Source organism: Agelaius tricolor, unplaced genomic scaffold (assembly GCF_023055355.1).
Source record: "Agelaius tricolor isolate 1412-34295 unplaced genomic scaffold, bAgeTri1.0.p SCAF_2, whole genome shotgun sequence".
In the NCBI taxonomy this organism is placed as follows: domain Eukaryota; kingdom Metazoa; phylum Chordata; class Aves; order Passeriformes; family Icteridae; genus Agelaius; species Agelaius tricolor.
In genome coordinates this window covers 88,443,778-88,587,956 of record NW_027269262.1, presented here as the reverse complement: position 1 = coordinate 88,587,956, position 144,179 = coordinate 88,443,778, and the positions used below count along the sequence as shown (strand labels likewise).

Sequence of the window (144,179 nt, the reverse complement as noted above, 5' to 3'; positions counted from 1 at the left end):
AATAGTTCACAGTTTGATATTTTGGAGACAGTTAATCTCACCAAGAGAACCCTTTATTGCTCATTCACAATAGCAGGCTGGGAGACTTTCCTATGCAAAGACTCAGTGCACTCTACACCATTTAAAATATGTATGTATCCTATGGAAGAAGAGAACAGTACTCATATTTTACTGGTAAAGTGTGTGAAACAGAAAACAGTTCTACAATTTAAACAGTGTCACAGTGTCAGCAATGAGTGGGCAGAGATAAGCAGGCACTAGAACCCTCTGGCATTTATGAACTCAAAACTTCTTCCTCCTGTTGATCAAGGAGGTCAGGGGCTTTTATCATTGTAACTGAGTTCTTCTAAATGCTTTGCAAGTCAGGAGTAGAGAAGCAATTCCTTAGAAATATTACTCTATTTCTTTTCTGTTATGAAAAATCCATTCACATTCTTCAGAAGCAGGACAACTTGTCCAATAGTGTTTGCATCACCATGGAGTGCTTGGCACCCATCAGCACTTTGGAAGCACCTCAGCAATGTACATTTGGGAATACTTTCCACCACAGGTTTTCTCTTTCATGTACATTCTTGTCATTTGATGTATACTGGAACATCAAAAGATGTGAAATAACTCATCCAAAGATGTTACTGCTACCTTTAATTTATCCTTTACACTGAATCCCAGAAGAGCAACTTGAAGAAAAAATGTGGAGGTGTCAGGTTATTAAACCATATTTTCTTTTAAACTGTTTTTCCTCTCCTTTGCAATTTGCAAGTCCTGTTCATAAAGGAGGTATTAAAAGCAATCAGTCTGGTTTCCTGAAGAGTACAATATTAATTATTCAGATCAAACTCCTTGAAGAACAGATGAGGTCAGACAGCAACAAGTGCAAGGGGAAGGGGAACTAAACATGGCCAGGCAAAGTGCAGAAAATGAGGATGTCTGCCATTCTGAAGGCAAACAGAACAGTGATGTCTCCAGTAAAAGATGTGGGATATTGACCCCACAGATGCCTATCCTCCCCTACACCCAGGTTATCTGATGGGCTTTCTTGCCTGGAATCTTGGGAAGTGACAGATGTAATACACGTTGAATTCCTTTATGCTCCTGCTTTATGTACCAAGCCTATTTGAAGTAATTTGATACGTGCCATCAACTCTAACAGCCTGAGAAATCTGGGTTTCATTGTCCTGTAAGTGTTCTGCCTTTTCTACTCTTTTTATGATGCTTCTTTTTAAAGCACCTCAAATAGTCTATGAATTAAGCAAACTCATCTTATTAGAAGAGTCCCCAGGGTGCCTTCAGTACTTCAGCTTCTAACTTCAGACCCTGGACACAATCAATGAATGAATCAATAATAATCAATGCACAGAGCATTTCAGCAGGATTAATGACTGACTGGGAGGTGCTGATGGGCAGAAATTAAGTCAAGGGCCATTAATCCCAGCTGGTCATTTGCCTCCAGGCAGAGCTTTGTGCCAAGGTCATTACTGCTATTCTAAGACAAAAATAAAAGGAAGCTGACATCGGCACATGGATATTTTTAACCTGGCTTTTGCAGAGTCAGTAGCTCCTTAGGACTCTTTCTATTAAATGTGAACCCCATTCCAGCAGGCACTTCCAGTGCTTAAGGTGTCCCAGCAGCATTTTCTCCATTTAGTGAATCAGCAGGTGTTTTCAACCACCTGCAGGTTGCACAGAGATGTCCTGGGGTTTATGGAGCCTGCCAGACCACAGTGAGGATTTACTCACTCCCTCTCTACACTCAGCTGTGGGTAGGATAACACTTCTCCATGGGCCAAATTCTAAGAATTTTGTCAATCACATATCGTGTCTACTTGGCCCTCAGAAAATTCTGTCACCTTCTTGGGATCTTTTGCTGGTTACTGTGACTTTGAGAGAAGTTAAAAGTCTCTTTTCCCAGCCCAAGCACTTGAAGAATGAGTCAGAGCTCTTCAGTTCTCGGTCTCAAGGTTGTTTATTGTGTCTTATCTATAAAAAATTTTCTCCTTCCCTGCCAAGGTCTGTCCAGCAGGACAGTTCCAGGCACCCTGCCTGCCCCCGGGGCAATGTTATGTCTTTATACTAAAAACTACGTATACAATGTTTACAATTACTTTCCAATACCTATCACCTATGTTAGACAGTGAACTTCTACTTTAAACCAATATAAAAGTGCCAACATCACAGCAGAAGATGGAGGCTAAAAAGAAGAAGAAGAAGGAGAAAGGCTGGACATGCTCAGATCCCTCCATCTTGCCCCCTGAACCCCTATTCTAGAAACTCTAAAATCTACTTTTTCACCCCGTCATAACTTCACTATTATTCTGCCTAAACTGTTGTGGCTGGCTGATCTTCATCTAAGGTTGGTAATTTGCTCCACGAGTCATAATCAAACCCACAGGTGTTTTGGGCTCCGTGCCAGGGCTTCTGAGCCCCCTGGCAGGGGTCTTGGCCATTCTGGACAGCCAGAGGGATGTCCTGGGTTCCCACATCAGCTCAAGACAGAGAGGGATCACAGAAGGAAAAGGACTTCTAAAGTTCTTGGATAAGCCCCAGGATGTTCATCTATCCATACAGACACACACACAAACAGATGGGGTGACATTACATCCATGAACTTAGAATCATAGAATAGTATGGGTCTGAAGAGATTAAAGATTATTGAGTCCCAACACTCCTGCTGTGAGCAGGGACACCTTCTGCTGGAACAGGTTGCTCAAAAGCCCCATCCAAACTGACCTTGAATGCTTCCAGAGATGGGGCTCTGATAAACCTGTTTCAGTTCCTTACCACCCTCAAAGTAAAATAATTTCCTCCAAACTTCTAATCCAAACCTACCCTCTTTCAGTTCAAAGCCATTACCCCTTGTTCTATCATTAAATGCCCTTGTTAAAAGTCCCTCTCCAGTTCTCCAAAGCATCCCAAAACATTCCAGTGTGTATCCTGAGTGTGCATTCCTAAGGTGCTGCAAAGCTTCCACAAACAGCATATAATCTTCCCAAAGTATCCTAAATATGACCAGCTCATGATGTATGGCCAACATACTGTGTCTGCAAAAAATTGTTAGAGCAAACATTAAGGTCAGGAACATGTTTGTTGATCAGCTGTGCCAACTGCCAGAATGTTGTCAGAGACAGTTTGGCAAACTCACCTGCTGTAGCCCAGAACACCTTGGTCTCCAAAGCATCCAAAACATTCCAGTGTGTATCCTGAATGTGCATTCCTAAGGCTCAGGCCTGTCCCTGACTCCCTGTGCTTGCAGACTGTGTGAATGGAGCTACAACAAGACCAACAGTGAGGGGACAAACCAAGTCAGGCTCCTTCACATCAGGATGCAGCTGTTTCTTTTTGCAAGGCACACATATTATGGATGGCTCTACATTGCTCTTGGTTGGTTGCCATGAGAAAGGAGCTAGGCAGTCCTAACCATGCTAAATCATAATGTTACCAGGGCCAGGAGATTGCCTTGTTTTACTTGCTGTAAAATGCACTGAGGTGCATTCAAAACACTGCTTGAAATTTCTCCCCGTTTCAGGCTGTTCATGTCACTCAAACAGGAAACCAATTAAATTGAAGTGCCCCTTTGTTCCATGCAAAAACAACATGCAGCTAAAACTGATAAAGTCTGAGCCTCCCCATGTGCTGTACAACCCCACAGGTGGACTAATTTTCCTCTCAAAATGAAAATATGAAAGCTCTAAAAAAATGTTTTGAATGGACATGGATCTTTTGAAGGTAAAGATAGTAGATGAAAATACTTGAGATGGCAGCCTCTACTTTCTGATAATTGGCCAAGTTTACCAAAGATGTTACTCACTTTCCAGGAATTTTGGAAAACTTGTATCCCAGGGAGCACAGTCCAGTAAAAAAAAGAAAGAACAGAGAGCATTTGGCTCAATAGACAATGTGAAAAATCCCATGAGGGGAGGAATTTTTCTTTGTTTCATTTGGGCAGAAGAAGAAAAAAATAGATGAAGTTTGCATTCAGTGCAAACATGATGTCAGTAGCAATAGTCTACAGACTGGAATCCCTTCATGTGCTGTGTGAATAGTAGTTACTTTCTGTGTGTTATTTGATGCAATCCAGCTTTTGCTAAACAAAAGCCACCTGGACAAACTGGTTCCTGTTCACATTCTGTAGGCATTAAATGATTTATAGATATTGCCTACACCTCTCTTATGGTCTGTCATAGAATGGATGTCAGAATAGATGTGTATTTTTCTCTATAGCAAAGCAAATTTTCTGTTGAAACATTAACAAGGCAGGCTGTGTGTTGCAAGAGAAGCTGATCAGGTGCTAATTTAATGCTTGAAAAAAATTAATGGTTGGCAAATAAAGCAGTTTTCTGCACACAGTTTGTGTCACATTGTTTAATGAAAGTAAGAGAAAAAAATGGCTCACTCAATGACTTGAAATCCTGATGAAATTATGCAGAACTAGGTAGAAATCTGGATACTGTGGGCTGGAAAATGTAACCTTTGTAACTTCAAGAGAAGCAATGACAGTCTAGTGTTGGCCTAATTATCTTCCCTAATAACTGAATCATTCTCAGCCCATGGCTACAGACATACTATAAGATGTTTCTGGTGTGATTTAGAAGTTGGTGTTAACACCATTCAATTAGCAAATTGCTACCTCAGCCTGTACAGACCCATATTTAGGTACAATGTGTAAATGCAGCAGTACCCTGGGTTTTCCCCCAGATCCACCTCCAGGGTTTAAGCCCAAGGTCTGTATAGACAGGCATACTCAATGAGGTGTGGTGTTTGGGGGCTTTCTGGAGTGCCAGCTGCACTGCAGGTCCCTCTCTTGTTGGTCCTGCCAGCAGCATCCTGCTCCAGAGGAAATCCAGTGTGCTTCCAGGGCATACGTGTCTGAAGTCAGAGACTGTGGAGAAGCTAAATGAGAAAGGAACCCCAAGAAAGTGGTGTCATGGTAGGTGGGTGTCCAGAGTGCCACGACCTTCCCAAAATGCACCTTGAGAATGACACCTCAGGGGCACAGGCATGTTTGGGCTCACTCTGGGTGATTTCAGCTCTTCTGTGACTGGGGGAGACACAGAAGGAGAGATGGGGTTTTTGTGTGGGGTTCTAAGGAGGACTTTATTGAGCTTCTTCCTCAAAGAGATCCAGGAACAAACAGCCACTCAAGCAGGGCAAGCAGGGGTTTTTATATGGATTCCGAGGGGTGGAACAAAACACCAGGGCCAATGGGATGAGGGCGCAGGGGTGGAGCGAGGAGAAAGGGCCAACAGGATACATTAAATCTGCATGTCACAACAAGGCATGCTGGGAGAAGCATTTGTCCTCACCCTGACAAGGTGGTTATGTCTTGAGGGGTTTTCCCTCCAGGGGATGGTTGTGGGCTCTCTCCTTGTTGGCCCAGTGGCCTCCATGAAGTGCTGCAGGGGTGACTCTGCAGCTGCCATTCGAGGAGTTCCCGTGCTGAATTCTGTGCCGGTGCTGTCATTTCCCTCAGCTGTACATTTGTGGTTGTGCTGCCTGGCTTCTTTCATTGCTACTGCAATTGCAGACGGCTGAGCTGCTCCTGCCTGTCAAATCACTTCAACCCAGGGCTCAGAAAGCTTTGAGGCCATGATGGGAGCAATGCCCAAGCCCAAGCTCCCTTGCCATCACTGCTCCTGGGAGCAGGGGTGTCCTTTTACCAGGCTGCAGAGGGTGGAAGAAGAAGTGGCAAGTAACCAAGCTAGATTAGATGGCATGGAAGCAGGGCTTGGCAGCAAGGAAGGAAAAGCTGAAACAGTCAGGCAGCAAGCAAAGTCTAGCAGCTCAAAGTGCAGTTAAAACATCAGCCTGGAATGATTTCTTACCTCACAAATATTTGAAATTGCTTCCCAGGAGGGAAGATATGAGATATCTTGTGTTGTTTCTGATGAGAGAGGAACTCTGTTCCTGGTTGAATAAACTGTATTTGCTTTGAGACAGGGAGAAAAGAGACTTTTAAAGCCAAAGCTGTAATTAAATGTGCAGCAATTCTGAGAGTATTCATACTGGTAAATGTTATTGACATTTCCTTTCCGCTTTTTCCAGCGGAAACAAATTATTAATACCCTATTGTTGCAATAATGAGCTCTTGATAGACATAGAATTTATTTTTTCTTGTACTGTTTTAGCCCTGAATCTGTTCTCACAAGTAAAAAATAGAGATAATTTTTATCATCACTGGCAGTGACAGAAAGAGGAGCACAGTGTGGGAACACCATGAAATGTATGGCAAGGCTGTTCTGGAATCAAGGAATACAAGGCACCTGTGCAGCTTGTCACCTTCCAGTCCCTGGAATGGGATGGGATGATCTGGGTAAGCTGTGGAAGCAGTAACTGAAAACCTGACCCAAATCACTAATGATATAGAAACCAGCTTTTAAAATATTTCCTTTCCTACTCCAGGTAATTGGTTAGACTTGGAGTTCCAGTTGCTATCTTGGAGCTCCTGGATCTGCTGCCTCTATGGTGCTTTGGTATCTGAGCTGTTCTGCTACAGCAACTACTACACCTGTCCCCTGAGCCATTATGGGCTTGCTTTCTCCTTTAAGGTCAGTTGGTTTTCTTTTTTTCAATTTTCTAGGTACAGATACTTTAGAACATTTAGCAAAGAACTCTAGAAATCTGGATAACTACTAAATTATACTGCTCAGCCTCTCTCCAGTTTACCACTAATTAAATGTTCTTATGATGCACTGGGACAATTATAATAATTGATGGGTTTTTAAAAGAAGCTGAGTCGAAAATACTTTTCTGCTGGAACATGCCTCATTGTGGAGCTGGAAAATGAAAGGAAATAATGTGATAATATTTTATCATACAAGAATATAGAAAATAAAAATGTCTCAAATAAAAAATACAAAATTCAGCAGTTTGATCTGAGCAGTACAAATCATATCAGTAATGAAATGGGGTATTTTTGTTGTTGTTTGTTATGAAAAATATTTTATGGACAAGCATGACTTGTATGGAGAATTAATATCTTTTATTACATGGGATGATGCAGATGGAAAAAAATATTTTCATAGGCATGCAGTACTTCCTTTTCTTATAAAAATTCTAACAAAGCAAAAGAAATGCTATGTCAAAATCCAAACAGATTGTTTCCACTTTTTTGGAAACAAGACATTCAAAATCAGCTGAATTCTCCTTTGGCCTGATTGCCTTCATTGCTGGTTTGGAATGGAAATAAATGTTACCTGGGAAAAAAAAAAAAAAGGTTTTCAATTCAGCCATACCAGTACATTAGGGATGAAAAAATTCCAGACACCAACTTTAGATCAAGCTGGAACCCTGTGCCTGGCCACTGAGGTGTCTGCCAGCAGAGCAGCCTCCCTGTGCTTTGATCCATTGATTAGGATGCTGGCAGCCACGGCAATGGACCCGACTGAAGAGCAGCCCAGGAGTGCCACTGGCAGGGTGGCTGTGCCCTCCTGGGGCTGATGGACAGGGTGCTAAACGTGTCTTGGCACAGCACCCACCCTGACAGCTTCCCAGGCTGCTCACATCACTGCCTCCTTCATTCTGCCCTGCAGCAGGGCTCTCCTGGGCTGCTTGGGAGTGTTTACACTTCCCTGTGAACACAGGCCCCCAGTGTTTATCCACACAGTCAGAAATAAAGGCAAGCAAATAAAAAAGAGGCTGGGACTGTTTCCATCTGCTGTGCCCCAGAGCACTGAGCATCCTGCATGCAGCACAGCTGAGACCTGCTGCTCCTGCTCCTCTCTGCTGGGAACAGCCTGCCTTGCAAGGGCTTCAAGCTGTTTCAGGAGCTGGTACCCACAGCACACAGAAATACAGAGTCCTTTGTGCCTAATTTACCACTGTGCCTGGCTTTGAAGAAAAGTGGGATGTGGAGATTTTTGCACAAGGCACTGTTTCCTTTTATCATTTTCTTTATTGTGTGCAGGTTGATTTGAGGCATTCCTGGAAGTTAAAAATCCCAAGAAGGAACTTTTTGCTCATTTTCACTATCTCTAATTAATTACTTCCTAAAAAAAAAAAAATAAAAGAAGCTTGGAAACTTTATTTCTCTGTGCATTGGAGATCTTTTTGACACAGGTAGACATCACTACCTGTCTACTATAAAGCTGGATTTATTGATTCTTGTTTCCTCTCTAGTCCAGGCTCCTTTAGGGCACCTTGGGAATAGCTGGGGCTCTAGAAGATCACTCAGAGCTACTTGCAAAATGACTTGCTGGCCTTGCTGGCCCTGATGACCACTCCCCAGACTGATCTTCCTGCTTTTCCAGATCCTTGTCCATTGCTCTCCTGATGCTGTGGGAAGCAAGAAATAACAGCACAAACTTGCCCTGACTTGAAACCCTTTGGGTTGAAGGCAAATTGAAACCCTCTTTTTTCCATGATGTCTTGGCCCCTTTGGATGGGCCATCTCTTACTGTGTTTCTTTCCATGTGCTTTGAAAGCTTTCCCCAGAGATGCCAGAATATATCAGAAATAATTACTAATTTTAAAGTGATGTATATTTTGGATGTGAGGAATGCAATTCAAACTGTATCCCACAGCTTTCCCCTGGAAGCAGATGACAAAATATTGTGGGCAAAATGCAGCATGAAAGTACTGCCAGGATCCTGCTCCAATGGGTTTGGTGGGCCTCCTAATTAGCAAGGAAAATTGCTGAGAATGAGATTTTGGTAGGTAAGCCTGTTTTAGTGCTGGTGAGTATCTGTAAATACAACTGTGCAGAGTGCTCTGTTGTGCAGAGGTGCTGTTACATTTGCATGCAGTCTGCAATGTTATTTACATCTAAAAACTCAGCTGTAAATTATTTCTGGCTGCCCTCTCTGCTTCAGGGGAACACATGAGTGCCCTTCCTTACCCAAAATATTAAACCATAGTCAGGGAGTGGCAGTGCAAATGTGTTTGGCTCTCATTTTGAGGTCCCCATGATTCATGGCATCTGAAGTGACATGATGAGTCCCTCAGCCATAGGGAATACAGCAGATGCTGTTTGACCAACCTAGAGGCTTGGAAAGAGAACAAAGTAGCTGTGATGGGAAGAAGGGAGGAGGAGACACATGAGGAAATACAGATTATTTCTGTGAAGAAGAGATGGGCACTGTGCTTGAAGAAAAAGCTGGTACATACAGGACAGGAAATTATGGCACAGTTTTGAAGAATTGAAGACATAATGGTCCATTCAGGGAGGTACCCCTGAGACCCTCCTCTTATTCTGCTACAGGGTGGTAATATGAAGGAAGATAGATGTTACAAATGTGGGTGCTAATATTTCTACTGCTGTGTGGAAATATGCAGCTTCTCTTTCTCTGAGACAACTTGTGAGGATAGCACTCAGCAGGTTTTCCTGGAGCAGACTGACCACACTCATGGGCAGAGCCAGAAAATTCCTCTATTCCCAGTCCAAGCTTCAAATCAGGAGACACTAGAGAACACAGGTGTGTGATATCCTCTCATCCATAACACATCAGAAATTTTAATGCTTAACCTAAGGTGCCTGCTATGTGATAGAGAAAAAAACAGTGTTGGTTATGTGTTACTGAAAAAACCCCACACTTTTAATATGTTTGTTCTGTTTATCTTTACTTAAAAAGAATAAAGCCTCAGGGATAATGGGGACTGCCTGCCTCTACAGAGTATTTTGTGCCTAATTAATTTTATGTATGGACATGAGCTGCTTTATCTGCTAGATTAGGTATCAGTTCTAATGTAACATTTCTTGCTTGTAGTTTGGGGCACAGGGCACCATTTTATTAGCTATTTTAGATTTCTTGTTTCATTTTTTTATACTTCAATAAAACTCCAGGCATAGTTGCCATTTTCCCTTTTCTCATAGTTGAACAGACAACAATGTAAAGTTTTCAGACAAAAACCCTGGAGGTTTTACTGAGCTCCCAAAGATGAACAAAAACAATGAGCACAGTCAGACCTGTCAGCAGAAGTTGTTTTGTTTCAATGATCACTCCACCATGTAGAATTCTTGCCTCATAACAAACTCAAAAGCAGCATCTCCCAGAGACTCTCTCTGACTCCTCCAAGAAGTATCCTAGGAGAGGTGGAACAAGATTAATGGTTTGTACCTTACTTCTAAAGAGAGACTGATGATTGCCTGGAAGGGACCACAGAAGGCACTGCCAGTCAAAAATCTTCCTTCCTGCAGCCATCCCACAATCTCAGTGCCAATACCCTTGTGAGGATAAACCAAATCCTGTCACTCACTGAAAGGACTGAATAGCTCAATAACAGCTTTTACCCAAACTCCAATACATGGAAAAAATGTGCATAAGGAAACCCCCATGTCCAGCATCACACAGAGCAGGAGCAGAAGAGTCCCAAAAGGCTGAGACCATGGCAGGCCAGAGGAGGCACTCCTTGCATCCAAGCTCAGCAACAATCTTCTCAGAGACACACTCAAAGCACTCTACAAACTGATCTAGGAAAGAGCTTTGACATCAGTAGAGCTTAAGGGTTTGGGCTGAAACTGAGCTTCAAATGCTCATCTCTGAATTGAGGACGATGGGGTAGTTTAGGAAGCAATAGGAGCTTGAGTATGATGCACAATATGATATAGACTTAACCTAAGAAAACCAGAAGAGCAGCAGAACTCCCACTGTATACAAATTACTGACTCTATATATGCCAAAGTATGACCTCCAGCTAGGATATAATAACCAGCTTTCATGAGCAGCACTCATTATATTGTGTCCATTATAAAAGTGCAGCTACATGACAGTGCCATAGGCCATAATGTTCTCACTTAGAAGAATTTCAATTTTCTTCCAAGAGACAACATATCCCTTTTGCAGGCTTATTTTGCGCATCCTGTGCTCATTTTTATTTTATAGGATGGGATGTGGGGTATATTTTTGAGGTTTTTTTCTCCTAAAGAAACAAAGGAACTGCACACAAAAAAATCTGTCTTGATTTGGGAGGCACAGCAAGGCAAGGACTCAACCAGTGTAAATCAGCATGATGAACACCAGCTGAGGACTTTTGCCAGACAGCTATAAATCTGCTGGATCAAAGTGTTTGTCAGTGACCAAAAACATCTCACAGAAATGGCCTGGCTGGCCCTCTGTTGACACAACAGAAAGATATTGCTAAATCAGCAAGAAACCTTGGATTTGTTTGTGATGACTTAAAAGAGGTTTTCTCAGTTTTTCTCTCGGCTCTTCTTCCTAAGTGTGAAATAACTCAAGGAACACAAGTGTCTGGCTAAGGAGTGGGAGAAACACCTGTGGGATTTTGGATGAAATACTAAATGGCATAGGCAGATCCAGGCAGTCTGGCAGAATTTATCAGCTGTGAGTTACTGCCCTTCATCTGCTCCAACACACTCAGGAAGCCACAAAGATGCCTCCACACGATGCTAGGCCTGTCTTAAGAGAACCTACAGATCTCTACCATACAGAAAGCTACATCTGACAGTCTTCCTCAGCACCCTTCATTCAATGGTGTGGAGATGGAGATAAGGGAGAGCACGATGCCACTCACCTAATCCTGCAATACCTAAAAACAACTGGGAAGAACAGCATCTCCCTACTGCCTAGCTCCTTCTTATTAGCCATAAAGGAAGTGGAAAGGAACAAACTCTAATAGTTTTGGTGTTTTCATAAAGGCCTGGCAGTCACTTTCCCTGCAGAGATGCCAGTCTGGGTGAGTTCAGGGCCCAGGTTTTCACAGAGTGTGGGGAAAGGCATGGGAAAGTCTGTCCCCAGAGAGACAGGACAAGCAGGTTTCCACTCCAGCTGCAGAGTTATCTCTCTGCTGTTATCTCTCTGCCCAGGCAGATGCAAATATTCTGTGATACATCTTCCACTGATGGCAAAGAACCCTCCGGAGGACTCTCTCTAGGATACTAAAGTTTTCCACACAGCCAGGAAATATTGTCCAAGGCTGCCTTGAGGGCACATTCCTGTGAAACCCAAGGCAGAGCTCACACCAGTCCCTGTCTTGAGTATCACAGCAGGGAACAAGCACTCCTCAAAGCCTTGGCAGGGATGGTAGCTGGGTTAAATCTGAGGAACAGATTCCCCAGACCAGCTCACTGTAGGGGCACCTGCAGTCTCTGCTCAGCCTGGCTTCTCTGTGGGGCTCTGGTGGGTCTGTCTGGGCTGGAATTAACTTTCCCCACAGCAGCCCTGCTAGTGCAGTGCTCTGTTTGTGGCTGGCACAGAGCTGACAACACACCAGTGTTTTGGCTGTTGCTGAGCAGTGTTCCCACAGCATCAAATCTTTCAATTCCTCCCTCAAGTACCCATAGGCTGACTGTGGACACGACCTAGGGCAGTGATACAGCCAGGACAGCTGACCAAGATGACCAAAAGGCTGTCCCATACCATTCCATGTTCAACAAAAAGATCTTACAGAAAGGTTAAGGTCAGGGCATATCTTATTAAGGTATTTGTGGTCCAAAGCAACCACTACACATATTAATATCTACTTCCCAGAAAGCAGCTGAACATCATATGGGATGTAGTGAATTTGTATTTTTTTATGGCCTTTGCTTTCATACATAGCCTTTGCTTTCTTTCCTAAAATTGTCCTGACCAAGAAGTTTTTCAGCTTATTTTCTCACTCTGTCCTTTTAAAGAGAGGGACTGAGAGAGGAATTGGGTGGGCACCTGACAGACAGACAAGAACAGCCCACCACACAGAAAATGTCAATCAATGGTGCCAAATCTATATATAAAAAAGGTTGTAAGAAGTGAAATGGCCAGTGGTAAATGAACCTGGCAAAGAATCAAAAAATCATTACACAGGAAGAAGGAAAGACTAGGGAAGGCAAACTCACCTCTAAATCATCAGTAGTAAAGCCATTAGTAAAGCCATTAATGGAGAGTTTTTGGTTTCCTGTTTTTTGGGGTCATTGCTGATTGGAGAGTTTCAAACAGGCACGTTAACAGAGACATCACATTGTTGTCCTCTCCTCTCCAGGATGAGAGCCCTTCTCTGCCTGCTTGATGGTCCCACTGTCCTCTCTCTGCCTGGCCTGTGGGACACATCCCCAGATCAGATTTCTCTGTTCTGTCCCATGCTAGCAGCCTGTGCCAAAGTGTCCCAGCAACAACCATACAAACTTTGGGGAGTGATGGGAAGACCAGGGAAATTTTGTCACACTCCCTGAGTAATACCAGTCCTTTCTTGCAGTCCCAGTTTCCAGCTAAACATTTTTTGCCAGTCTGTACTTTCCTTTAAAGCCCACTGTTACCAATGCAATTCAGTTTTTCTGACTAGGCTCTGTGTGTCTGTGTGGTTTGTACTGACAACCTCTGAACCTGCTGGCCAAAAATATTGACAGATGTCAGAGCTGTGAAGTTCTAACACTTAATGAAAACCCTGTCAATCCTTCCAGTGAGAAAATCTTGGCATGAGGCTAATCTTAATGAGCAAATGCTTCAAAAAGTTTTGCTGGGCCACTGGTGGGTTTTTATTTCACTCAAATAATCTCCTTCTTTGCAGCACATTTGGGTAAGATTTTTTTTTTCCACTGAGCTAAGAACTTGCTTGTGCAAGTAATCCTGTGAAAACATTAGGAAATTTTCATGATGGCAAGGAAGGATACCCCAAAGATACCCCATACTCTCTACTGGTGATGTCAGAGACATAGAGGTTTATATTATCATTTTTGACTGGTCTACTCATCTCCTTCAGGCAGGAGCATTTTATTTACAGAGATTTTATTTTCAGGTGAGATGGCAGACCTTTAGCACATGGTTGACCATTAGGATTCATGGTTGATTCATGACACAAGATGAAATTAAAAATTGTTTCCAGAGTTCCTGAGCTCTACCTCTCCTACATTTCCCATGATGATTGTTACAGCTGTACCTGCCCTAGTAAAAAAGCATCACCTGGGGATTCACTAATAAGTTCAAGTGCCCAGGAGGGGTGTGGGAGGATGTGCTTGTTGCAGGTCTCTCCTGTCTCCACGAGGAAACACACCAAATGTATTTTAGAAAAGGTCTTTCCATGCATTAATTAGAGCAACACTGAGTCACCCATCTCATTAAACTGCTGATAGAGATCAGCAAATACTTCCTTTGCAAGAATTTGACATCTTCCAGGGGCTGCAGGTAACAGTACAAAGAGACATATCCACACCCCTCTTTTACTGAGAACCTCTGTGAACTGTTTTCTGATGGATTTAATGTTTGCTATCAGCTTCTGCAGGATTAAACGTGGAGGCTGGATCCCCTTCCCTGTATCCAGGACACATTCCTGGGAGCTGTAAGCTTGATGCCCTCCCCATCTGGCCTGGTGGCACAAGGATGTGAGTGCAGTGGGATGTTTAGCTGGTAATGTCCAATTCCTGCAGATTGTTTCAAGCCAGTGGCAGGGGGAAAAAAAAAGGAGGAGAAAGAAAAGGCCATCAACAACAAACCCTCAGCACTCTTTAAGTGATAATGTTTCTCCATATTTAAATTCTAGGAGAGGTGAAATGGCAGTTTTGTGAGTCTCAGGCCTAACTAAATCTTCCAGGCTGGCCAGAGGGTGAGATTGCTCCTTCCTCACTCCTCCTCTTGCTACTGTAAGGGGAGCAAAGGAAGGAGATTCACTGTCCCTTCTGTAATCCTAGGCTGTCTGCAGCTTCCTTAGCTGAAATTCTCATTACAGGTTTGATGTCCTCTTTGACTGCTGGGAGATTGTAAAACAGCTTTTCCTGGTGAAATATCAAACTCTCTTGAAAAAACTTACATTTTTAAATAGAAAAACAATTCATTTGACCATGTCCATTAGAAGTTTTTTTAAACAAGTCTTAACAAAAAAGAAGCTGGAGTTGGTGATTTCATTTCTTATACATTTTTAAATTAAATTTCTGCTTAATTTTTAGAATGTGCGATATGCTGTTATGCAGAAACTGAGGACCATGTCATAGCTCATTTAAGATTTGGTTTAGTATTTTAGGAATCATGAAGGTGTCTGTGTTAAAAAAAGAGTATTTTCATAATGGGCAGTAATGTGCACTTGAGTCTCATAGGGCAGCACTCGTGTGTGTGTCCCCCACCCTTTTTTTCTTCTTATAAGTCAAAGCACAAGCTAGACAGCCTAAGTTACATTTCAGAACATCACAAAACTCCCTTTGGCGGACAACTTATTCACACTGGAGAAAAAGCAATTTGCCAGGTTCAAAAATTAATTAAAAATGCCTAATGTGACTCAAGAAATCACACACTGAACCCCTGTGATACATTTTTAATGAAAAAATACTCCTGAAATTCATTCAATATTATAGATTTATACCCTCCAAATAATTCAAAGCAACCTCTCCAGAACTACCAATGATCTAATCTCCCAAACTGAAAATTATATGAAAAAAGGCATTTGACATTCAGTAAATACTCCAATATATTGTTAAAAAAAACCCCCAAAAACAAAAAGAAAACAAACCCAGGGAATAAAAAATACTGGTAATTAGGAAGACTGAAGGGGAATATTTCATTTGCTATAAATCAGAAATGACAGTTCACAAATGATTCAGTGCTTCCATTGTTACACTTTAAGGGTTTTGTAGGGCGTACAGTGCTGCTTGCTACCAAAAAACTCCACCCCAAATGCAGTTATTTGGGATAGCAGGTGTGGAATTTCTGTATTGATTTGGTACAGGATGACAGCAGCTATTTAGAAACAGTAAAAGTTCTGTGAAGTGACTTGTGCTCCAAATTGACTGTATTTTTTGATGGGTGTCTTGAGACACCTTGGAGGGACTTGGGTTTTAAGGATTCACCATGCTCAGTGCTCTCTCAAGTGTGTCTGATAAAAGAAGTTGTGTACCCAGAATTACTAATGAGGATTTGAAGATTTGGAATAGAAATGTGCATAATAATCCTTAAAAGGGCTCAATTTTTAAGTCTACCATTGCTGCCTCCTTCTAGAAAAACATCCGTTTCTCACCCTGAAAAATCATGTCATGTTTTTTCATCGTTCATGTTCTTTAAAAATTGAAATTTAGCACTTAGATGCCAGTGTCATTGGGAGGTTAGATATGTCTTTTAAGGGATCCTTTAAAAATTTGGATCCTGGTTTTGTTTGGGCAACCACAGAAGCAATGAACATCTACAGGAATGAACTGAACTCCCCTCACTGAACTCCAGGCGGGTTCCTTCCATGAAACCCTGATCCTCAGCACATGGAAAGGATGCATAAATGAGACTTTATCACAGGGGAAGACAAATATTTGTAAAATGTGGCCAAGATGACAATATTTGGGAGTTACATGCTGGCTGTGGATGAGTTACTGGCATACTCTCAGTATAAATTGTCTCTGGTTAAACAGGGTTGTGCACCATCTGTCAGGGTTGCACCTACACATTCCTGGGCAAAGCAGGGCAACAAGAAGGGGCTTGAACATGTTGTTTCCTTGGACAGATGCAGTGCTACCCACTGCCCTGTTCTGCTGCCCATGCACTTTTATCCATCAGTCTAACACTCCAGTTAAAAACAATCCAGTAGAAAATCCAGAATTCTTGGGAATATTTGTCTGCTTATGTGGTGTTCCTTTTCCTTTCATGCATTTTATTCTTCTCTTTAAAAGGTTGATAATATCCAATTGAAGCCATATCTTAAAGATTACTTCCTTTTCATCATTGCTACTGTTAAGGAAGCCCAGGGTTTGAAGTGATTTTAAGTTCTCCTGTGTAAAAGATGACCCATCTGGCATTTAATCGAAAATCAAAATTTTTAGGAGCCATTATGAGTCAGGGAAGTGAGAAAGAGAGAAACAGATACATATACACAGTGGCTTGTAGCATGTGACATGGGTTGCAGTCAGGCTGGTAGAACATCCTGACCTCAATGATGTAAGTGAGGCCACAGAATTTAACCCATGAAATGCCTAAGATCAAAATGATAAAGAGAATAGGGGGGGAAAAAAAGAGAAAAAAAGAAAAAAGAAAAAAGTAGAGAAAAAGGAAAAAGAAGAAAGAAGGAGAAGAAGGAGAAGAAGAAGGAGAAGAAGAAGGAAAAGAAGGAGAAAAATGAGAAAAGGGAGAAGAAGGAGAAGGGGAAGAAGAAGGAGAAAAAGGAGTAAAAGGAGAAGAAGGAGAAGGAGAAGGAGAAGGAGAAGATTATTCTTATTAATAATAATAATAATAATAAAGGAAGGGAAAAAAAGAAAGAAGAAGAAGAAAACCCTCAAACACTTCCCTTCTCAGAAGTGGGGGGGCAGGAAACTCGTGGGTAAAATTTCACCTTCCACTGTAGCAGATGCAGCCTTGCTGCACATAGTGAAACCATGTGCATGTGCATGCACAGTGTGCATGAAGAGCAATATGTGCACTTAGCTGCTGCAGTGTAAATGCAGGCAGAAGGGAGAGGAAAGAGAAGGGGAGAAAAGAAAACAGAAATACAATTCCCATATCTCTGGGAGTAACAATTTTTAACATTTCTTTTGAATAGCAATATTAAAAAATCACCCTAAATCTTCTGTATTGAGTCAAAAGAGCAAGACTCAGCTTTTTCTGCAAGGAGAATAAAGAACCATCTCCAAGAAGGCAGAGCTGCTGTTTTTGGCCTCCCACAGTGTGTGAAGCAGTTTCTCAGCACTGGCAGGGCACGAGCAAAGCCCAACCCACCTGGTCTGAGACTGTCCCTGCTCCCACCAGGGCTCTGGAGAACCTTCCCTCCCACCTCACACCGAATCCCAGGCAGAGCTGAGCCTGCTCCATGGCAAGCAGTGGCCATTAACACTCCAAAGATCTCAGCTGTGTGTTCATTCCAGCTGGAGATCATTTCTCCATTGCTTCCTGATCCAGAAATATTCAAGTTTGTGACTTCTGGAAATCCCCCTCCTCCTGTTGAAATATGGCATTTTAAAAGCCATTTCCTTTATCTGTGGGCTTTGAAAACATGCCATGGGTTTAAAATATTTCTTTTAATGGTTATTCTTTTTTTACTGAAACAAAAGTCAATTTTCACAAAACCACAAATGTCTGTGGTCACTCAGGCTTACTAATACTTTCCACAAATATCTCAGACAGTAGAAAATAAAGGAATTTGTTTTAAATCCTGGCACCTGAAAACAGCTGCTGTGATTTTTTGATATTTTTCATTAATTGCTTGGGAAAAAGAAATTGGATGCACTCTTTTGCAGTATTTCTTGAAGGCTCCATCGGCCTACCAAGTGATGGGAGATTAATAATTGTGGAAAATTCAGTGCAAATTGACAAACAAAATTTAATTAGCTCAGAAAGTCGCCTCCTAGAGTCAGGTATTAGACAAATACATTGTTCGTGCTACCTGAGCAGGACAATGAATGAATGCTTGTTGCTTTGCTGGTAAACAAATGTCATTTCTGGGATGAAAAAGCAAAAATCTCTATGTAGAATGGGGTGGGCTGTGCAACAAAGGATGCTGGCACAGCCTGGCCCTGCTGAGCAGGTGGGAGGACAGTGAGCATCAGTCCAGGCACTGAGGGAAATGTGGTGGTGGCAGAGGACACTCCCAAAGAAGGTGAAACCCCCATAGCTTCTCCTTCCCCCCAGCTGCCATAGGGAGCAGGGAAATGCACTTCCCAAGAAAACAAGATTTGACACAGGTGATTGATTGACTCTGGGCTGTACATCCTGGGAATCCTGCACTGCTCTGTTGCTTCAGCTTGACCACTAACCAAGAAATTCAAGAGATTTATGGCAGTTTCCTGCACAAGGCAGGGACAGGGCCTGAGGAGCCCTCTCAGAGGAAGCTGGGCTGAATGCAAAGCTGCTGGGGGTGCTGACTAGTTCAGAGCAGATGTTCATAATGCTCTTTCACAGCACTACTGATCCTCAAGCTTTTGTTCACACATCATGTGGTCTTCATGGCATTTTTACTTTGTGTTATTCCTTCCTGGAAAACTGAGCTCTAAAAGCCTCTCTTGTTGTAAGCAGCTGCCCTGGGTTACTGTGGGGAGAACCCTTTGAGAAAGAGCAGCACATGATCTGTGCTCTGGGCAGATGTGAAGGTCCCAAATCTGTGCCTGTTGCCACCACAGCTGTGCTGCAGCTGCCACCACCAGCATCCAGCACTGCTGTCTGCAGCACACCAAAAGGGACTCATCAGGTAGGACAGAGTGAGGCTTGATTTCAGCTGGCAGCAACCTCCTGGACAGGCTGAGAGGGTGCTTTGCTTCAAAAATTCCTGTTGAAGAAACTTGCTACTCCCTTCACTACATGTGCAGTCAGTTCTCATGCTTCTATTTCCAGCAGGCAGCTCCCAGTGCCAGCCCAGTGCTGCTGAGCAGAGCCTGCACCCCACAGAACCAGAGCTGCAAAGTCTGCTAGTCAGAGAGGAGCCAAGGCCTGGCTGGCTGTGGAAACTGAATTGTTTCATCATGCCTGAAGCATGGAGAGCTCTCTCAAAGGCATGGTGTGGGGAAGAAGGTCTCTTCCTCTGGGAATCTCTGGCTGCTGCCTATTCATAAAGAATCTTTTTTCATTTTTCTTTTTTTTCTTTTAAAAAGGAAAAAGTGCAGAGCAGCATATGCATTTCTACTGTATAAATCACAGAACCACAAAAAGGCTGAGGCTGCAGGGGACTTTGGGAGGTCATCCAGCACTAACCCCTTGCTCAGGCAGGGACACCTACAGCCAGCTCCTGAGGACCATGTCCAGATGACTCTTGAATATCTCCAGTGAGGAAAACTTCCAGATGAGCCTGGGTGATCTGTGTCAGCATTCAGTCAGCCTTGCAGTAAGGAAGTGCTTCCTGGTGCTCACAGGGAACCTCCTCTGCTTCAGTCTTTGCCCATTGCCTCTGGTCCTAGCACTGGGCACTATGGAAAAGAATCTGGCTCCATCTAATTTGTACCCTACCTTCAGGTATTTATCTGTATTTATAAGATCCTTTCAAGCCTTCTCCAGGCTGAAGAGTCCCAGTTCTCTCAGCCTTTCTGTATTGTGTTTGTGGGGAGTGTCCCGACAAAGGCAGGAATGATGCATCTGACTCCATGTTCTCAGAAGGCTAAATTATTACTTTATTGTACTGTATTATATATTAAAGAATACTAAACTACACTATACTAAAGAATACAGAAAGGTATTTTTACTGATGCTAAAAGATAATAATGAAAACTTGTGACTCTTTCAAGTCTCAACAAGCTTTGCACTGATTGGCCAATGAGTGAAAACAACTCACACCAGAATCCAGTGAAACAATCACCTGTGGGTAAACAATGTCCAGACACATTCCACATGAGCAAAACAGAGGAGAAGCAAATGAGCTAAGAATTGTTTTCCTTTTCTCCGAGGCCTCTCAGCTTCCCAGGAGAAACATCCTGGGCGAAGGGATTTTTTCAGAGAATGTGAATGCCACATTCCTGCCTATCAAAAATGCTGCATTGTTTTCATCATCTTCATGGCCCTTTGCTGGACTCTCTCGAATATGTCCATGTTTGGCAGCTCAGCTCTGGATACAACATTGCAGATGTGTCTCAACCAGTGCTCAGAATAAAAGAAGGGTCACATCCCTCATCCTGCTGGCAGTGCTCTGCCTGATCAGGCCCAGGACACCATTGTCCTCTCTGTTGCAAGCACATGTTGATGGCTCATGTTCAACTTGCTGCCCACCAGGACCCCCCTGTAGTGCACAGGGGATTTCCATCTGTGGTTTCCATGGTGTTTTCCACCAGCTTTGGTGCATGAGGTTGTTCTTTCCTTTTGTAGAATAACTGATCCCATCTTTCAGAAATAAGTCCTTTGAGTAACTTTAAAACAGAGAAGAAACTCAACAAGAGGCAGAAATACATGCCAAAGTATGGGAATAAATAGAGCATCACTGAGGGCATCCCTGCTGGGGAACTGAGAGTGAGGAGCACAGAGGAAGAGGAGCTGTGTCCCTTTCCCTGCCTTGCCTGGGTCCTTTCCTTGCTGTGTTAAGGCTGCAGCCAGACCACACCCTCACAAAAAATGACATGAGGTTTGCTCCAGGACAAAAAACTTGAATATAGTGAAAGTTGTTGAGCACCCTTCCACTACTTGCTGGGATTTGCAGGGGGAGAGCTGCCACCAGGCATGCAGCCAGATGGAAAAACCCAGGAAGAGCCATTACTATTTCTGCCTAGGAAAGTCCCCCTTGGAGCTGACTCAGGAAGAGTTGTGACAGTACAACTTCCCTGGCAGAAAAGGTCTTGCTTTTCCAATAAAATATTTCACAAGTGGTCATCAGTTTACCACATTACCAATTTTGAAGGCATTTTTAATGTGAGAAAAATAGAAACAACTTTCAACTTTCCAGTACTTAGTCATCCTGTGTTGACAGATTAGATGAGTTTATATCATATTTTATTGTGCTGTGTATGTGTTGGAGCAATATTGCAGTAATCTGGGCTATAAACCCTTTGCTTTATCTTGTTTAATGTCCTACATCTTTGGGAGTAGACCTGTCATTTTAGACCAGTCCAGAACATTCCCCAATAGTCTCAGTCCATCCTCTGGGAATGTTAAATGGAGTCAAGGGAGAGAGAGGGAAAGGAGCACAGACTCAGTTATAAATATAGGACATTCTTTTTTCTATAACTGCAAACTTTTACACAATAAATGATGTCTTCTGAGTCTGGTATGGATTATATTGGGCACATATATTGTCAGTAAGAGGAACTCAGGAGTTTTCTGCAGGGAGTTCCTCTGCTTTTATTAAGATTAAAAGAAATTCACTTATAACTATGCTTAATTGCCTGCTGCCTTGACATAACCTTTGAGAAGAGTGAGGGTTCCTCTTGCTTTCCAATAGCAGAGCATCCCCAGAGACCCTACTACCACATTTTCCTTCATCTGCAGAGGTGCACTGAAAATTGAGGATAAGAGCTTTCAGAGTCAAGCTGTGCTATAAAGAAGTTGAAAGCTGAAGACTAATGAGGCTTAGAGAGAAAACCCCTGTGCCTTGGTCCATAGATCTGAAAGGCTAAAAATATCTAAATTTCTTCACTAAGGGGGAAAATTATGCCTGACCTACCTGATGACATTATGTGATGGAGTGACTGCAGGAGGCAACAAGGGAAGACTGACTGATGCCACCTGCCAAGAGCTCTGTAAGGCCTTTGACACAGCATGACATGGTTATCTCCAAATGGAGAGATGTGGATTTGATGTGGATAAGGAATTGTCTGGATGGAGGCAGCCAGAGAGTTGTGGTCAATGCCTCCTGTGTCCTGGTAGAGTCTGGTGAAGAATGGTGTCCCTCAGGCTGTGCTTGGGACTCTTCCACACCTTAATCAGTGACACAGACAGGGAAACCTTCAACAGATTTGCAGGTGACACCAAGCTGAGCAGAGCAGCTGACACAACAGAAGGATGGGATGAACATCCAGAGGCACCTGGACAAACCTGAGATGTGGGCCCACAAGAATCTCATGAAGTTCAACAAGTCCAAGTGCAAAGTGCTGCAACTTCATTGGGGCAACCCCAGACTCAATTTCAGACTGGGAGGAGAGCTCATTGAGAGCAGTCCTGCAGAGAGGTTTTGGGGTTCCTTTTAAGAGAAAAGCTGGACATGACCTGGCAATGTGTGCTGGCAGTCCAGAAAGCCAACCACATCCTGGGCTGCATCCAAAGCACCAAGGGAGGGGATTCTGTCCCTCTCCTCTGCTCTTGTGAGACCTTCCTCTGGACCTGCTCTTAGAGCTCCTCAGCACAAGACATGGACCTGTTAGAGCAGGTCCAGAGGAGGGCTGCAACACCTCCCCTGTGAAGACAGGCTGAGAGAGTTGGGGCTATTCAGCCTGGAGAAGAGAAGGATCAAGGAAGACCTTATGGTAGCTTTCCAGTACCTAAAGGAAACTACTAAAATGATGGAGAGGAACTCTTTACATGAGCAGATAGAGACATGACAAAGGCTTCAGAAGGGGAGATTTAGATTAGACGTTAGGAAGAAACATCTAATCTAGGCTGATGAGACAATGGATCATGTTGCCCAGAGCAGTGGGCATCCCTGGAAGTGTTTAAGACTAGGTTGGATGGGGCTCTGAGCAGCCTGGTGTGGTGTCCTTGCCCTTGGCAAAGAGGTTGGAAGTAGCTGATCTTTAAGTTTCCTTCCAACCCAAACCATTCTATGATTGTAGCTGAGCAGGCAGATGAGACTCACCTGGAGAGGCAGAGGGCCAAGGGATGCCTGAGAGACACAAAGCAGTTGTAATTTCTCAGTTTTCCTCCAATCCAATAAATGCACTGCCTCAGTGCCTTTCTGTAAATGTTGTACCCCTTGGTCCCCTGCAGAGACTTTTCCCCAGAGCTCTCTGCCTGTGCATGCCCTTCATGTAAGGCCACACTGTGAAAATGTTGATTTTCCAGGACACCTGCTACTCAGGAAAGCTCTTTGCCATGCCCAGGTATTCTTCTGCAGCATGCCCCTCTCAGGTGAGTGTCTTCATGGAGAGCTAGGCAGACTAAAACTCCCTTCAGATGTCTCCTTTTCCTCCTGATGATCCAGGTGTTGAAGGAAGCAGGCTGCTCCTACCCACCACTCACAAGGAAAGAGAGAACAGGCTGAAAAATCTGAAGCTATAGATCAGACAGTAGTTAACTGGATGCCTCTGGTGACATCTTAAGTGACCCAGAGAGGCAGGTCTCCAGAGGAACTTGAAGTGCTGCTGTCACAAGTGAAACATCTAAGTTTTAAGATGTCTCTTGCATCAAATTGGATCTCTGGTTCCTCTGTGGAGAGGTCAGCTGTGTTTCAAGCCACCAGAGAAGCTGCAGCAGCAGACAGTGATCTGCACCAGGGGAGGCTGGGAAGAGTGAACAAGGAAAGAAGCAGAGAAGGGGATTGTGCAGAAGACAAAGTTGATAAAGAGAGATGGAAGATCAAAGTGAGAGCACAGAGGGAGGAGGACAGCAAACCAGGGCAAGAGACAAAGAGGCAGATTGGGAGAAAATGGGAGGAGACTGAAAGAAGACAGAAACTGGGGCAAGAGAGAGGGGTAGGGAAATTAATTGAAAAGAGTATGAAAAAGTGCTGCCTGAAAAAGGAGATGGAGAAAGGAGCAGAACACAGTGGACCAGAGGAGAAAACAAACAATACTTCCAGAACAGCAAATATTTCCATGGAAATAAGATGGAATTGGAGCGGGGTATGGACCCTTACTTCTCCCCAAGTTGAATGAATAGAAAGATATGCCCTCCCCAGCAACAGTCCATCAGCAGCAAAAGATATCTCAGACCAAATAACCATAAATGCTTCTCTTGTTCTCTTGTGCTACAGGAGAGGCACTGCCTCTCCTGGGAACAAAACAGTCAAAGCAGCCTCTTTGAGACTTGAGAACACATTTCAGCCTCATATTTCTAAGCATTCAAGAAGGAAGGACAGAATGAAATTAAAGCCCCTCTGCCCTCAGCAGGAATGTACAGACAATTTTTCTTGTAGGGGTTTGGTTTCCTTCTAGCTCCTACACTCAGCTGGCATCATAGTGGCAGCAATTACAGTTGATTGAACCCATTGCTATTCTGTGTCAGAGATGGTTTAAGGTCTTGCAATCACTTTACTCAGCACAGTTAGGAGGTGAATTACTCCAGAGTGGGATTCCTTGATAGCTTCAGTAGTTTGAGTTTTAGTGAGAACCTCTCTTCCATACGACAGATGCTATTTCTGTTCTTTGTTCTTGTGAGCAAACCCTTGCTATCTTCTTACCCCTCCCCTTTCTTTGTAGTCCTGGTCAGAAAGTTGAAGTAAAAACCTCCCTCTCTGTCTCTGGTTGCATTTCTCCAGTCCTTCCTTGCTCCTGTCAAAAGATACAGCATCCCAAAGCTTGTTTCTCTCTATCTAACAAATCCATGCCAACCTCCCATCTCCATTTCCTGTTGGCTTTATGCCCTTTTGTTCCTCTTCCCTTTGCACTTTGCTGCCAGGTACAGGAACCAAGTCATGACTGGTACACCTTGGAGCCCAAAGCTTGGCAGATCTGTCTTCTTCCCTGTGGTGCCCAGCTCTGTGGCTTGAGGCAGAGCACATCACTGCAGCACAAGTCAAAAAACATCCTCCACTGTTGATTATCTGGTTAGAACTACCCATCACCAAAAAGTAGAGCAGTGATGGCTACTCACTTCTTAGTTTAGAGTCTCTTGTACCAATTCTTTTTCAGACTATCTAATTACGTGGTGTTTTCCTTTTTCTGAGTTCATTCCCTTCACCCCAGGACTGCAGGAGCAGTTTGATACACACATGAGCTCAGCATCACGTCATTTCCCAGTAAAAGTAACTCCTCAGCTCTATTATCCTCTTTCATACTGCATCATTGTAGTCCAGAAATCCACCTTGCTGTCTCTCCACAGATACCACCCAACAGAGCAGATCCTATAGAAAAAATGTCAGCCTGTCATTTCAGTCTAGTTGAGGATTCGATTAAAATTTGGATGGCAGCTGCAAGTAGCAAAAAGCACTGCTCAAAACTGCACCTGCAAACAAGGCTGAGCTAGAGCATGCCCTACGAGTTGTGTGGTTCATCTCAAGCCTGGTACAGCAAATTTAGGATGCATGAACATATTGCAGAGCAATAAAGCCTTTAGTCCCAAATGCTACTACCAAGAAAGATGGCAACATATAGAGGTTACAAAGAAGGAGTGAATTTCAGGATGAAGAATGGATCTACAATGAGCTACTGCTTTCTTGCTCACTGCCCCAAGTCAGTTAAAACCAAGCAGAAATGCCTACCTGCACAAACACCCTGGCCATTAGGTTTAGCTTTTCAACCCACCTCTCTTATTCGCTGGATCTAGTTTCAAACACTGACAATTTCTCAGCCATGTTTTCCCTCTCCATCTGTATAATTATTCAGGCTACTAGGTGCATGTGGTGTAGATATACCTAGTCTTGTAATTATTAATACTTACACATATTCTCTTCACCATTCCTATTTTTTTTTCTGCAAAGGAATTGACATATAGAACTTTTTGAAATTTAATTTACAATCAGTTTAGATCCAGGTGCTTTAAGATGAAAAATCTTAAGTACATTGAAAATTCTGTCCTTCCATCTCTCTACAACTACAGTTATGAGGACTGTTTACTGATGGAGAGGAATCCACATGCATCCTGGAATGTCCAACAATAGAAATTAAATACATCTCAAAATAGGTCATTCAAGAAGTGGCCATTATTTTATTTTAAACAGACAAACACCACTGCCCCACCAAAGGCAAGTCAACAACAACCATGTCAAAAATCAAAGTACAATAACAACAAAAAAACCAAACACACTACTAAAAAGTTTGCAGATCCTAAATAGAATTCTTTATTTTGCTGCCAGTTCAGAGTAGCTGGGTAACAATAACCAGAGCATCCAGCTTGCTGCAGCCTACAGGACTAGCCCATTTTCTATGTGAGGACACTGAAGAATACATCAGATTTATAGTGCTTTGAAAGCACACACAGGAGACTTTTAATTACCAAGGCCCCAAAGGAGGTATAATTGGTTTTAGAATTTATGAGCAATAAATCCTTCTGCTTGGTTATTTGTTAATAAGTTCTGTGGATGATACTTTGCAGTGCCTTTAGTGCCTCCCCTGTGTGTTGTGGTGATGGAAGTCCAGGTTTTGTGTGTTGGACAGCTGGGGCATCAGTAACCCTGCAAACCTAGGTTTGAAAAGGATGATGTCTCATGCTGAGGCCAGAAAATAGTGGTTGGGGGGGTCAGGAAAAGTCCTGCATCTCTGCACCTTTCTGCTGTGTCATGGTGTGTACAAATGGTGAGGGAAAGGATCAGGTGTTTCTTATTTTGGTAAAGCATTTGAGTAGGCAGTGTTGGAACATCCAGCTGTAGGAGGAATGGCTTGTTTTTCTGATTTGCTAGTATTTCTACTGACCAGCAAAGTAGATCTGTAAAGCAAGTCACATTTTTGCATCCCTATATCTGTTCTACCATTAGGTCTTCATGAACTTCTCCAAGCAAGTCCATCTCATGAGCAACAGCTCTCCATGAACTGTGGCAAGGTGAGTCCATCCCCCAAGTCTCTTAACACCTTGGTGTCTCCCAGACACTGATAGTGTGTCCAAGCACACCTGTCCCCTCCCAAAGACATTCTGAACCCCAGGAGAACAAACAGTGCTGTTCACATGTCACTGAGCCCCCAGGTGGGGTGAAGAGCGCACAGGTCATCCTCTGGCTGCTCTCTCTGTAAGGGTTAGACAGAGCCACTATCACAGAACAAAACCACAGCAGTCACAGGTAATTTCCAGGTGAAGAATGCTGTGGTTCATCACCATCATTGCATCAGCAGGGAATCCCCTTGGGGATCAGATGGGAGCAGAACACAATTAGATGACAAGGAAATCCTTTACCCAAAAAAGGGTTTAGTTAGGGTTGGTTTAAAAAAGAAGGTGCAATGAATTGTAAGGTTACATTCAAGAATGTTTTCCTGAAAGCTGATTCCACAGAGGTTTTGAATATTGTCTGTAACCAAATCACTTCTTATTTGTAACCTTTTATGTCTATAGCATGCCCTTGCCAAATTTAGACTGGAAGATCACTTATATTTTAAAAGAAGATATGACAGGGCAGGCAAAAACTGGATTTTTATGGTGAGTTACAGCCTTAAAACATTGGAAAATAAATGGATGATAAAACTCTACCACTGCACATCTATCACTGCCACCCAGCCTAGGAAAAGGATCTCACTGCCTTGACATTGTTCCCTGCAGCTCTCTTTCTCCAAACAGCCCTTTGTGCAACAGGAACCATACTCACTGATAAAACAGCAAGAATTTGACTTTTCAAAATCTAATTTATGGCTGCCAGTAGTGCTCTCATTAGTGAGTCCTTTGTTTCATTTGTGTTGGAAAGGGAAAAATAATCATCAGCTTCCTGTGCTGCTGGGTACATCTGTGAAAGAGGAGAGGGAAGGGAAGGGAAGGGAAGGGAAGGGAAGGGAAGGGAAGGGAAGGGAAGGGAAGGGAAGGGAAGGGAAGGGAAGGGAAGGGAAGGGAAGGGAATCAGCAGAAATTTCATCCTTGCAGGAGGTATATTAGGGAAATAGTCTATCTAAATAAAACCTATGAGACCTTATTGGGGTATTATGAAGGACATGCCTCTCTCATTGCCCAGCTGTGTGGGGTCCCTTAGTCTCCTTTGCCCATTCATTTTTAGAGGTGACATATAGCAGCAGTCACAGACTCTCCTTCAGTATCAAATGCTGCTTTTCCTTTGGTCCTAGAGACACATATTTTGAATTTGTTTCCCATATATAACTGAAATGACTGAAATGTCATCTGTCACTGCAGTGTGAATTGGGCTGGCAAGCCAGCCTTCAATCACACCAGTGCCAATGAAGAGGGAAGGAGGAAGTGCACAAGGCTCCCATTAAAAGGCTCTCATACCATTCCTTGTAGTGCAGCTTTGCAATACATTTGGAGGTGAGCTGGAGATGAGACAGAAAAGTCCTGACAGGATTTATCTTCAGCCCAGAGAGGAAAAGGTGTCAGAGACCTGTTTCTGAGCTGGTAACAAGAGAGCCTTGTTGTCATAGGTATGAACATTAGCAGTGGCAAAGGCTCACAAGGGCCTAAGCCAGATCCAGTGATCACATTGTTCAGCTGTGTCAGCTGACTTCTTCAAACAAAACCTAAGCCACCTCCAATACTTGGTCAAAAGAGGGCACAGGAAGAAGATAAAACGAATCTTGCTTAAGTAAAGTAGAATGCAAAGAAAACAAACCCTGAAAGTTTAGTCAAACAGAAAGGAGAGGGGCTTTTTCTGGACAGTTGTCAAATCCTGATCTTCTTTCACATCTACAGTGGCAAAGGAATTGCCAGGTGCTCTGACCTGTGCCCTGAACCACATCAGTGGGTATCACTCACAGCGTGTGCCTCCAGCACCTGGACCAAGCTGATCTGCAGGAAGGTGAAGCTTAATCCTCTGTCTAATGAGCTGAAACAGCAGAGTGCTCCATTTCCTTCAGCCATAATCCAATTTCCACATATGGAATAATCCACTTTACCTTCAGACAATAATTTTATCCATCAAGGGTGAAAGAATGAAGCAGATCATCACTTTACTGAATGAAAAAACCTATTGGTCCCTAAAAAAGCCCATGTCCACATGTGGCTCTAGCTGCTAACAGAGAATGACTCTTTGTCACTATTCCTGTCCTTTAATGCATGTCTGTATTCCTGCTCCACTGTGATGTCACTGTCACGTATTTCCCAGACTCCCTTTTAATCTTATTGTCAATAAAGAAGTTTGATCACACCCCCCTAAAGTAGATTCTGGCTCCTCACTCAAGGATGTTGTTTTATCTAGTTTTGCTCAAGACAACTGGCAGAACTTTGTTTACACATTGGCTAAGAAGCTCAGAACCCCCCCGGATGTCTGAGGTTAAGGATGGAGTGAGTCAGTGCCCACAACTAACAAGATTATTTTATCCACCTGCCGTTCTCAAGGTGCAGACAATGAGAAGACCAGATTATTGTGTGTCCTAGAGTTTATCTACTGCTGTGGTATAGAATTTGTACTGTGCATCAGAGACTACTTAGAATAAAACAGAGGCACTCCTACCCTCCTTTTGCAGAACAGGATAAATCACTAGGATGTGGGGAGTGATCCAGGACTTTCCCCTTCACAGAGTGACAATAGTTTTACAAATTCAAAGAACTGTCTCCAAGAGGCTTTGCTGCAATTGCTACAGCAATTAAGACAAGGGGCTGCACCACAGCTTTCTTCTTGGAGACAAATGTGGACATATTTGTGGGGTGTGCTTTAAGGTGTCCAGGGAGAACTACATCTAGGCTAGTTCAGGCATTGCCTCTAGTTATCTGGATGTATACCATGGTTTTGAAATCCATACAATACTTCTCCTTTGTGTATAACAACATGAGTGCAAGAAACAGTTCACTGAACTTAGATTAAAAGGGAGCATAAAACACATTAAACTTGGTTTGGGGAGCTTGGGCATGAAAGTCTGACACACAGTTGTTGAGATTCTTGCACCAGGTCTCAGCTGTTGATCAGAAAGTCACTGTGTTATTTTAAAACAGTTAATCTATGTCCTTTGAAGGAAGGGAATGACTCATAAGCTTGGTCTGGGCTCTGATGCTACCTACTATGAATTTTTTAATATTGAAACAACCCATAAGTTCTAGACAGGATGGCTAGAGATATAGACTGAATCATGAACAGATATACAGAGATATGGGCTGCACATATGTACACATACTGGTATTTTTCCTCCATAATGCTCATTACTTCAGTATCAAAGCATGCATTTGCTTAGCAGCAATTCAAAGACCTGCAAGAGCTTTGAAGGAAGCAGGGAAGAGAAGATTTAAGAAACTCCATTGCTGGAGGACATGGAGAGAGCTGATAGCAGTCACCTACTTCTCACAGGAAGGAGCATGAGGAGCATCATCTTAGTAATGAACCTATATAGTTTGCATTTTATATTAGTGAAATTACACTGCAGTTGGAGTGGCTTAACCCTGTCCTGACCCAGTGCTGGTGTGTATGAGCAGTGTGGCACACCAACTTAAATAACAATTGAGAAACTTCCTCCTCACTCCATGTGCCTTTTCCTTTTCACACAGGAACCTGGTCCACACAGAGTCAGCTAGTCCCAAAGCAGCAGTGGAGGAAACCCTGGCAAGAGTTGCAAGCTGAAGATTAGATTTAATTGAACGACATTTTGATTTGTAAAGATCACACAGATGGAGAAGCCTGATTTAAAGGAAAGCTAAAGGTCATGCACTACTTAGGCAGCAGTGGAATTTGTCCATCCTGCTAACTCTAAAAATAAACTTTTAAGAATGTAATAAAATTGGACTTAGGACTGGAGGCATTTTGTGTATTTTGAAATGCTTATGTATGAGCCATGTGGGACAGATGTGCCTAATGAAGGGAACAGGGAATTTGCATAGTGATTAAAAACATGGGCATGAACACTGTAAGTCTGCAAGATGGAAACCACATTGCTGTCCCAAGTTCACCTATAATCTAAGAAAATTATTTCACTGCCCCTGATTTGAGGCTTCTCAGCACCAGATCAGCAGCAATGTTTGTAACCTTTGTGTTGCACTGTGTGTTTTTGATTGTAATGCAGCTCTAGTAGACAGTTTTATAATCCTTCCTATTTTGTATTGTTACAGCATATTTTATTACCAACGGTTGTTCCTTTCCCCCGTGGTGTTGGTTTTGCCCTGGTTGTCCATCTCCCTAGGGACCTGCCCTTTTGCTCCTGTTCCTCCTCCCACTGAGTGTCAATCCCTCCCCAAGCTTGCCCCTTTCTCTAGAAACTGCCCTATCAATTTTGCATCCTTTGAAATCCCATTGGTTTGTTTAAGTTGTTCTCCTCCCCTGCAATCCCCTATTGGTTTAAACATTGTATTCCCAGCCTTGTGTTCCACCCCCAGTTTCTCCCAATTGGCTAAAGATTGAATCCTCCCCTGGGACCTCCCCTGTTTATAAGTTGCTGAGTGCCTTTGCTTCAGTGTCTTTCTGTACCTCACCCTCTGGGGAATAAACAGCTTTGGAAAACATACAGAAGACCTCTCTCTGTTCCTTGTCCCTACCCTTGGTGCAGTCCTGTCTCCAACTCAGTCCACCCATGCCATAGAGCAGCTGTGCCCTACAGCCACACCCTGGATTCGGCAGCTTTCTGGGGGTGCCCCACTCTCCTGACAGTGTCAGGAGCTAGGTGGGCTGAGGAAATCTGGCACCGCAGCACTTTGAGCAGTGAGTGCATATGATCCAATCACTGAGACTGGGAAGGGTTGTAGGACCTCATCCATTGACTTCAAAGGGCTTAAGAAAAACCTTTTTCAGCTTGTGTATGATTTTTTTCCCCCTAATTAAATTCCATGATAGATAAGATTTGGGATAATCAAGAAATTCAGTCTTCCACCCCCAAAGGATGATGTCTGACCCCACATTAGTTTCAATTAGTGTTACCAGCAAAGGCAAGCCCTTCTGAAAACCTGGCTCAGGAATACTGATTCTCTGTAATGGGTAATGACCATGAAAGGGTGGGAATACAGCTGGAGAGCAGACTCAGAGCACACTGCTCAGCTCGTGACTGAGGTGGATGTGCTAAGTCTAGTGAGCCACAAGCCCTGGCAAGTCAAGGCAGAACCCTGAACATGGAAGCAAAATGTGTGCTTGGTATGCTTTGAAGAAATGTGATTGTTGCTAATTTTAGCTATAGCTGAAAAGGTATATATTGAGCTTTTGGAATCAATAAAATTGGCTTCATGCATCCAAACCATGGAGTCCAAGTCTCTATTAATCACCATCATGGAAGAGCTCAGAACTCACAAAATTAAAACAGCTCTTTTTCCAAGGGAAATATTTACAAAGTTTCTGCAGCTTTTAAGCCATGCATGCATTGAGTGATAGTATGGATGTCTCTATTTCTCATGCCTGCTAATCTTGCTTGCCTCCTTCTGAGCCCCAAGACGATTACCAAAGGCACCAATGACAAGATTTGGTGGGAGAGTTGCCTGAGCCACCAGTGCAGGTGACACATAAGTGCCACCTACCTCCTTGTAGGTCCTGTAGGTGATGAAAAAGGAGGAGAGCTTAAAGCAATTCTCACTGTCATGATAAAACACAAAGCAGTCACCACGCACAGTACAACCCTTCCTTGAAGGTTATCAATCCAATGTGATATTTTGAGAAGACCAGCTGCTACAGAGAAACATTAGATACATTATATCATCAGAACAGACTTCCACCCTAAGGGAGGCATATCGTTACCAGTTGTTTGAGGAAAGAATAGCTTAATGCAAAAATAAATACTCTTAGGCCTTTTAATATACAAGCATGAAATGAGGCTTCATCCTACAATACTCCAAGTAAAGGCCAAAGCATTTTCATTCCCTGTGCCCTCCAGTGAGAGCTGAGCGCCTCAATTTCCTTGAGGAGCTTAGTGTGCATACAGGGGAAGGTTGCCAGTGTGAGGATGGACATGTGTTCAAAACTGAATTTTGTTTCTCAGAAGCAGAAGGACTTTTGCTACTCAAGTAGGATTTACCCTGATCATGATTTGAAACCCAGAAAGCAAATGCCAGTGAGATAAACTGGAAAGTGCTGTCTTTTAGTGGGACTTGCACACATCACTGTGGGAAGAAGGGTGATATTTTGAGTGGCATAAAACTGCCTACAGACCTCAATTTTACTTCTTTTTCATGGCATTATAATTTGTCTAGAACTGTTCAATTCAAGGAGTCACTTCGCCATGCATGAGAACAGAGTGGTATAAATCAGGCTGCTTCAGGAGTAGGTTTGATGTGAAACCATGCTTGAGATCTGGGCAACAGAAAAGATGGCTTCTTAAAGCAATTGCAAATACTTAGAAAATATACAAAGAAGAAAATTTACACTGGTGAGTGTGGGTTTGCTGCATAACCATCTTATTGCAGGTCTTTCTGTACAGAGCCCAGGCATTCAGTGAAATGTAGATGTACCTGAAAACATCTGGCATCTGAGAAGAAACCTGCAGTAATCCAAGGCAGGGGATCAGCCCAGTGGGTCTTCTCTATGTCCCTGTGACTCTGAACACACAAAGCTCCCTTTCACTGCATCTGATCTTTGCTGTGAACCTCACAAGGACATCAGTCTGGTGGCAAGCAAGAGATTGGAAGGCTTCCAGATTCAGAAATCATGGTTTTCATCCTGCCAGGAGCCAAACACAGTAAAAGTAGGCCCAAAGAAATTATAGCTAACAGGAAATTCCAATCATCCTTTGGCTATATCCATCAGTTCCTCAGGGTCATAACCCAAACCCTTGTGTGTATGTAACAACTCTAGCTGTCATCTTCTAAATAAGTAGCACAGACAGGATTTATGTGTTTTGCTGATTGTGGGGACTTGCATTTCATGATAAGCATTTTATAGGCTCTCGGACTTCTAACTAGCAAATTCAGAACTGAATTTAAGTTAATTCAAGACTGAAGTTTCCTTATATGGTCAAATTGCTTTAGGGTCTGTATCTGTCTGATTTTAATACAAATGACTCCCTTTGGATTTTGCTCTCAGTGAGACTTTTAGTGCCATAATCACAACAGAGTCTAAGGAATTCAGAGGGTGAGCTCCTCATTCTGTTCTGTTAACAGTATCCCTACAAAGACACAAAAGGAATGTAGAATGGAAAAGTAAGATGCATTCCTGTCTTTATCACTCCTGAGTGCTGCTTTGAGGTGAGAATAGCACCTCACTTGTGCCATACCAGAGCAAGGTGTGAAGCAATTACCAAAAGAAAGATCTTCTTGTAAAATAGGGCCATCCCATCCCCTTGCTAACAGCTCCCCAAAAATCTCTTCCCCTGTTCTCATTGCTGGGGAACATGTCCTGCATACAAGCACACCAAATGGCAACCTATTCACTTGGGACTGGCCACTCAATCCCATTTTCCCTCTATTCTCCCACCTTTGTTCCTCTCTACACCAGTCATATCCTTCCCTTTCCCTGTCTTTGGTTTCTCCCCCAGCCTATCCCATACCAGGTCTTGTGGAATCCCCAGCTGTTCTTCCTCCACATCCTCTCATGTGTTCCATTCCTAGGCAGGGGTGCCTCTCCCAGCTGTGAGGTGAGCTGGGCAGCTGTTTCCCCTGGGAAGGGTCTTAGCTCCTGCCCCTGAAGCTGAGGCTCTCCTGGAACAGCCCCTGCCCAGTTTAGAGTCTTGTGTCTCTGACTGGGATATTGTGGTTCCATGGCTTGTCCTTCTGCTTGTGTGTGTGGGGATGAGCCTTCAATCACACAACACAATAGAGTTCTTCCAAAATACACCACATCAGATGAAAGAAGATCCTGAGGACAACCCTCTGGCTCTGCATCTGTAGATGCAGCTTTGAATAAAACACTTTCTCAGTCTGTACCATGGGACATAACACACTGGGTGAAGTGGAGGAGGGTGATGGTGTTGGGCACTTTTTTAATGGTTGTGAGATACTGCCAAAGATTTGGTTGAGAAAAGGTTTAAAGAAAGGAACGCAGAGGGCTGTGCTTCATCTGGACTGTGTTAGAAACAAAAAGGGAAGAGAGAAACACGACTGTTCTGAGAGAAGGATACTTTGTGGGCACTTGGGACATCTGTATTAATTTAAAGAGCACTGGAAAATCTTGTCTGTATGGAAGTGATCTGCACTTTCTGCATCATGGAATAAGACTCCATGGGGACATGGGACAGGAGAAGACCAGAACTCTGGATCTGTGCTACCTTGTGCTATCACACATCCTTCATCCCATACTGCACAACTTCCAATGCCAGCCTTGCTGCCCTAGAGGGCTGTAGTCTGTCCATCTTCCTCATTTGGGGCATTAAATGCAGATATTGATGCTTGTTTCTTCTTCTCCCTTGAGGCCAAGGTAAAGCACTACTACACTTGCTGAATTCATCACTTCGTGCAAACTACATTTATATGACAGCAAATCTATAAACTTTCCTGTGTCCATTTACTCTGTTGTTCAGCTGTCAAGAAAAGGCAGCCCATCAGGTCCTTGCCAAAGGGCACAGCAGCTGCATCTTTCTCCTGGCTCAGTAGGATCCCCTTCCCTAGATGAAGCCAGACACTAGAGCAGAAGCCTCCTTGGGGGAAAAAAAAACCAAAAAAAAAACCACACCAAACCCCAAAGCCCCAGATCTCTATTCAAATAAATTATTTGGGTTATTTCCTTTCAGTAGTTAATCTTTAACTTTTGATAAGCAGTCTGGTTCCCCTTAATATTTCCTGTTTTCCATGCCATAAACATGCATAAATCAGGAAAGTAAAAGGAATGGAAGATAAGAAGTCTCAAGAACAGGTACCAATGTGAGGGAGGGAAAATCTTGGTCCATCTGTGCCTTGTTATCAGTCATGAGATGATAAAAAACACTGTGAAAACAGACTTCAAGTGTAATATTGTCTTTACAGGGCAATGGAAATAAAAGCTGCCCCAGAATAGAAACCTGAGATTTCCTGATAGGTTTAGATTGAAAAGAGGTCTGGTAGATCTCAAATTACATTGAAGACACTTCTGTTCCTAGGGGATTCACAATACCCTAAAAGATTTTCTAATTTCTGTAGTTGTTGGTCACTTTGGTCTTTTCATACCATAACAGAAGAAGAATATAGTTTAGAGTTTTAAATTGAGTACAACCAGAAGAAAATGAAGATGATGATGTTTGTAGAATTGAGTTTTGTTAGAAAATGCTGATTTGAAATATCCATGGGAATGTATTCATTGTAGCAATCTTCCATTAAACTCTAAACTTGCATGGTACCTTTGAATTTGGAAGCCATAGGGGGTCCCAAGGCTCTCCCTTCTACTATAAGGTATTAGGGTCTGTAACCAAGTATCAGTTCCCAAGTAGTCCCAAATCCTTAAAAACTTCATTCTAGATTTTGGTACCACTCCCAGTTCTATCATAAAAGTTTGGAAATCATGGGCACCCCAGGCTGACAAGAGATTTTCAGACTTTCTGTGTTAACTGAGGTGGATGGAGGAATCTGGAAACTAAGAGGCAATATTCCAATGGGAAAGATCAGCAGCAAAATCCAATCAGGCTGAAGTTATTAACTTGAGCATTACCCTAATATTTATATTTTTATGAGGCATAACATCGCTGGACCCTGCATTGCTAAATCCATCCTATGCACAGATTGGAGTTATTTGAAACAGTTAATTTTAAGTAAAATTCAGTAAGTATATCTTCACAATTTTTCTAGTACCACTTTAAGGAAGATGCTGGCAGGAGAGTAGATGTTTGGTTGTGGATTGAAAACCAACAGATGTGACCCAGCAGGCTGATGATACCTTTTTCAGCTCCTTGTTATCTTGCCCATGTCTCACAGCTCAGCAAAGAAATCCCACATGGATGGAATGAGGCAGAATTTTACTGATGGCCAAGTCTCTTCTTATGCAGTGAAGAAGACTCAGAGACAGCTTTTTAAAGTCATTTTTTCAGTGAAAGTTTAATATCTAAACATCCTGAAAATTAGTCCTAAGCTAGTGTGAAAAATGAGCCTTTGTCAACCCAAGTGTTAACTTTGGCTTGCTGCATCATCCAAGGGAATAGTTGTAGGCTCCAGTTTTAAGCAAAACAATACAGGAGTCCCCAGTCCTCAGCTCTGCTCACAGTGTCCTCTTTACTCCTGGGATTTCCATTCTGCCCACTTTCATGATTAATTTTCTCCACCCACCTCACAGCAGCAGCACTGTCAGGTGTTGGGAGGAAGCACATTTGCACAAAGGCTACACAGCACTGAAGGATGACAGCCCTTGTCACCCGAGACCAAGCAGGAGTGTGGAGGTTCAGTGGGTTGGGACACTCAGACCCTTCCCTAAAGCCCTTAAGATTAATGAAACAATTTTAGAAGTGTGCAAGCATGTTTTTTGTTATTGTTGTTGTTGCTGGTTTTGTTTGGTTGTTTCTTAGAGGTTTTGGTTCTTTGTAGTTCATCTTGGATTTGCCATTATGGTGACCCATAAGCAGTGCAGAACCCCCATGCTGGAACATTCCATTCTTGCCTTCTTCCATCCCCTCCTTGCAACTGTTCATCACAAAAAGCTCATCTCCACACCCACAGGAGGCACAAGGGATGTGGGGCAGTCCCAATACCCCAGCCAGAGGCACAAACACCTGCCAGGGCTGTCCAGAAGGAGCTTTGGCTCCACAGATTGGCACCCCTGCTGTGGGCAGCACCTCTCTGGGTCTCCTCATTGATTGAGGAGGGTCTCTGCACAGGGATGCATGGGAACAACATCTTTGGATTGTGCAAGGCTTGTGCTGGGGGAGGTAACCAAGGCAAGGGAAAGAAAGCATTGCAAGGATTAGGAACAAGCATTGGAAAATAGATGGATATGGAGATAAAGTGGCTGGTCAAGTGTAAACAGGCTGCTGGGCACTATGCTTGCCTGACCATACTCTGTGCCTCATAAATGCTATCTGTCCTGTGTTCTCCATCTCAAACTTCGTTGAAACCCCCTTTTTCTGTGTGAGAGACTCTCTGCTTGTATATGGGAACAGCTCCAAGTGTTACAGGACCAGGAGCCACGGGATCCCTGTGTCAGTGGTGCAGGGGTCGGAGTCTGTGGTCACCAGGGAAACTGGAGCTGGACCAGCCAGGGAACAGGTGACGTGGCCTGGGAGCAAGGGGGTCAGCAAGCCTCTGAGGTCAAGACCAAGGGAGGCTGGAGACACCAGGGGAGTCCCAGAGAGCTTCCAGTGTGAGCAAACTGGTCTGTGATAACAACTGAGCTGGAGCTGTGATCCCAGGGACTGGCATCTCCAGGTGCCAGCACTGGTGCTTACTGTGTCATGTGTGCTCTCTGTGTCTGTAACCTGGCTGTCCAGGATTTATGCACGTGTGTAAATGTGTGTAGGTGTGTCCTGTGTGTGTGTGTGTGTGCCTGCAGGATGCTGCTGGGACCTGGGGCACGGAGCTGTGCCCGTGAGACATAAACTTTAAGGAATTCAGAGATTTTAGAGAAGCTCAGATTTTAGTTAGAGATAAGCTTTATTGGAGTTAATTAAAATAAATGGGTAGGCCTTGATGAAGTTAAGGGTTAGTAGTTAACTAATAATTGATTGCTTGTCAACACAATGTTTGGTTAGCTGGGTTTATAATGAAGAAGATAGCAATTGATAAACAGCTTTTAGGAACATAAGACAATTGTAGGCCTCCTCTGTTCTGAAACCAATTGAAGACGGGGAATGGGAGTTCTACCAAGGGTTCATTTGTCATATTTGCATTGAAAAGGTAGAAAGGTCAGAATGAGGAAGGCTTCATTTACTTCCTCACTTTGGGACCCCTCCCCAAGAAAGGGACCGCCCATGTCAAGGAACAAACTATGTATGCTTAATAGCTTTTGAACTAATTACCATATGAAGTGGGGAATGGGATGTACCAAAGTTACATGCATTTGTATATATATTTATATGCAAATATATGCATTTGTATTTTGGGTATTCAAGACTTGTATAGATAAAATGACTCTGTAATCACCTGTAAATTGTGGTTTGTATTTGGGAGCTGTCCCACAATAAACATACACTTTCTAACTTTAAACTGTTAGAGAGTTTTTGTCCATCACAGTTGGATATCGGTACTAGATCAATATCCGTATTTTTTTAATAAATCACCAGACTCTCCTCCTCCTGACTGCTGGAGCCAGCCTCCCCCAGCAGCAGCCACTTCCACTGCCATGACACCTCCAGGCACAGATGGGAAATGGTTTCCAACTCTGTCAGCCCAGCATCACTGCCTTGGCAGAAAAGGCCACAGAAAGCAGGAAGAGGAGAGCACAGCTATAAGCCCCAGGATGCAGTAGCAGCTGTATCCATCGGTCCTGAGTCTGCCTGAGCTGTGGATTCCATAGCCCCTCTTCCCTTTCTCTCTCCTCCATTTGCATCTCACCAATTCCCTCTCTTCTGAAGGGAGAATGTGTAATTACTCCTCAAATCTAGCCAACGTTTTGCTGCCTCCCTCCTTCCTGCCTTCTCAAAACTAACCTGTGATCAAATCCACCCACCAAAGTCAAATGTCTTTGCAGGGATGAACTTTCATACAATCTTGGGAGCAGTTTTCTAGTTTTGTGGTTGGTGAGAATAAAAAATTAATGTCTTTTTTTTCCATGTAGAAGCATCAGTCACGCATTGTGTGTACACTAAATTCATAGGGTCATAGAAATTAGAGACTGGAGAGCCCAGGGGAGAGAACTGCTCCAGCTAAGGAGTTGTGCAAAACTGTACTCTGCATTGAATTAAGGCAAGGAAGGTCTTTGAGCATTCCTGAACTGTCATGTCATCCCTGTTTTCTTGTCACCTTCTTCCTGAAACACAGATGTGGGCATTGTCTTTCCCAGAGAAAGTAGCTTATTAATTTTAATGAGCAAGGAAGATGTGTGCTGTTGAGGAACAAGCTCAAATTAAAATATTATTAATATGCAATCAAATATGGGCCTTTCACGGTGACATTTAAAGAGCCATGTCCTTATTTTTAGTGAAAACCTGCACTAAACTGGCTTATGATCCATCAACATCCCTGTCTGAGGATCTGACCCAGATTAGATTTATTTGATTCTATTCTCAGCCTATTATATACTCTCCCATTATGGATCCAGCCTCAATGCCAATCAAATGGCATTGGAAAACCTCCAAATGGTTTCAGCTGAGTGGGAATGGCCCTGTTCAGACCATGTGCTTAAGGTCAGTGTCTGCTCTCAGGTATAAATCCAGCAGAATGTCACTGAAATCAATTGAGATATAACTGATTTATAGAGATGACATTGGCAGTAGCAATTGACTGCCTCCAAGAACCTGTCTGCGGCCTCAACTCAGCCCTGAGCTCTCAGGATGCTCACACAGGTGCTGAAGTCAATGCACTAGAGGACCTGCTGTCCAGTTATGTTCTGACTCTCCTTTGAGCTCTTTTGGTTCAATTTTCTGAAAAAACAGACATTGGGTGCACTGATTCTGGGGTGGAACATCATGATGTGATTGAAAAATGTCAATTATGCTGTAAATTCATTGTCATGTTTGCCTATCCCTGTGCAAGTGGGAGCAACAGGAAGAAAGTGTCCTCCTTTCCTCTGCCACATCAGGTGAGGGGCAAAACGTCCCTGAATTTCTGTGTGGAAATGGGGACTTGATGTGTGCTGTGCTGCTCCCACCATCCCACATCCTTATCCAGCCCCTGCAGAGATCCTGGAGATGCCCTCAGAAATTCCCTCTCTTGCATGATGCCTCCTCCAGACTTCCCAGCGTGGGGTGTGACTTTGCTGCTCACCTTGTTCACATCCTGAATTCACCCCCACTTTGTGGATTTAAAAGTTCCGCAAAAGGGCAGCCCCATGCAAAGATTTAGGGGGTTCCTAAGATACAGCTGCAACAAATCTTTTACTCCCACTCCAAGCAGCAGAGGTCTGGACATAAGAAGAAATGCACAAGGAGGAAGAAAAAACCATTTTCATTAGCAGTGACTTGCTGACAATGTGGTTTCTCTGTCAAAACCTGTGACCTGAATTATCACTGCCTGTGCTGCTGGAGGGTTTATTGGAAAATGGATAGCTTTGCAGGGAAAAGAAATCAGGCTGGGGCACATGACATTTTTCTAAATGAAAGGAAAAAAACCCACTTCCTTATATTGTTTATAAGCAAAGAGACACAATCAGAATACTCTTGATGATGAATCAGGCTGCAAAGTTCATCTGGTCCAGGTGAATCACAGGTCAGGGATGTTCCAAACTACCTTCGTGCCCTCTGCAGCTAAAGCCCCCAAAATGCGTTCTCCAACCTGTAGTTATTTAGATGCTGATCGAGTTTCCAGTAACCTGAAAAAAGACAACCTTCAAAGGAATGTCATGGCTGAGGGCTGTCCTCACACCATCTCCCATTTTGTATGAGCATCATCCCAGTGGAGTTCTGCAGCTAGCAGAGGCTTAAGGCTTCTGGCAGTCTGGAGCCCTCACTCAGATGATGTTCCCAAGTCACTGCCAAAATATCAGGGGTGGAGGAACCTCTTGGGCAGCTGTGAGCATGACAGGTGTATCCTGCCCCACTTCTGGATGAATGCACTGCCAGGAGGGCATTGGCTCAGATATGCAATCCTTTTGGTGGTCTGAAGGACAGACTTGTGTTAGCTTGTGGACAAACTCAAATACAAAAACAAGACAACAGAGGGTGGCTAGCAAGGCCAAGTGCAAGGTCCTGCACATGAGTTAAGGCAATCCCAAGCACAAACACAGGCTGGGAGAAGCATGGATTGAGAGCAGCCCTGAGGAGAAGGGCTTGGGTGTGTTGATTGTTGGAAAGCTTGGTGACCTGGCAATGTGCTCTGGCAGCCCAGGAAACCAGCTGTGCCCTGCCCTGCATCCCAAGCAGTGTGGGCAACAGGTCAAGGGAGATGATTTTCCCCTTCTGCTCTGCTCTGGTGAGACCCCACCCACAGTGCTGCATCCAGCTCTGGGTCCCCAGCAGAAGAAGGGTGTGGACTTCTTGGTATGAGTCCTGAGGGTGAAGAGCAGGGGCTGAAGCACCTCTGCTATGGATAAAGGCTGATATAATTGGGGCTCTTCAGCCTGGATATGAGAAGGCTCTCAAGGGGCATTAAAACACCTACCAGTAATTAAAGGAGGCCTACAAGAGAGCTGGAGAGGGAATTTTTCCATGGGTAGATGGAGATAGGACAAGTAGCAATGTCTTTAAATTACAGGAGAGTAGGTTAAATTAGATATTATGAAGAAATTCTTCCCTGTGAGGGTGGTAAGGCACTGGAACAAGTTGCCCAGAGAAGTTGGGGATGCCCCATCTCTGGAACCTCTGCCATCTTCAGAATATTTATTATTTATGGCAATACTTCTGCTCATCTCCATTCTTTTCAATGTTGTGGTGGGTTGACTTTGGCTGAACACCAGGTGCCCACTCTATCACCCTTCTCAGCAGAGGGAAAATAAGATGGAAAAAAACTTAGAGGTTGAGATAAGGCAATTTACTAAAGCAAAAGCAAAAGTTTACATGCACTGAAGCAAAGAGGAAAAATATAATTGTATTCTCTACTTCCCACCAGCAAGTGATGTTCAGGCACTTCCCAGGAAGCCAGACTTCTGCATGGGTGGCAGTTTTTTCAGACAGCAAATATTGTAAATAACAAAAGCACCCTGTTTGTCCTCCTTTTCTTAGCTTTTATATCAGAACTGATTTTGTGTGGTATGGAATATTCCTGTGGTTAATTTGGGTCAACTGGCCTGCTTGTGTCCCTTCCTGGGATCTTGCCCACTCCTAGCCCCTTGATGGGGGGGATCCTAGGGAGACAGTGCTGATGCTGTGCCAGCTCTGCTCTCTTCTGTGTTACCAACGCCTTTCCAGCTATCAGTGCCCAGCAGAGCACCGTGAGGGCTGCCAGGGGAAAATGTACTCAATCTCAAACAGACCCAATAAAAATGCTTTTCTTCCTTCTGACTCCAGAGTTCCTGGATTAGTCAGATTCTCTTTTTTTATAACTCTTCTGCAAACATGTGACTAAAGGGGAAGTCAACACCCTGCAGGCACAGATGAGATTGGGCAGTCAGAGTGGCCAAAAAGCCGAGTGCTTGGCTGCTCCCCTCCCAGCCAGGCTGTCTTTAAGTCAGCTTGGATGAACCAGAACTTCATACCTGTGTTTGCCCCTGGTGAGCATTTTTTGTTTCATTTTTTAAAGAATAGTGGGTGGGCTTTTGGCAACAAAATGAGGATCCTAGCCCTAAGTTCTTGCTTTCCTCATAAAGAACTTTTCATTCAATCTTTATCAATATGTAAAAGCTCCTAACCAAACATCACCAGTCAGAAGGGGAATACTCAAACCTGCTAAGTTTTTCTATAGCAACCTCAGTTTTTGAAAATGTGCACATTACTGTAGAAGCTTTTTCATACTTCTGGTTGGTCCTACATGGTTCAGTGTTGTGCTGTGTAGATGTACCCAAGTCATGTCTGAAAACACCACATCAAATACAGAAAGCAGGCTGATCATATTGATGGAATCTTCCAGCCAGGCAATCAGTCCTCCTGAAAAGCAGGATAAAGAAGCCAGGGAAGCCTGGCTGCCTCATTCAGGACTGTTGCAGTTTCTTTGTGTGCTCCTGCACTGCTCTGCGTAAATACCCCTTGACTTACAAGCTTCATTTATTTGCTGAAATTAATGCAACAGCATGCAGTTACTATGGTGATGTGGGCTCCCTGACTATCTTAGGCTAAATCCATACCCATGTGTGAGTTCTTGCAGTGCCTGAAGTTTGCTGGCACTGGAGCACAGCAAGACTGGAAGCCAACGTGTAGGAAAGGCTGGGTGATCAGGGAATGTGGATGTCACTGACACAGGGACATTGACTCTGCAGTAGCTATGGACTTTGATTGGGTGTCTCCATGTTCCTGCATGCTCCATGCATGGAGGGGGACAAGCACAGATGACCTTTAATCTTTATGAAGAAAGCAGTGACACAGTTTGTGTCTCCCAGCCTTATTGCTCATGTACTCTGCATGATGTTTTCCTTTTGCTGGGCTCCTGCCTTTAGAGACAGGAGATAAGGACAGTTCTGCCTTATTCTCTTGACTGTAAAAGGCAAGACTTGAAAAGCAGGTGGAATCCATGCACTGACAAGGTTCTCAAAGTCTCTGAAATACCTTGAATGTTGTGACATCCTCTGTTTCCAGGGCTTCAGGGCATTTCACAGATGCACAGATCTTTCACTGGTCCTCTCCATAAAGGGCTCAATTTGTAATTACCAGAAGCAAGCAGGGAACTTCCAAGAGGTTTAACAATTTCTCTGTGGCTGGGAAAAGGGTGCACTTAATCAAAGCTGTGGTTTGCTGTGAATTACCCACTCAGCTGTTGATGGTGACTGGCTTTACCCTGCAGCTTGTTCATGTTCCCTGGAGCCTCGGATACCTCTATGCTGCCATGAGGATTTTGTCTTGTTCAACCTTTTCTTCAGGAATAAATCTGTGTCCAGTGGTGTCTCAGTCAGCAGGTTTGTCTGCCTGGTGCAGCTCCCCAGGCACACAAAGATGTGCTGTAGCATATTCTGGAAAAGAACAAAGTTGCTCAGATGTGCTATAACAAAGATGGTTTCCCTGCTAGGGTGGCACAGAAATGTTTGCTCTGTTGAGAGATTAAAGAACAGCTGCAGAGTTTTCTGCTGATAGGAATGTGTCACTTCACAGCTGGCTGTTTGCAGAAGCACCCTGTTATCACCCAAGCACCCTGCCTGCAGCTGTGTGGTGCCCAGGGAAGGAAAGAGAAGTGGGCTCATTGCACAATTTTCCTGGCAGATGACTTACCTGCTGCTTGCAGCACTAATCAGTGTCAGAACAACGGGGACTACCAGGCTGGAAACATATTTATGGGTAGATTTTACACTGTCTGTAGATGAAGAAATTTTGGTAAAATTAGGGGGAAAAAAGAAAAGGCGGGGGGGGGGGGGGGGGAAGGAAGACTCAGGGATAAAGGGAATTTATTTGACTAAGAAATTGGGAATCTTAAAGCTCCCATTTTCTTAAGTAACTTTAAAAACCACAACTGAAATCCATGGATGTATTTGAGCTCTTTATCTATGGAGGGTTATATCTTTGATGTTCTCTCTGTTGCCACTGAGTCTGAAGCTCTTCAGGTGGTCTCCAACACCTGATGCAGAGAGAGGAGGGGGCTGTGAGCTGCAGAGATAGTTCTTCATGGAGACTTGTGAGGCTGAAAAAATGCTCATCCATGGGTATTATGAAGAAGGAGAATGAGTGTCTCAAGCTGTTTTGATGCCTTGAGAGGCTACCTAGAAGAAAAGCTAGACAGTGTTAAAGGAATAAAAGACAGTGTTAAAGGAATAAAGTAGGTATTTATTAAAAAGGCCTTCAAAGGATACAAGTTGGGCAGTACAAGAGCCCAGCCAAGGCTACACCCAAGATGGACCCCACGTCATGAGTTTCACACTTTTATAAGTTTTGGCCCATTTACATATTGGGTTAGTTGTCCAATTACAGCTTCAGGTTATGAGGTACATCCTCCCAGATTTCTCTCCTCAATTTGCTGTTGTTTATACTTTTTGGACCTGAATCTGAAATGGTGTCCTTGGTTCTTGGGCTGGAAAAGGATTGTTTTGTCTGACAAAACTGTGAAGAGAACTTGCTAAGACTTTTTATGAAGTTCAGAGTTCCATACTAATGCAGTACAGAATCTGGAAAATATGAAAGCTCAAACTTAAGGCATCACTTTCAAAGGTCTTTCCTTGAGATGGCAGAACCATGAGAAAGTGGAAAGGCTGCAAAAAGAGAGGTTTCAACATATCAAGTTCTCTAGCAACATCAAGGCAACAACTTTAGAATAAATTTGCAGATTGTTTTAACCAGTCTACAGCAGCACAGCTATCATGCAACAACCAGCCCACTGGGACAGGCACTGATGCATCTGAGCTTTCAGCTCTGTCACACCTCTGCATTTTGAAGAGAACTGTCTCCCATGAAACGTCCCTTTGCAGAAGACAGAACAGACCCAGCTGGTTAACATGCCATACTCCTTCACACAGACTTTCCTCTTAGCCTTCCTTGTTTTGCTTTTCTTGCAAGGAAAGAATTATTTTAATGCCATTTAAGCGGAAGGAATCTGGTTGCTGTTACTGTGCACTGTAATTCTGCTGCCTTTCTGGCATAGCACAACCCTTCCCTCTCCATGGCAGCCAAAGGAAAAGGAGAGGGGATGAGATCTGGGCTACACTGAGGTGATTATTTTAAAAAGCTCATTGAACAGACCATTTGGCAGTACAGATGTCAGCTGCCATTAAAATGGGAAAGGAATTTGCTCTTTTCTCTAGCACACAGCAGTGGGTTTTGCCTCTTTGAAATGTAATCCAGGTAACTGCCCCACTCAGGACGTACTTCCAACCCTGCAGTTTGGGAGTTGCAGCTCTGTTTGACTCCTTGGGTAAACAAAGAGAGTAAACTGTTCCCCAAAATAAATAAGAAGCGGAAGACTTGACTTCAAAGATAAAAAACTTCCTGTGAAATCACTCAATGCCTCTTCCCTTATCTCTGTATGTCCACATTGTCTCTGTGTGATGTGCACAATCACCAGTCCACACCACCAACCCACTGAGTTGGGTAGGTGTGGTTTTTGTGCTCACTGGCCCGTTCAACTCACCCCACTTCATAGCTATGACAGTTGGAAACTAAATGGAAATGCTGTTTTTTTAAGGTGTAGGAACTAGACTACAGCTATCAAGAAAAGCAATTAAAACCCAGATGCAGGCAGTTGTAAGGCTTTTCAAGGGTGTGATGCTGGAGAAGCTAAGGTCAGAGTCAGTGCAGGCTTAGATGCTGGCAGGCATTATGTAGGCCATAGGAGAGGTGCTTCATCCCTCTAACCATTTTGGTGGCCTCCTTTGGACTTGCTCCAACAGATCAATGTTCTTCCTCTGCTGGGGGCCCCAGAGCTGGAGGCAGTGCTTATGAGTGTGAATATAGGATCCTTAAGTTATTCTTAGGGTAATATAACTTCGTTTGTACAGAATTTTAAAAATTTCTCTTATATCAGAGAATCACAGAACGAGGTTGGAAAAGATGTCTAAGATCAAGGTCAAGAGCGTAAACAGTGGCTGTAAGGCCAGCAGGAGCCTCTGTGGTCATCTCTGCTGAACTCCTGCAGGAGGTACAGCAGCATTTCCCACGTTGAGCCCACGGCTCCTGCCTGAGCATGAGTCCTTTAGAAGGGCACAGAGCCAGCCTGAACTCTCAGTCTGGGGTAAGGTATCAAGGGATGGATAACACCCCACTGCCCTCAAGGAGGAGATGTTAGAGGTGGAGCTTGGATTTGGCCTGGAAAATCTCTCATCCCACTGCTCTCATGTCCCAGCTTGGACTAACATCCTCTAGGCCCAAAAATTGGCCTGGTTGCTGCCTCAGAGGGCAGATACTGGGCCTTGAGCTTGTTCAGAAGTTAAGCTCTTCGTTGATGTCTCTTGGCTTCACACACATCACAAAGCCCAGCTCCAAGCAGCCAATCCTCCTGGAGGAGCCTGTTCCAGAGGTGGTCTCCATCCCTCAGCACTGTTCCAGAGATGGTCTCCATCCCTCAGCACTGCAGAGGGGCAGCAGCTCATGGCCCCCTCTCACAGCTGCAAGGGGCTGAGTGTTTGTGAGGGTTACTGTCAACATCAAAGGTGGGACAAAACCTCCTTGGTGCTCACTTTGACCTTCTGGTGAAGCTTTGTTCTCCTTTTTCTGATAAGTCTCTAAGTCTCACCAGGGTGAGACAGAGTTAAAACCAGCATTCAAAGATGCTAAAGCACTGAGTGAAATATGAATCAGGACTCACCCTCTGTCCCAAAGGCAGGTTGAGCTGGCAGCACACCTCCCCTCTTTGTGCTGTTTATTCATTGGCCTTGTTGTGATGAACTTTCACCTTACAAATGTATTTAGACTCACTTTTCAGACACTGTCTCTCATTGGATACAGGGAACCTGTACAGATGGAGCTGTACATGGAAGTATAAGGCAACTTGTAATTCCAAAATACCCCACACCTGCATAAGGAATCATACAAAAAGGTTGGTTAAAGGTGAATTCAAGAGCTCCAAGGCAAAATCTGTTTGGGCTGCAGATGTGTGAGGCACTTAGAACCTTTGTGCTTTGTCTGGTTTCTGCTTCTTGACTTCTAACTGAGCATCTGAAGCCTCTCCCTAGATCTTCAATATGCTGTATCTGCAGGCACAGAACCCTGCCTGCTCCATGGGAACTCCCTGCAGGGCTACCAATCAGCCCACATGGCTCCCAAATGCACTCGAGAGATCCTCATTGATTCTGACATTAATGCAAATTTCAAACCAGGTGAATCATTCCCAAATCTCCAAATCAATGTTAAAATAGCATTCAATATTATAATAAATTTTGGAATGTTTCGGATGGTTTCTGAACCTTCAGGGCGCATTCAGTACATGTTCCTAGCAAAATTAGAAATAGTGTATATATAAATTAAAATACAATTAAAATACATTTACATTATATTAAAGTATTAGTATATAAACATTTAAGTACATAAATGTTAATATAATTCATCAAACCTAGAAATATTACTTTTCTAAATTGTAAGATATTCCCTTGCCAATTTTTTTTCCTGTGATAATGTTAATTTAGCAGCTCATATGGTGCTGCTGTGTTTTGGATTTGTTCTGAAAGCCAATGTTTTCATTGCTGCTGAGCAGAGCTGACACAGAGTCCAGGGCTTTTCTGCTCCCCACCCCACCAGTGAGGAGGCTGGGGGGGAGCAAGGAGTTGGGAAGGGACACAGCAGGGACAGTTGACCCCCAACTGACCCAAGGGATATTCCAGACCATTTGGGGTCACACTCAGTGTATAAATCTGGGGAAGAAGGAGGAAAAAGGTAATTCAGGCAGGTGTTTTTCTTCCCAGGTAGGCAGATGGATCCCAGATTTCCCAGGGATGGCTGAACACCTGCCTGCCTCAAGTGGGGAATGAATTCCTTTGCTTGGGCATGCAGTTTTTGCTTTACCTGTTAAACTGTTTTTAACTCAACCCACGAATCTTCTCACTTTTACCCTTCCCCTTCTCTCCCCTATCCCACATAGGGGGATGAGCTGACTATCAGGGTTAAACCACAACACCCTCAAAAAAGCTATTTCCAGAAATGGGGGATTTCAGTGAAACAGCAACACTTCTGTGCACTGTGTTTGCTCAAATAGTGACAGTGTTTTTTCTCCCCTTCAGATTTTGTTAGGGATGAAGCCTTAGCACAGATCAGTTTTAGAATTGCCACACAAATATTGCTTGTTACATCCATAATTTGAATGCTGGGTATTCAGAAATGACAATTCATCTTTCTAAAACTGAGCACTAAAAAGTAAAAGCTATTTCCAAAAGTCCATGAATAACTTGCTTATGCAATAACATCCCCAAATCCAGTGTCAGAGTTAAACTTTGAATTCCACAGAGTTTAACTTGCAGAAACAGACTCAGCCTCTGCATATGCTACCTTGGGAGATGAAGATCCATCTGAAAAAGTCTATAAATTTGAAAAATACCTCTCATAAAAACTAATGTGATTTATGTAAGCACATTAAGGGGAAAATACCCTGAACAGTTGGTTTAAGTGCTTAGACTTCTTTAACTTAATATTTGCATATGGTTATATTGTAATTTTAGAATTTTTTTTTCTTGTTGCTTCATACACTTCTTTGTTAAATTTGAGAAACAAATCAAGGTACTGGCACAAAGAAATTAAGCAGCAAAGATGCCTCCAAAGAGTGCTTGATTGTTCCCACATGAAGTAATGATTCTTCCTACAAATTCCCCTAATCCTCAAGGAAACATTATTCCAATTGTCACAGGGTTGTTTGTATGATTGTCTGTGAACAGACAATCACCAACATTTTCTGATATAAAAAGCAGTAAAATAAGTGAAGAAATGAACAAACTACATTTATTTTTTTTAAAGCAGGATTACATTAGCTAAGTAAAGATTAGTTTCAAAATGCCAGACATGGTTTGAATTCTTAGTGAATTGTTTCATGTTTTTAACACTTTCACATTTATCCCACAAGATTTTCACTTTTGCCTAGACTTTACTACCCCTGCAATGATCCACCACTAAAAATACTCCGTTTATCTGGAGCTCTCAAACTGGCTTCTGTGCTGTTTTTTAACTACAGCTTCCAAAGATCTTGAAAATGATTATTTAAACCAGCACAACACATTGTGTCAACCTTCTCAAACCAATGCAAGCCCACATTATATTGATTTAACTGAAGTTGATTCCTACCAACTAAAACTAAATGGATACAAATCACTTTTAGAGCAATGTGGAGCTGCAGGGGCGTGGTGTGATCTCACCTGCTCATCTCAGCTCACTGACTGCAATAGTGTACAGCAAAATTCAAAAGAAAAATCTTTTCTGGGGGGAATTTCTTCTCTGCTGCAATTCATTCTTCCTGTCCCAAAAGAAGTGATAAGAACAAGTGATAAGACAAAGTAATAAATGACATCATGAATTTGCTTTCATTATCTGTATCAGACCAGTTTATGGGTAAAGAGGAGGTTGATGTTCAGATGACAGAGCAAGTGTCAGCTGAAACTTGGCTCTAGGATGGCCTGAACGTCTGTGGGGACACAGAGCTAAGTAAAAATGGCAACACTTGTCCAAAAGTTCCTTTTAGACAAAGTTCATTTGTTCATTTTCCTGGAAGTATCTGCAATCAGAGCTAGTAAGTGACTGGGGGGAAGAACACAGGGATGGAGAGAGAATGGGCAAAACAGAGGCATGAGAAAGACAGATGGGGATAGGACTCACCTGAGCTGCTCCTGCAGCTTGTGGTGGAAGACTTCCATAAGGAACAGCAGGATTCTCTTGGGAAAACTCCTTACTTCTCCCAGCCAGAAAGACTGGAAGATCCTCAGCCCATGCAAGTGGGCAATATATAAACATATCAATCATATTTATCATGTGAGAACATTCCAACCAGCCTTTCTTAACACAGAGATAAGATGCTGGGCAGGAGAAAGGATTTTCATTACACTTCTTTCCTTCAGACCTAATGAGCCACAATGGATTGATGGTCAACACCCCAACACTTAACACACTTTGTACAAATTAAGGGGAACCTGCTGAGATACACAAATGTTTTGACATTTGTTGCAGAGAGTATGTAATTCTTAGCATGCCTTATTAAAGTGACAGAGAAAAAAAAGCTATCAAGAATGGATTAATTGCTTTCTGCTTTATAACTTGACAGATGTAAGAATTTATTTAACAGTAAAACACCTGGCAGCTGTCTGGCAGGGCTAGAGGCTGTGCCTGGTACAAGTATATACAGCTGAATGGCTAATGTTGGAAACCAAACTGGATGGAAGGAGCTGAAACCTGTGATGCAGCAATGCTTTTTAGTATCAGAAAAAGGGGAAATAGTTGTGGAACAAAAATATCAAGATCAATAGTTACATAATCTGCTCTTTTTCCAGGGGACCATAATTATTAAGGCATTTTCTTATCTGAGCCACATGCAACTCATTAAAAAGGTACAATCAATAGCAAGCACAGACTGTGGACAGCTTAAGTATTGAAATCCAGCTCTATCTCCCTAACCAGCTTTTCAGTGAGCTGCCCCTGTGTGCACCCCCAGCACTTGAGAGTGAGTCCTCTCATACATAGGCAATAACACCATGCATCTGCTGGAGATCTGCAAAGCCTCATCAGTGTGATGTGCAGAGGAGGATGCCAAGGAAATGATTCAAACCTGGGAAAATGCCTCAGTCCAAAAGTCAGACTCATCTTGCCTAAATACAGAAGTCTATAATGCAGGCTGTGATAGGAGAGGTAGCCAGCACAGGGTTCCTTGACTGTTGCTAGAGAGAAACGGGAATGCTGTGAGGGACATTTATCCAGTCTGGTTTAAAGATTCGCTCTGGGATGAGATGAGCTTCACTGTGAAAGGGCTCATTGCTCCAAGCTGACTCCAGGGGGATGGTGACTAGTGCTGTACAGCTGTCTGTTGGGTAGAAGTGCACATCTGGCCAGATATATCCATGTGAGAGACCTGAAAAGTTCCATCTCCTTAATTCATCAGAAGCAGATCACAGTGCTAACATATCAAGGAGACCTTCATGTAAAGACAGTTTTGTTTCCAATGGGCATTGTTAACAGCAGACAAGGAAATTAACAGGTTTAGGCTGAGGCAAGATACATGCAAGGAAAATACAAAATGAAGGGCTTTGTACAATGAATGAAAGAAGCCACTGCTCAGCAGCAGAAGAGGTGGCTTCTTGATCTCTGGGAGCCTCCAATGTCTTTATGAAACCTCAGAGCTCCAGTTCCATTTAATGTGGGTTAAATGAATAAACCTATTAACCTGAATAAAACTGTGGTGCTCCATAAATCAGACCAGATCAGATTACTTCAAAATGTCTGGCTAGTCCCTGTCTTAAATTTGTTTTAAAACCTGCATACTTTTCTATATCTAACAGTCTTACCCTCTGTTCTGCAGGGGGAATAAATAAACACATAGAAATACAGTCGGTTCTTTCATCTTTAGAAGAGAGATAATCCTTTTCAAAAATAACTGCATTCTACACAGTCAGGGCAGTGAGCACAAGAATTTCATCTGCAAAGGCAGGAACAATTTTGCAAGCCAAACAGAGTAAGTCACCTGAGCTGCTGCCCCCAGAATCAATGGTTCTTCAGACTTGTACTTACTCCAAGTGACAAATGTAAGTTAGAGGGGTTGCTCAGCCCCCTCCAGGTGGTACTGGTGTCCATAACCACCTGGTTTCAGAGATAACGAGAAATATTTGCCCTGAGCTCTGCATTGCTGGCTCAGTTTAGATCTCAGAGAATTCAGTAGAACATGTTCTGTTGCCTCACGTGAACTGCTGCAGGCTCCTCTGACTCCTTTGTGCAGCAGAGTTAGAGCATCACAGGGGCAGCTGGGAGGTGATGCATGCACTGTGCTATGTCCTCATGTCTTTACATGTGTTGTTTCTTGCTTGGCACATTTTCCTTGCTGTAAAACAAGAAATAATTTTGTGAAAACATGAAGCTACTGTTCTTTATACAAGGAAGTGTGGGTCTAATGTATTAAGGCAGGAAACCATACAATATATTTGTCAGGAATACATCAAGCCCCATATGCAAACTTCAGAGAATTTGTTCATCCTTGCATTTTTTTGACTTTTGATATGATGGTTACCAACATTGTTTTAATTTACAGCCTGAATACCTTCACCTGCACATGATCCTCTTTTCTCCTTCATCTGCTATACATCCTCTCTTCCCTGACATTTACTTCCCTATCAATCAACAGCAACAGGATCCCACCTCAGCTTTCCTTTTACAAGGTTGAACAAATCTCAATTCACCCATTTCAGGGCTGCATCCTGCCAGCAGCTTAAAGTCATCACAATCTTTCCCCTCCTACACTAGAAGCAAGTAAAGAGCTCTTACCCCAAGGCAGATTGCTTTATAAATTTCTAAGGGTGAGGTTCACTCAGTTACCTTGCCCTAAAGGACATCTTGACAGCTCCCTCAAATGTGCTGACTGTTTTCCAGCAGTTTATCTCTCAGCCAGGTAAAACTCCTTCTACACAAATCTTGGAGAGAGTTTCCAATATGAATGTTTCCATGGTTCTGTTCTGTGATTTATTTGGATACCTTCTCTTCCTGAGTGGTGGGCTTGCCTATTCTCTTGGGTGACACTGCAGCCTGCCTCATGGAGGTGTGCTGTGCAGCACTTTGAGCTACACTGGCCATGAACCTTGCTCCAGGGGCTGTTTCTGCACCCTGGCTGCAGGCACAGTCTTGAGCATCAGCTGGGTGAAGGTGAGCACCCCAACATCAGGAAAAAACCAGTACATCCAATGGGATCCTGGGAGATTGGGAAATGCTCCCATGTATCCATAGGAAGCTATTTTGAATCTGCTTTCACTAAAAGCACCCAAGGCTCTGTCTGCACCTTCATAGAACCATAGTTTGGTTTGGGCTGGAAGGGACCATAAAGATCATCTAATTCCAACCCACCTGACATGAGCAGGGAGACCTCTCACTACTTTAGGTTGCTCAGATTCCCATCCAGCCTGGACTTGAACATTTCCAGGGATGGCGCATCCACAACTTCTCTGGACAACACATTCCAGTGCCTCACCACCCTCACAGGAAACAATTCCTTTATAATACACAATCTAGATCTACTTTGTCTCATTTCAAAGCCATTTTCCTTTGTCCTATCACTACATGACTTTAGAAAAAGTCCCTCTCCAGCTCTCTTGTAGCTCCTTGATGTCTCCAAAGTTGCTGGAAGTTCTTCTCACTGACTTTTCTTATTCGGGCTGAACAACCCCAACTCTCTCAGCCTGTATTCATAGGAGTGGTGCTCCAATTCTCTGATCATCTTCAAGGCCTCATTTGGAATTCCAGTAGGTCCACATCCTTTTCATGTTGGGGACCCAGAGCTGGATGCAGTGCCCAGCTGGGACCTCACCAGAGCAGAGCAGAGCAGAGGGGCAGAATCCCCTCCCTCACCTGCTGCCCATGGGGCTTTGGGTGCAGCCCAGGACATGTTTGGTTCCTGGGCTGCATCCAGAGCACATTCCTGGGTCATGTTCAGCTTCCCATCCATGAGTACCCCAAGTCCTTCTCCTCAGGGCTTTCAATTTGTTCATCCTGCAGTCTGTGTTTGTGCTTGGGACAGACCATGCTTAGCACACACGGACTCTGCACCACCAGTCTGGCTCTACCCTTTGCCCCCAGGAAAACAGCCAATTATCTGGGTATCTTCTTTCTGTTTTAAGTCCAGGTAAACACAATATATTATATTAATCTTTTCCTGAGAATCTGGTTTATTGTTTCTCTGATAAATACAGATTTGCATTTTATCTAACTTTGTATTTATTTCCGCATGGTAATTTTCTTTTTCCTTCTAGATTTACTCTAAGAAATCACACTGTATTCAGCTTAGATTAATTGCTCTCTGGTTTTCTAAATCTTTTTTTAATTCCTATTTCTTAGAGGTAGGCTATACTCTGAATGCAGCACCTGTCTGGTTTACACCAAGACCAGTTTCAAGTCTTTGAAATCTTTTGTCCAGATCTTGTATCTAAACATTAAATTCCTTGGTTTACACAACTTCACTCTTCTGACATCAGGGAAGTGTACTCAAAGTGACCTGTGATGACAAGATTTTCTCTAAACATCGATTTGTTAATATCAGATCTAAAACAGCATTGCAGCTGACTTGGTGCTGCTTTAGTGACGCATTCTACGAGCTTTTGCACACAGAAATAATGTGACATAGGTATTTTCTAGGCAACATCTGGGAAATTAATTTCTAAACATTTTTAGGGTTTTTTTTTTCTTTAGCAGCATTTCAGCTGGTCTGTCCTGCACTGAGCTCCAAGCTGTGGGTTAACAGCAGAATTTCAGAATTATCCTTGCACAAGCACTCACCATCCCTCCTTGGAGGGATTCTGCTTATACCATTTATCCCTTCCCAGCCTATCTCAGTAGCTGGAATGGACTGAAAAGTTATTTTAACCTATATATCTGGCAAGAAAGCAAAAACACACAAACTTTTCTATCTTACCTGTGTTACTATATTGTTTTACTACCATTCAAAATAAATGCCTATCCATACTAAATTAAGCTTTGTGAGTAACATCTGCCAGGTGTGCCTTAGTGTTTTATTCACAATTTTCCCTGGAGATGAAGTCCACCTGCAATTGCCATTTTGTGTTATTTGTGTTTAAGTGAATACAGAATGTACAGCCCCTGGTATGTGTGTGATGTCCTTTGAGGAAAAGAATTTGAGAACTGCATGGTGGCACAGCTCGTGTGCTTCTGTGACATTCAGGAGAGATGAAACTGTTAGCTGGTGCTGATCAGACAAGCACATAAGCCTGACTTTTAAAAGGTTCATCTGTGTTGCTATATTTATTTTGTTGGAGCCACAGAAAACTGCGTTCTTGTCAAAATGTGTCTTTAACAGGCTTTGCTTGCCATTCTTCTTGTGGGCTGGAAACTCAAACAGAAGCCTAATAAACACTTCAACCTAATCAACAACATTTATTTTCTGGGTCTAATTTCACCTTCTGGTTTATTCTTGACTGTCCTGGGGACAAGTGAAATGAAATAAAATTACATTATGCTAATAACTTCCCAATCACTTAATGCACATATTTTCAAGTCTGTGCTTGGGAATAGATGGTACTCAAGGCATTGTGAGATCCAGATGGCCAAAGGTAAATTAGGTTTATCTTACTTCTGTGATGTTCTGTAGGTGACATCTAAACTGCAAAGAAGGGTCATTTATATTGGAGAGATTGAATGTGCTACAAGTTCAATCTGTGAAACACACAAAGTACACATGGCTGCCTCTCTTTGCCATGGAGTTACTTACCTTTATCCTCATTTTAGGTTCTGCCTCTCTTTGCCATAGAGTTGCTTACCTTTACCCTCATTTTAGGTGCTTATGCCATTTCTTCCTTCTGCAGTAAAATATTTATAGCAAATTGTTTTTATATTGTTTTAATCTTTCTTTATCCTGACAGAAGTAGAATCACAGAATCATGAAGGTTGGAAAAAACCTCTGGGATCGTCAAGTCCAACCTTTGACCCTGCCCACTAAGCCATAGCATGAAGTGCCATATTAACTTGTTTCTTGAACACTTTCAATGATGGTGATTCCACCCCTACCTGAGTCATGTTTTTTTTTCTATTTTCATATCCCATCAGTGCCTTTTAAAATTTTTTATAAGTGTTTATTATTCCTCTCAGGCTTTATACTGTCCTTATAGCAAAACTTGCATTTATCCAAGAGTACAAAAGCGAAGAAGTATTTCAAAGCACAGAGAGGTTTTTATGTGAATTTTTGGAAGCTCCAGATTTGCTGAATATTTCTAAAAAAACAGGTTTTGGAGCTTTTGGTGTTTACTGTGTGTTTTTATGTGCTGCAATACTGAAAGGTTTCTCTGACTTTCACAGACATTTATTGAGAGCAGATTGTACCAAATCACAACCTTTACCTATAGCCAATGCTCCTGTACAGCACTAATGAGTCCTGGCAAGTAAAAACACATCTCTGTGCAATAGTTTAAGCCTCACAATAAATCTTCCTTTGATGTCACAGCTGTCTCTGATGTGGGCCTGCACCCTGGTCCTGCAAAGCAGAGGCTGACACCACTGACTGTGTGTCAGTACCACAGAGCCCCTGCAACTCCTCACCATTTGAATACCAAGAGCAAGCAGGGAGGGATGCTGTTTATTGTTTCTTTTCTCTTTGCTCTTAATGCACCTTGGTGCCAGAGCCTGCCCACGTGAAGTGCGGAGGCTGAGGATGTGATCTAAAAGCCTGCTTTAAGCCTGCACTCTTACCACTTGCTCTTAGGTGACTCTGGAACAGGGAAGGCTGTTACAGTCCTGTGACATCTGTCAGAAGTGTGGGGCATAGTTTGCAAAAAAACAAAGCCAGCAAGAAGACCAAGACAAACATGATAAAGCTGTGTGTCACTCATGGCAAAGTGTACAGCCACCAAATAGCCTTATCAAGTTTATTAGCACAGTGTATTAAGTGCTATTGTTGCAAGTTATACAAAAAAAGGGCAGTGACTCTTACATATTTACATACAGAACAGGATGTACCTCTTCAGTGGAGGTAAGGTAGGTATACATATTTCACCTGTAATATGTACATAGACCAGCTGTCCCTTCTGCCTGTCAGAACAAATAAATTGTGCACAGTCCATCCATGGTCAATCTTCTTAGATTCATATCTGTAAAGTTTGGAAGTATTTATTCTCTTTCACATCTAGTCATACTGATCAACAGGTGTGTTCTGTGTGGTGTAAAAGAAATACAAATCATTATCCAATATAATTAAATAGATTACCGCTTTTAACGGGAACCACCTGTGTGGAGCTTGGCCCTGATCTGGGGCATAACCAGCAAGGTCAATAATCCCTCCTGCCCTGTTCACTGAGACAGGAACTATCCAATGGCATTTTGGCCAGTGCAAAGAACAGTCCCATTCAACAGAATGAGTGGGAGAAGCTGGGGATGGGGCACTACTTGGCCACACTTCTGGATCCTCTCCTCTTTCCTCCCACTGGGAGCACAGTGCTTAGCACATCTTTTAGAGCAAGCCAACCATTTTTGAACGACAATTTATTTACATAGGCGAGGAGAAATAGCTTCTTGGCAACTGTGTACATGCCAAATGCTGATTTTCTATTTTAACTTCTAGACACAATGGCAATTGGCTTGTTTGAAAGATGATGGATTATGAACTGAAGGGAGAGCTAATGAAGGGGGAGCAAACATGAGCCCAAACTTGTGCTTCCCCAGTGCACTGCCTCAATTTACAGCTTGGTGAAACACCTGAAATTGGGTTTGGGCCCAAGAAGCTTTTGAAATAACCAAACCAATTTATTTTTAGCAACAAATATGGAGTAACTTTAAAATAGAAATGAAAAGCTGGACAATCCAGGAAAACAAGGCAGAGTGTGGGAACTAGTCAATAAGGTTGAAACCCAGACTGCAGGGTAGATGCCTCCTCCCTTTCTTGTTGCAAGCAGTCAGGAGGGGACAAGGAATGAAATTCATAAAAAGTTGTTATTCACCAGCAATTAGCTTTGCCTATTAAAACTGTCAAGAATTACTCAGATGGTGTTCCTAGCACAATATTTAACAGGAGGTTGGCAAAAAAATACTCCAGCCATCCTTCAAAAAATAACCCAAAGACAACATGTTTCAAGGCTCCTTCTCCAGCACCATCAAGGTCCATCCCTTTTGGAGTCTTAAAACAAACAAATCACAGCTCCTCTACCTCTACCTTGGGATGAGGCTCCTTAAGATGGGAGAGCCATAGTTCTGCCCACATTTGTTTTAGCAGTGTGTGTAACAGGAAAAAAGTTCTGCGATTGCTTCATTTCTCCTCTGTTCTGATCAGTGCTGGTGATAATGGTTTCCTTGTTATGGCTTGTAGACTCCAGCAAGCTGCTGTGTTGAAGCATAAGAGGGCTCCAATCTAACTCTTAAATAAAAAAGGTTCCAGCACAGCATGTTTGTAAAATATCTACTGACAAGTCAAAAAGTGTTCCACATGGCCTGTAAAACATATGTTAAAAATTATGCATCATAGACCAGGTTTAAATTATTCATTTTTAATTCCTTCAGCCTTGAAGGGCCTTTAAACATTGACTACTGAGAAACAATCCTGCCACTGAGGGAGCAGCTATAAAATAAAAAACTGGCTATTTAAAAATATAGAGAAAAATGCTTTACCTAGGCACAGTTTCTGAATTTTAAAACATGAATAAAGGTCTGGATCCCCACTTGGTAAAAGCTGATACAGCTCCTTTGAAGTCTGCACAACTATCCCCCATCAGCAGTTGAAAGCCCTGGCCCAGACTTTAGAATAGATATAGTTTTCCACATAAGATGACAAGCAAGATTTGCATGATTAGTTCAAACTATTCTATATTCACTGAGCTGTTGAGGAAATACTGTCTGTGAAACAAATCCTGAATTCTTTCCCAAAACCATCTAAATGACACTTGCTAGTGAAATGCTACAGCATGAGGGGATCAGATCCAGCACGCTGGGCTGGACCCTGCTGTAATTCCAATGGCATTATCAGAGAGCACTTGTTACCTCCACACTCTTTGGGGTGCATCAGGGAGGCTGAGAGCATCTAAATGAATTAAGTGAGTGTAACACTGATATAAAAAGGAGAAATAGGCTCCACACTTGCTGTTTCAGGTGGATTTGGTCCTGTTCTCTGCTGTTGGCTCAGCCAGGTGCTGGCAGAGACCTGCAGATCTTCTCCATGCTCGGCACTTCTCCATGCTGCACCCCTGTCACTGTGTCATGCCTCCCTGAGGCATCTCTGGGGCAAACACATTCCTCTTCTGCCTTGCTTTACAGAAAGGAGCCTTTCTGAGCAAACCCAGCCACTGCAGAGCTCTCCTCCATATCTCCTCCTTGCAACTTGTGACCAAGGTTGGTGTGGCTGGAGGGGTGCACCATATCCTCTCTTGTGTGCTCCAGAGAAATGGTGCACAGATGGGACTGAAAACACAGGAAAAAACAAAACAAAACATCTCTCACTCCCTTTCTTCAGTCACAGAATCATAGAATAGTTTGGGTTGGAAAGGATCTTAAAGATCATCTCATTTCAACCCCCCTGCCATGGTCAGGGATACCTTCCACTATTCCAGGGTGCTCAAAGCCCCATCCACCCTGGCCTTGAACAGTGCCAGGGATGGGGCAGCCACAGCTTCTCTGGGCAGCCTGTGCCAGTGTCAACTTGATTAACTGCTAATAATTAGGACATTCTTGGCTGCTGGGTTAAGCTTTCCTTGATCCAACCTAGTGAAGCTTTATAAATTGTATGATGATAAATCAGCTGTTTTACTAGATACATTCTTTTCTTTCTGTTGAACTCATGTACAGACCAGGTGTGGTACAACAGGCAGTGAAATGCAGAGTGCTCAGACTCTTCTTTCTCATCACTTTTTCACTCCCTCCCTCCCTCCCTCCAGAAATGTTTGGCAGAAATCCCCAAACCTGATGCACAGCCCTATTACTGGTGAGCTGTTCCCCAGAGATATTTTTTCATAAACAGTCCCAGTCACTCACCATTATTGTGAAGCAAATGAAGCACCAAATTCAACCAATTTGCCTGAAAGTAGGAGAGCATCAAGGCAAAAAGGTAACAGAGACACTAACAGATGATCAAATTGGAGCTCCTCATCTCACCTCCAGCAGTGTCAAGCAGCTCCTGGGAAAAAGCACTGAACAGCTCTTTAATAGACTGTTTCCACCACACAGTAATTCCTTGTATTGATACATTCCTCGTAAAAGAAGACTAATGCGCTTTTTTTTTTTTTTTTTTTTTTTTTTTTTACTGCTCATTACTGTAGATTAAATCCCTTCCAAACCCTGTTTATGAAGGATATAACACTATGCTGCTCTTCAGGATGCAGAGGCAGGATTTAGTGATGGGGTGAGTCCCTTGAAGGGCTTGTTTGGGCTTATGCTCCCTGAGCAGAGAGCTCAGGCTGTCATAGGTGCTCTCACTGCATGCAAATGCCTGCACAGCACAGTACATGATGTGACACTGGTCTAAATCCACACTCAGGCTTTTACTAACACAACTCTATGGAAACAAGCTCAGTGGTGATTGATGAATTACAGCTCCTACATAGCACGTTACAGTTTCCACTGCAAGTACCTGGTGCTGGATTTAATAACCCAACAACGTGGGCAGTTTCAGTAAGTAGATTAATCACCTGTAAACTCATCTGCTTCACAAAGGGAGTTGTGCACCGGCTGTCCAGTGTTACAGAACATGTTTTTCAGAGCTCAGGAATGCATTCTCCCCTCTGATATGTGCTGTGCATGTTCACTGTGCATATTCGCTTGCCTACAGAAGGGTGGGGGAGAGAAGATCAGAGATCATTTGCTTCTTTGGAGGTGCTATAATCCCCCCACTTCTAGTCATGGCCCCAGTCTTTACACATCTCATGGCTCCAGCCTTTACACATCAACACTAAAAAAGCCAGCATTATGTTGTTAAATAGTTTTAGCAGACACTTTATCACTTTAATGTATCTGCCTGGGGAATTCTTTAATGATGCTGCTTTCTTTTTAATTCTACAGTTTTTTATAGGCACCTTAAAAATGTCTGATGCTGGACAGAAAGAAGAGGGCTGAAGTACCTCTCCTATAAAAACAGGCTAAGGGTGGGCATTGTTCAGCCCAGAGAAGAGAAGTCACAGGGGAGACCTTATAGCGGCTGTGAGAAAACTGGAAATGTTTTTGTTTGTTTGTTTGTTTTCCTGAGGGAATGTAGTGATAGGACAAGGGGGAATGGCTTTAAAATGAAAGAGAGTAGGTTAAATTAGATATTTGGAAGACATTCTTTCCTGTGAGGCTGGTGAGACACAGGACCACACCAGGTGCAGATGACCCATCCGTCAAAGTGTTCAAGTCCAGGCTGGATGGGGCAACCTGGACTAATACAAGGTGTCCTGTCCATAGTAGGGGGGTCCAAAGCAGGTTATCTTTAAGGTCCCTTCCAACCTAAACCATTCTGTGACTCTGTGAATATCCACTATTTTTATTAGCAATGCCACATAGATTTTCTGCCCTGAGAAGCGCCAAATTTCCTCCCACTTTCCCTGCTGCGATCACCTTTGGGTCACGCAGCCCAGTTCCAGACACAGCAGTTTGGCGAACACACACACACACACACACACACATTCCTGGGGGGTGACTCTCTAGGGAGGACCCGACGAGAGCCGGATTTCATCCCGAGGGCGCTGGGGGTGAGTCTGGGTTCGCATCGCAGCTCCTGGGGCACAGCCCCGCTCCGGGGGAGGCGATGGAGGGAAACGGGGGTGAGATGGGGGCAGTGATGGGGGACGGGGGGTGCTTGGGGAGTGAGATGGGGTTGATGAGGGGGGTGAGATGGGGCAGTGATGGGGGGGTGCTTGGGGAGTGAGATGGGGTTGATGAGGGGGTGAGATGGGGCAGTGATGGGGGGGTGCTTGGGGAGTGAGATGGGGTTGATGAGGGGGGATGAGATGGGGGCGATGGGGGCAGTGATGGGGGGGTGCTTGGGAAGTGAGATTGATGGGAGGGTGAGATGGGGGTGCTGGGTTGTAGACGGGGGATGCTGAGGGGAGGTGATGAGGGGGTGGTGGTGGTAGGGGGGGGTTCGCCCCTCCCGGCCCGGCCCCGAGGAGGAGCCGGCGGGGCCCCGCGCCGTCCACGTGGCCGAGGGCGCGCTATATGAGCGGGCAGGAAGGGCCGGGGAGGGAGCGAGGGGAGGGACGGGGCGCCCGGAGCGGCTCGGCCCGGCAGACAGACGGACAGACAGACGGACAGACACACAGCGCGACACACAGACAGCGCGGCGGCAGCAGCGGCAGCGGCAGCCACCACAGCAGCGCCCGCCCGTCCGTCCGTCCCCCCCGGCCATGGGGCTCGGCCGCCCGCCGGCCCCCCTCAGCCCGCCGTGAGTACCGCGGGACCCCGTCCCTCCCGCCCGTCCTTCCTCGCCGCTCACCTGCGAATCCGCGCTGCTGCAGAAGGCGCGGTGGGAGCCTCCCCGCCTCCTGACTCCTCACTCGGCTCTTGAGTTGTTGGGGTTTTTGAAAAAAAAAAAAAATTATTTCTGTGATTTAGAAGCAGGGGCGGCCCCGGCGCTGCTCGCAGCATCCCCCGGCGCTCCGGAGCGGGGAGGCTTCTCCCCATCCATCCAGCCGGGATTTCCCCTCCGGAGGGAGGTAGAGGGGAAGCGGCGGGTACCGGGGTGGGCTCCGGGGGAAGGGGCCGCCTTCGGGCGATGCTCGGGGGGCGACGGCGCCGGGAACCCCCCTCCAGCTGCCCCACGGACCGGTCCTGCCCAGCGCCGCCGCCGGCAGGGAGCTGCGGGAGGGACCAGCCCCGCGCCCCGGCTGTGCTGGGCTTTTTCCTTCTCCCCTGGGTAAGGCTGTGTGCCGAAGGAGTAAAGCCGGTGTTACTCCGTTAGAGGGCAAAAAGCAGACTAGCTGTCTTAGGTATCCGCTCGCACATTCCTCCTTGCAGAATGAATTTCTAGAGGAGCATAAATAACTACTCTTCGAGGTCAGCCGTTTGTTTTTATTGTACTTGGTATATTTATCTCCGTAGCGAACGTCTATCCCAGGTCCTTAGTGTGATTGTGGGTAGTCTTGGCACAAATGAAAACAAGCCAGTAAAAAAAAAAAAAAAAGCCTTGATGTATATTTACTCATTTGAGGCAGACAAGATTTTCCAACTCTTTGTAACGGTTGGGCTTGTATGTATCCAATATACTGAAATAACTCTTTCATGCAATTGTAAATCTGAATTATATATTTGTCTGCTGGGCACATATGTTGAAGGAAAAACCTCCCTAATTATGGATCTTTCAGAGAGATTGGAAGAGTGACAAAGCCCTTGTAATCTTTTGGGTCAATTTTCATAAGCTCCAAAACCTCTCTTTGAAAAGGAAATTAAATTTCAGTGTACAAAAGGGACAGGAGATTCAAGGATATAAAAAAAGAGTCTCTTATTCTACTTTGATCTTGTCCTCAGGAGTTCATTTACTTTAGTGCTCTTCAGTGACACAAGTTAAAATGAAGAGTTGCCTTTAACTGGAGTCTTCCTGCCTCTTGGCATTTCGGGAGGTACTCAATTAGCAGCACACTTCTCCCGTACATTATTTACACAGCTTCAGCTGGAGGGGTGGCTCTGTGTGAAGCATCTGCTTGGAAACCCTTGGCTTGTTACACCCACAGCATCCTGTGCCACCCATGCCAGCCAGCACCTTCCCCAGGACAGCGTGTTCAGCCCTCCTCAGTTTTTCTGTCCCGGTCCAGAGCCAGAGATGCTCTGCCCACTGTGCTCAGTGCCTCGACAGAGCTGCTCTGGTGTCAGAAGTTGGGGTGGCCCTGGGCTCCCTTTCCTGCTTTCAGCAGAGGCAGGATGTTACCTGCAGGGCACGGCTGTGCTCAGGGTCCTTTCTGGACCTATCTGGGAACCTGACAGTTTCTAATCTGCTTGAGCACATGTCCAGTGGGGTAAAGGAGGGAATGGTTGGATGTGAATAAAAAGAATGAATTCATTTATTAGAGAATAGCATGTGTTTTCCTGATTATCCTGGAAACAACAAAGCCCCAGCACAGGTCTGTGGTGAGCTTGGTGTTCTGTTCCTCTGCTGATTTCTCACTTCGTTTACTCTGTTTTGGTGCTGCTATAGAGTAACATTTCTGTGTCAGGAGGTTTCAGTCCTGTGCCTCATCAAAGTCCCAGTCTGTGGTTCTGCCACACCAGCTTTTAAGTTACCACTAAGTTTTTAAATTGCAGTTCTGCTAATACACGTTTGTTTTAGCTTTTTGCTTAGTAGTGTGTAGAAGCATTGTCTCTGAAAGTGCAAAAGAGGGGAGAAAATGTATTACTTATTCTTTTGGCTCACTCACTTGGTGCACAGTCTAATTCTGCAGGGGAGACAGTGAGTTGCCCTGTTTGTATGAATTTGTCACACCTCTCTGCCAGAAACAAACTTGAGCACTTCTTTACAGTTTTTCTTCCAAACTTGATTATACTGCTAATGGTAATGGCCTCTCAATTGAGGAAGGTCACTTTTCAAACTAAACATAATTTTGTGTAAGACTTGGTATGTGCTTATCAATTTTCTTTTTTTGTTTATGTAAAACTGGGAGCAGCTTGAGAGGAAATTAAGGTCATGCAGATGGCAGTTCCATCTTCTAAGTTATAAAAGCATCTTTTATGTCAAGTGAGTTGCAAATGCTGCCATTAAATGATAGTAGAAATAAATTTTTACTTGGAACATCTTTTGCACCTATTTTCAAAAGTGTAGTGAAGCAGAACCCTGCTTTTAAAAAGCAAAGGGAAGAGAGAGAGCAAACTCAGCTCCCCAGCATATTTCAAGTGCTGTTAATCCCACCACCTGGTGGAGCTTTTCATGGCTCTGGCTGAGAGAACTCTGAAAAGGATGCATTTTTTGTCTTGTTTCAACACTGTTACATGCCACATGTAGTTTCTTCAACTTTTTTCTTTTTCATAGCAGACTTAATTAATTTTCTATCATTCTGTATCTTTTATACTTAGCAGAAGGCAGCATAGGGCTATTGGTGTCTCATGTGAAGCAGCAGATAGATGAACTGGTGAAGTAGGGGGTGAAGTTTTCACCTACAAGCACTTTTAAGTGAAATAATTATTTTTAATAACCAGCCCCTCTGCCAAGATACTCTGGTGGAATCTTTCAGTGCAAGCCCAGTTAGCTTTGTACTAATAATTTTTATACTTTTATATTAATATTACTATAAAATTTTTATTTACTATAAAATATTTGCTAACAGCCTGTGTTCAATCAAGCTTGCAAGGAGCAGAGAGGCAGATAAATTTTGAACTGATCTGAGATTCCTGATATAGGTTATTAAAACATGGGCATGAGTTCCAGGAATTAAGGTGAAGTATGGCAGAGGTATTCACCCCCTCTGCTGCAGTCTTGCCTGACTGCATCAAAGCCTGTCTGTGATGTTTATGGTGTGCCTCCTAACTGATAAATGAAAATCTAACTCACAGGTATGCAAGCTGAAAGTAAACTCTGGGCTTATCTGTCAGCTCACAATTCAGAGGAATTGCTTACAACAGGGAGAAAGCTCCTTGACCCATACAGACATTTCCTGTTCAGGACATGCAGCCTTGCAGGCAAAATGCTGTTGTAAATGTTTGTGTTGCTCTTTTTGCCACAGTGCCTGTGGCAGCAGCCAGCAGACCAGTGGAGGCCGTGGCTGGCCTAGGGATGTGACAGCTCCCCTGTGCCTCTCTGCTCCTGGCAGGAATGGGGTGCCTGGTGGGATGGACAGCTGCCTTTGCAGCCCATCCACAGCATGTCTGCATCCCTCTGTGGCCAGCTTGGGATCCACTGTCCAGCAGGCATCTGCTCTGTGTCACCCAGCATGTGTCTGCACAGGGAGCTGGGATCTCCTACCAGGCTTCAGGGACCTTGGCTTCTGTAGGCTCTTAGTGCTGTTTGAACTGCCCTGGACTAGCTGTCCCTGTCCTCTGACACCTGGTGTTGTATTTGAGACTTCAGGAGGGTGGGTTTGATGCCCACGGTATCTTCAGTGGCACCTGAAATGTGTTTGGCAGCTGAATCGACCCTGTGGGAGCTGTGTGAGTTTTCTGGGCACCAATTTCTATCTTATGAAATAGATAACCTTATCAACATAAGTGGTCTCTGTTCAGGATCTATGTCTGTTGTTCAAAGTTGTCACTTCTTGTGACGCCTCTTGTCCTGATAACTGCTCTGGGCTGACCTGGCACTAATTAACAGCAGCCACAGAGGAACTGCTGTCCCTTCTGGTCACCTTTCCCAATCTTACCCAACCTCCTCTTCCCACTGGTGCCAAGTGTCCCATGCTCGACTTTGTAAGGACTAAGTGAAATGTCCCATAAAACTTTGAAAAGCTCTTTTAAGTCACAGCCCCCTGAAGCTGTGAAATAGCTGTGGAATGTGGAAAATGGGGGGCCTTGACAGACAGGGAGCTCTTTTTAAAAGAAACTCACCCATAGTATTGGTAGAAGCTTGCTCTGAAGCATGAGATAAGATTAGGAATGTCATCAATTGTAAAGACTGTAGTAATTGTTAAAATGCAATTCTGGGGCAAAGGAGGGTGGGAAGCAATTCTTTCCTGGCTTCCTTTCACTTGGAAGTGCTGTGATTAAGTTGCTTCATCTGGACTGACGTGCATGTCCCTCCTCGGGGAGAGGAAGACTTGTGCCCTGGGTAGGAGATGACCAAACCTTAGAGCAGACAGGAGTTGTGCTATTTCAGGAAACCTGTTAACCTCATCAAACCACATCTGTTTCTCTGGGCCAGTCCCTCAGCTATTTCTGCCAAGCAATTGCAAGGTGTCCTGGAATGCAACAGAGACACAACAGAAGTGATTGAAACCTGCACCTGGTGACAAATGTTTGAAGTGTAGCTGTCTTTCTCTGAGGACATCATCTCAATAGAACTTTTTTGGTTTGTTTTTTTTTTTTTTATAGTAACTTTTCAGGTTTTCAGTGCAGGCTCAGCACTCTGTAGCTTTCCATCCCAAAAGATTTGAGGGGAGGACAAGGAGGAATGGGTGACAGGTTAAAGCCCACAGGGTCCAAGCATTTCCCACCTTGCTGGTGCCTGATAGAGGACTGCTGCTGGCATGGAGGTGATCACACATTCTCCTGGTACCCCCAAAACTCCTGCAGTGGACTCCTTAGCCATCCTCTTGGAGGATTGTTCTGCAGAGTAAAAACTGGCAGAGTGACACTGAGGTATTAAGTCTGATGCAATTTTAAAATGTCTCTGGACTATATAATTGCTGCTGACAGTTTTCCAGGAGCCATGGAGTTCTGTATTTTTTTTTTGTTTTGTTTTTAGAGCTTTGGAACACCAAAACAAAACAAAGATTTTGCCTTTTAAAGGACACTGCATTATTTCTAGAGGCTGGATCTTCAATCAAGAACTTAATCTTACTTATCTGAAATACTTTGTGTGCTGACACATCACAGTGTTGTACCAGCTCAGAAAAGAAATCTAATTCTATCAAATCTGCCAGCTCAGTTAATATGACCCTGCCAGGGAAGCAGAAGGCATCACCTCCAGTTCTTTTAGGAAGGTATCAGATTCCCACTGCCAGCTCAAATTCAAAGCACAGTGCACATGGCCAGGTTTGGATTAAAAAAAAAAAAATTCTGAGGTACTTCTTGCATCCTGGCATGCAAAACCACGGATGAAATTGGAAGATGTCATTTGAATATTTGGGTTGAAACAGCAGTTTGAGTCCTACAGACAGTCCTTTGGGAATAATCCTGAAGCAGAGACCTGTGTTACTCCACCCTGAGACTTCTAAAACTCCTGTGTAAAGAGCATGGTGTAGGGCTACCTGCAACTTGAATCAGAGCTGACCTGACAGTTTTTGTCTCTTTTTGACACTCTGGAGTGCATCCAAAGCTGCCAGGGTGTGATAAGGACATCCATGCCTGTATCTTAAATTCCTTTAGCCTGATGGGAGGTGGTGATGCCCTCTATGGAACCTGCAGCCTGCATTACTGCAAGACTTTGGCTATAAATGTATAAATGCTTTTGCTCTGTGCATCTAATCCTTCTTTTACTAGAGCTTCACTTCAATCAGTTTATGCAAATTATCTGACTTAGATTTTTTTTTGGTGACAACACTGAGAAATATACTCATTTACATTGAATTGAAGCAATTTTTAGTTAAGCAAAGGCAGGTCAAAATAATTATGGTTTTGAGAAAGTGATGCATTGTTGCTTTTGGATATACTTTGTCTTAATTCCAGGTCCATTTCAAACCTCTCAGGTAGTCAAAATCACTCATTTTGAAAGAACCAAGTTTGCCTTCAGACATGTCAGAATGATTCCTCTGAATTTGATGTGACCTGCATTGTCACAGTTTGTCAGCCAATGGCAATACTGATGTTATAGCTGAATCTGGGTTTTGTTTCTTTTCTTTTTGAAACTATTTTTGTAGTGAAGTTATTATTCTTTGGAAGGTTTACCCTGTTTTTCTCTTCAGGGACAATTCTATATATTTCAAGTAAGAAAAGGATCTCTCCTGTTGCTCAGTCTAGTGCTTATTAGAAGAATTAGAACTCTTCCTTCTTGATCTCTCTTCTCTTTTCAGCTCCTGTATTCTCTGCTTTCCCCCTTCAGTTAAAATCTGCCTTTATGGACAAGCATTGACTTTATGATCAGGTCTCCTGTCGCTTCACTCTGCCTGTTAAAACAGATCTGCTGCTCCTCTCAAGCAGCTGGCTTGATTCTAGCCTAAAAATTAAACCCGAGAGTGAAAATGAACTTGTGCTTGCCCACTATCAAGTGTTCAGCTTCATCCTTCAGACTCTAATACTGAGGGCTGCCTGATATCTCCAGGGGATCAAGCAGCAGCACTGGTGAGACCACAAAGCAGGTAGAAACTAAATTTGCAGGCAGGACATTGATGCATGGACAGCAGCTGAGAATGCCACAGCCTCTGGAACTGTGCAAGTTATCACAGAATCCTAAAGCATCCTTGCTTGGAAGGGACCCAAGGGATCATTGAGCTGGCCCTGTGCAGGACATCCCAAGAATCCCCCCTGTGCCTGAGAGTGTTGTCCAAATGCTTCTTGAGCTCTGTGAGGTTGGTGTTGCAATCGCTGCCCTGGAGTGCCTGTTCCAGTGCCCAGCCACCCTCGGGGGGAAGAACCTTTTCCTGGTGTCCACCCTGAACCTGCCCTGACACAGCTTCAGGCCATTCCCTCCAGTGCTGTCACTGATCACCTGAGAGAAGAGATCAGTGCCAGCCCCTTGTCTTCTCCCCCTGGAGAAGTTGTAATTGCAGTGAGGTCTCCTCAAGGCTGAGCAAACCAAGTGACCTCAGCTGCTCTTCATGGCCACCCCTCAAGGCCCTTCACTGCTTCACAGCTCTCCTTTGGACACTTCTTAATATTTTTCTATCTTTCTTGTGTTATATTGCTGTTGTGATGTTGTGATGAAGTTCTCTCTTGTGCTCTGGAGGCTGTGCTGGAATGGCAACACAGAAATACAAGGGAGAACTGCATTACCCTTTGTAAAATGTCAGGAGTTAAGCAGACCCTTGCAAAAACTTCTCTTGCTTAGGAAGGCAATATTGAAATGTAAACTGGTCTTAGAAAATATCATATGGAAACCAAAATTGTCTTTTCTGGTGCTAAGAGGAAGAAAACAATTTGGGAGGGCAATGTGAGGATGCTTTATAAGTTTGGTAAAAGGCAGCTCCCTTCTACTGGTCTGCCAGAAATGCCTATGGTTGGTTTGCTGCTGTAAGTGGGGACTCTGCAGTGGATTCGTGGAGAAAATTTGGGCAGGGCACACATCTGTGGGGTCAGGATATGGCTTTGCTTCAAGATTGCAGCTATGGGGAACAGATGTCAGCTCCACCAAGATTATTCTGATGTCTGCCATATGGTGATGTGAAGTGCCCATGGAAGTACCAAGAGTGTGTGTAAGACACTGAGAGCTTCTTCAGAGCTTCAGGACAGTTGTTTTCTAATTTCATCTCCATTTCTCTCCTTCCTGTGTAGGTACTGAAATGTTCTTTAGTCTGCTCTTCAGGATTTTTTCCCTGTCATGCTTTAACCCCCCAGACAGCAGCTAAACCCCACACAGCCACTCTCTCACGTTCCCTGCAATGGCAAAAGTGAAAAACTCATGGGTTGAGACAAACTTAATATGTAAAGCATGAGCTGCACATGGCCAGCAAAGCAAGCTAAGGAATTCATTCATCACTTCCATGGGCAGGCAATTGTTCAGCCATCCCCAGGAAAGCAGGGTGATTTATTTTTTTTTTTAATTATCCCACATAATGGTGAATGGGAAGGTAAATTCCATCACTCTGAACAGGTCTCCCTTTCTTCTTCTGCTCCCATCTTGCTATGCTGCCCATGATGCTGTATGCTATGATAACCTGGGGTCAGCTGTCCTGGCTGTGCCTCTTTCAGTTCCTTGTGCACCCCCAGCCTCCTCGCTGGTGGGGTGGGGTGGGCTGAGGAGCAGAAAAGGCCTTGGCTTGGTGTAAGCTTTGCTCAGCAATAATGAAAACATGCCTGTGTTATCAACAGTGCACCCAGCACAAATCTAAAACACAGCCCCATACCAGCTACTGTGGAGAAAATTAATGATCCCAGCCAAAACCAGCAGCGTCCTTTTGCACATAATTCCTCTCATCCACCCTTTTTCCTCAAATTCTCCTTGTTTGGAGAAAACAGACTGTTCTTGCAGCTTCCACCAACCCCCTTCCCTCTCAGGCTTTGTTCTCTGTGTGCCAGGATCAGAGTGAACCAAGACAGCAGGAGAGCCAGGGACACTTGGACACTTCAACTTTGCATCTGAGGCCAAGTGTGTGGTGTTGTAGGACACACTTATGGCTGAGAACTTGGAGTGAAGGCCTGCCCCCTCTCAGCTCCCTGCTCCAGACTTTCTGGATGCAAAGGACGGTATTTCAGTTTCCTGGAGGTTCAGTTCAGCCTGTGAAGTGGTTGGAGATTCCAGTAAAGTTGTAAACACTGCCCTTTTGACCAACAGCTTGATTTTTGAACTATGAAAGTAAAGGGAAATCCACCACATGGAGAAAAGAGCTTTAGAGAAGGGATTCACTCTCTGCCACTTCATTGAGTGGTGCAGTCATCAAAGATGTGCAAAAGCACAGCTGATGCAATATAAATCATCTATATTTCTGTTTTGTTTACTGCAATGGGGTTATCACCATAGTGCTACAAGGATTGTGCAGTTTGGTGTCTTATCCATGGGGCTGTTCATGAACTTTTTTTGCTTGCCTAGATCTTAAGACCTTACAGAGAAGCAGAGTGTCATTGGCTCACTGTGGCTGTCACAGCAGATTTTCTGTTAAAAAGTAAGCAAAAATAGACATGCAAAAGTGAAAACTGCTTCAGACCTGGAGTTATAGAGAAAAAGCCTGTATTGTGGTGGCAGGATGTGGGAAAGAGCAGCAGCTTCACAACTTTGTGATAAACTGTGAGGATGCTGGAGCACAGCTGTCCTGCATCCTGCTGTTAAATCCATATCTCTCCAGTTCAAAGACAAGGATGTTGTGTGGGACAGTGTGTTAAATGCTGTGTACAAGTTCATGTAGATGATGCCAATGGCTCTTCCCTCATCCCGTAGCATTGTGAGACCCTTGTATGCTCATTGCAGAAGACCACCAGATTTGTCAGGAACAATTTGACATAATGTTCACAATTCAGACAGGTAATTACACCAACAAAATTGTGTGTTAATGCCCAGGTAAGACACTGATTTGTGTTTCTCCAAAAGCTCTGTAACTCTGTTGCATAGAACACCCAATGCTTCAAATAGAAATTACCTCGAGCAACTACATAACTGGTTGTGAGGCCAAAGAGCAGAGGAGCAGGAGATGGAAACTCCAGCTGTTGAAAAATACAAGGTTATTGAAAAACAAACAGTAGTTGCAGAAGTGGCTGAAACACTTGGAAGTAGCAATGAAACAAAGGAGTTTAGGATAAGCTGCTTCTCCCCAAGGACAATGTCTCCTGTTGATACTGAGTTGAGTATTGGCAGAGGATGTTGCTATGGAATTGCAATTCATTTTGGAGTGTTTTTAATAAAGGAAAATGACAGAGGCCTGTATTGAAAAGAATCAATAGGTTGGAATTTCCAATCTTAACTCCTTTGGAGGGGGATGTCTCTGTTTCACAGAGCACCAGAAGAGGCTGCTTGTTTCTTCTTCTGTTGCCACCTGACCTGCTGGTGCTGTAGGAGAGCAGCTCATTTGCTGTCTTAGGAGGATGCATGCTTTTTCTTTGCCTGCAAGTGGTCTGGGTGAAGAATTCTATCATAGAATCAATCAAGTTGGAAAAGATGGCTAAGATCATCAAGTCCAACCATCAAACTAGTACTGATGTCACGTTCACCATTAAACCATGTCCTCAAGTGCCACATCCACAAGTTTTTTGAACAATTGCAAGGATGGTGACTCCACCGCTCCCGTGGGCAGCCAGTTCCAGTGCTTTACAACCCATTTCATGGGACAAAAAGTCCCAATGTTAAATTTAACCTGATGCAGCTTGAGGCCATTTCCTCTCATCTTGACACTTTTTATTTGGGAGAAAAGACCGATCTCCACCTGGCTACAACCTCCTTTCAGGTTGTTGTAGAGAGAGGGAAGGTCTCCCTTTTCTCCAGGTTAAACACCTCCATCTCCCTCAACTGGTCCTCATAGGACTTGTATTCCAGCCCCTTCACCAGCTATATACAGCTACCAGATTAAGACAGGAGTGCTCAGTGTGGCTCTTGTCTCTACTGTTCTTGGAGAAAAGCTTCCCACACTCCAGTGACAGTAGCCCTTTATCCCTTTGGCTTAAAATACCCAAGTCCTGTCTGATGACTGTCATCACACTAATTGAGAAACAATCCTAAGAAATTTGCCCTATTTTTAAGTTACTATCTTGGAAAAAGGACAGTTGTCTTGTGGGAACAAGCTGGACCAAGAGTCATATCTTAGTGCAGCAGAAGGCAGTCCTTAGATCCTCCTCAGGCAAGCTGTCAGAGACACACCCAGATTTTATTTTTTTTGTGTGTGCTTGTGAATTTTTAAAGAAGCATTGCTCGAAATGTCTTTTTTTTCTGACTTATCTTACCCCACACAAGCTTATAAATCTCTGTATTGTATGAAATAAACCCACCAGGCACAGCTCCATTTTGGAAAACAACTTTTCATTAAGGTGTAACTCTCCCCTGCCTTGCTCTCAGAGCCACTAACCTCACATTTGGCATGTCTCTGAATTTGGAAAATAGTATTATGAGTCTGGCTCTTGTCTTCCAGTACACTTTTTACACCTTTACTGTCTTGCTTGGAAATTTAGTAGCTCTGCTATGCAGAAGATATCAGTGAGGAGCTTCTCATGGAACAGACTGGAGCTGGAACAAGACCCCAAGGGAACTTGATGCTCTTGCTGTGGGAGTTTCAGGCTTGCTTGGCAGAGGGGCACAGCCTGAGGGTGGGATCACCAGGGTGACATTTAACCCTTTCCACTCCTGGAAGAGACTAGGTGGCTTTACAAGGGTGGAACTTGGTGCCATTGGGGCTGGTGCCACCTGCTGTGCTGTTGACACCCTCCTCACTTAAACACTGAGATGTGGCATGCTGCCCCCTGTGCCCAAGGGTTAAGTTAAGGGCAAGACTGGGAGAGATTTACTTGTTTTGAAAAGTATCTCTTTCACAGTCCTTCATCTCTACAAAGGGAACCCATCCAAATTTGCCTTTGTTACTTTTGTATCTGTTCAGACTTCAGTTGACAACTCTAGTTCTTGGAGCTAGAAATTCTGTTATTAGGGCGCTGAGATTTTTCTGAATATTAAAAATCTCTTGCTTTTATAGCTGTCAGAAGCAATCTTTCAGCTCTCCCCATCCAGCTGCTGTACTCTCTTATGAGCTTATTGCTACTCCTGGGCAGGTAAGTGTCAGCATTGTTGTGCCTGGCACCAACAATATTGATTTCCAAGGAAAGGAGGAGGTTTTCTGCATCTCAGATCTAGTCCTGTGTTTTGTTTATGATAACTCTCTTCTGTCAGGAAAAAATGCTGCATAACACTTTGCCCTGTGTCCAAGAGAGAGTAGGGTCGTGCTCAGTAACCTTGAGTGTGGATTTGTCGTGTCTGGTGAGCTCATTAGAGCTTGATCTGCTCATTACCTGGGGACTGTTGAAGGCAAGACCAAAATATTTCAGAAGTCAGTGAGGGCAGCATGCTTCCCTCTGAGTGAGCATGGGAATGTTGTTCAGCACATGTATTTGAATTGATTGCTGAAGCTGGCATCTGCTTACTGAGGTTTACAAAGCTTGTGACTTCTCATAGTCTGTAAAGCACATGGCATTTGTATGAGCAGGCTTGTCAATGATAGTTCCCTTACCCAAAGCCAACAGGACTCTCCCATCTGTGTAGCAGAGCCCTTTCCTTAGAGCCATCAGTCATCACTGTCTGAAAGTCTAGCTGAAAGTGAGTAAAAACAAAATTTTATTTCTTGCTCTTCCCTTCCCCAAGGAAATTCTTTCACTGGTGTGACAGTCTACTTATAGCTCTTATTGAATTTCAACTTCCTGTCCAAAATTGCTGGGACATGAGATGGTTAACAAGATATTGTTCCTGAAAGGACACAGAACAAGGGATCCTTGTCAACAGTTCATGGTGAAAGATTTCAAACCTGATGAGTGATCTTTAGGGCATGCAGCAGGCACCCAGAGAGTGTCTTGGGTGTTGAGAGAGTTAAAATTGGTTTGGATTTTTTTCAGGAGGTGCAGAACAAAGCCACAGCACTGGCATTATCATGAAAGATGTCCTTCAGCCTCCCCAGCTGGCTATTTTAGGAGGCATTAAGTGATGTAACCATCATGGCAGAGAGACTGAAACACTTGTTGTGGTTTAACCCCAGCCAGCAAGTAAACACCACTCCCCCACCAGAGACTGGGGGGAGAATTGGAAGGTAAAAGCTGGAAAACTCAAGATAAGGACAGTTTAATAGGGAAAGCAAAAGCCATGCACACAAACAAGAAAATGATTTCCTGCTTCCCACAGCCAGGCAAGTGTTCAGCCATTCCCAGGAGAGCAGGGCCCTGTCACAGGTAATGGTGACTTTTGGAGACAAGTGACATCACCCCAAATGTCCCCCCTTCCTCCTTGTCCCCCCGACCTTATACACTGAGCATGATGTCATATGGTCTGGAATATCCCTCTGGTCACTTGGGGTCACCTGTCCTGGCTGTGTCTCCTCCCAGCTTCCCATGGACTCCCCAAAACACAGCCCCATACTGGCCCAAATCAGCCAGCACTCCACAGCAAATGGAGCAGTGTTTGTGCAGGCCCAGGGGTAACTTCATTGTTCCCCATCACTTGTGGGATTTGTGTCTTTATCTAAACAGGATGGAGATTTGTCACTTGGCTTCTTTCACCAGGATTCTCTAGGTGCACACTGAAGACCACTATGCTAGCAGGGTGCACCACACCATGGTGAATGGCAAAAGTTCCATCCTTTTGGTTTAGCTGGACAGAGGTGAACTTTTCGTTAAGGTGCTGAAAAGGTGGTTCCTGAGTTTACCTAAAAATAAACAAGGTGCTGACTGGCATGGTTTTATTTTCATTGCTTGACCTCTCAAAGGAGACAGTGGCATGGAAAGGACACAGGTAACTTTCAGGTGATATTGCATTAATTTGTAGCAATGCTGAAATTTCTGTTGAGATGCTTCCTATGGATGTTGAAGGCATCCGGCAAAGGCTCTGCTTGTTCTTTCCTTTGATATATGCCCAGAACCAGAGACAGATGCTGTAAAATGGAGTAATTAAATGTGTTGATTTCTTGTAAAAATGGTTACTGTAGTTCATTTCATAGTTTGGGGGTAAGGAGGATCTTTAAACATATCTTCACTCTGCTTGTGTAATTTGAAGGTGGCCTTTTTTCTCTTTTTTTTTAGTGTCAATTAATGGAGGTTTTTGGGTTGGGTTTTGTTTTTTTCTTTTTCAAGCACAAGGCTTATTTAAGAACTTTGTAGACAAAAATATTTTGCAATGCCAGAAATCTTCTGCAGTGTGTTCAGAGCAGGACTTTCTTTGCTCTTCAGCTCAGAGTGCTTTAGACAGAATGGGAGAAGGACATGAAAGAGAATTGTGTTGTACTTAGCAGAATTAGAATAAGCCCACAAGCACATGGTTTGTACTTTTTAATTCCAAGAGCCTGAATCTGATCTCACTCCTACTAATCTCTGAAGGGATTATTCCTGATTTACACCATCCTGAATGAAATCAGAATCTGGCCCTGAAAGCCTGTTTGTACTTCAGACATTGTCTCAAGGCAGCTGACCTGCAAATATGAAAAGGAGACCTGAGTTCCTGTGGGTTAACTGTTTAAATTTGTCAAGCTAAGTCAACTACAGCTTGTTTAGCAGGGAAATGGAAGTGCAAAACCTCAGGCTAGAACCCATTTACCTCTGTTGGACTAATAGGAGGAAATCAGAGGATCCTCTTTGGTGCAGCACAGTGCTCTGCATTTGCATAGCATCTTTCATCTGAGGATATTAAACAACTACTTCATTGCACTTCTGGAAGCTGTTCAGCCAGACAAATCTCTTTAATGACCTGCCACGACTCTGGTTGCTAGCAGTGAAGCAAAAATAAGTTAGTACATTGAGTCTCTGGTCATGAGTGGCATCTGTAAGAAGAGGTCTGCAACCTAGAACAGTGTGAAGCTGTTAGCTGAAAATACTGGGGTTTCTGGAAAAAAGGCTATGTCATACTTAGCTGCTGAGAAGAAAATTGGTTTTTATTAGCACAGGTCCAGTTAGTGTTCACTGAGACAGGTACCAAAAGCAAATGTACAGTTTCAGGGTGGGAAAGCACAGGTTGCCTTTAAGTCATCATGCCAACTTCTTTATGGCCCCAAATGAATATTTTTTTGTTCATGTTATGGTTGTCTACGTACTCATTTTTAAGGCTGTGTTTACACTGAGATTAAGGGAAAGTTGAACACACCTTTTCATGGGGTAGCTCTAAAGGAAACTGGTATATTATTATACACTTGTGCATATTCTCCAGTGAACAGGTCATGTTTGTCATTTTGCAAAGCACAGTTTTGGTGTGGTGACACATTTACACAGTGTTTGAACATACTGAGTGCAGCCATACAGTGGGAACCAGATGGGCAGCCTCATGCAATGGCCCACCTATTTCCTTTTAGATTTTGTTCTTGAATTCTGTTATCAGCTCAAATTTCTTAGTAGCTGTCTCATTGCCCTGTCAATTTGAGATGCTCCAAGCTTTAGACTACAGTAGTTAGATGAGTGTGGAGGGTGCTGTCTTTATGGACTGTAGAATGCCTTCATCCCATCATTCACCCAGCACAGTGGAAAAAACACTGAACCTCTGGCTCACTTATCAACAAGGCTCAGTAGAGGAAGAATTTGCTCACCCTGGTTCAGTCATCCCATGCAAACATCTGCTCCTGCTCTGGAGCTGAGCTGCTTTTTCCTTTCCAACCTGAAAGCATGGTTATGACATTAAATATATTGAACCAAATTTGACATGCACAGTCATTTGTCTGGAAAGTACCCTTAATTTTCCTTGCAATAAGTAAGAAAGTCTGCTTCTTCCTCAAAGGTGTATTTAGTTTTGTTGCTAGTCACTCCAAGTTGTTAGCCATGGCTGATGTAAGCCCTGCCTGTCTTATCAGCAGAGACTGAAGGAACTAATGACTATTCCTGGAGGTGAGACTTCATTGATTCAAGCTGAAATAGCTGGTGAGCAATGCTCTGAGGAGTTGGCATTAGAATAAAAAAACCCAGTTGGCTTTGTGTCCATAGTTCATATGAGTAACCCAGAAAACTCTTTGTTGAGATCTCTGCATTTTTCTGTTTTCCATAAAATAGTCATCATCATCATCTCAGGTCCACATCTCTCCACTTTTCTATATTTACCTGATATAAGCCAGAGGAAGTGCCATGGAAGCAAATGTGGGATTTACTGGAGGAATGAGAACTGGTCAATTCCCACTCTTCAGCAAAATTCTCCCTTCCTTCAATCCTGTCTCTGCAGCAATGTGTGCATCAACCTGGGTCCTCTTCAGTGAAAAAGAGTGATACTGAGCCTTCCTTTGAAGCTTTTGTTGTTTGATTGAATCAAATTCTCTAAAAATTCTCTCCATCTATATATCTGCTATAGGGTAAGAGACATTTTTCCCTGTTTGTCTCTGTTCTCAGCTGGTCCCACAAAGTCTGTTGTCACAGCAGATGTAAAGGCGGAGAAATTTTAAAATACACCACAAAGCAGATATAAAATCTACTGCCTTGCTGAACTGGTTAATGTTGCTTAGCTGACATTTCTGCAGTGTAGGAAAAGCTGCATATTACTGGCCAAGCACTTTGTAATTTTCTGTTATTTCTAAAATGGATGCCAGCAATTGGAAATATTGAGTAATTTTTAATTGAAGGGATATGATCAGTGGGTGATTAGTTTTTGGAGTGCCTTGGATGAATGCTGTGTTGTAGAGAGAAGCCATCTGGAGCAAGGCTGTGGTTTAGCTGCTGTAATGAGTACCCATGGACTGCAGTGCCAAAATGACCAGGTTTATTACATCGATGAAGATCTTGAGTAATTCAATTCATTTTCACAGATCTAAATGAACTAAAATGAGAACATAATTTGGCCTGAAGTTTTAGTTTGATGCTCTCAATTATTAAACCAAGGATCATCGATGCATTTTCTACTATGCTTAAAATAACCCAGCCACAGCAAATCAGGCTCTTGAGTTCCTTCCTCTGCCTGCAGCTTTTACCAAATTTACCATGGCCAGGACTTCACCTCGTTTTGCCTGAATGGCCAGTGTGACTTCATTGGGTGCTTCTTGTATTTGCTGCTCCTCTGACCTACAAGCATCACACTCTGCCTCTGACCCTGGGATAGGCAGGCAGGGGAGAAGAATCCCAGAACCACAGAATGAGTTGTGTTGGAAAGGACCTTTAGAAATCATCTAGTCCCACCCCCTGCAAGGTGCAGGGACACCTTCCACTAGATCAGGTTGCTCAGAGCCCTCTCTGTGCTGACCTTGAATGTTTCCAGGTGTGGAGCACCCACCACTGCTCTGGGTTGCAGTAATGCTCTCACTTCTGGGATTGCTGGGCAGAGTCCCTCCATAAATCTGTGTTAGTCACAAAGCTTGCAGCTCTCACTGCTGCAGGGTACCTGTAGCAGCCCTGAGTGTAGCCAGGCTTGTAGCTGCTGGGCTTAATTACTCCAAAATGAAGACTGGTTTGTGGTATCACACCTAAGTTAATCCTCCCTTTTCCTGAAATTTTCATTGCACAGTCTTTTTGCTGAAGTCTCATCAGTCATGGTGATGTACAGCCCTGAAACTTGAATCCCAAGTGCTGCCCTGTATTCAGAGCATCAAGGGGTGTTTGGAGCAGTGAGGGTTACTGGAGGAAGTGGCTGGAAGAAGAAAAAAAAAACAACCTTTGAGAATGCTTTGATCTGAAATCAAATATCTGCACCAAGGAGGCAGTGTATTTTTAGGAAGAGGGCACAGGCTGCATGTAAGTAGATGCATTCTATTTGATGTGCTGAGATCAAGGTGTTGGAGTCTTTAACTGCTCATCTGGCCATCTTATCTTGTGTTTTCCTTCTTAATTTTTCCCTTGTGTTTTAAAATTGTTTTTCCCACTTGTTCTGTGAAACATTCTTATGCAAAGCCAAGTCTCCTGCAACTCAAGCAAGCTTGTTTGTAGCACAACAAGAGCAAAGAGGTGTCACAGTCTTGGTTTTGCATAAAAACACATCATTTATTTCCTTTTTTTTTCTTCCCAAGCTTGTTACTAAATGAGCAGTACTTTAATGAAGCATTTAATGGAGAAAACAAAACAAAGCAACTTCTATATCCTCTAGATTGTTTCCCAGATCCTTGAATGAAAAAATATTTAGCGATTAAAACCCTTGCTGTTTCCTGTGTCATTGCAAAGCAATAATGAGCAGAACTTGAAAAGCTCTTCTCTCTCCTGGTTTGGAGTACCAGCCTCTATCATAGCATCAAACAGCCATGCCAGCACTTTTTCATGGCACCAGCTGATTAAGTTTTATAGCAGATTCTCCCCCAATTTAATGCTGCTAATGACTATGTGAATGGAACTCACAATATAAGCACAAGTTTGAAATCTCAGCTTCAGCATTGGAGCTTAAACAATCTGTACAGGAAGAGGCTGTTGAGAATGTAAGCATCAGTTTAAAATTGTCGAGTTTTCCAGTTTTCATTGCAGTTTTCCCAAAGCCACACAATCCACAGCAGACTCAGGAATAAATTGCAGGAATTGGGTTCTTGCTGTAAGCAGGGACAAGTGGCATGCCCTGAGCACTGGCACATGATGAAAAAGCCAGTGGTCTCTCTCTCAGCAAGATGTGAGTCACTTGGGTAATTCCTGTTTTAAACAGCAGAACTGGATTCATATTTCAAGTAGCCTCAGACAGCCAAAGAGGAATAAACTTCAGGTTAAAACCTTGTGTTTTGTGTCATTACCTTCTTCTCTATCCTTTTTGCTCCTGCAGTGACAGTGTGTCAGAGGGTAACAATGGGAAGGGGAGCTTTGCTGCATGTGGGAATAATAAAAACCAGCTAGGTCTACACTGAGAGGTCCCAATCTGCAACAAGAGAAATAGAGCACTTGTCTTGCCTTCTGATGTACAGAAAAGAAAAACAGAGGCAGGTTTAGATGGAATTTTTACTGAATGGTTTAGGTTTTGCAAATTGCAACCCTGTAGCCTTTAATGTACTGGATGAGAAGAATGAGTGGCTCATTTGCTGAGAGGGCAGTGAGACACTGGAACAGGCTGCCCAGAGAAACTGTGGATGTCACATTCCTGGAAGAGTTCAAGGCCAGGTTGGGTGGGGCTGTGACTAACTCACTCTAATGGAAGGTTCCCTGGAAACAAGAAGATCTCAAAGGTCCCTTCCACCCCAAGCCATTCTGTGATGAATCTTGGTACATAGCAGACATGGTTACAGCAGTGATTGACAGCGTGCTGAGAGTAGATGTCCCTCAGCAGGATTTGCTATCAACATGGCAAAGATGTGGGACACTGTTGAAGGTGTTATCCAAGTGGAATGCTGCTGCCTGCCTGCCTAACCCAGCCACGATGACCCTTGAGCAGAGAAGGGTGCAGAGTGAATCAGGTGCAAGAGTGAATCAACCCAGGTGCACAGCAGGGCCCTATGGGATGGTAGCTTGGAGAGCTGCCAGGCCCAAAGTAACTGCAAAGGTGTCACCCTTTTAAGCAGAAAATTCCTTGGTGGAAATCATGGAAAATCCATGAGGAATTTCTGCTGCCCAGGCAGGTCCATCAGCTGAGGTGCTGTACAGTCTGCAGGGACTCTGGTGACCACTGAGAGATGTTCTCCTCCTACTGTGCTTGTCATGCAGTGATGGAAAGTGGAGGGAGCTGCCACCATGGAATTCCTCTTCCCTGGCAGGATGGAGCCTGTCACTGTTTTATCTCTCTCTCCTCTTGGTCCCCGTGCTGGGAAGGGGGATTGAAATGTGACAATTGTACCCATGCCAGGGAAGGTGGTTTTAGGTTTTCAGGGCTTCCTGAACATTCCAGCTCCAGTACATTTTGTTCCCAGACATGTCTTTATTCTTCATTTCTGTGGCTTTTCAGGCAAGGCTGCTCAGAGCACTGTCCTGGGTGTCCTGGCTGATGGTGAGGACAGAAAGGGACAAGAGAGCTGTCAATTGGAGCCAGTGATCAGAGAAAACAGGAAAACAAACAGCTAGGAAAAACACCTGGCTTCTGGGACTTATTTCCTTAAGAAGCAAAGTGGAGAGCAAAAACATGTGGGATGAGGAAGATAGGAAGGAAAACCATGCTCGTGTTTGGTGAGAAGCCCTGCCTTTCAGCACTGAGGGTAGGGCTTGGTTTCTCCATCTTGCTCCAGAGCTGTGTGGGCACATGGATGGCTCTCATGGACAAGACTCCCACTCCTTCTGCCCCTTCTCCCCACTGCTGGCTGACAGAGCCACTGGCAGGATCAGTACTGGGAATAATACCCTGCTGCAACCCCATAATGTAAAAACAATCTTGCGGGAATGAGTCTCGGAGGGAATTGGATCTTCATTTTCTTTTTAGAATACTGCAGTTTCTCTCAATCAGAAGAAGACTGCTCTCCTTATGAAATGAAAAGCAGTGGGTGCATGGAGGACAGGCATGGTACAAGGTTGTCCCAGTTTAGGGCAAATTTGGGAGAAAACCTCCAAAGGGGGCCCCCTCCAGAAAGCAAACCCACACAGCCCCTTCCCCCCACCGGTTTGGGAAGGATTCCTCGGAGAGAAGTGGAAAGAACCTGTTTATTAACAGGCACAGCACCCCCAGCACACAGAATGAACAATACCAGATGGCAACACTCTTTCACTGCTCTGAAAAAGATGACAAATTCAGAAAGTCTCTCCTGGGGGTGGTCGCTCTGTTATCAGCCCCTCTGGTGCTGGGGCAGCTGCTGCAGCCACGAGGTGCAAACTCTCGGTGTTCCCAGGTCCCAGTCTGGAGCAGGCTTGAGTGGCTCCAAGAAAAGGGCAAGAAAGACAGTCCAGGGAAATTCAGACTGCCTAGCTAAACTAACCAACAAGCAGAAGCAAAAAGGAAGAGCAAAAAGCAGGAGCAAGAGCAAAAGCGAAAGCAAGAGCAAAAAGCAAAAGCAGCGCTACGTACTGCCCCGTCTGTGTCCCACCGACTGTGGGGGAGTGAGCAGGCTGATAACAAAACAAAACTCAAAACTTCACTTTTCAGAGCCAGTCTGGAAGGCACAGAACATAATATCCAGCATAAACAGAACACAGGAATGGGGATACGAGCATCATAATGTCGAAAACAACTCATATTCCTTATGGAACAAGGAGAGTTTTCATGTGCTAGAGCTTCCTTAGAGTGCAGATACTCCAGAGTGCAGATGTTGGGTACATCTGACAGAGTACAAGCATCTGCAAAGCATGTGCTGCTGTCAGACCTGGTAATCTCTCCTCCTTTTATGGGTCACAATGAGAAATAGGTACTTTAACATGTAATTTGTCTCATTTAAAGGAGGCATTGGAAAAATAGGCCCTGGTGGTGGGACTTCTCTGCGCTGACAGTTCAAGAAGCCTTGATGACTTGCTGGGGCATTGAGGTGTGATGTGAGATCAGCTGGGTCCTGCCCCAGCACAGCTGGGAGTGAGATCCTATTAACCTCTTAGCTGGGGATGCAAGGGCCAGGGGGCAGAGGCTGGGGAGGGAGCTGATGCTGGGTCTGTGGTTACCTCCTTCTGTGGAGAACTGCAGCACCAAGGTAGTGCCCATCCAGTAACCTGGTGTGAGACTTTCAGAGCCCAAACAGCACTGAGTTGTCTGGACCTTAATGAAAGTCAGTGAGGGCCATGCTGCCGTGCTTCTTTTATGTCATTAAAAGAACCCAAACCAACTAAAACCATATATATATATAAATATATATATATATATATGTGTGTGTGTGTATGTGTGTGTGTGTGTGTGTTCTGAAACATATCTTACACGTAGGTGTTCCTTTTAGACAAAAGTGGAAGAGATGAAGAAGCTTCCTTATGGTCCAAAATGAACAGGATCTGCTCCTCTTTCTGTAGGAAGAAAAAAAAAAATCACTGGCCTGGTTGACTGAGATGTGTCCTGCAGAACCAAGATGTGTCCTGTTCTTTTCCATAAAACCTGAACACATGAAACAGAGTCAAAACCCAAATACTGAATTGTGCTTAGATCCATGGCTCAGCTGAAAGCTGGTTGGTGCCTTCCTGCTGCCTACACCCCCTGTACACAACCATGGATAGGTGATCCAGACTGACCCCATCCCAAGTGCCCACATGTGCAGTGAGTGAACCCTTTTCAAACTGTTTTTTTTTCCACATGAGGAAACAACTTTCTCAAGTATTTATTACTTTGCCATGTCCCCTGATTGAAAGGATGCTGTGAGCCCTCTGCACAGGGCAAATGTTAGGGTGTTCTTTTTTTTTCTCAAATGAAAGAATTGCAACATTTAAGTTCCAGTGGAGTGGTGATGCTTCATTAGTCTCGTTGGCCCTGAAACTTGCACTGTGCTGTAGTTTTGAGTAAACCAGGGGCAGGGTTTCTGATACACCGGGTGCTGTGTCTCATGTTTGGGCTGTACTGCTGCCTCCACAGGGGTAAGGAGGAAATGGCTCTTCCTGTCTGAAAGAGCCTTTCATAATGTTCTGGTGGTCTTTTGGAACACCAGCTGCTGGTGATAACCTGAGGATGGAATTTGTCCTGTACAACCATCTGAACAGCTGTAATTTCAGTGGCAATTCCCCTTCGTTCACACTGCTCAAATGCACTTTTCTGATGGTTTGTAGCAGAGGATTCATTAGTTCCTTTTCCAGCAGGACAGCTCTGCTGTGCATGCAAGTCAGTGTTGATATTATAACACATTTGTCTTTTATTTGATAGCCCATTGCTCTTACACACGTTCACTGTCATTGCAAAAGTGTGCTTTTTGTTGGCTTTTCTCAGGAAGGGATGAGGGGATGCAGAAGTAAAATTTGTTCAGTAGAGAAGCATTATTTCTCTTCTCTGTTAACAGCTAAGTATGTAAAAGAATAAAGCCAAAAATACTGGTCAGTCATAGAGGAGTAAAAGGAGCAATGCTTTGCAAATGCAGCTGAGGGATGTGAAAACACGATTCACTTTCAGAAGATTTTATATTGTAATTCTGCATCACACCTCTGGCTCTCAACACTCTGCTGTCTGTCTCTCTGTGTGTTGAACTCATTATATTCTGATTATTTGTCACTAGCTGGGCAGCTATAGCCTTAGTTATGATGTGATCTAAAATCCCCTGAGGCACCAAAATACTTGAATACAAGGAAAGATGTTGCTAAATAGCGCATGATTTTTGTGTTAAATAGCACATGATATAGGTGGAAAATCTGACCACAGAAAGCCCAGACGTCTGCTAGAGGCACTATTTTCTTAAATACTTAATTTTAGATACTTAAGGAAGTGTGTTAAAAAGAAACAAAACTAAGTTGTGGGCAGTTCTTTTGAGGTCTAACATAACTGTTGTGGATGATCCTTAGATTTTCAGATGCTTCCAGGAAAAAAAAAACAAAGAAACCTCTACTGTATGCCATTTTAGCATGTCAATTATTTTATTTTATTTTATTTTATTTTATTTTATTTTATTTTATTTTATTTTATTTTATGTATTTCATTTTTTTTCTAACTCTGGAAGCTTTTGCATCAAAAGTTGCATTCCAGTTTGGGGAGTACTAAGTCTGTTTCGGAATGATGCTTTCCTTATTTGTATGTTTTTTTCTGAACCTTTTATGAATATTTGACTTTGCAGAACCTCCCAAATTACCATCCACCCACATGCAGCTTTGCTCTGAGGTGCCTCTCTGGTGCTCTGAGTGCCCTTTCTCAGTGCCAGAGCTCAGGGTGTCACAACTTCCCAGCACAAAGCACTTGCCCTGTAGTTCTGCTTTTGCTTTGTTGTATTCCAATTTTTAAACCTTTTTTCCCCCCTCTGACCTGCTGCTGCTGACCTTGCTGAACCTCTGTCCTGATCTGTATCTTATGCCACCCTGAAATATCATACACAGGAAGCATCTGGCTGTTCCCCTGCTGTATGGGGCATTCTTTCAGAGGATTATCTCTGTTTCATTCTGCTTCGTCCTGGCACAAAGCCTGCAGAAGTCATTTGACAGACCTAAGCTCTCTGCAGATCCAGATCATCCATCTCTCAGCACTCCTGAGGCTCCCGTGCTTCCCGCCGTGTCCACTTGCTCCGAGCTGGCAGCCCTGGGGACAGGGGCATTTGTCAGGTTTGTTTTTTTCCCCTTCTCATTGCTTTGCCTGTCACACCCCCTAGAAAAGGAACTGCAAGTTGCTAGGAGAAGGTGAAGCAAAATGTGCTCAACTTTGGGAAGTGAAGTGTGTGGTGGAGAGGGGATTTTTAAACATCCACTGGGAATATTCCTGGTGGCAAGGAGGGGGGTGGGGTGTATTTCTCACAAGCTTCTGGCTTCTGCACTTGCAGTTTTCCCATTGAGAGGGGAGTTAGCTTTGGTCTTGCAGGTGCAAGAAGAAGCAAGTGTCTATTGCTTCCTTCCTATTTTACACTGGCTTTTCCTTTTTTTAAATAAATTTGGCTCAACTTTGCACAGCCCTGGCAGGTACCCAACCCCTGCTGTGTTTCTTTGTTGAGTCAACAATAAATCCAGCCAGAGGAGAGCAGCTTAATGGTCTGTAGTAATCATCCATCCAAAATCCTGGCTAAAATCTTCATGTCCCCAACCTGTGTAGCTCCTTTCCTCCCAAAGGGGAACCATTTGGTGTGTGGTGGGTTGCTAGAGGGTCCTTGTTGTGCCTTGGGGTGTGTTCAAGGCTAGGTTGGATGAGGCTTAGAACAACCTGGTCTAGTGGAAAGTGTCCCTGCTCATAGCAGGGGGCTGGAACTGGGTGATCTTTGTGTCCTTCCACCCCAAGCCACTCTGATTGTTTGTCATGAGTAGTGCATTAAATGGCTGGGACCCCTGGGATCCCCACATCCCTGGTGAAGTATGTGCCTAACATGTCCCCTTTTGGAAAATCAGGAGAACCTTCAATTGGGATGTAGTACCTTTTTCCAGGCTATAATATAATCTGCTCAGTTCCAGATAAATGGGTTTCACTTTGATGCTGCAGGTTTTAGTCTTGTGGGTTATTGCTGTGTTGATAAGATTAATGATGTTGTCATGGTCATCTTAATGGTGTTTCACTAAAATGCCTCCTTTTCAGGTTGGGTAGCAATGTGGGAATCTCTCCCTTCATATTTTAATATTTTTTTCAAACTTTCCTATTAGCAGAATAAGCATTGAAGTGTGATTCTCAGTGCTGAGACCAGAAGGTCTATTCAAAGAATTCAAAACCTCATGGTTCCTGAGGGCCTACTGAGGGGTGTTTAATATTTGGGACTGCACCAAACCCCTCAGAATACAGCTGCAAGGAACAAAAGCCTCTGAGAGATTATTCATTACCGTGTACAGTCATACATTATAAAGTTTAATGCTTGCTTGCAGTCTGGGTGACAGGGACTCCGTTTGCGCTGTGTTTGCCTCTTAATCATTACCATAATTGCTTCTACATCATCTCTAAAAGGCAGATTAAGTCCAAGCACGACAAAACCTCCCATGGTATTGCTGCTGAGATCTGCCCAATAAAAGCAGCACTGGGTTTATTTTAATTTTTTTATTGAGTCAAGGTTCTTATTTACCTATTATCAAACCATGCAATTACTTAAAGACATTATTCTTCTGCTCAGTGATGAAATAAGCCCCAAAGTCTCACCAGTGAGGTCACCCAGGTACCTGCAGATGAGGTGCCTGAGTTTAGCAGCAGTTTTAGGTTTAGTAGCAGTTTTAGTAGGTGTAGCTGATGCAGTGCCCTGGAAGCAGCATTCATTACCAAGATGCTGTTTGGCTGTGGCAGTTTCCAGCCAGGCATGCTGGTGGCTGGGCTGCTCTCAGCATCATGGAAATCCTGGAGTGAGTGATAACTCTGATCAGCACACGAGCAGAGTCAGGGCAGACATCCTGACAGAGACCAGACAGTGCTGCTTGGTTCACAGCACAGTCCTTACAGTGAACTGGAAGAATTCATTTTCCCTTTCAGGGCCCCCGAGCTTGAATTTCAAAATGAGAACCATATTTTGAGCTCTTTGTTCCGGCAGCAAATCAGTTCCTCTTTCCTGCTGAAACTCTCTCAGTGCTGCAAAGGTGTAAAAATAAGCCAGGCTCTGGCTCATGCCTTAAATTGAGTGTTTGTGTTTGCCAGATTGGCTCTTTTGGTGGTGCCCCGTGCGGGCTGTGGCTGAGCATGGGAGGTCCCACAGTCCTGTCCCCCTGTGCTGAGAGTGCTGCTCTCACTGCCTCCAGCTCCTTCAGCTCATTTCATGTGAGATGTCTCTCTTCCAAGTGAGTAAACCACAAATGCAACTTTCTGCAAAATTACCAACTTTAACGGAGCACTGATGGCTCCCTGCGAGGTCTCCTCCTCCGCTCCCACTGTGCTGCTGCTTTTCTGAAGGCAAATTAAACAGATATATTCCAGTCTGATTGAAGCCATTGAGTTACTTAAACAGATTGACCTGACTTGGGCTTATCAATTTCTTTAATGAGGTGTCCTCTGCAACTTCTGCTTGGCTTTTCTCCATCCTTCTCATTAAAAAATTTATTTTAGAATCTCTTTGTTCCAGGTGGAGTCATTGCCAAATAGTTGCCTGTGTATATGCCTGACCCTTAGCCCCTTAATAATGCTTTAATTTTCATTTTTAAATCTAGACAAGGCTCTGAGGAATCACCTTGCTTAAAAATGTAGGATTTGGAAAGTGTTTTAACTCTTAAGTGAGGAGCAGCAGTGAAGAGGGAACTTCTTCCCTCCTGGTTCCATGGAAATAACCCTGCCTAGCGGAAAGAGTTTCAAGATTAAAATGCTGTTTTTTGTAGCCTGGGTGAGATGTCTTTTTATGGTGACCTTCTAAAACAACAACAGTGACAGATTCCACCCAGGCTGGAGGGATAACAACTTCCCATTGAAACTTCTTTATGAAATTGAATCTTCAGGATCAAATGGTGGATATCTGAAAGGATTACCCAAATTGTAGGGGGAAAAAAAAATATTATTGATATATAGAAAAACTGGTGTGCTTCTTTAGGATGAGTGTGCATACCAGTTGGGATTAATCCAGATTTACTCTGATAAAACTGTATATTGTCTTTGAGCATCTCTCCCTGAGCATGTCTTTCTTGATGCTGATGATCCTTCTCCTAAAGCTGTTGAATTAGCTGATGTTAGGAGATTGTTTTGGTCCTTTTTCTTGAGCCATTAAGGTAACTTATGTATTGTACACCAGTCAAGGCCAGATCCTCCACGTGCATGAAATCACACCTGTTTGAAGGCCTTCCTCAGGCTACAAGGAGAGTGCCTGTTTTGTACTCCTGATCCTTCAGCTCAAACCTTCACCCAAAAATACCTCCCAAGTTCTTCCTCCTCTCCAAAAAAATAGCAGCCAGTGCTGACTGTCTTCTTCCAGGTCATAGATTATTAATCCTTCAGGTGTAAGCCTGAGCAGAGCCCTCAGAGGTGGGAAGGGAGGATGTCCTTCAGTCTTCCTCTCAACAAAACTGACTTTCTGCAAAAGCCCATCCTGTCCCTGTGTGTTGGGCACAACATGTCCAGTGTGGGAGCCCTGAGGAAGCACAGGCAGAGGGAGGGAAATGAGTGATTTTTGGGTGCCTGCTGTATGCAGCCATGAGGTACAGGGCAAATGCTCACTCTCTAGAGGGGCAGGGGCATCACACCAGGTTCTCTGAGAACATGACCACTGCTACTACTTTGGTTTTGTTTCTTTTATGACAAAGTCTCTGCAGAGTTTAGGTGTCAGTGTGGGAAGAGGGCTACTGACCAGAAGGGCTTAGATGCCCAAGTTTGCAGTCAGGCATCCTCTTCTTGTTGTCTCTCTGACTCTTCTCCTGAGCAGAGTCCAGAGTTCCATCTGAGCTGACCAGGTTTAGCAGGATCTGGTTTTACCTTCATCTTCTGCATGTTCTGTCTATACTCAGTGGGGGTAGGTTCCCAACTCCACTGGAGTGTTTTGTTCTTTCATCCTGGTAGAAATAAATCCAATTTCATGCAAAGTTGCTGCAGAAGAAGAGCCTTCTGCTCTGGCAAATAAACCACCTCTGCTCCAGTCCCTCCTGCTTCAGACACCCAGCCTTGCTGCTGGCAATATTTCCATCTCACATGCACAGTTAGAAGGGCAGGGCAGGGAAACCCAAGATATATCTTGCAAAATAGATGGCTTCTATGTAGAAATACATCTAATTCCCAGACAGAGAGGAGCAAGAGGGTGTGGCTGAGGGCCTGGAGCTGGGTGGGATGCAGGGCAGTGGGGACAGCCCTGTGGCATTAGTGGGGACGCTGTGTTTGAGATCCCAGCAGAGTGCTCCAGCCTCCTGGCTGCAGAGCTCAGTCACAGGGTTTGTTATTACTCAGTGTTACTGGGTTTTTGTAAAACTGATTCAGCAGAGCATTGGTATCTGAACTGTTTAAGGGAGTGGGGAATGATCCTGTGGTTACAAAGTTAGGTGTGTGCTTGTGTCTTGTTGAGCTGGTATTAATGTAGAGAAAAAAACCCAGATGTTTCCTGGCTTGAGTCTGGGGCCAGCATGTGCAACCTGATTAAATTTAGGATGTTTCAATTCTCAGTGCCTAACTTAAGATACCTCAACACACAAGTTAATAAAGAAAAACCCAAAAATGAGCACTCACCAGAAGAGCAGAGCCTTAATGGCCCTGAACCATGTACAACACTCATTTCCAGAGGGTTTTCTGAGGTGTGCTGTCCAAGCAGTTGGATAATGAATGTAAAGGTGTCCATGTGTATTGGATTTGCAAACAGTACTGTTGAGCTGTGGTCAGACTGAGCACAGATGGACCCCTTCTGACTCAAATAATCAGGTAGCACTCTGCATGGAAGCCACAAGAGTTTGGAGAAGTTGTTTTTTTGTGTCCTGTGTGTGCCCAGTGGGCCTGATCCTGCATTCCTGTGCTGGTTCTGAGAAACTGGTCATTAAAATCAAAGAGGTTTTTGACTGACTAAGGAGTTCAGACTGTATTGCTGTGGATTTTAGTTCCTGCCATTGATTTTCCTTTGATTATCAGTACAATGCTTTATTTTTGCACGGTGTAATATTTTATTAAAGGCACATTTGTGGCTAATAACATTTATGAAGAGGCAGCTTTGACTGAAACTGCATCTGAATGTCACTTGAATCATGAATGGGAATACCATATATCCATTAAAATTTGAACAATGATAACTGTATGTGTGTTAGAGTCCCCTTTTTGATGGATATGGCCAGCAGCCATTAAAATACAGTGAGAATTCTTGTTCACAGTCCCACAGTGGCTGATAATAACACTCTTGATAAGAATTTGCTGCTCAAGACACCAATTTTACAAAAGGGATTTATTGCAGCTAACAGCAGCTCTGAAGATTAAAATGTACCCATCATTCAGTTCTACTTTTATTTTATTATTTTTTAAGTCTTATTTTTTTTTAAGTCTCATTTTTTAAGTATGTAAAGAAAGGATTTTACTTTCCCATCACTCTCTGGAGTTGGTTTCCTGCTGGCCCTTATTGAAACTTACTCACTTTTTGAATAGAAAGTGTTAGCCAATATCCCCACTGGTTTAAAAGGAAAAAAAAAACCCAAAACTTTTCATCCTATTTTTAACACAGAGGGCTTGTGGAATTTAGAAATAGATGTGGCCTACTGGGTCATCTAGCCAATTTTCTACAGCCCTCCATTATTTCTTGCAAGCCTTCATGTTTCTGGGCTTTTTAATGTTTATAGATGCATTGCTGCTGCAGCTGTTCTCCAGCTCAGGGATGTGTGGATGTCACTGGGCTCTAACAAGGAGACTCACATGGCACTTTGAAGTTGGAGGAAAATAGGGAAAAATCTTCTTAATAGAATCTATCCCAGAAAGTGACTTTGCTTAGCTTACAGTTAATATGAGGTGCTTCAAAAATGTATTAACTGCAGAGTCTTGTAACTGTTTTCTTGGACCTACAAAGCTGTTGCAAGAGGCAGTGTAGTACAGTGGCTGAGAAGACTGACAGATTTCTATTCTGCTTTTTGACCTTCAAAAAGTCACTTAATGGAGCTTTTCCTTTTCCCCCTCATCCCTTCTGCAGAGCAGGGTTTATCTGAGCAGAAAGTGCTTACTAAGCACCAGCTGAACACCTACTGTGCCAGGACCCTCAGCTTTATCTCTCAAGCCTGGTCAAATGCAAAATAATAAGCTGGTCTTCTGAAGAAATAGGTTGTTGAAGGAATCATGTAGGCTTGGGTTTTCAGCTGGCACAAAAAACTGCATTTCTTAAGGATTTGGCAAGCTTAGTTTAGCTTTTCTTCTATAATTATGGATATGGTTTGTTGATTTTGCTGATTCTTTACCCCCATTCCTGTGTTCAGGTCTGATCTGGCAGCAGGAGCTGGAGAGTTCACATCCTTGTGCATTAAACAGGATGCAGTGCCTAATTATTATCTTGATTAAGTTTGGTGATTAAGTGATCTGTAATTGTGTGTAAGCTCAGACATCCCAAGATATTCTCAAAGCCATGGTGACTGATCATCTGGTCAGGGTTGGGGGGCACTGTTTGATTAAATCTTACTTTGAGGAGAACTTGGTTCACATCTCTGCAAGCACTTTAAGCTCTGTGGAATTTTGCTGCACTTCTCTTTGCTGAGCAATATGTGAAAGTACATCAAGTGCAAGTCTAGATATGTAATAAATGTCAAGAAAGTATCTACAGAAGGATGTATTTGTAAAATACATTAATGGCTCCTTGTTTTAATTTAAGAAGACAGAAAACCACATTCCTGATAAATTTCTGAAGTAAGTACAAAAAACCATGAGAAAATAAATATATGCCAGCATCATAACTTCCTCTTGATGACTAAAGCTATGGCATTTTTAAAGCCAGGGATGAAGCAATTTTAGGCATGATTCAGTTGAAATCTCTGCCTTTCTCTGTCCTCTCAGAATAAACCACCCATGCATTTTAAATTTTGCTCCTTTCATATGCCATGGGATATTGATAAAAAATGATAATAATAAAAAAAGCAATGCCCCTTATAGCAAAGAAAAGGCAGTCTGGTAGTCAAATGTTTTGCAAGCTTGGTGCAGCTTGGACTGAAAGACTGGAATATAACCCAGTAATAAGTTTGTGGAGATGAAATCCACTTGGATAAAAAGTACAGAGCTATGCAGCTTGACAGGCTGAGTCCTAAAGGGCAGCAGCCTTGGATCCAATAGTCTCTCTCATTTTGAATAATTGCTGTGCAACACAGAGTCAAACATTTATTGCTGAGTACAGGTGCATTTGCTCTCCCTGGTGACCATCTATAAGCAAATGTGCAGGACGACTTTATTACTGCAATTCACACAAACTGTTTGCTTTAGAGAATTAAATAAACCCAGACAAAGGACAGTCAATACTGTTGTTTTACCTTCTTGCATTTAAATGCTGCCTCCTGGATGGTTCAATAGCAACCTGGAAGACAGAGGGGTTCTGTGGAATGATTCATGTGAAGAAATTTACCTTTGAGGAAAAGCCACAAGAGCACCAAAATCAGGGGGTTACTTTGCTGTAGACAAATTCAGTGTTTTCACCTTCATCTGAGCAGGCTGCTGTGATTGATGACTAGTGAGAATTTGGTTGACTGGAGAAATCTTGGCTAAAACATTTGATTCCAAACTGGAATGGCCAAGCAGTGGCAAAGCTTTGATTTTGCTGCCAATGCAGCATTTGAAGAGTGAAACCATATTTGTGGCTGTGGTTGAAAGAGCTTCTAGGAGACATTTGAACCCATGCCATGAATTTTTGAGCTAGGAGCATTTTTCAGTGCATGGGAAAATGATATCTCAGAACAGCCCTTGCCTGGGAAGGGGCTGTGATCAGTCTTGCCTTTGGGCAAAGCCCTCCCTGAGACCAGTATCTCTTCAGTGCAATGAAAAATAAAGGAAATAAAGGCATCTGGTGCCTGGCTTGTAGTGATGACAGCACATTGCACGGCTGTGGAGGGACTTTAGGAGCCATTTAAAGTGCCAACTAATTTGTTTTTCTACTGTATTTGTGCAGTGTTGACTATCCCTTGCAAGGACCAAATTAGACTAAGCAGAGTTGGAAAGGTAAATGCTGTTGGTCTTCTCCTTTTTCAGCTTTGTGACCACAGCAGGGCTAAGACATCCCAAGTCTTTGTTGTCTTCATAAACCCCTGAGAACTCCATTCAGAGATACAGAAACATATAGAGGTCCCACACACCACCCTGGACTCTCACACCTTGTAATTGTTTGCATTCAGACACAGGCTGGTGTTCTTTCCCCCAGCACTGAGTTTTGTACAGTGAAAAGGCAAAGGAAAAGAGAAGCACTATAAAACAGATATTGGATGTGACTGATAGCACCTCATGGAAGCAAGAGTAAATACTGAAATACTGATTTATCTATCCAAGACCAACATCTGGGCTTTTTATGAGACTTGGACTGAGGAATATAAACACTGGGTGACAGCCACAGTAGGGCTGACTATTCAGGCTGTACCTCCAGTCTATGCAGTTATTAAGAGCCAGCACAGAGCAGTGCAGAGAAGTCCTCAGCTGTTGCAGATCTGTTTGTGGGGCAGGTATGACATCTCCTAGGGCTCAGTCCCAGCCAGGTTATTCTGGGGTGTTTATCCTCTGCAGGGTTCAGGATCAATCCTTTAGCCCCATGGAGCACAACCATCACAGGCATGGGATGAAAGCCATCATTTTCTGTGTCTAGCCCTGGGTTTGGAGCAACAGGTTTTGTCCTGAGCAAAGATAGGTGGAAGGAGATGTGTCTTCTCAGCACTCTTGAGAGCAATCTGGCAGAAGAGTCTTTACCAAATTTTTTTTTTGTAATCATTTTGAGATAAATAAACTGCAGGCATCACACACAGACAAATGAAATGGAATCTATGGCAAAGCTGGTCAAGGGAACTTCCTCCTTCAAAAACTCTTGTAATGGGTGACCCAGACTTTGAAGACAAAATATTTGGCAAGTGAGTTCAAACTGAAGAAATTCTCTTATTCACTTAAAAGTTCGTGCTTCTTGCCAACACAGTAATGTGCTGTTGGGACAGGTAGAAAGGGCTGCTTTCCAAAAATAAGCAGATCTTATGCAACAAGCTTAGTTTTATTAATAAGTGAAAAACGGATGTACTATTCATTATCTGCTTCCAAATCCAAGTAGACAGTCATCCTGATGATTACTGATTATTTTTTTATTCTTACACAGAGAAATGTTTGAGGAAAGGCAGAACTCAGTCTTTAACATTCTTTTGATTCCACATTGGAGCTTGGTAATTGATGAAAGATGTTCCATGTGTTACTTGAAACTTTTCTGTTGGCTTTGTGATGTGAACTAGGTCTGACAAGTTACATCAAGAGTCCTTCACAGGACACTCCCTCTAGCAAGAGTAATCCCTTCTTGCAGGACCTGCTTCTGGAGTTCTCATTGAAGTGAGTGGACTTGATGTGGATAGACAGCATTTGTCTCTATTCTGTTATTTTGGGGAGTTTTGTCCTGATTCTGTTGAATATAGGAGCTATCCTGCTTGTAATGTCCACTGTTATAAAGAGGAGCAATACTAAAATTCATCCTTAATTGTTTTTAAAAAGGGATTTTGGATAAAACAGCTGGTGGAAATCATTTGAAAGACTCAGCTGGCTTTGCGTGAAGTTGGAGCAGGCTCAAAATACACTGACAAGTCCAGCAGTGAAAAAAATCTCTGTTGTCAGCTGATATTTCTCCTTCCTCTGCACTCTGGGCTGTTCTCACTGGCTCTCCTTAGGCACTGAATTTCATTTCTAAATTGGGAGCCCAGTAATTGAGAATGCAAGTCTGCTGGGTTTGCATGGCAGGGTTTTGGCAGTGGGGGGACTACAGGGGTGGCTTCTGTGAGAAGCTTCTGGAAGCTTCCCCCCATGTGCAGCTGAGCCAATGCCAGCTGGTTCCAAAAGGACCGAGTCCATCTGCAGTGTTGGTAGTGCCTCTGGGATAAGGTGCATAAGAAGAGGGAAAAGTTCTTCTCAACAGCCAGAGGAGGGAGGAGGGAGGCAGGGTAAGGGACCAGCAGCTCTGCACACCCTGAGGTCACAGGCTCCTGGAGGATGCACCTGTGCAGGGGTCCCACGCTGGGGCAGGTCCTGCAGCCCATGGAAGGACTCACATTGGAGGAGTCTGTGGAGGTTTGGCTCCCTGAGGAGGAAGGAGCAGCAGAGACAGTGTGAACTGAGCACAGCCCACATTCCCTGTCTCCCTGCACTGCTGGTGGGGTAGGAAGAGAATTCAGGAGTGAAGTTGAGTCTCAGAATTAGGAAGGAATGGAGGGAAGATGTTTTAAGATTTGGTTTTATTTCTCATTGTCCTGTTCTGATTGCCAAGTTGAGTCTGTTTTGCCTGTGATGGTAACTGGTGAGTGATCTCTCCCTGTCCTTATCTCAGCCCACAAGTTTTTCACTATATTTTTCTCCCCTGTCCAGCTTAGGAGGGCAGTGACAGAGGGGCTTTGGTGGGCACCTGGCATCCAGCCAGGGTCAACCCAGCACAGTGAGGCTCCCCACATTTCCAGTGGTGGGAGTGAGTCTCTGCACTGTGATTGTTCAGGGGAAGAATTTAACTCCAAAATTACAAGTGTGCATTGAAAGCATGAGACTGAGGCTTCTGTCTCAGAAATGGGCTGGAACTGCACATCCTGGCTCTTTTCTTGGGTGCTCATGAGGAGTGACTCAAGAGCTTGAGCACCTCCATTCACCTGCTCCACCATCACAAGGATACTTACTTTACCCTCTGCAGGAGCACTGCTCTCTGCATAAGCAACCTGCTGTTCATATCACACTAAGATTTCACCCAGATTCATGTCTTTGCTACTCCAGGGACCTAAAAGGAGTTCTGCAAATGTGAATAGCTGCATGTGGCTTCTCTGACCCAGAGAAAAGCAGTATGTGGAATTTGGGCTTGTGTGCCTACATGGACTTCCATAGCTAGAAGAAAACAAATAAGAAAGGAGTTGTTAATATATTCCTGTGTCACACTCAGAAATGCTCTTGCATAGGGTGGCTGACAATAGCATGGCCTCTCCTAGATAGAAGCAGGTGGAGGCAGCAGATGAGTGTGGTGGCTGTGCCAGGCAAAGCAGCTCCTGCAGCCAGGGCCCAGCATGGAGCCCTGTGGCTCCTTTGTAGGCATCACCATGGTCATGGAATCACAGCCAGGGAACCAGCTGGTAGCTCCCTGCCTGCAGCTTTCTTTATCCCATAAAGAGTTTCAAATGCTGCCCCCCATTCTTTGCTTTTTAACAGATGACATTGAAGGACTTTCACCTTTTCCCCCCCAGTTTTTTTTAAGGTTCTCCCTGCTTCATCATGTCATGGGTGACGCCCCTGACACCTGACCACTGACCTCTGCACCAGCAAGATTTTCATGGAATCACAGAGGCATTAAGATTGGAAAAGACCTCCAAGATTATCAGGGTCTTTTTTCTTGTCCAGAAGCCAATCTGTGGCAGGGCTGCCTACAACCCCCTCCTCCCACTGCAGACACTAATTCCTCACCCACCCCAAGTGGCTGCTCCATTTTTCCAGAGGCACCAGGGATGGGGCACATCCTGACCCTGGGAACTGCCTCCCTGCTCAGCTGCCCTTGCCAGGCAGTGCTGCAATCTGGGCTCAGTTCCTGAAGCAAAGAGCAGCTGAAGCAGCTCAGTGTTCCCCTCTCCAGAGACCAGCTGCTCTCACCTGGCGCCTCGCAGCTAATCACAGTGACAGCAGCCATTGTTTATTTCCCTCCATCCTTGTCTTCCTTGTTTTATGGAAAATTAGAGCAGGCAGGCAAGCCATCCATCAGCCTATAAATGCTGTGGAGTCTTTTGGCTTTGTGCTAAATAATTGTGCATTTTATTGCTATTTACACATTTATTTTCCGAGGCAATAAAATACAAACTGCAGTCCTCAAGACTTTATATTTTGCATCTGTATCGCAGCAGCCACACAGGCTTCAGCAGCAGCATCCAACCTGCTGCCATAAATTCACTTTCTTATTTTAGTAGGTCTAACATTTATTTATAATTAATGTCAGAGACCTTACACAGGAATGCCAATTATTGATTTTTTTTCCTTTTTTTTTTTTACGAAAAAGAAATTACTTTTTTCTTATTACTGCCATAGCGGCACAATCAAATTGCAGAGGCTAATCTTGTTCACAACAGTGGAAGAAAAGGCTCTTAAAAACTGAGTTGGTGGTAAAGTTATAAAAAGCATCATGCAGCCCCTTAACTCTGGAGTTTGTATATATGGAAATTATTGTGTGGGGGACAGGGGACAGTAATTCACATTAGCAGCTCTGCTGGTGTCAGTGTGGGAATAGGAAAGATCTCCAGCAGGAGCCATTGTAACCAGTGCAAAATGAGAGCCTTTGCAAGTGGCAGGGGGGCTCAGTGTCCCAGTGCAGCCGGGGCTGGGGGCACCCAGGGTCTCGGGGGACCCCCAGGGTCTCAGGGGGACCCCATTGCTGTGGTGGAGGAGTGGCTGCTGTGCCTGCAGGTTTGCACTGCCAGCAGTGCCCGTGGGGATCAGCACTTCCCTTGCAATGGGTGTCCATGGAACTCAGCTCCACTTGCCACAGTCACATGCACAAGGATGTGAGCTGGACAAGAGAAGCCTTGAAGCACATTTTTATGGCTTGAATCCCCCACTACCTGCTTATCGCTAAGAGATCTACCCATGCATTTGTAAACTAAATGGCTCTTATCAGTAGACTTTGCACAGCTGGTGCTTCTCCTTCAGTCCAGCTATGCCAGGAAATCTGCTGAGGGAGGCATCAGACTTGGCAAAGAGTGAGGGGAACAGCAGCCAGCTCCATCTTAAACTAATTTTTACCCCTGGCAGGGATGGCTGCCTAACAAGTGTTCAGAGGCTGAAACACAGCCCTGAAAAAGCTGCAGGTTGGAGGTGTGAAGGGGCTGCAGAGGGCAAAGTAAGGAGTCTGCTGCTGCACCAGCTTCTCATTCCTGATGATTTACTGTCAAAATGCTGAGCAGCTCTGGGAGAGGGAAGAAGTGGAGTTAGGAGCAGAGTTGGGAGCCAGGGATGGATGTTACATTTCTACCTCAAGCTCTGGAATGGTGAGAATAAGATGGATGCCTGCAGGCTCACTCACCCCTTCCACATCTGCAAAGCAGAGCTGGCACCAGCATATCTTGTGTGTGGTGGAATTTGGAAGGATTACCAAAAAAAAGGGCTTGTCATGAACAGTTGCCATGGAAGTTGAATAACCTGCTTGTTTTGTGTCACCTTCCCCTCCAAGGGGTTCTCCTCCCACAGCAAGTGAACCTGAGTGGGTGAGGAAATGGAACCAGAGGTGATCAGTCCATTCTGTGACACCTTCCCAAAGAGCTCCATGAACAGTAAGGGAGCCTGTGGCAGCTGGGAGGGGTGTGATCTCTGTGCATGGATGTGGCCAGAAATGCTGTCAGAGCAAAGCTGATGATGCTGAACTGTGAGGTTCAGTCTGAGGAACAGCAGACCAATCCTGAAGGATTCTGCTCTGCCTGCCTGGGGGCACTGAATGGCAAAAGTTGTGGAAAACAGTGAAGTGTGGGCTCTCAGCATCTCTGGAAACTCATACCCCAAACATCTCGTGTGGAGTACCACAAATGGAAGCAGTGAGTGCTTTGGCTGTTCCTTGTTTGTCATTGCACAGCCACAAATGCCACCTGAATTCTGTCACTTCAATTCTGACCTTTTTTGTTGTTGTTTTTTGGGGGGTTTTTTGTTGGTTTCTTTTTTTTTTTTTGGTCTAGCACTATTAGGATTTTTCTTTCTTTGCTTGCTCATCAGGAAGATAGCTCTATTTTCATTTGCTAATGAGCTTGGTATTTCTTCACTCATTCAAAGATGTCTGGCCAAATTAAATTAACGTGCAGCACTTGTCAAGCCAAAGGCTTTGCACACCAGGGCTAGACAGCCTGGGGACAGGAGAGTTGTGCTCTCACAGGGCTGTACTGTGTGGGCTTGGGGCCCGTATCACCCACAGGAACCTCACCTGCATAGGGGGATCTTGCTGACAGCATCTGGGTATGAAGGAGCTTTATTCTTGCCCAGCAGCACTGGTGGGGCTGCAAAAACTTCTTGATTTGCTCTGTGTGCTGTGACAGTGCTGGGGAGCCTGGCTACCAAATGTGCAGCTCACCTCCATCGGTTTTGTAAAGTTGTTTCTGAAATCAAATCCTGTTTTTATTCTGCTTGTGTTGGACAAGTTGAGCTGTAAATCATGTTTCACCCCATGGATGCTACTGCAGACCCAGCCCTACTTTCTGAGTTGGAAAAGGCACCAAACACATCCAAGGGCCTGTAGGAATGGACAAGAGGTAATGATTTTAAACTAAAAGTGTTTAGATTCAGACTGAGGAAGATATAAGGAAGAAATTTTTATGAGGAGGGTGGTGAAACACTGGCACAGGTTGTTGAGAGAGGTTGTAGATGCCCCATCCCTGGAAACATGGAGGGTTGGGTTGGATGGGGCTCTGAGGAAGCTGATCTTGTTGGAGATGTCCCTGCTCATTGCAGTGCACTTAGACTAGATGGCCTTTAAAGGAACCCAAACTATTCCATGACTCTAATGAAAGCTGTGGGGAGGAAGAGGGGCAATGTCTCTCTCATTTTTTATCCTTTGCCATAGGAGATGGGTTTTATCTCAATGGGAGGTTGGTTTGGTTCATACCAGCAGCAGTTTGGACATCCCTGTGTGCCTCCTGTCCTCCTTGCAGGCAGCAGCATGACCCATATAGGGGTTAATTCCACAGTAAGCCCTGTCAGCAGGTCAGTAAACCTGCTCCCACCCCTTCCTGCTCCCTGCTAATCCTGGCAAATCCTCTTTCCCTCTACCTTCCTCTGTTGCTTCCATCACCTTGAAGTAAAAAGGTGAGGATGAAGGAGAGGAAGGGAAGTTGTGGAAACACACTTTAGCCATTTTGGTAGGGGCATGAGAGCAAAATCAGCCTCCCTGAAGTGCAGCCTGGCCCCTGCTGTCTCTGTGGGCTCTGTACAGGTGTCTGTGTGCAGTCTGCCCACCCCACCTGCTCCTTCCCCCAGGACTGCCTGGATCATGGCACCCCAGGACTTCCCCCAGCTTTCCCAGCACAGAGTCATGTCCTGTAAATAAGGCTGAGCTGATTTCCCAGGCTGCCTGTATGTAAAATCAGGGACATTTCCTTCTGGGTTCATTTGTTTGGAGAAAAGGAGGCTGAGGGGAGACTTTCTCTAAGCTCCCTGAAAGGAGGTGGGGACCTGGTGGGGGTCAGTCTCCTCACCCAAGTAACAAGAGATGGAATGAGAAGGAGCAGCCTCACACTGTGCCAGGCCATGTTTACAGGTGTGTTTAGATTGGATATTAAGAAATTTTTTTTTTTTACCACAAAAGCTGTCAAGCATTGGAACAGGCTGCCCAGAGAAGTAAGGAAATCACCATCCCTGAAAATATTCAAACATATGGATGTGGCACGTGGGGACATGGTTTAGTGATGACTTGGTGGTGCTGGGTTAACTGGTGGACTCTGTGATCTCAGAGGTCTTTTCCAGCCTGTGTGATTCTGTGATTCTTGCCCCCTGCACTGCTGTGCAAGCCAGGGTGCAGCTTCAGCTCATGGACTCTGCAGGGGGATGATGCTGAGTGATCCCAAAGAGTTTGGTTTTTATTCAGGACTGACAGGATGGCAGCACAGTGCTTCATCTGTAGGCTGGGCTTCTTTCAGTTTCTGCTTTCAGTCCTTTAAGACTGTTAAATAAGAGTTTGGGGAAACACATTTTTTGCTGCTGTCTTATGATCTGGTGGAGATAACAAATCAAGAGAGGCAAGAGAACTTCCTGTGCTGGTTGTTTGTGGAGAAGGAGTTAAAAAGTCCTCTATTGGTTATGTGTGACTGGTTGGTACTGCTTTGCATGGGAGGAAACCTCTCAACACCTCACCCAGCTGGGCCTCCCACGAGTCTATGAACAAATGTCCAGGACTGAAGCCAAACTGTCTCAGTTTCGGGTGTCAGCCAGGAGCTGCACCTCTCCAAGGGGCTCTAGGGGTGAGCAGTCTTGTCCTTGGCTGCAGTTCTGGCTGGTAGCTCCATGAACAGCAATGACTGCAGATATTTGTAAAACTCAGGAAAGAACGATCACTTTGCCTCCATGTGCTGGGTGCAGTCACTGTGAGCCTCACTGCCCTGCCTCTCTGCACTGTCCTCACTGAGGAGATGGGAGATGCACCACATCTGCCATGCACATCAACTAGGGCTGGGGCAATGACATTCAGAAGCAAAAAATACAGGAGACTGCAAAATGAGAACAATTTCCATCAGCTGCACGTTTGGAAACACCCTGGCAGCATTGATGCTGGGAACTGGAAACTTGGAAACTTCATCTTTCAAACAAAGATCTAGCAACCCACCATGAGACAGCAACCCCTGGTATCCACTCTCTTCTCCTGAGGATGGAAACTCCCCAGCAACAGCAATTACCAAGTACTGGATCATCCCCCTGTAGCTGAGTGTGACAACACTTCTGGGGCTGGGAAGTCACATCTCATTTTAGAGGAAATTAAAAACAATGGTGCCCTTCAGCCAATGCATCTCCTCCATAAGTCATAGGTCAATTCTCCTCTGGGAATGTCTAAGTTCTGTTTGGAATGACTGCCCTTTGGATGCTGTCATTATTTTTCAGCATTCACTTTTTATTTTTGAGCAAGAAAGGCGTGGTATAAAAAGAGAAAAACTTGTATTAGCCTGTTTAAAACCAAGCCAAGCAGAACAGTGCATTTCCCAGAGTTTCTTGATATACATTTCCTTGCAAATCTTAGAGAGATTTTAATTAAAAGTTTCTGTTCCCTTTCCTTCATAAAGGCAAAACACAAATAAAAATCTTGTAGCTGCCACGTTTAAAGCAAGCTTTTGGACACAAATTGGTGGCTCATTTAAGAGAAAACCCAAAATCCCAGGGCTCTACTGCCTGTGGTCACTGGGGACTGTTAGTTTTTAACAGTGTGCCCATTAAAACTTTCCAGGAGCTTTATTTCTAGAGCAAGTGGTGACATTTTCATAAACTCCATTTTTAAAGTTGCCATGAAATTTTTCATTGGAGTGAGAGCAGGATCCCATATTCATTGCAATAGTCATATGCACAAAACCTTGCAGTCCCAAAGGAAAGCTTCCCTGTCCCACTGAAAATGGAGGGAAAATGGTTTAGGTGGGGAAGAATATTGCAGTGAGTGTGGGATCCTGTTCTCAGTGTTTGAATGGGAGGTGTGATCTTGAACCCAAGGACAGAGTTTAGCTTTGGATGTTGCCCTGCTGTGGGTTTTGTGCTGACAAAGAGCTCTCACAATTATGGTCACTTCAGGACACTGAGGCTAAAGCTGAGGCTTCTGACCAGCCCATGTAGAACTGGTGTTTGTCTTTGGTGATGCACAAGAAGTTCTTGGTTTTCTTATGTGTCACTAACTGGAAAGTATTACTGGGGAAAAGTCAGCAGCTGGGGCTTCTCCACCCTGAAGGAAAGGAAGGAAACTCCTCAATTAACAGGAGCCCAAAGACCGAGATCTCCTCTCTGCCACTCTTTGTCATAGGTAAAAGGATAAATTCAGGCTGATGTTTCCACAGCATCTGCCCTGCTTGATTTCTAGGTAGAATGCTGGCAGCACTGCAGAGAGCAAGACCAAAGCAATATTGAATTGGTCACCACTTTCTTGTGTTAAAATTTCTCCTTTTACAAAATCAGTGATACCATTTTAGAATTGAAAAATTAAGTTCTAAATTAATTGAAGCTTCCTCTGCTAATTATTTCTGTATGGCTAAGTGATACTTTGAATTTCTCTTTGAATGAGGAAGGCCTTAAATATTCAGTGTTGCTGGTTACCTTAGCAGACTCCCTGTTTATGTTTCAGCCATCCAAGTGTAAGACAAGTGGAAAAGATGCCATAGTTGTGTGCATGTCTGCGTGTGTGTTTCTCCAGCATTCAATTATCAGCATCCAAAACCTCGGTATTACCATTTTTAATGCAGTTCAGGATGCCCTGCTGAGTGCTGTATGTGCAGCTCTGATATATGAAATCCATTTTGCATGCAGCTCTTGACATATTTTCATATTCAGGATTATGGGAAGCTTTTTGTGTGCCACTTTTGATGTATGCTAATCTTTGTTTCTCTAAAAGCACTTTAAAAAAGTCCAGACAAATAGACAATATTTCTTCTTCACTGAAACCCTGTGTTTTTTCTGTAGCCAGGCTCCCACATGGTTCAGAGCAAAGCTTCCACCAGTGGTGTGCTGAAGGGCCATATCCATGTGCCCTGCTCTGGGCAGCTCCTTGTATCCATCAGGTATCAGAGACAGCCTGAGATCTAGCATTCCTCTGGATGAAAGGCAGCCTGAATCACTCATTTCTTCCTTGACTGTCACCTCTGTTGTGGATGCAGAGCAAAAGCTGGAATGGGAATGTCACACACAGAGGCTGAGTGATGCCTGGGCTGGTGGCAAGAGCACACAGTGCAGCTGGATCCAAATAGGTCAAGTACACCTACATAAATGATCAATCAGTTAAAGTGGTTGCCTAATGGCTTTGCAATTCTGCCTCGTAACACAGGATGTGAGTTATCAAATGTGTTACTTATATCTCTAATATATTTTACTGTGTTATTTATGGACTTCCTGTAAACTTTCTGTGGCTGCCAGACTTATCATAGTGTGCACAGCAAGACAAAAAACTTGGAAGTATTATTTTGTTCTTGCAAGGTTTGCAGTGGATGCCAGGTCCAGACTATGCACAGATGCTAAAACACCTCTGAATTTAATTGTGGGTAGTTTGACACCTTTGTAGCACCATAAAGACTAAATGTAAATCCCAGGTTAATGAATGAGAAAATCCCTGTGGTGTCATTAAATCTTCCCCAGAGTGAGCTCAGTCTGCCCAATGAATAAATGTTTAATGCAGTGCTGTGTCAGATGGAGCCATCGATTGGGAGAAAAATGCTCTTGGTTTAACAGGATCCCATCAGCTGAGCTCCACTCAACAGCCCCACAGTGCCAGCAGCTGCTGGGGATGGCTTCAGGGCAGGAATCCCAGCAAGCAGAGTCAGAGGTGCTCACATGGGCACAGAAACATTTCTCCTAGATTTTCCTGGAAATTTGGGATTATTGACAATATCATCAATGTTATCATCATTACCATCTAATCTTTCCTGGCATTCAGAATTGTAATGCCATGGCATCCCCTGCAGTGCATTAATCACTTTCTTAATATCAGGAATTAATGTTTCTCACCACACATTTTCTAAAGTCACAAACAACTGTATTTATAGCCACATCCATTTCCCTACAGCTTTAGCCAAGGAGCAGGTTGGTGAATATTTTTGAGCTGCATACTCACAGATGATGTAGCAAAACACCTGTGGTTGGGTTCCATTTTGTATTGGGATTGCATGGCCAGGTTTTGGTAGTGGGATTGGGGTTGGGGCTACAGGCTTGGCTTCTGTGAGAAACTGCCAGAAGCTGCCCCTGTGTCCAGCATGGGCACCCAGACAGGGTCAACCCACTACACACCTTTAGTTCAGAGTATTCTACAGTCTGAAATAATCCTATATATTTTCTATATTATATTTATTATTAATATTTATAATATTTATATTTATATATAATATTTATATATTATATAATATATTATATATTATATTTATATTTATTATAATATTAATATATTATATTATATTTTATATATTTTATATATTATAAAAATTGTTATCTTATAAAAATTAAAATAATGCAGCTTCAGGATTCACTTTTCAGTTGTTTTAGTTTGTATCTCTTTCTACTACTGCTGCTATTGTTGATTAGCCACTGTGTACTTGAATTACATGGAAGTAGTTTTCTTACTGTCTTTGGTGAATTAGTAAGACTGTAAAAGCAATCCATAGTCATCCCAACATTAAACTAAAAGTAAAAAGGAGAGGTGATTTTATTTTCCTTTCTCAGACAAGAAGTAAAAGGAGTGCTTTGTATTTGGACAGTGATGGTGGTGGTGGTGTTTTTGTTTTATTTTGAATTTCAAAATGTTTTGCTTTCCCTTAATTACTAAAAGTTACACATTTTCCAGAAAAAAAAACTTTTGCAAAATGAAAAGTAGATTTCTTAATTTAAAATGTCAAAGATCCTTCTTTTTAGAAATTTCTTAATACAGCAAACATGAAAAATAGATTTAATTTTGACAAACTCATTTGAAACAAGACAGAAATAAAAATAAATTGTGCTTGAGAAACTCCTTACCAGCTCCAGTTCTAGACTTGTCATATCATGAACCACTGAAAAATTCTTCTAGGTGCAAACACACATAGGTGTCCTGGAAATCCCTTTGATAACTCTTCTTTTCCAAGCAAAGAGTAGCAGAGCTTTGATCACAGCCTACAAATCACTGAGTGGCATGGGAAGGATGTGGAAGCACCTGGGCAGTCTGTCCACCATGGACTTTGCTATCAAAGTTTGTCAACAGGAATCAAACAGCAATTTTTATGTGTCCAGTTGTCTGCTTGGATGTTTTTAAAGAATTCTTTGAAGTAGAGCAATTCACAGACACAGAGTGAATACATTTTAGTGAGTTGAGTGAATTTTAATTTAGGATTTTCACCACAGAGTTATTCTTTTCATTGTCCCACCTTCGGACTCTTGGCATGCAGCTCAAAAAAATCCCATCCCAACCTATGGTGAATATTGGCCACAGAGAAGTTCTCATCCAGCAGGTTAAACCTATGTGTCTGTCCAGCATTGCAAACTACAGGATAAGGAAGGGATTCTTATTTAAGAACTTGTAACAATATATTTGCTATTTAAAACATCAATGTGTCTGTGGGAAAGGGGATTTGGAATATATAGAAGAAAATGAAGTAGCCCCAGGGAAGCAGAGGTGCCATTTTCTGATTAATGGAGTGTGTGCAAAGAGCTAGAGAGGTAGGGCTCCTCCAAAATCACTTTCTAGCAAGACAGAGGCTGTGGAAGACATTCTGACCAGCAGCTTATTTTTCCACTGTTGTTTTTCAACTCATCCCTGGTTGACCTGGCAGACTCCAACCTCTTGGCCATAAATGCCACTGCTCACAACTTGGCTGGACAGTTCTGTCATTCCAGTGCTCCTGTTTTGTCCTGAAAATGCTTGAACAGAGGATTGAGCCAGAGGAATGGACCATAAACAGGTCAGCAGTGAAGCTGCATGTTAGGTTTGAATTCATCAACAAATTCAGGCCTTTCCCTGGCCTCTCCCAGTTTATCTCATGGTTGTTTCCTGCTATGAGGATGAGGCTGAGTGTTCCCTTGGCATGGTAATGACCTGGAAAACTTAAGAGCAAGCTCCCACTGGCAAGCTGTGGTGCATTACCAGTGTGCTTTTCTTCAGTGAACCTGGCATGATACCAAGCCTGGCTGCAGTAACAAAAGGCCATTATATCAACAGTGACTTACTCACATTATGGTTCCCAGTGGAAACAAATTGATCAGGAGTTTATCTCCATGCTCCCAGACATTCATGTGTTTCTGAGTGATAAATGATAGCCAGGTGAATGCCATCCTTGCAGAGCTGGTGCCACCAGTGGAGGGAGCTGGGCTCTCCCACCCTTTCCCTTCACCACAATCCCTCCTTTCACCTCCTCTCTCAAGGCTGGAAGTCAGGTGCTGTGTGAAGAGATGGTGGTAGGGGACATGATGTTTCTCAAATAGGAGGAATTTATTGGGATCATAGAATGGATCATCAGCATTTTTTATTTTTAGAGTCACAGAGTCACAGAATCATAGAATTGGAGCTTGGGTTGGAAAGGACCCTTAAAGATCATCTAGTCCAACAGGGCTCCTCTGCCAAGGCAGGGACATCTTCAACTAGATCATTTTGTTCAGAGTCCCATCCAGCCTGGTCTCCAGCACTTTCAGGGATGGGCATTTAGCACCCTTCTGGGAAACCTGTTCCACTGTTCCACCACTCTCACTGTAAAAAGTTCTACCTTGTTTCTGGTATAAATCTTCCATCTTTTAGTTTAAAATAATTTTACCTTATCTTGTCATTACAGACTCTACTAAAGAGTCTCTCCCTACCTTTCTTAAGCCCTCTTTAAGAACTGGGAAACTGCTCTGAGGTTTCTCCAGAGGCTTCTCTTTTCCAGAGAAAAGCAAGCCCAGATGTCTCAGCCTGTTCTTCATAGGAGAGGTCCTTCTCCTCAGATCTGCTCTCAGTCTTTTCATCCTGTATTGGTACCTGGGGTTGCCCTTGTTGAACCTCATGAAGGAGATTTTGGAGCCAGATAATCTTTCATGGCATTTGCAGTCCCATTCAAAACAAAGTTTCCTACTTGGTCTGAAGTCATGAGTACACACTGTAGCCCATGGAAGACAGCACAATTAATCCTGGGTATTAACAGTGTGATTTCTCCAGCCTTTGCAGGAGTGAACTCTTGGAATGCAAGGGAGGAGGATGTGGTGGAGGAAGAAATGTCTTCACCATGGTGGGAGGTGGCAGGGATGCCAGCTCTCCACACCCAAGGATAGGAGCAGACTCGTGACCTTTCCAAGCCAGATCCTCCAGTTCTTTCTTCAAACACTGCAAGGGAGTTTTCATTTCCAGACCACTCAGCCACAAGCCTGATAAAGTCTGCCAGGATACTTATTTTGAGGCAGCAGAATGAAAATTCCCCACCCAAGCTTCTTTTGATCCCATATATATCTAGCACAAAGAGGTGCCTGCTTACCCTGACCTCACAGACCTGTTCTGCATGTAGGGAGGATGGGCTGTGTCAGAGTACCAATAGGCACATTTCTTTTGGACCTGGCCAGCCCCAGCCTGCTGCCAAACTGCTCACTGATAAGGCACAAGTGGGTAATGATTTTTTTTCAGATCACTGGCACCTAAAATGCTGTTCAGGTTACGCTCCATAAACCATCTCCAGTTTTTCTCCTATTCTCTGTGATGGATGTAACACTGCCCAATAGCTGGCTTCACATTCAAGAGGCACAGAGGAGCTGCTGCATTCAAATTTTTCTGAAACTACTTTTTCTCATGGCTTAAATGCTCCTGAATGCTTTTGTTTTCCAGGCAAAAGTTGCTTGGAGTGGACATTTTAATAAATCTGAGAGCAATATACCAACTACCTTACCTGATTTCAATGCTGCCATGCCATTTGACAAACAGATTTATGCCTCTCAGCATGGCCAGTGATGGGGCAGAAGAGTTACAGATCATTTTCTCCCTGATTAAATGGCAGGTGAGACTTGGGTCTGCCTTTCTGTCTGTGAGCACACAGGACAGCAACACACATGCCATCTCTGTGGGGATGTAATGATGGACAGGAGAAAAGAGACAGTGAGTTCTGAGAGACAAAACACAGTCTGATTTTAATTAATCATAGAATGGTTTGTGTTGGGGGGGACTTTAGATATCATCTGTTTTCAACCCCCCTCTGCTGTGGGCAGGGACACCTTCCACTAGGCCAGGCTGCTCAGGACCCCAGTCAGACTGGCCTTGAACACTTCCAGGGATGAGGAATTATATGGAATCCCTAATGTAATTAAGGAATGGATGGATGGATGGATGGATGGATGGATGGATGGATGGATGGATGGATGGATGGATGGAAGAAAGGAAAGGGATGTTGCCCCTTGTGTCACATGGTGGCTTTTGGTGCCCTATAAGGGCAGGGCTCAGCTTTGCCTGCCAGAGCATGGAACAGGCTGAAGTGGCAGGGGCTGTGCTGGGGCTCCCCATGTCTCCCTGGGGCCTTCAGGGCTTGGTGGGACTGACCTGCTGGAGCTGAGGACAAGGAGCAAAGGTCTGAAGGGTCCCAACACCATCTGGTTAAGATTCAGGCTCACTCCCTGTGCTCAGCTCTGACTGCCTGCCAGGCTGTCCTGTAATTCACATTCTGTCTCACAGAGCAAGAGCTCAGAGGTCTCTGGTGAGGTGTCAGACCAAGGAAATGTTCCTTTCTAAATGTCAGCCAGCTCTGGCCAGGGGAAGCAGGCAGTGATGAGCCTGGGCAGGGCAGACAAGGCTGTGGTTTGGAGTGAAACAGTTCCCTCCATTGTTTCCCACCAGCCCTAGCACAGACCTGGGGTGTGAATTTATGAGCGTTTTTCCAGGGACGTGCTTTTTGTTGTCCTAGAATGAGATTTTTCATGGCTGCTCTGGGCCCTTGTGGGTTCAGTAAGGCAAGATTTAACCTCCCAGGCCAGGGCTTTGAGACCAAGGGTTGCTCAAGTAGTTGCTCACAAGAAGTGTGGACAGAAAAAAAGTCTTCAAATGGCAGGAAGGATGCTTTGGGACATACTGTTGGTGTTGGCAAATTTATAACATCAAAGCTGTCAGTGGCTTAGCTGAGAAACTACTTAATCTCTGTAGGCTTTACAGGGCAGGAATCTGAGCTGTGTTTCTGAAAATGGGCACTTGCAGTTCTGCTGCTGAGGCCTTTCTAGCACAGCACATCCTCTTGAAGCCAAATTGCAGCAAGTCTTGAACTTACTCCTTCAAGTGTAGAGTTTCCAGCTGTAAAATACTGTGGGATGTCCAGAGGCTGTGTGATGGCCACCATCAGTCATGAGAGAGCTGCAGCAGGTCACACTGTCCTTTCCCTGACAGGGCAGGGGGATATGTGAGGTTTGAGTCTAAAGGATTTTGGGACCTCTGAGCAGTTCAAGCCCTGCATGGAGCACTGGCAGTGTCTCTGTGCTGGGATGCTGCTGTTCCCTGCTGCCTTTGTGCTCTTCTGCCTGACACAGTGTCTGGAAAGTTCTGGCAGCTTCAGACTAGAGAGTGCATTTCACACCAGGGTCTTAATGTGAGTTACAGACCAGGAAAGCTGGATCCTGAACCACCAGCATCTAACACAGGCTGACAAAGATCTCCTCAATGTGGTGCTGGTACAAAGCACTTCTTTGCTGGGAAAGTGGGCATCAAAAAAGGGCCAAACACCAATGTACTGGGACATTTACACTGTGGGGGGATGAGTGGTAGTAGTATGGTGATTTTCTCAGTTTTTTTCATTGTTATTTTCTTCATGCATTTTGTCTAAGGCCCACCCATTAAAAGAAATTAAAAAAAGATAACCATTACATAATGGTTATTATTAACCATTAACATTAATATTGTGTGGCTGACCACACAGATGTTGTGTAATGCCCAAATGCCCTTCCCCTGCACCCCATGAGCTGTTCCATGCCCAAGGCAGCAGCACAAATCAGTCCCAAAGGCAGAGTTGACTCACCTGGGTGAGTTTCATGCCTGAGGCTGAGGCTGTGCAGGGCCAGCCCTGGGAGGGATGCAGGCAGGGTGTCCCTTCTGGGAGCTCTTGTGTCAGGTTCCCACCTGCCCTTGTGCCCCCAGGCTCCTTGGGCTGGTGCAGGTGATGCTCCTGGGATGGGCCTGGGAGCAGCTCAGCCGGGCATTATTCAGGTTCCCCTTTTCTTTCTGTGCTCTTTGTGGGTGTGCAGATGAGCTTTTGTCAAAGAACCTGGCAAGTGCAGTGAGAATACATTGCATTTGTAGGTGGATTTGGAAAAAAAAATATTTCCTTAAGGGGTTAAGAATTGCTTTGTATTAGTCCATTGAACCGATGGGGTTTTATCTTTGTTGATTACTGGATTGGCAGGGGACCAGGGACATTCTTCAAATTGTGAGTTTACAATGCAAATTATCCTCCTCTGTCTTGGAGAAGGAAAAAAACAACAACAACAAAAAAACCCCACCAAATAATAAAAAAAAAAAAAATTAAAAAAGGGTCTTCTGGTCTTCTTTCTAAAAGGTGAGAAGACAATGATGACAATCACAATTGATTGATCCTGGTATCTTTTACAACGTTAAATGTAGACAGAAGATTCAGCTCAACTCTCACAACCATTTAATCACCCTGGACCCACTTTACACTCAGGACAGAGTTTGGAGGAGCTTGTCTCTTCTGAACCTGCCTCTCTGCTCTTCCTGGGACATGACCCTTTGCATTTTCCCTGCCCTGCACATCACTGTGTATTATCAGCATAAATAAACTGTCCTGGGGTGCACAGAGGTGCCTCACATGGGGACAGTGACATGGTTAAAAGAGGAGGGAGTGGGAAGGGAGCAGGCAAAATCCAGCCCAGAAATAAGACCTTAAGCACCCAATCACTTAAGGTAGCTTAACCTGCTTGGTGCCTGGGCTGAGCTGGGGTCTCTGAGCACAGGCACAGCTGCAGGCAGGCAGTGCTGAGCTCTGTTTATCTCTCAGGGAGCTGTAGCTGGGAGAGGGCTGGGCACTAAATCTCCCTACCTTAAGTCCCCAGAAATTGTTTCTGGATCTGAGGCCAAAATAGCCTGTTCACAGATGTGCTAATGCTGAGGTCATGCCAGGGATGGTGATAAGGACTGTGGCTGGTATCATGCTACTTGTGATGGCTTAATTTAACTATCACAAGTAGTATCCAGAAGTGAAACATTCCCAGCAGCTGGGGTTGGCATCCCTGCATGGTTTCCCACACCAGTCCCTGACCTTGCACTTCCCACTACCTTGGTGAATCCTGTGGAAACAATTCTGCAAATATTTATGCATCTTGTGTGAGCAGAGAGAGGGAGACAGACACAGGGATAGGCTGAGATGTGATACAAGATGTTGTGAAGAATAAAAGTAATGATATCTGGGTTGGATCTTCCAAGTATTTTTAGAAAGGAAAAAAAAAAAAGCTCCAAGTGACAATGAACTCAAAAAAAAGTTTTACATTAATTTCAGTTATTATTTTCTTCAGGCCCTAAATTGAATATATAATCCCTGGAGCCTTTCTGTCAGCATATACATATATATGTGTGTGTGTATATGTGTATATATTTTTATACATATTTCTATCATAAGTATCTATAGGAAGCATGAACATGCAGAGGAAACTGTAAGTAGTAAGAATTAAAATAGAGTATCCAGTGTTTGTATCCACAAGGAAAAAGGGCCTTGGGAACTCTGGTTTCTTACCTTCCCATCATATGCTAAAAAAACACAGGATGATTAGGAATTTGAAGACATTGTAGCCCACTGTGTAAACACTGGTTTGGGTTTCTTCCTCCTGGAGTTATAAGTATAAATTTACCTTAGCTGAGTTACAATAAATCAATCAATCAATCAATCAATGTGCAAAATGGGTGCTTGTTTTGGAGGCCAGAACTGTTTAATCCACTCTACTCCATTTTACAGGCTTTTCCAAGACAGGCTGGATAATCCCTCTCCCTTCTCCTCTCCAAACACCAGAGCAGAGCAGGAGCTGTGTTTGCAGATGCTGCCCTGGCCCAGGCTGACAGCAGTGGGGGGCTGACCCTCCAGCATTACAGCCCTTGAATTATCCACTCCATAAATGGAAAATCAATTTGCTTCTGGGATTGGGCATGTTTTTCGGGTTGTTGGAGGCTGTGTTTTTGTTTAGACTCACAACCACATCCAGGCTGGAAAGCAAATGTGTTTGGGGCTGTTCTGCAGCACAGAAAGGAGCTGGCATGGATGGGGTTGTGCATTGGGGCTGCTCTCTGAGCTCCCTTTCTCACTCTCCAAGGCATAGTGGCAGCATCCCCATCATGTCTCTAAGGTTGAGATTCCTGAATTTTACCCAGGAGTACTTCAGAAGATTTCTGGTTAGTGTAAAAACTTTCCTCTGCAACATTAAAGTGAATGCAGGATGGCTCCCTGATGTACTGGTGCAAGAGCCCAAGCAGATGGGGTTAATACAGCCCTTTGTTATCCTGCCTGACCCACTTGTCAGCCCTTGAGCTCCTATAAATGCACGTGCAGGGGCCAGACTTAAAATAAATCTCGAGGCATTTGGCAAACAGCAGCTAATTGAAGGGCACATGCTGCCCATCATGTGCTGGGGAGGAGAAGCCTGGGGCAAAGGCTTAAAAAGGAGGTCTGAGGTTCCTGTTTTCAGAACTGGCTGTGTGGGACTCTGTAAATATTTACACAGCACCTCTACAATCCAAGCTGTTCCCAAGGTGGTGAAGGGGTTTGGCCTGGGGCAGCTGCTGGCAGATGCCCAGGAGAGGAGCTACAGGAAAGCTGGGGATGCTGCAGCTGCACTTCCCTCCTGCCTGGATAAACAGCACATTTGGGTGAGGCAGTGAGGGGGGTCTGGCCTCAATGCCATGCACAGAAATGGGTTAAAATAGTGAGGTTTTGTGGTGACAGTTGCAGTTTTGCTGGCTCTTTGCTGGGCTGAAGCCTGCAGTTGGGCAGTGAATGAGACTTCTCTCCCTGGGCTTTCATTTGTTCATAAGTTGCACATATCCTGACATGGTTGCTTCTCTGATTTTTTTTCCTACCTCTTTTTTTTTTAAACAAAACAAAAAACAAAACAAAACAAAAAAAAAACCAAAAAAAAAAAAAGAAAAGAAAACAAAGAGTGTTATTTAAGCAATGGCACTTTGGGGACTTTTTGTAAACATCTGAAGTTTTATAAACAACATGTTTTTCTTCCCACAAAACAATGCCTGTCCCACAATGGCATTCCTACAGAACACTGTGGGAAGAAGGGATTCATGTTATGACTTTTAAAAATTTGTTTAAATCACTGCTGCCAGGAGGGGAAGGGAGAGCATCTCTGGGTCCCTCTGTACCTCCAAAGCAGCTTGGTGCCTCTCTGCCTAGGCTGGGGTCAAGCTGCTGTCACCTACCTTTCTTTGACAGAAAAAAGAACAATATTCCATGTGAAACAAAGGCCATTTATACTTTGATTTCCCCTGTTTGTCCCAGGACATATGAGCTGTTTTTTCTTGGCTTTCTCTAATCTCAAATCCAATCCCAATCCTTAAGAAATTAAACTGGCTGGGGAAAGAAAAAGAACTGATTCTTCTTCCTCCCCATCCTGCTCCTCCTCCTTTGCCTGCTGCTCAGCTGCTCTGAGTTTTGAATACTTTGCTGCATATCTTGTGGCTATCAAGGTCAGCCTGAAGGAGGGAGGGGACTCATTGTCATTCAAATAGCTACAAACTGTAATACAAACAAGGCCGGAGCAGAGCCAGGGGGCTGATTCAGTACAAAGAGACTCTGTCCACAGGTCGATGCTCTGCCCTTTCCAAAATTTCACCCTCACACTCCTCAGTGTGCAAATACCAGAGCGGAGCTTGAAACCAGGGCTGCTGTTTCAAGGACTCTGACCTGATCAGAAGTTCTGGGATGGGGAGGGAAAAGCAGAGAAATTAGGTTAGAAAAAACTGACCGTTTTTCTTTCTTTTTTTGTCTGTGTGTCCCTAGGTTGCAAACTTCTCTCCATGGCTTAAATGGACATTGAAGCATGTCTCTCTGATGGAATGTACAACCCCAGATGATCCAATTCTTCAAGAATTAAATTCCAAGAAAAAGAATACAATCCTTTCTACGATTTGCTTGTTCTAGTGTATGGCTTGCTCTCACACACAAAACCTGAGTTTTAATTTCTGTATGCAGAAAGACAAGGGTCTGCCTTCAGTAAACCCTCACCAGGAGAGGTTTAGGACACAGAGAGGTGGAAGGAGCTTGGAAGCATTGTGAGAAGGTGAAAGGAAATACCCAGCTTGTCCTTTTTTAAGCCCATCTGGGGAAGATGAAACTTCTCCCTTATGGCTGGAAGTAGTGGAGTCAATCAGTTCAGCCTTGGGCTGGGCTGGTGACTGGCAGGGACCTGCTGCAGCTTTTCCTTTTTGCCTTAAGTTGGACCCTGTGCTGCTCTCAGCCAGCGCTGGGGTGGAACCCCAGGGGCAAAGATGGTTGTGGTGAGGAGGAGGAATGTGAAAGTGTTCACCTTCGCCTTCCTGCTGATCACAGTGACATCCTTCCTGCTGAACTACACTCACCAGGTGACCTCCACCACCTGGTACCCCCGACAGCTCGTGGTGCAGTTCTCAGAGCACGTCCAGAAGCTCTTCAAGTACCCCAGGAGACCCTGCAGCTGCCACACGTGCATTTCAGAGCTGGGGCGTTCCCTCTGGTTCGACCAGAGATTCAACTCAACTATGCAACCTTTCCTGACCTCACACAATGCCTTGATCCCAGAAGACAGCTACAGGTGGTGGCTGGTAAGTGGGGGGTGTGGGTACAGCCCAGGCTTTGGGTGGCAGTGGTGGTGTCAGGCACATTGAAAGAGATGTTTTCTGCCCAAGGCATTGGCTGTCTCAGCTGACAAGGTGGAATTGGAAGGAGTGGGTGTCTGTGCTGGTGTTCAGCACAGAGGGGCTTGGACTGCACATTCACTTGCCCCAGACTAGAGAAGTCCCTGACAGAGTTAGGTGGTAGATCCAGAATTTGCAAATGTCAACACTGTAATTTTCTCCCTTCTCTTCCAAAGACCAGGCTTTGTAACCCCTCTGTTTCTGCTTCACATGGGCTCTTTGCCATTCATCAAGGTGGATCATCAAACTAATTGTGAAGTGGGTGATTCCCCCAGGGGCTCTCCCTACCATAAGATATGTAAATAATTAGCAGGATTAAATGGGAAGTTATTTATGCCATGCCTATGAGAACATTCTCTGTTGTGGCTGATGGTGTAAAACAGATCCAGAAAGCTCATGGGTGCCTGTGGGTCACTGGGAAGGAGCAGCCCCAGGTGTATCCTTGAGCAGGGTGGTCCAGCTACCCCTTGAAGCCTGATCCAAGCACCATGAAAGTGAGTGGATGCCTTGTTCATAAAGCACAGAAGGGAAAAAGATGCTGTTGTTTTGCTTAACAAAAGCCCCTTTTATGTTCTCTTGAAACAAGACATCAGTTGTTTGATTTACTTCTGGCTGTGCTGCTGAGGTGCTAAAGTGCAGGTTCTGCTGCAACAACACCAGTGAAATCACAGTTGCACTGCACTTGTTTTCCCTCCCTTCTGGAAAAATAGTCCCCTGTGCCTTTCTTTGAGCCCACAGCAGCCTGCAACTTGGTGTCCTGCAGCAAGCACAACCCTTGTTGTGGAATTCTGGGCTTTCAGGCCTTTTCTGGCATCCTGAGGGGGCCTCTCCAACAGGCACCCACTATTGCAGTGGGGGCATTTGGGTTTGGAGGGGATGTCAGGTGCTGTGGGAATGAGGCTCTATCAGATTTATCACTTCTCAGTCCACTGGCTGTTGCATCTAGTGCTGAAAAATAAATGCTACTGAACTCTGCCGTCTTTAATTGTTGTATAAATTATATCATTGCTTTATGATGTGGCCCTCCTTTTTGCAACGAGTCTCAAGTGCTCAGGTGCTGTATCTTTCCACCTGTCCCTTGGCCATGACTTTGATTTGTTGTGTAATTCTTTAATTGTTGTATAAATTATATCAGTGCTTTATGATTAGGCCCTCCTTTTTGCAATGAGTCTCAAGTGCTCCAGGTGCTGTATCTTTCCACCTGTCCCTTGGCCATGACCTTGATTTGTTGTGTAATTGTTTAATTGTTGTGTAAATTATATCATTGCTTTATGATGTGGCCCTCCTTTTTGCAACGAGTCTCAAGTGCTCAGGTGCTGGATCTTTCCACCTGTCCCTTGGCCATGACCTTGATTTGTTGTGTAATTCTTTAATTGTTATATAAATTATATCATTGCTTTATGATGTGGCCCTCCTTTTTGCAACGAGTCTCAAGTGCTCAGGTGCTGGATCTTTCCACCTGTCCCTTGGCCATGACTTCGATTTCCCATTGATTGTGGTTTTTCTTGCAGCTCCAGACACTTTGCTTTCTGGTCCTCATGTTTACTGTCTGGGCTTTGCTGGGGCATTGGGCAGGGAAGATGGCAAGCTCAGATCCTTGTCCTTGGCCTGGCTTGAGGTTTCACCAGGGAGCTGGGCTGATCTGACCTCTGGCAGTTTTCAAAGGAGTGGACATAGCCCAGATTGAGCTCAGTAATGAGAGGATGAGGTTACTCATGGACACCATGAGCAAAGCCACTCTGCATTCTGCACTCAGAACTCACTGATTTAAGCATGAGGTTTGGATGCGTTCTCTCTTAGGAAAAGAAATTAAAAAGAGAAAAAGCTTGGGACTCAGTACAGAAGTCTGACTATGTAATGTGAAACAGGAAAAATAAAGAAGCAGTGCTTCCTCAATTCACAGAATCAATTAGGTTGGAAAAGACCTCTGAGATCATCAAGTCCAATCTGTGACTGAACACCACCTTGTCTACCAGACCAGGGTACCAAGGGCCACATCCAGTCTTTCCTTAAACACCTCCAGGGATGGTAATTCCACCACCTCCCTGGGCAGCCCATCCAATATCTAATCACCCCTTCTGTGAGGAAATTCCTTCCAATGTCCAACTTAAACCTTCCAAACATAGTTGTGGACTGTGTCCTCTCATCCTGTCGCCAGTGTCCTGGGAGAAGAGGCTGACCCCACCTGGCCACAGCCTCCTTTTAGGTGGTTGTAGAGAGTGACAAGGTCACTCCTGAGCCTCCTTTTCTCCAGGCTAAACAGCCTCAGCTCCCTCAGCCTCAGTCACCTCATGACCTCATGGACTTGTGCTCCAGACCCTTCCCCAGCTTTGTTGCCTTTCCTGGACTTGCTCCAGCCCCTCAATGTCCTTCTTGAAGTGGCCCAGAACTGGACACAGCACTCCAGGTGTGGCCTCACCAGTGTGTTAAAAGTTCAGCTCAGCCTGAAACAGATTCTTTCAGAGGAGTTTTGTTTCTTTTTCAGCAGAATGAAAAAAGCAGATTTTCAGAACAGCCGAAAGTCTCCCCTCCCCATCCTGAACAAAAGCTGTTCATTAATTTTCAGGGCTGTCTAACCATCTTTTAGTGTTTTCATTCTTTTATTATTCAGATCATTTTCAAAGGGAATACACCACTTCAGAATACAAAATCAAAGCAACTTTTTTTTCAGATGGTAAAAATAAATCTTCTAAGATTCCTAGACTTTTTCAATCTTCAACGTGGATGTGTGAAATATTCTGATGTCCCCCATAACTGCATTGTGTATTGGAAGTTTTTACTCACTGAAAGTCTTTGCCCTAATGTGTCGTAGATGAAGAAAGTGCCCTGACTCCTCTGAAAGATGGTTTTGGGTAAACCCCAGGCAGGATGTGGTCTCACCTCCTCATTGCAGCTGATTCCTTATGTACATGTTGCTTTGGCTAAGCTTTTCCAAGAGAGTGTCATTTCTTCAGGAAACAATTCCCAGGTGCATCCTGAGGGCAACTCCCTGTTTGCTGTTCATTTTCAGGCTCACCTTCAAAGCAATTCTGAGATTTTGGCCAGTCTTTAAGAAAACATTACTCATGGCCGTGTTTCACTCTTGTGTGCTCTACCAGCTCAGTAATTTGTGACTTTTTGCTATATTTGTACATAAAAAGGAGGTATGAGGAAACCTGAGATTGCTCCAACTTCTTTTTGGGGCGGGTGACTGTGTGTTCACTCTCAGGAGCTGATTTCAGACAGTGGGGTGGTTTTGTTGAGCTGTAATTTTGTTGAGCTGAGGCTCTGAGATGCACTGGAGCTCTTTATTGCATGGCTGTGCCTTCCCTCCCATGGGGAGACCCGTGTGATGTGCTGCCCTAAAAGCAGGCACAGCCCTTGCCTGTCCCCCAAACTCTGCCCTCCCTCCCCCTTAACCCTGTGCTGTAGATGTGAATAAGTGCTGCTCATCCCAATAGTCCTGCAGCATTAGGATCCCTCCAGGACTAGGACAGTGAGGAGGATTTCAGAGTTAATGACCAGTATTGGAGACAAAGGACATTTGGGACCAAAGAACGGGGTGCTTTTCCTTGCTTACAGCTCTTCCCATGGCTGCCAGGCTGCTTCATGGTTTATTTGGAGAATATGTAGTTTGAACACTTTCAGCCTGGTAGGATGTGACCTTTAGAAGGAAATATTCCAGCTTGCTCTGAATACAAGTGTTTGTGTGTACTGGGTTTGGTGCTGCCCCCTGTGCAGGTGGGAGGGAGCAGGGGGGAGAAGGTCAGTGTCACCATCCCTGCAGTGGCTTATCCTGCTGCCTGGGGCAGGGCTGCTCCAGAGAAAGCCCTGAAAAATGTACCTGGCTTTCCTTTGCTCATGGAAACAAGGGGGATGTTGTCAGGGTTGCTCCCTGCTTCTCATTGGCTTAAATATACACAGCTGATAAACTGTCCCTGCTTTATCAGGTAGCAAACAAGGGCCCAGATTCTCCCACATACACTCCTGCAGCTGCTCTGTACTTTTTGTGACTTAAAGTTGGATTGGAATCCCCTTCTCTCAGGGAGGATCTGGGCATTAATAACACTTCAGGCTGTGAACATTTTGTTGGAAATTCCTTCCTCCCTCCCTCCCTTTTCTCCCTCTCACACTTCCTGTCTCCCGCCTCCTCTCTCTCTCTCTTTCTCCTCTGCCTTCTCTCATCTTATGCTCAGGGACTGTGAGAGTGTTTTTGCAACGTGGGACCTGGTGTTATGTGATACATTCCTTTCTGTTTATGTTTTCTTTCTCACCTCCCTGAGCTGCTTCACCTGCAAGCTTTCCATTGTTTTACCATGACACAAATGCTGTGGATGTTCTCACTAAATTTCTCTAAATGTTCTTACTAAATCTCCTAACCCATATATAAGGAAACATGGCAAGAATTACATGCTGTGACAAAGCACAGCATTTATTTATAGTTTTCTTGTTTTGTTCTAAGGGCTGGATACATTGTTCTTGGTGGTCAGAAAGTATAAAAAACAGGAGATCAGAACCTGCTGTTCTAAGCCCAAATGTTGAGGTTGATGGATTGAAGTTGTGATAAGTAAATTTAGGCTCAGAGTTTCCTGGCAATCTTCTCTGTAGCACATTGTTCATAAACTATCATGTTATAAGAACTTTTATCTCAAGTCTTAAAATGTTTCAGGGTTTTGCATTTTCTTTGGAAGAAAGCTCAGATCTTGGGGCCATGTTATTAGCGTATCAAAAAGAAAATATTAGTTTAAAGTCATTATATTTGTGGGAAAAATGTAACATATGGCTTAAAAATTTGCTTTCAGCTGGTGAACAAAGGGGCATCCCCACCCAACACGTGCTGGGGAAGCTGGGGCAGCTGCACTGATTTTTAAGGCAGGAGCAGAGCTGCTTGGCACCTGAGTCATGCATTTTGAATGCTCTCTGAGGAAAATCTGTCCAAATACTTTGATCACCAGAAGTTTCCTTTGAAACTGGGATGCTGTCTGTGACACTTGGAAAGCAATACAGAGGGCTCAGCACTTTGAAGGTAGCATGCAGCTACCAGATCACTGCAGAAGGGGGTACCAAATCCCAAATCCAGGCCAGGCTCCAGGCTCTGGTCCCAGTCCCACCAGCCCCACCTGCAGTTGAGCTGCTTGATTTTAAGTCTGACATTTAGACCAGATTTGGACATATGGGAAGAACCTGACCCTGGGCCACCTCTCACCCTCAGTGGCAGCCCCCACATAAGTCCAGCTGGGCTGGAGCTGCTCCTCCTATGGTGAGGACAGATGGATGTGGAGGTGGTCCAAGCTCACAGGTCTCTCTCAGCACAAGGGTCAGAGTAGTGTAGAGGTGACCCATACCAACCATGGAAGTCAGAAATTGTACAACTCAGCATATTATTGTGTGATATTTGCAAAATATATGCATGTATATATTTATATTTGAGAATGTAAATTTTTTTGATTACACAGATCAATAAACAAAGCCCAAACTCTTGACAGTTCCTCTATTCTTCCCCTTCAACTCATGCATAGTAATTGAAGGACATTAAATATAACAAGAATAAAGCCATATTTTCCAGACCAAAGAGGCATCTTTAAAATTGATGATTTCCTTTTAGGTTCTCCTTGAGCCTTTAGAACAGAGATTACCTGGATTTGCCCCACCAGACTCTTGCTAGGATTAATCTTGTAGCTGGAAAGTGTTGCATGAGTGTTAATGCCTCCAAACTGCAGCAGTGAGGCAATTAGTAGCTGGGTAAAAGAGATTCTCATTCTCATGTGCTCTTTATCTTTGAAAAACAGTTTAAAAAATTAGAAAAGCCACAAAGCCCAGTATTGCTACCCCAGAGCTCCAGGCTGCCTGGCTGTGTTTTGGCAGGGCTGCCTCACCCATGCTGGCTGCTGCCACAGCTGTGCCTGTCTGTCCACCACGAGGGTTCTGCCTTGAACCATGGTCTGTCTGCATCTACATCACACCCATGATTGCAGGCTCATCTATTCCACCTGCTAATAATTTGGGGTTCTGAAGTTGTGGTTCATACACTGCCAGACTTAGCTGTAGGTGCTGGATGCACACCAGGAGAGCTTTCCTTGGAGGTTCTCCTGACTCCTTTGAGGCCCCAAGATAAGAAGGACGTGGATGGAGCAAGTCCAGAGGAGGCCAGGAAGATACCTGGAACACCTTTCTTGTAAAGACAGACTGAGAGAATTGGGGTTGTTGAATCTGACAAAGAGAAGGTTCTGGGGAAACTTTATTGCCAGCTTTCAATATCTAAAGATATTGAGTGGAGACATTGAAAGGAGATATTGAAAAGATAAAGATATTGAAAGGAGAGCTGGATAGGGACTTTTCACAAGGGCATGTACTGATAGCACAAAAAGGAATGGTTTTAACTTGGAAGAGGACAGGTTTAAGATCAGTTATTAGGAAGAAATTCTTTCCTTTGAGGGTGGTGAGGCACTGGCACAGGCTGCCCAAAGAAGTGGATGCCCCATCCCTGGTGGTTTTCAAGGCCAGGTTGGATGGGGCTTGGAGCAGCCTGGTCTGGTGGGACCTGTCCCTGCCCATGGTAGGGGTATTGGAATGAGTTTATCTTTAAGGCCTCTTCCAACCCAAACCATTCTGTGATCCATGGCTGTAGCTGTGTTCTCACCACTCCAAGCTCTGAGCAGCCTTGGCTGAATTCACACTCTTCCTTTGCAACCCCTTAGCCAAATTTTGGGTGTTGCTGCTCAGTAGTGCTGTCAGTGTGCTGGTATTGAGAGCCCAGTGAAACCTCCTGAGAAGTTTAAAAAAGCAGCAAATCCCTTGTTATCCTCAGTGGGAGAGTGCACAGTGATGAGAAGGAAACAACAGGATCTTCCTTGGAGAGCCATTGATGGGTGAATAAAGGGAGTGCATGAACTTTGAGACTTTGAGGGTTTTTGTCTCTTTTTTTTTTTTTTCCATTGCTTGCTTTTTTAAAATGAGAAGATGCAAAACCGGCTAGTTCACTTCTGTGTGTGAAATGGGGAGTTTCTAAGGTTGGGAAATGATTAAGGAAAATTCTCAATTTGAACTCCCAAATACAGTTTATAACAATCTGAGGTGGAGAGTTGACTCTCAAGTGACACACAAAGATCTTATGGAGGGAAGCTGGACTGTTGAGTGATATTTTATATGGGACACAACATGGGTTAAAGATGCTTTATGGTCTTGGACAAAAAGTTAAATTGCTTCTTTAGACACACATATTACTTGCACAGACTTCTGAGAAAAGCAGCCACTTCACTCAGGACATGGGGGTCGAGTATTTCAGTGTAGTTAAGGCCACCTGTAGCAGCTATATCCATACTCATGTCCCTGTCACACACCCACAGCACCTGGAGGGAGAATGCTGTCCTAGCAGAGCCACATGGCACTGCTGTGGCTCTGCCCTGCACAGCATGGACAGACTTTCACTCTGTGATTTTGTTGATTTCCTTTTGGGAAAGGCCAGACTGGTGGGAGCTTGACAAGGAGGAGAAAAAAAATAAGAAAAGACAACAATACTTTAAAAAAATAGGACAAAAATTTGGTGTGTGAAAATAAACTATAATCGGTTTGTAATTGTAATGCTATGAATGTGATATTTTTTCAATAAGCTAAGCAAACATTGTGCAATAAGGAACTGGCTGTATGTTAAGTCTGAACATTTATAAGCTGAATATGCCTTGGAGTTAATCAGCTTTTTTGCTTCCTCTTCTTTGTTTTGCTGAAATGTCAAAGAGTAACCAGTGTTGATAGAAGATTAGGCCTGAAACATGTATTTCAAACAGATAATCATTGGGAAATCACAACAGAGCACTTGAAATGAGTTAAGGACAGATGTCTCACTGTATGGATATTCAGCACACACTGCAGTAAGGTCATCACTGTATTTGAGGTCACTCAGGGAATTTCTAGCATTAGTAATGGTCTTCCCTATGGAAGTTGGGTACAACAGAGGGATTGTAGGACAATGGTGTCCTGCTTTCAGGTTGGTGTTGTTTCAGCTTGGTTGCAGTAGAGTTACTCTGGACAGAAACATAAAGGAATGGTGGATGCCTGAGCTGTGTAAATGGAGGTGCCTATCCAGGATGTTTCTTACTATCTTAATGCAGCAAAAATGCATCACTACTCCAGGTCTTTCCCTTTTCTGACGCTGTCAATCTGGACAAAAAGAAAATGTAACTTAAAAAGGGCACTCAGGTACTTGGAGTTTTCTGAAAATTGCCTTCCTGTTCTTGAATTTTCTCAGGCAAAATCCGTTCAAGAATAAGGTTTTGGTGGGTTTCCTTCTCATTTTTTAAAGACACTTAAGAGTCAGCTCATCTTTACAGAGAAAGAGCTTATATATGGTATTTGTAAATGTGTGTTCAAATGACTCAAAATAAGTACCTTTTTCAAAAAAGATTGTATTTTACTACATTATACACCTGTACTAGCCTCTGTGACATCTGTGAAGTCGCAAATTATTTTGAAGGCTACAAGTTTTCTAACATTGTTTTTCTCATATTCAAAGTAAGACAAGGTTAGATTCTATTCATAAAGAACACACAGGAGTTTAGATATGTGGCCACGTGTTTGTTGGATCACACACAAATTTAGAAAATTACCTTTTTTATTTATATAACTGAGCCTTGCACTGAATGGTGACATACACAGTCATAATTGCAATGCTTGTCTGGTCATCCTAATTACTTTGCATCCTAATCACCTTGTGCAGTCCATATATATGTATATAGATTAGGAAGGATTAGTGGGAAGGTTAAGTCTGTGTATGCATTTCTTTGTCTTCTTTGTTCCAAGTTCTCAATGTCATCTTCTAGCTCTGAGCTCCAGAGACCTGTTGTTTGTTTCAGTGCAAATAAGGTCCTGCCAAAAGCACAGAATATAAACAAAAATTACAGTGCTGCACCTGTTTGTGTGAGAGAGGGAGAGAGCAGGAGAAATTAACAGTTCCTGGTGCAGTCAAGGGAAACACATTGGAAACTAAAGCCAGGTTAGCCCAGGCCATTCCTGGAGTCGTGGGAAAAGGTGTTTCTCTTCTCTCCCTCCCTGTCTGTCCATGCCCTGGGCTGGCAGAGCAAGACAGAGCCTTTTTGGCCTTGTGCTGGAGCCGTTCTCCTTTTGTGAGCTTGGAAGCGCGTGGCACCACGAGGGTGAGCAATGCAGTGTGTGAGCATGCCAGCACTGCCAGCCTCTTCAGTAAATCAGAGAGCTGAGCCCCAGAAGGGGAGTGTCTGACCATCACCTGCCCTGCACCTTGCCTCTGCTTTCCCAATGCAGCCATTGTTTCCACCATGCACCACAGAGCTGCTACAGAGCAGTTCCCCTCCATGGCAACAGCCACAATGACCAAATCCGGGTGGTTTTCTTCATCCTGGAGGTTTTTTTAGATGATCATACATCTCCAGCCCTCAGGGCTAGCTCTAGTAGAGTTTCTTACTGTGTGAGCAGCTGGTTCCTCCACAGTTCACTTCCCATCTCCCTCTCCCACTCTTGGCATGTGCCAAAATTTGTGGCAGGGATATCAGCCACTTCTGTCTTCCATCAGCTCCCCTGAGGCTTTTCTGTCATTTATAGGAGAGTTAAAAGAAATCTTAAACATAAATAAATAAAAGAAATCTTACACATATCCTAACAGAAAATACCTGACCCAGAGTGGGTTTAGGCTTATAGAACACCAGAGGAACATTTATTCTGCTAAGGCCAGCCTCGGGGAAAATACCTGATCTGTTCTGTCATGGCTAGATAGAGGAAGTGTGGGAATCTGATGAGGAGGAGGAGGAGAAAAAGGAAGCCAAGTTTGAAAAGTTAAGGAGTTTTCCACTTGATTTTTTTCACACTTTGGCTCCAACATGAAGCCTTGAACTGCAGAAGGCAGTATCTGAGGGTAGCTGCAGGATTGCTCTTTGAGGAGACGTTCAAGCCATCTCTACCTCACAGAAAAGCTGCCAGTGTTGGTAACCTGGAGTGCTTTTTCTCCCTAACAGAAGCTGCAAGGAGAGAAAGCTCCCAAGAGCTTGAATGCCACTCTGGCAGAGCTGTTTGGGTTGATCCCTGGGGACGGGGATCCTCTGCAGGAGCGCGGCTCCGACTCCTGCCGGCGCTGCGCCGTCGTGGGCAACTCGGGCAACCTGCGCCAGTCCCAGTACGGCCACGACATCGACTCCCACGACTTCGTGCTCAGGTGAGAGGAAACACTCAGCTACAGCTGCCTTTGCTGGCTCAAATTCACTGGTAATAGGGGGGACAAGTGAGTAAACAAGGTTTCAGGGTCTGCCTAGTGAAACCTGGTACTTAAGTCTAAGTTTCAGGGGCATCAACTATGTGTGTTGGAGATATCACCTTGTGTTTTAGCTTGGATGAAAAAACATTAATAGGTATTGATGGTGTAGCTTGTTCTGCACAGCCCATAATTGCCTGTGTTAAAAAATATAGGAGAAAAAAAGATTTGCATTTATGAGTAAAAGTTATTTCTGCAGCCAGTGCTCACGAGTGATCTTTTAGACATTTAGCTGACTGTATTAGATTTGACTTTCTTTCACTAGTTCATTCTTAAGCAGTGGTAGGGTGGGGAAGCCAAACACACTTTTCAGTGGACAGGAGTCACCTGTTTGGCTGCAGGTAATTTGTAAGGATGGCATTGTTTCTCCCTTTTGAGGCAGCAAGGTTGGCTACTTTGTTCTACTGAAAGGCAAGCAGGAGCTAGGTAAGCAGAGCAATTGGGATATACTCCAATTACAAGGCCAGCTCACCCAAATTTTTTCACTTGAAACAAACTCAGGATGATTTTTTTCTTTCACACCACAGCTGTCAGCACAGTACAATTTGGAGAGCAATAAAGGGCAGGAAGGGAGAGATTGCTCTTGAAATGCCACATGGGGGAATATTCTCTCAAAAGCAACAAAAGCCTTAGTAGGAAGTTGTGCACTGAAGTCAAGAACAAATCAACAAAAGGTCAACACTGTTTGAACTGTTAAGCCACCTTGGCTTCTGATGTGGCTTGAGCATGGCATAGAGACACCTACATCTTCACAAATCGTATCAGGAGCTGCTTCCTTCAGTTGCATGTCTTGCTCCCTGCCAAAAGTACCTCCCCAAAGGCAGAGGCACCAACCTGGTCTTCAGATCCATGAAGGGAAAGGGAGAGCCCTCAACATTATTCCTACAGGTTGTAAATGTGGGACAGCTGCAAATGTGGGAAGCTGCGGTGCTTAACTCTGTGGCCTTCCTTAAGGAGACAGCCCCATTCCTCTGTGGACTTTCTTGTACTGCCTGTCTTACATTTCCAGACCCCTGCAGAAAAGACCTTGCTGGACTCAAAAGCTGGTAGTAATAACTAAAGAGTAACACATCCAGGTGCATGTTCCTGCTCCGAGGCCTTGTCCATCCCATAGCCAGCCATCCCTAGCAAGGGCAAAACTCTGGGTGACCTAATGACTCCTTCAGTCTCAGATTTATATTTGAGTAATCTTAAGCCAGATCTGAGAGGATTGCACAAGGTTTTAGGATTCACCATGGGTGAGAAGAGAAGGTGACCCCTCTATGCATCAAACACAAAATCTCTCTGACCTGAAATTCACTTCCACATGCTCTGGCAATATAGCCAAGTGCAGAGGAGAACCAAGGAGTCTGAGGAGGCACCTTTCCTTCCAAATACCCCACTTTTATTTGTATAACTATCTACTTTCCAACAGAAGGAAGTTCCTACTTGGTCCTTCCTGCTGAGCCTGGGTGTGAGCTCTGCCTTCTGCTGTATGGCACCAACAGCCCCACCATGGTGGCAGGAAAGGTACATGGACCCAAGGGCAGGCTGTAAGATAACCAACATGTCACCCTTGGCTTTGTCTTGATGGAAAGAAAGACCCATATTTGATACCTTTGACTGACTAATCTCAAGGCAAAACACAGAAAGTCCTGTGCTTTTCCAGTGTTTCTACTCAGTGGTGTGGGTCTCTGGCAGGGAAGGCAGTAAAAGGGAACTCAGTAACAAGTCCACGAGCTGGCAGGATACTCTAACTACACTAATAACTCCCTTGAAGGGAGTTAGAAGAAACTTAAGTAATTCACCTGGGGGAGAGCTGCAATAACACAGCCTGGCATAGACTTGATAAACAGATTTTGCCTCTCCTGTTATCATTAACCAGGGCAGCATGTTGCCTGGCAGTGTATGATGCTCCTCATTACCTTGTCAGCTACATCCTTCCTTGTCCTCCCTGTGCTTCTGCCAGGAGCTGAGATAATGTTATTGCAGGGAAAAAAACCATTTTGCTCAGAGACAACTGAGGGGTTTCTCCATGGTTTTGCACAGCACCATGGATTTGTACAAGTTGCTTCAGGGATCTCTAATGTGCACTGTGCTGCACCACAGAAATATGCAAATCTCTGCCACTGAGGAGCTAAAGCATCAGGGAGAGAATTGTTGATGTGTTCCCAGATTGGCTTTCAGAAGTGAACACAGGCACAGAGGCATTTCTGCAGTCCTGAGTCCAGAAATCCCCTCTCTGTTCCCTGTATGGGCCACTCATTTAAGAGGTGGACTCAGTGATCTTTGTGGATCCCTTCCAACTCAGAATATCCCCTGATTCTGTGAATCTGTGATGCATCCAACATGAGGTAGGGCAGCCCTGTTTGGCCAACATGTCTTAACTGAGCCCTGGAGGCCCTGGGCAGATTTCTATGCACCGACCCCAGGGTTCCCTAAAGCACCCCATGTGTGTGCAGTGACCCTGAGTATCTGTTGGAGTACCTACTACAAAGTAAAGAGAGAAAATGAAGGGTCAGCAGCAGGTCCTGTATTTGTCACTGTCTTTGTGTCTATTTGGCACTGACTTTTGTGCCTTTTTGTGGAAGAACCATAAGGAATATTTGCTGCTTCTCATCACACATAGTCTGTTACCCTGACCCTAAGATATACAAATACACCTGGATGGATAAGGGGGAAATGGAACTGCAAGAAGTCAAGCTGATGTACTTCAGGGCAATGTTTTTCTCACCAGCTGGAGGATGCAGCTTTAGGATGAAGTGAGATGTGTCCTCATGGACTCACCACTTTTTTGATGACTGTAAAGGGAACACAGGGATATGCTCAGAAATACACTTGGTACACTCCTGTTCAGTCCAAGGAATTCCACACTAAAGCTGAGCTTTCATTTACTGTTCAGTCACATGGGTTATGATCATTCCAGCTTGCCTGAGGACCCCTACACCTCTCAGGGCTGTCTGAAGACCCTGCATATAGGACTCTCCTGAGCCATGGCAGTATATTCCTGACCCCAAGCAAATGACTTGGTGAAAACTCACATGTTCTTGTGCTTCCCTAATTCGCCTTCTGTCTCAATTCTTATTTTCGGGCTGCAGAATGAACCGTGCCCCCACTGCTGGCTACGAATCAGATGTTGGGAGCAAGACCACTCACCACTTTGTTTATCCTGAGAGCTACAGAGAGCTGGCAGCAAATGTGAGCATGATCCTGATCCCCTTCAAAACCCTGGATCTGCGCTGGGTCATCACCGCTCTCACCACAGGCACCATCAATTTGTGAGTAAGGGCAGGCACAAGGGGTGGGAGCTCCATATTTCATGCTGCTATAGGAGATGGTAGCCTATGTGGGGCAAATCCCTGCTTCTGGTAAGGCCTAGGGCTGCTTTACAGACCCTCTCAATTCAGAGTTCAGCCCTAAACACTTGATTTCTAGGAAAAGTTTAATGTTATGATTGTTGTTGAGGCAAGGATCAAGATCCAGTCCCTTACGTCTCCAGTGGTCTCAGAGAAATGAAAAGGGAAGTTTTTGCTGGTGGAGGTGACCAGTTTGGTGAGAAGACTTGAGCTTTGGGGTTCAGTGCCTCATTTTGGGCTTTTCTGCTCATGCCTCCTCCTCTCTGGTTCCTTGGGACACATCCTTGGTGTGGATGCAATGGGACAGAGAGAGAGAAACAGCAAGCGTTTCTCACAGCGGCTTGTGAGAAGTTGTAGAGAGTTGTAAAGATGTAATAACTTGTTAAGTATAAACAATCTGCAAATGGTGTTTTTCTACTTCATCTCTCTGTTCTTCTTAAAGACAGTGTGAAGTTGTTTTTGTTAGTTAGCCAATCAAATAAAATCTATCATATCACTCTATAAAAACTGTGTGGTTCTCTTGAGTAAAGCCTTCTTTGCTCTTTCTACAATACTACCTCCTGCCTGTTCCTGTGTTATTCTCAGCACAAGAATAACACCTTGGGAGTCAGTGCACTTGCAGAAGAGGACGAGGAGGCAGAGAGGGCTGTGCAGGCTGCTCACCTGAGGCAGGGAGAGCAGATGCAGACCACAGCACTTAGTGCCCTGTCCAGAGGATGAGCTCCCCTGGATATGTTGGTCAGGAATTTGGTCTGTCTTTCCTGGTGGAATGTGACTGAGAACTGTGCAGAGGAAACAATGTTTTTTGTGTCACCTGCATGTCTTAACCTTAAATTCAAGAGTTCTACTTGGCAATGATGTGGCACATTGGAATTTATTCCCCAGTTCTTTTCTGAGTGCTGTCAGAAGTAAAGGTTGTCTCCTGCTAGATTTATGGAAGCACCAGAATTAGAAATGTGATCAAAATGCATGTTTCTTCTGGAAGCCTGCTAGCAGATTCTTTTCCTCCCTCTAAGCTGGCTTTTCCTAATCCAGAGAATGAAATATGTGACATTTGTACTGTGTGTGAGGTTATCTGCTGGATGTGAAACCACAGCCCTGTGGGGTTGCTTGGTGACACTCTGCTCCACACAGGCAGCAAGAGCAGATCAGATTGCTTTACTCCAGAGAGAAAGAGTTCAAGACATTTAAACTTTTTTCCCAATTCCAAAGTCTCAGAATATTTAAACTTGGAAAAGTGTGTCTGGGGCTTGCTGACTGGGCATAAGACCCACTTCACAATTTTAAGACTCTTTGATGGAAAAACAAATGAAGATTTATTTCTTCTCTTCATTTCCTTTTCTCTCTTTGTAGATACATTTTAGATTCTTTTCATTTATTATTAAGATTCCCTTAACTTGTAAAAAATCTGTGTTAGATTCCTTTTACCTTTTTTATCACCAGCATTTAATACATACAATCACAAACTGGCTTGAAAAAAATCCACTTTGAAGACACACTCATAACTTGGAAATATCAGTACACTTAGAAAAGTGTACCACTCACTACAAGTCATTGGGGTGCTGAAACCTGTCCAGAGAAGGGTCATGGAGCTGGGGAAGGGTCTGCAGAGCAAGTCTGATGAGGAGCAGCTGAGGGAGCTGGGGATGCTCAGCCTGGACAAAATGATGCTCAGGGGGGTCCGTACCAATCTCTCTAACTGCCTGACAGGAGCTGTAGGCAGGTGGGGGTCAGTCTATTCTCTCAAATAACAACAGACAGGAAAAGAGGAGATGCCTCAAGTTTCACCAGGGGAGGTTTAGATTGAATATCAAAACCAATTTCTTCACCAGAAGAGTTGTCCAGCACTGAAGCATGGGAGTGGTGGTGTCACTGTCCCTGAAAGGATTTAAAACACTATAGGTGTGGCTCTTAGGGACATGGTTTAGTGATGACTTGGCAGTGGTAGGTTAACTTTTGGACTCAATGATCTTAGAGGTCTTTCCAACCTAAATGATTCTATTGTTCTATAATTTACATAGGCACATGTTTTTCAAGCAGGTCCACTGCCTGTCCCTGCCCCAGGAGAAAGCTCTTGGTGCTTCTGAGCTCTGAGCCCTGCACTGATTTCAAGTGAGCCCTTAGCCTGTTAGGGAGATATAACTGACCACAATGCAGTCACAGCACATGAAAGGGAAAACACCTTTGCTTAATAAATTACAGGATATATTATATATTTATAATTAGATTGTATACATGGGCTTGGTAAGCATCTGGTATAAATTAGTGTGCAATTATTTAACCACATGAAAGAAATACCACTATTTTAAGATATTTGCCGTACTCAAAACTGAGAAATTGCATAATTAATAAGCTGGAATAGTAAAAGCAGAAAATCATAAGCATGCAAATCATAGCAATGTACACAGCATAATTTTAGCCTTGTAGAATTAACCTATGAGCCTGCATTAAACACACAGTGTCAGATAATGGATATAAGGAAATTGTTGAGTGCACATTTTTAAAGGGAAGAAAGCATGAAAGAAAAATAAAACACATTTGAAAGTCAGTATTTTAGAAAGGAAGAAGTACTTATCTCCTTACCCTGGTCTGCTTGGGCATTGTTCCACGTGCACAGGCTGCATAGTGTCAGCTGAGTTTAGGCTAACAAGAACCCAAGTGCACTCATAGCTAAAAAAGATAAGCATCCTGTATTGGTTAGACTTTTACACAGTCTTTAATTTTCTGTATGAAAGAATTTCCTCAAACTCAAAACCTGTGAGTTAAATATATTCCTCTCTTAGTATTACCATAATCCATGCAATTTTTTATGATTCAAAACAAAAGCCAAACTTCAGATTGCCTTAATATTAGCTTCAATTGACAGCTGAGTGATTCTCTCAGACATTCTCAGTCCCATTTGACTGATGTGTTTCCATCTAAAAACATCTTTCTAGGACTAAGGATTGTTCCAGAAAAGACTAAGAAATGCCTTTTCTGGGGTAGGAAACTTTCAGACCCTCAGGAGCCATATATTTACCCTGGTTGCCTTCACTTGTAAACCTTCTAGGAATCTGTATGGTGAAAAACCTCCACTCTGTTTGGCAAAGACAGTTACTGTATTCCCTAAAATGTTACACATCTCGGGTCAAGGGTTCAGTAAATGTTTTGTACAATGAAATGAATGTTTTGTACAGGGTCACTGACAGATTCCACTGGAGCCCTGCAAAGTGCTTCATGGAAGATGTTTCCCAGCTGATGTTCCACTGCCTGCAGCCACCTCCATCACAGGTGTCACTGTCCCACTCCTGTTTGGTACCTCCTGGGTCACTCATTCCCTGGCTGCCCTGCAGCCCAGGTTTTACATGACTATCAGAGCAGAGGTCTTAACCAAGTGTGCCAATATTTTCTGTGTCATTTTATGAAATTCTGCAGTCACATGACAGCAGGACTTGGGTATTTCTTCTGAAACAATGAAGCAGATCTTGATTAAAATGACTAATATATCATCTGACAAAAGCTCCAGCAGTCTCCTGGTTAGATCAGAGATGTCCACAAGTACTGTCATGACACTGCATTTTCATCTCTTTGGTCTTCTACTGTATCTATCCATGAAACTCAGCCCTCTTGTTTCTTCCACGTCACTTTTTTAGAAAAGATTAACTGTTTATTTATATGATACTAAGTAGATTCTACCAGCAAAGAAGCCCTTTTTGTCTTCCTGAGCACAAAAAGGGGATGGGATCACCAAGACTGTGTTTACTGATTTGCTGATCAAGGTCAGGCATGGGCTGCAGCTGCAAGGACATATTTGAGAAGTCTGCATGAGTTCCCTTTCCCCACCAGCATCACCTCCTAGGAGCATTGGAACCACCATCTCCTCTTTCACTGCCTCCAGCCCAGAACACAGGAGAACTTTGCCAGGTCACCGCTGGTTTGGGCAGATTCAGACTAAGTTTTAAAAGTGATGATGTTCCATGGTTCAAAGAAAATAAAACCTTGATGACAGGAACCTTGTCACCAAAACCCAAGTGAAAACATTGAGATTGAACTAATGGAAGGTAAATTGGTGCTTTAGCACAACCCATCTAAAAAGTGTGCAGGATATATTTTGGGATATACTCCAATTACAAGGCCAGCTCACCCAAATTTTTTCACTTGAAACAAACTCAGGATGATTTTTTTCTTACAGCACTCGTGATGAGCTGTGCAATGCCAGCACACACTGTGTATGAGATATGGGGAATAAAAGTTTTTTTCATTTTCAAGACATGACTCGTGATTTCAACCCAGTCATAAGGTGTAACTTGGAAGTTTTATGCTGGAAACTGCAGGAAGCCTTCAGCATCCCCCTGGGGAGGAGGGAAAGAGCTCTCTGAGAGGGGCTATGTGCTGGGAATGCCCGAGTTCCATATAACCACAGAACTGGTGAACTCTGCTGCCACCGGCTCTGAAAATCATGTGGTAGCTCCGAGTGTTAGGAGAGGAAAAGTCTCCCCCTGGTGGGAGAAGGTTTTTCTGCCATGAAATTAAATGGAAAGTCTTTCCCATCATCAAAGAGCAAAGACTGCAACAGTAATGATCCAAGAATTAGAAGTCTCAAGCTCCACATAGTATTGACTCTACAGTATTTTCTCAACTAAATCTTCGTGTCCTACTGTCAATAATTACCTTGAATATTTAAGAATGTAATAGTTTCCTATAAAATTGCTTCAGTGACAGCTCAGGTTTTTTCCTGCTGTTACTTAATTGCAGCCTCATTTTACAACTTCTTGAATTTATTACTTTAGAATAATTTGAATTTATCACTGTATGTGAAGAATATTCTTTCTTTGGAATTAGATGAAAATACTAATAAGTTGGGCTTTTATAGATAATGGTGCTGTCTTTCTTTTTTCTTTAACAGCACTTATGTTCCAGTTCCAAGGAAAATCAAAGTCAAAAAAGAAAAGGTGAGCAGTGCTGGTTTGTGGATTTGTTCTGCTAATTTATTTGTAGGTCTTTTGCCTGTTTGGGAGACTGCAAGAATCCAAGCAAGCCCTTGACATTGATAAAAAGTTGCAGCCAAAATACAGACACTTTAAAAGGCTCAGTTAAGCTAAGATTTGGCTCCTGTGTGCCATTTAGGCCATAGATCAACCACTAAATAACTGTGGTTGGAAAGAAATTGCTTTTGTGGCTATGCCATCGCATGAGCTCTGTGCTGAAGGTTGCATCACTTCCTCTGGTGCTGCTCAGGAACATAAAAAGTGCAGCATTGTCCTCCACAGTAACTGCTCTGTTCCTACCCATTGCACCATTTGTATGTAATGATACTGAGGAGAGATTTCAGAGGTTTTCTTGAATAATTTTAATATTTGAACACCAAGGGTGTTCCTGACCCCCAGGTCAGTTCCTTGTAATAAGGAGCTAAGTGAACTTTGAACACATAAAGCAGTGTGTTTCCAGGTCAGTGCAGAATTCCTGGTGCTAGGCTCTTAGCCCACAGCTGCAGTAATTACCTGTACCCAATTAAACAAGCTTGGAGGCTGAGCTCAGGCCAGGTCCAGCAAGGTTTGTTCCAGGTCTCACAGGCAATGCTCAAGCACAGTGTGCATGAGAGCACAGACAGGGACAGGCTGGAGGCAGGATTTGCCATGGGGCAGGATGTTGATACCCATGGAGGAACTTCAGCCCCTGTGCAAAGACTTCTGCTGGTGTAGCTGCATGGTTTGGCTTTAACCCAGGCAGGCTCTTCCTATAACCAGGAAGAACCTCTGGCTTCCAGAGAAACAAAGGTCTCATTCTCTCAGCCTTTGGGGAGACTGATTTTCCAAAGAAGTACAGGTGTCTAGTCCATCAAAGGCTGTTAAGGTATGGCATTAGTTCCAGAACATTAAAATTACAAATTAAGGCACACACCTTTCATTCAAGAGGCCAGGTTTTGCCAAAGCCTTCAGGTGACACCCTGAGCTAGTATCAGTTTATTTTCCTTTGCTTCAAACCATGGACCTCTAGGGTGCAATAAATAATCCCTTAGCTCATCCTGACCTGTTGTGAGGTACATGACAACCTCTGCAACACCCCTGTGAGAAGCACCAGGGCAGGTTGTTAAACTCACAGCACAGCTGAGTGGCAGCAGCCCAGGGTACAGTGATATGCAGCAGCTCCCTGAGCATGAGAGGAGAACCCTGTGTTTCTTCCCAACTGTGCAATGCAAAACAGCCTGTGAGAAGAGATTACACACAGATGCAACATCAGCAATTAACCTCTGACTTGTAAAAGGAAAAGCCTTGCAGCTAACCAAATACCACTGAAATGCTGTCACTCTAATTACAAACACAGCATGGAGGGAAAAGTCTCTGTTTGCCTCACTCAGGGGAGGGGGTTCAAACCAAGGGCTCCTACCAGTCCTTGGATTTACTGTACTCTCAAATTAAATCCTGTAATTTATCTTAAGTGCTCTGTCTCTGGGAGATGACCTTTGTGAGATAAACAAATGCATTTTATGTCTTGTAAGAAAAAAACCATACAGCATAGAAAAATGGCATATTTGAAAAACAAGATAAAAGATAAAAAAAGATAAAAGAAGCATACACGACCTGATAGGCTTCCTGATAGTTGCATTTGGCCCTTGGTTTCCTTAGATCTGTACCTGTAGAGGTACCAAGACATGGCTGGCACATTGTGCAGAAAAGGCAGCTGTTCTTATGTTCCCACTCAAACTGATGGGAGCTGATGATCTTAGGGGTCTTTCCCAACCTGAATTAATCCATGGTTCTGTGAAATGTGTTGTGGCATCTCATGTTTGCCTTGTTCAGGACTCCAGCTCCCCAGAGCTCACCTGCAGGCTGCAGGGCGAGTTGAATGGCCAATGCCTAATTTCCATGTCACTTGTGCTGTTTCATTCCCATTGATTTCAGTAGGAATCTCCAGGATTTACTTTACTGCAAGCAGGAGGGATATCAAGACCAAGGAAGGGCTATTGATGTGTAATTGCACATGAGAAGTACTCCTGAATGCCCTTAATATGGGACTTATTTTTGCCTCCAAGGAATAACTATTATTCCTTTCTTACCCCATCCCCTACCCCAGTGTCCTTTAGGAATGATGTGGTATCTTGTTTTTTCCCCAGGGTATGTTACTAATGAGTCTTTCTCTCCAATTCTGCCTAGATCCTGGTTTATAATCCAGCTTTTATGAAATACATCTATGAAAACTGGCTGGAGCATCATGGGAGATACCCCTCCACAGGCCTTCTGTCTTTGATGTTTGCTCTCCATGTCTGTGATGAGGTAAAGTCTGTCTGTGTGTGGATATATGGATAAAAATCAGGACATTTCACACTGAAGAGCCAGGAACAACCCCTGGCCATTCACTCAGCCTTTGTTTCCCCCTCTCCACCTTGTCTTCAAACATGTGCAGACTCCTCAGAAGCATGCAGACACGCTCCAGTGCCAGTGAAAGATTTTTTTAATGTCAGCAAATCATTTTACTATGTACTCCAGGAGAATATAATTAAACATAAACAGAGATTCCAGCTGGTATCAAAAGACATCTAAACATGAATGGTATCTGTGCCCATCTTGCTAGTGAAAGTTTGAATTCTATTTTGTCTCCTATTTTCAAACTCAGGCTTGTGGGTTTATACTGTAGGTTGTAGTAAGTACCTTTGCTCCTGGGGAAATTCCCTGGTTTGAGTGATGTGAGGTGCCCCAAGGTGACTGGAGACTCAGCTAGTTAGAGTAAGGCCAGGTCAGCTCTACAAAATCCTGCAAGTATGGGCTTGTCAGCATGGTGCATCAAAATCACTTTGCTGGCAAAATCCCTGTCCTGGACACACATCTGCTGCTGAGAGTTTTGCTTGGAGAGGTGATGGAAATACTCCTAAAGATACTGGAAGAAATGCTATCATAGTCACAGCAGGTTGGCTGGAGCCTGTTTTCTGATAAGCAGGCAATGAACAAGGCTCTGACATTACCAAAACCAACTTAAAAATAGTTCATATTTGAATGGACCTGGGTGTGGTTGGTTTAGGGAGCTGGTTTGGGGCTATGACCCATTCTAATCCAGCAAGACTTACCACCACTCTCAGTGTAAATAAATCACTGGTGATGTTTGGACTGTTACCATCAGAGGAGACAGGCATAGCCATTGACAAACGAGCCTTTGGGAGGGGAGAGGCTGTGGCTGGGTACACATGCAAAGAACATAAAATCCATCTTTCTCTGAAGTAACTGCAAATATCATATAGTCAAGCATATAAGGGTAGTCACCTTAGGTCATTATTTGGAAGACCAGGAGAAAAGCAAATTTTTTTTTCACTTTTTGTGGCTTAAATCAGCTGAAGAGGAGATTCCCATCCCAAGCCACGGATCTCCTGAGGTCAATCATGCCTAAGGGATAGGAATGCATTTTCATATTGCTAAACAAGAATTAATGGATAGAAATCTCGTTTTCCCTCTGAGTTCAGATCTGGTGGTGTCTCAGCATAGCTTAGGATGTCACATGCCCTGGGTAGGCCTTGGGCTGTTTCTCTGTGGTCCTGTCATGCAGCAGGAGAGCTCGGGACACCACTGAGCACCTCAGGTGCTGCTGCCTGTAAATATACTGAGAAGAAAGAGTTTCTTCAGCACTTCAGATGAAGAACAATTACTTTCCAGTCCATAACACTAGTTCTCCCTTCCCTCCTAGGTGAATGTGTATGGCTTTGGAGCAGACAGCAAAGGACACTGGCACCATTACTGGGAGAACAACACTTCAGGTGGGGCTTTCCGGAAGACCGGCGTCCATGACGGGGATTTTGAGTTCAATATAACTTTGACTCTTGCCTCCATTGAAAAAATAAAATTCTTCAAGGGCAGATGACCCTGGCCATGGGGACAAGTGGGGGCTGCAATTTCCAGCATGCAGCAGAACAAAGCTCAGTGAAGGTGATCTGGGCACCAGCCAGGTTTGAATGCGTGGATCTGCAGTGGGTTTGGAGCATCTCACACCGCAGGGACGAGGCTGAGGCTTCCAAGCTGCACATGATTTCCCATCCTGGGATAGCTGGGAGCTGCCAATCAGCTGGAATAAATTAATCTCTGCTTAGGCTCTATGGCTCAATTCTTGAATTACTGATGAAAGATCTGCCTGTTGCAATTAGAGGAAGCCTGAGCACGGGAACTGCTGTCTGTGTGTCTGTTCTCTCCTCGAGCAAGGCAGCAGATCCTTGAAGAAGAGTGAAAGTTACTTCTGGGACCTGAAATCTGCTAAGGCAGCTGTGAACATCATAGTAAGGATTACCTCAAAGAAATGAATTCACTTCTGCTGTTGGTGTTCTTTTTGAACCACCTCTTCTCTGTTCTCTTATTACTTCTGTTTTCATGCTGTATTAAGGAAAAACATGATGAAGTTGCCTGGAGGAGTAACTATTTCAACCATTGCCTCATTTTGCATTGATAGTGTCTAGAAAATATGAATCAAATCATCTCATGTATTATTTAATATTGCTTCCTACACAGCCATAATGATGGAGGAAATAATACTGAAAACTCCAGGAAAAAAATGGCCTTTTTAGCCACTTCTTTGTCTCATTTGATTATATGTAATTTTTGGGGTTTTTGGGGGTGTTTTGGTGGAAAATACTCTGGATTGGGGTTTTTTTTTAATTTATTTTATTTAATCAGTTTAAAATTGGAAAGTTGGAAAGTGGACTTTCTTCAAGTCATTTATATGTGCCTTTTATAATTGTGCAACAAATGTGATTTTTTTTTAAGATGACAAACCCTAAATTCAACATTTTTATAAAAGGGGGAAAAATTAACCAAAGTTTAGCTTCTGTCTGGTATGCTTTTGTAGTCAAAACCAATAATAACAACTCCTATATTGTATTTGAACAAACACAAATAAGACAATTTTTGAAGGTAGCTTTTACCTTTTTTATGGAAAAATATTCAAAAGTCTCAATGAAAAATTTCTTCTTAATTTTTTTTACAAGTTTAAAAATGCAGTATCTCTTTACAAAGTCTCTATCCAAAATGGAAAAAAAAAATCATGGTTTGGAATATTAACTAGTTATACAATAAGAATCTTTTGCTCTGTAGCAGCACCTACAAAGACACAGTCTGTCCAAGCTCATCTTAGAGCATGAGACAATTTCAAAATCATGTACATCTCTGGAGAAATGAGTATATTGATGTCACTACCCCCAGGCAGTGAGAGGAGGGAAGTTACAATGGAGGTTTTATTCTCACAGATTTTTGCTGGAATCAATGCATTAAAGCTTCAAGGACAGATAAAGTGTAAATCCAAGTTCAGTCAGTGAAGAATAGAAAACTGTGGTCCTTTCTTCTCCATATGATGAAAACAGGACTCATGGATTATGGATCCACTTTCAGCCTTGGTGAAACCAGAGGAGTTCTTGCCACAGGCTTCAAAGAACTTTTGATCAGGCTTGGGAAAAATGGCATATTTAATTTTTAATGTATCACATTGGTTGGAATTTCTGGCAAAAAAAAATCCTCATCTAAACCTCCTCTCTTCTATGCACCAGTTGTGGCAGAATGTCCAAGCAGATGAGTTTCTGAGTCAGTGAAAACCCTTCAACAGTGATGTACTTCATCCAAGATTTATCCCCTTGTCTTTCTGCACCAGTTGGTACCAGTGAGGTGCCCTCCAAGGCAGCAGCACATGGCACAGTGTCCTGGGCACAGTGTCCTGGGCACTGGAATTTTGGGCCTCCAAGGCAGCACCCCATACCAACATGAATTGCTTTACCCATGTGAGTATTACTGGACTTGTGGCTCATAAAGAGCCAAGAATGCCAAAAGCCTGTGTGGGAGTTGAGCTCCCTCAGCTCGTGTGACCCTTCATTGCAGCAATATGGAAAGGGCAGGATTTTCAAATCCTCAAATCCTCATGATGAGACCTGTTCACAATCCTCATGTCAAGAAGCCATTTCCCAGCATGAACTGACCTGGATGTCACAGGCACAGCAGATTTGATGGGCTCACTGTCTTCTACAAGTCCTTTGTGAAAGAATGAAGCATTACTGCCTGAACCATGTTTGTTTGCTTTAAGGATTCCAGCTTGTTTAGATTGCTGTTAATCAATATGGCTCTTGTGAGATGCTGCAGTAATACAAACAAAGCAAGTTTAAGAGGTAAAAGACTAGTGTAAAATGCCAGTCATAGCTTCACAGTGTGGCTGGATTTTGGAGCTTCAAGTACTTTTCTTTTTTTCCTCATAGACAAGTATTAGTAATTCAGAAACATTGACTGCTCTTTCAGTCATTTTTAGAAAGACTTGGAAGAAAACTCTTGGTGGTTAAATCCCTTTGATGTTTTGTTGTTGGGGTTTTTTTGTTTGTTTTGTTCTTTTTTTAATCACAGGGAATCAAATCAATTTGGAATCAAAAATAGTGGAAAAAGAAGCCAGCTATATTCTAGCCTGTGTTATTTGAAAGTTTTCTTTTGCTGTTCTAATAAAATTTCTATTTCCCCCTGAACATTCTGCCTCTGACAGCACATATAAAACCTCATGGCTCATACATGCAGATAGATTTAGTGTCTTCATCATGGAACAAGCTGCAATTCCCATTTAATTTTGTTGCCAACAGCAAGCAGTAACTGTGTACCACTGATGTCCATTTTTCAGAGTGTAAGGAGAGCAGAGAGTGGATCTCTCCAGGTGTAGGATGAGGAATAGTCTGTGCCATCATGTTTCTGTTCCAGGGGAACTTTTTCTAGAGTCCTTTAGGCAGCTGACTGTTGTGTTTGAGTCTTGTCTCAGTTTCTCCACAATTTTGCTGCTCTTTCAATTGCCTTCAGAATCAGGAGATACCAACAGATGATGCTGAGGGAAAAATTAATTCCTACTGGCATTGTTGAAGACTGTTTTCCTATTAGAAACTTTTTGGGTTTATTTAGTTTAAAAGAATCGAGGAAAACATTTAACAACATGTCAAGGCTTCAAACTCTTGGACTGTATTTGCCACCACTGCAAAATCTCTGAAGCACTCCTTGAGTGTGTGTTATGTTTTTTACCAAAGCCAAATCTCTTGAGCACTTTTTTCCTCCCATGTCCAGGTTTTCTTTGTACTTTTCTCTGACTACACAATCAATTATTATTTTTTTTCTCTAATGGTGGGAGTCTCACACAATCATTTGTTGACACTTTATTTATTTAATTTTTCAGTATGATATGAATCAAAATAAATTTGTTATTGTAATCAAATCAAAGTGTTTCTGTGCACACTTCTTTGTCCTCCAGTACTTTCATTAACTCCTAGAACCTCCTCTGTCATGGAACAGTGTAATGAAACTTATTCCTCACACCCATCTAGTTGGACTCAGTGATCTTAAAGATCTTTTCCAGCCTTTATGATGCTGTGATCCCTTGGGTGACAGTGGCATGTTTCAGGCTGCTTGTGATCATCACACTGCTCACATGGCAGCTCTAGGCCTCTCTGGAGAAAAGAATTGAACTTAATATTCATGTGGTCTCCTGATGGATCTATGCTCTATTTAAAGATAAATAAGGGAAAATAATGCAGACTCAGAAATCAGTGACTTGAGAAGAAATTCAGCTTGTGTGAGCTGGCTGAGATCTGAGGATCCACCCCAGGTCCCTGTTCTCAGGGTCACACAGGCACTGCAGTCATGGCTGGCTGAGCTGGCCATTAGAAGAATCCCTCCAGGAGATGGATCCCTGTGGTCAGGTGTCCCCTCAGCAGGTCACACCCACATCTGCATGACCATGGCTCTACATGTGGAAACACCACCTTGGCTGTCTCTCATGGACCTCATCAACTGCTCCCTTTGCTTATCTGTCCTTTCCTTTTCATTGTTTAAGGGACTGAGTAGGGTAGATGGTCTGCAGTGATGCAAGGTGCCCTTTGATATGGAGCCATGCTGGTGGAAGGAGCTCAGGGAGTCCCCAGAGGTCAGCTCAGGGAGCTCCTGTTCAAACACAGGCAGTGGTGAGCTGGTCACAGTAGGAGCTGCTGTCTAGTGTGACCCTGAGAGGATCAGGTTCTCTTGACACTTTGCTTTTCAACCCAGGCTCCATCAGTAAGATATTAATGGATACAGCCCAGCCAGAATCACACTTGTTGAAAATAGGTGGAAAGTAGAGACACACAGGCCTGAGGAGCTATTCCAGTCACTTCATGTGCAGAGGAGATGCAAAGCATTTGCTCCTTTCTTATCCTCAGCAAAGCAAAATAACACCAAGGAACAGCTGTCTTAGAACTCATTTTGTATTTTGCTTCACGTCCACTCACAAGAGGTGCAATGCAATGCAGCTTCCAGATCTGAAATTATTTTGTCAGGAAAGTAATTTGCATAAAATTACAGTCTGGAAACCACTTGAGACGAGTAAGACATACAGCAACAACACCAGCAGCATGCAGACAGATGGACCAGCCACAGGACTTGGACAGAGGACTTTGCTTATACCATCAAATGAAGAACAAAAGGACCCACAGGGGAACTCTATGGCTTCAGTCCATGGCATGGGTTCCTTTGATGGCTCACAGTCAGAGTAGCAATTAAACCCAATGAATGAAAAGGCAAAGGAGTCCCTTGCCACCCTTAAAAATCTGATTTCCCTTGTCTTTTCTATAGAATTTGAGGGAGTTGATCTCATTACATTTATTGTCTCCAGGCAATATGAAATAAAATAGGGTTCACACAGTGAAAAGTTCTTCATGGTCAGCTACTTGTATGCAGAGGAAAATCTCTGTGTTTTCAGTTAAATTTTCTCCTGTAGGAAATTTACTGTGTTGGTCTACCCCTTAGTTTGTAGTTTCTAAGGTAACCTTTGGCTGGCAGAATAGAAATATATCCTTGTGGGAGTTTGTCTGTCCCCATGACATTAATACTCCTATTAAGAGAGGACATTTTCCACAATAGTTTCCACATAATCAGACTCCAGAGTTACACAGGCACTGCCAGCTGGCCTCCCTGTCCACCCAGATCAGTGAGGAAAGCCTCCTAAGCTGTTCCACCAACACTGCATCGTGCAGCACCCCCAAGGATGCCCCAAATCAAGTGTTACATCAAGGAGCCCCTTATGGCCTTTTCTCCCCATGGGCATTTTTGTGTTCCTCTCCCTGCTCTACTGGGGCTGGCCACAAAGAGCTGCCACCCCCCAGGGAAGCTGCACACTGCTCCTCCAGCCCCATCCCAAACCCAGAGGCTGGGGCTGGGGCTGTGAATGGACTGGCCACACTTGAGCTGCGCTTTGAAGTGTTTTTTTCAGTGTTTTTTGGGTTTGCAGCCACATCCCATGGTCAGCCTGTGCAAAGACCAGAGGGGGTTTCACGTGCTACAAAATAGCACAGTGATTTCATAGCATCAGTCACAGAA

The 144,179-nt window shown here is 43.9% G+C and overlaps 1 protein-coding gene and 2 long non-coding RNA genes across 5 annotated transcripts; 1 reads left to right on the top strand and 2 right to left on the bottom strand.

The window, feature by feature from the left end:
* Nucleotides 1–6,954: 6,954 nt before the first annotated feature.
* On the bottom strand, nucleotides 6,955–13,002 carry LOC139600964 (uncharacterized). The gene is made up of 3 exons (XR_011682737.1): nucleotides 12,764–13,002; nucleotides 9,899–10,015; nucleotides 6,955–7,190 (listed from the first exon to the last, which is right to left on the bottom strand). It is a non-coding gene; the product is annotated as an uncharacterized lncRNA (long non-coding RNA).
* Nucleotides 13,003–42,304: 29,302 nt separating this feature from the next.
* LOC139587472 (uncharacterized) lies at nucleotides 42,305–63,892 on the bottom strand. 3 transcript variants are annotated; one of them, XR_011678403.1, is made up of 3 exons: nucleotides 62,922–63,892; nucleotides 59,501–59,917; nucleotides 42,305–52,862 (listed from the first exon to the last, which is right to left on the bottom strand). It is a non-coding gene; the product is annotated as an uncharacterized lncRNA (long non-coding RNA). The 3 variants fall into 3 exon arrangements; XR_011678404.1 differs by lacking the exon at nucleotides 59,501–59,917 and having other exon boundaries at nucleotides 42,305–44,394; nucleotides 50,200–52,862; XR_011678402.1 differs by lacking the exon at nucleotides 59,501–59,917.
* ST3GAL1 (ST3 beta-galactoside alpha-2,3-sialyltransferase 1) lies at nucleotides 62,660–142,049 on the top strand. The gene is made up of 7 exons (XM_071421842.1): nucleotides 62,660–62,870; nucleotides 115,385–116,184; nucleotides 126,240–126,436; nucleotides 129,610–129,789; nucleotides 134,753–134,798; nucleotides 137,001–137,120; nucleotides 138,520–142,049. The coding sequence occupies exons 2-7, from the start codon at nucleotides 115,873–115,875 to the stop codon at nucleotides 138,691–138,693; spliced, it is 1,029 nt and encodes a 342-aa protein (XP_071277943.1). The 5' UTR covers nucleotides 62,660–62,870; nucleotides 115,385–115,872; the 3' UTR covers nucleotides 138,694–142,049.
* The last annotated feature ends 2,130 nt before the right edge of the window (nucleotides 142,050–144,179 follow it).

What these genes read in the sequence shown, in the direction of transcription:
- ST3GAL1 (XM_071421842.1), top strand. Translation starts at nt 115,873, where the DNA reads ATGGTTGTGGTGAGGAGGAGGAATGTGAAAGTGTTCACCTTCGCCTTC. An exon ending in TCCCACGACTTCGTGCTCAG is followed by an intron (nt 126,437 to 129,609) that starts GTGAGAGGAAAC and finishes TTCGGGCTGCAG; the next exon opens with AATGAACCGTGCCCCCACTG. An exon ending in TCAAAGTCAAAAAAGAAAAG is followed by an intron (nt 134,799 to 137,000) that starts GTGAGCAGTGCT and finishes AATTCTGCCTAG; the next exon opens with ATCCTGGTTTATAATCCAGC.